General features: G+C 45.8%; 5 protein-coding genes and 1 long non-coding RNA gene across 7 annotated transcripts in view; 1 reads left to right on the top strand and 5 right to left on the bottom strand.

The window, feature by feature from the left end:
* LOC129380079 (uncharacterized) overlaps window positions 1-5,083 on the bottom strand; it is a 6,278-nt gene extending 1,195 nt beyond the window's left edge. The window contains exons 1-3 of the mRNA XM_050175595.3: window positions 4,724-5,083; window positions 2,311-2,695; window positions 274-520 (exon numbers count right to left, since the gene is read on the bottom strand). Coding sequence (XP_050031552.2) covers window positions 274-520; window positions 2,311-2,695; window positions 4,724-4,805 — 714 coding nt within the window. The 5' untranslated portion in view covers window positions 4,806-5,083. The remainder of the gene's footprint in view (window positions 1-273; window positions 521-2,310; window positions 2,696-4,723) is intronic.
* A 29,355-nt stretch (window positions 5,084-34,438) lies between these two features.
* On the bottom strand, window positions 34,439-44,442 carry LOC126527723 (leucine-rich repeat transmembrane protein FLRT3-like). Its single transcript, XM_050175596.3, has 5 exons — window positions 44,337-44,442; window positions 43,274-43,658; window positions 39,494-39,740; window positions 35,366-35,552; window positions 34,439-34,691 (listed from the first exon to the last, which is right to left on the bottom strand). Exons 1-5 carry the CDS (start codon window positions 44,338-44,340, stop codon window positions 34,516-34,518), a joined length of 999 nt encoding a protein of 332 aa, XP_050031553.2. The 5' UTR covers window positions 44,341-44,442; the 3' UTR covers window positions 34,439-34,515.
* A 19,144-nt stretch (window positions 44,443-63,586) lies between these two features.
* LOC126527722 (uncharacterized) lies at window positions 63,587-76,839 on the bottom strand. Its single transcript, XM_050175594.3, has 5 exons — window positions 76,705-76,839; window positions 70,586-70,973; window positions 68,161-68,407; window positions 64,886-65,078; window positions 63,587-63,840 (listed from the first exon to the last, which is right to left on the bottom strand). The coding sequence occupies exons 1-5, from the start codon at window positions 76,706-76,708 to the stop codon at window positions 63,680-63,682; spliced, it is 993 nt and encodes a 330-aa protein (XP_050031551.2). The 5' UTR covers window positions 76,709-76,839; the 3' UTR covers window positions 63,587-63,679.
* A 3,255-nt stretch (window positions 76,840-80,094) lies between these two features.
* On the bottom strand, window positions 80,095-95,640 carry LOC126527721 (uncharacterized). Its single transcript, XM_050175593.3, has 6 exons — window positions 95,457-95,640; window positions 91,914-92,059; window positions 85,158-85,235; window positions 83,665-83,703; window positions 82,900-82,950; window positions 80,095-80,394 (listed from the first exon to the last, which is right to left on the bottom strand). Exons 1-6 carry the CDS (start codon window positions 95,611-95,613, stop codon window positions 80,365-80,367), a joined length of 501 nt encoding a protein of 166 aa, XP_050031550.2. The 5' UTR covers window positions 95,614-95,640; the 3' UTR covers window positions 80,095-80,364.
* A 12,937-nt stretch (window positions 95,641-108,577) lies between these two features.
* LOC126527719 (uncharacterized) lies at window positions 108,578-143,173 on the bottom strand. 2 transcript variants are annotated; one of them, XM_072284555.1, is made up of 4 exons: window positions 141,190-143,164; window positions 137,998-138,270; window positions 113,623-113,977; window positions 108,578-109,362 (listed from the first exon to the last, which is right to left on the bottom strand). In XM_072284555.1, exons 1-4 carry the CDS (start codon window positions 142,752-142,754, stop codon window positions 109,060-109,062), a joined length of 2,496 nt encoding a protein of 831 aa, XP_072140656.1. In that variant the 5' UTR covers window positions 142,755-143,164; the 3' UTR covers window positions 108,578-109,059. The 2 variants fall into 2 exon arrangements, with proteins under 2 accessions (XP_072140656.1, XP_072140657.1); XM_072284556.1 differs by lacking the exons at window positions 108,578-109,362; window positions 113,623-113,977 and adding an exon at window positions 135,111-136,042 and having other exon boundaries at window positions 141,190-143,173.
* On the top strand, window positions 116,620-123,344 carry LOC129383897 (uncharacterized). Its single transcript, XR_011890131.1, has 3 exons — window positions 116,620-117,118; window positions 119,726-120,016; window positions 122,897-123,344. It is a non-coding gene; the product is annotated as an uncharacterized lncRNA (long non-coding RNA).
* Window positions 143,174-144,179: the final 1,006 nt, after the last annotated feature.

Genomic DNA, 144,179 nt, shown 5'->3' with positions numbered 1-144,179 from the left:
ATTCGCAACTACTCTTTAGTTTAAAAAAAACATAAAAGAAAGCACAGGTAATGTGCACACGCATCAGAGCACTGCCGTGCGACAATAAATTACCGTATTATCCAAAAGAAAACGAAGCAAAATATTCCTGTTCGAAAGCTAGCCTGGTATCTCTCTTGCTGGAATTCCAGCGAAGGGACATTATTTGGAAGGCCAGCAAAACAAGAGGATAGGATTGCCGAAAGGAGGCCATCTCTTGGTCTCATCCTACTGTCACTGCTGTAAGCTGCTTACCTTGAGCTCTGGATGCGCGCGCGGTATTGACAGCGAGTGCGGTCCCAGTGTCATGAGCCTCGTGCGGCTGAGAAGCAGATCCTTGAGACTGGACAGACCGAAGAACGCCCTCGCACCGATGTAAGTTATCGGGTTGCCCGTGAGCATGAGCTTCCGCAGGCTCCTGCTACGGAACGCGTTCGCCGGGATGCGGGATAGCTGATTTTCGCCCATGTTGAGAGCCTCCAGCAACGGGAAATGCTGCAGCCTGCAATTGTCGAGCGATCTTGTCAACCAAACGGCGCACACGTGGGAAAATTAGGCGACCGATCTGCACTATCGTTAAAGCTTGCTGTTCATCTGGTTTGCTGGCTTGATATTCGAGCTTAGTGTGCACTAGACACGTAAAAAGGCGGGTTAGAAGATTGTGTGATCGCTCCCTCTGAAGTAATGCTAGTCACGCACCCGCTGTGCTGGAAAGGTCACTCATTGAAACTCCTTGATAGGTTTCTTGGTTATTTTGACCTGTCCTAACGATGCGCGTTAGCGCCTGTCATAAATACTCGTTCCTTAGTGGCAGCTATGTTCTAATGGCGGTTTTGATTTCTTGATAAGTTCTTCGTTGGAATGCGAAGCTTACTTCTCGGATGATGATTGGCACTGATTATCAAACGCCGACAGGAACCGACGTTGACCAGACGGACAAGAAATGTTTATAGCTAAACGATTACACGTAAAATACATGGCAGGTAAAGAAAATGAAGAACAACCTGAACAATGGAGCAATCAGCATCTCCCCCAATCACCTCACCAGCTGCCTCAATGCTGATGGACCAGTAAATTTGATTGCAGCGCTGACACATTTTAGCGTACATTGTACGGAGCCTCAATTATCTGCCAGAAATCCTGGTTTCAGCCCCCACTGAGGTGCATGATATCGTCCGGATTATTATAGCGGAGACAGCTATTGGCCGGTCCAACCGATACAACTTCCAATGAGAGTCAAAAAGATTTGCTAGGTCACAACTACCAGGGATGGGCTACCTCTTATAGGTAAAGGCATTGGGGAAAAATATTTCTTTCTTTTACAGCCACGTTCATCTTTCATGTTTTCACGCAGTCAGTCACGGTTTCTGCGCGAAACGCTCGGCACGCACAACCTTTTCGAATGCCAGCTACGCCCCCAGCCGGCAATGAATTCGGGACACGGTGCCGCAAGACCGCCTACAGCTGTTCCACTGAAAGTTTGTCTGCGTGGACAAATTATGGCAGTTGGCGGAATAGGAACTCGGTCCATGCAAGACCGCGTTCCACTAACTCGTCATCCGCGTCCGTACCACGTCCCCACAGCGCACACTGAGACTCGTGCACTGGACACCACGCAAGCTTTCTGACCATTCGAAGACAAAAAGAAAACCCAAGCAGCAGCCCCCCGGGCGAGGAGGAGAATGGACCCAATTTCCCTGTACAAATAACACGGGAACAACTGGCGACGCTGTGAAAGTACTGATATGGAACAGGCACGCGGCCTCGCTGTGGTCTACAAATGTAATTTGTATTAGTACATTATATTTATGCCAGGTATGAGCTCAAGCTACGCAAACCTAATTTTCCAAGCAGGAGCTGCGTTTCTGTTCTCCACAAATACAGCTGCTTACTTCCGCAAGACGCATTAACGCGCAATCAGATATCCAATTTTATTACCTCGAATCATTTTAGAATGAACACACGAGAATCACAGGCTTGGATGGCTCACCGAAAACGGCATCCGTTCTAATTTGTGGAGTTGGTGCAATTCACATCATTACCATGCGTACTTTCATTGCACCGTTTCACAGTTACGTATTGTGAACGAAACGAACACCAAAACCAATATTTTGCTTCAACCTTTCCGTGTATTCGAACACCTGAACGATGGCAATTTATTCCACATTCGATCAAGTAGAAGATGAGACTAGTTTCAATCTCCAGCATCTATAATTGGCATAGAAGCTCCCGAAGGACACCGCTCTTGTTTAGTAGATATAATGGAGTAAACGAAAATTATCGTTTGCTTACTTTTCAAATTCGAATGTCCGCAAGGCATTCCCGTACACGCTTAGCACGCTTAGGAGCTGCTTAAAGTCCTCGAAAGCGTCCAAAGTGAAGGAGCTCAGGTTGGCGTTGAGCTCCAAGTGGACCTCGCCGAACTTGAACTTTCCAAGCACGTCGCTCGGGAAGGACGTGATGGGAGTCTTCTGAATCCACAGCTCGTTGTGTTCTCGGGTCGTCGCGTTACCGCACCCGAAGGCCCGTCTCAGCTGAGCCGTGCTGTTGGCGCGCATACAGTTGATCCCATAATGGTCACACGTGCATGGTTTCAGGCTGACCGCGTCCGGACAGTACGCTGCCGCTAGGCCTAACCACGCCAAGGCCAGGATAACCAGAGAAAGGCTGCACCGTCCTGCGAGCGACAAGGCCAGCAGCAAATTTCAAGCGAGCGTGCGTCGTTTACTGCTAATCGTTTCCTAGGAAGTGGCAGCAAAGAACGCACGTTCCCTATTTCTCACGTTGCTGCTAAGCCTTGCTCGCATTTCATGCCCAGCTTCTAGGCGCTACTCGGAAAAAAACCGCTTGAATACCTGTTTTGAGAATGACCGACAGTTAACAGTAGTCAGCCGCTGCAAGTGAGCAAGTTCCAGCATCGTAATTTTTCTGGAACTGCGCTGACTTGTTATTTTCAAGAAGTTGAGCTTCTTCGATTCGATGCAAGGATCACAAAGTTGTCAGAAACTTCTCAAATACGGGGGTCCCGTCTACTCTGTTTTGTACAGTGGGCGTACAATGCCTAATGTGTGATTTTCTGTAACGCGCCTTTCCCTGCTCATTTTTCCCTGCTCTTCTAGCGGATCCTTGTGGTGCCTTTCTCAGGAGACAACTGCTCGTGTGCTTTGTTTTTGCGTCTTGTTTGTACGATTTCCTGATAATTATTAGTACTATTAAGTACTTTTGTATAAGAGTAGCGTCAAAGCGCCGTAAGAAAGCCCCCACTCCCCCTCTTCTTAATTAAACTACGCATTACTTTAAAAAAAAACTGTAGGACTGTGGGAATGCGTACTCGGTTTCACGTTGATTATTTATTATGTAGAGCACTATCGTAGGCATCCCGTGCGGAATGGACAGACTCAAATTATCATTCCAATTTCGTTCTTACGTCTGGAATATGTCATGTCTTTCTTAGATAAATAAATAAGTAAGTAAGTAAATAAATGAATAACTCAATAAATACTGAGCCCTCGTACAGGTCGTAGATCATGCTTTTTCCTTTCTTCCTTCTTTTCGGCCTTGAGGAAGAGTACGCAAATAGCTTAAACATTCTCTAATCTTGCAATCACTATAGTTCTATAAAATCTGTGGTGTCGGGCTGCTAAGCACGAGGTCGCATAAATCCAGCAAAACCAGCACCTCATAAATGCAAATTGAAGCGGCCCAGGGCGTCAGAAGAAGTATGTGGACCGAAGTGAGCTCCTATGCAAACGCGACATCGCTGTAATGCCGCCATCATTATTTCGACGTTCTAATTTAATCGCCTTCATATCACTGTCATCATTACTCGTTCCGTCGTCTTGGCTCTGTCATTGTCACTTTGTTTTCAACCCGCCGTGGTTGCTCAGTGGCTCTGGTGTTGGGCTGCTGAGCACGAGTTAGCGGGATCTAATCCCGGCCACGGCGTCTGCGTTTCGATACGGGCGACATGTGAAAACACCCGGGTACTTAGATTTCGGTGCACGTTAAAGAACCCTAGGCGGTCCAAATTTCCGGAGTCCCCCACTATGGCGTGCCTCATAGTCAGATCGTGGTTTTGGCACGCAAAAACAACATAATTCTATGTTCCATAAAATAATTTCTAGAAGAATGTTTCATCATAAAAGAAGTGTATAGAAATACGATTGAGATATGTGTAAATGTGTAGCAGACAGCTGCGGTGATGCTGCAAAGCTGTGACTGGGATTGTGGGCACTGCTGTTCGATCAGGGGAACTTGCGTCTTAAAATTTAGAGCTCTTGAATTGCTAGCTAGGAGTTCCTAGCTAGGAGCTAGAGTTATGGCTAGCTAGGAGGGCCAAAACATTACAAACCTTTCCGATTTAAGCAAATCCTAATACGGTAAGAACGCCCAACCATGCTTCTAAAAACGAAACTGCCACCGATTTGACGAGGCAGCATACGTAGCTGTGTATGATAGACAGATAACTCAATATATCGCATATCAATCACCTCACCTTACCCATACGTCTCCCTTACCGCGAGCACAGTAATGAATTTCGTGAATGTCATCGTTTCTTGGAGACCGCATAATAGCTCTGTATTTTCACAATGAAACCGGCAAACACGAGTTGTAGCAGCCATTCTTGTACACGATAACGAATACCCCACAGCACGAGGTAAACAAACCGGCCTTAAAGCTGCGCGTTTGATGGTAAGCCACTTACCCATCTTCTGCGATGCTGTGATGCGTGCGATGTTGCCATGCATGCAAAGTCTTACGATTTTCTGCGGAAAACTAACCGCCATCGGTGGAGATATCAATTATAATGGAGACTGCTGATGAACGACACGTTCCGTCATTCAGCAATTATTATCAGTCTCGTCATAGGAAATAGCCCACAATTCTATACGTAATCACGGGATCGTGCATTTGCATGAGTGTTTGAGTTTTGCTATGCTTTTTGCATATGTATGTGCTTATCTCTATCCAAGTCCACATTTGGGAGAACGAGAACGATTCAAATGAAGGCGGCTTCATCAGGACGGGATATCGTACGTATAACCGAGAGCAATAAGTTTTCCATGTGAGATACGTTATCGCCTCGCATTGTTCGCGTTCACAGATTTTGCCCTACAAGGTGGCACGAGGAAGAATTCAGAATATTGTCTTTATCAGTTGCAAATCTTTGACGTAAGCGTATGTAAATGACTATGAAGAAGGATGGCGCGAGCTGGAAACAGACGCCGACTAAGTAGATTTTTTTTTTCTTAGCTGACGTTTCAGCTCCCACACGGGAGCGTTGTGTGAGGGCGAATGTGTGGAGCGGGCGAAGAAGGTTGTCACCCACAGCGATAGAACTTGGTTGAGCTGAAGCACGCACATCATCCTTCATACGGCATTGTTACTTCAACACAAGCAACTTCCAACCGAACGAAACGCATTCTTCCACTGACCCAGGGTACACACCTTACCAGCAGCGCTTGAATAATCACCACTTGTACAAAGAACGTAGACACGGACAGAACATCCCAATAAACAAGTGTTTATTTTTTCTTCTCGCCGTCTTTGTTTTCGAAGCGAAGCTGTCTTTGCAGCTTCCGCCCACTTCACGTGATCGGGCTGCTGTCTTGCACAATTCGGTTGGTACCGAATACAGGGCAAACCAGCACCGCATAAAGGCAAATTGAAGCGCCCCAGGGCACCAGAAGAAGTATGTGGATGGAAGAGAGTTCTTACACAAACACGACATCGCTGTAATGGAGCAATCATTATTTAGACGTCCTGATTTCATTGCCTTCATATCACTGCCATTATTACTCGTTCCGTCGTCTTGGCTCTGCCATCGTCAATGTGTTGTCATTTCGGGACCGTTACGCCACCGTCGACGTGACGTTAGTTCGTCACCAGAATTCCGCCGTCGTCATTTTTCGTTTATGATGTGGTAATCATGCCAACGTCCTAATCAATCAATCAACTTTATTCTGTAGTTATCATAGCGTCAGCGATATGCCGCCATCATTACAGGCTTTCGTACATGTCATCGTCATTTCGTCGTCGTCATTACGTGGTCCTCATATAGTCATCTGTATGCATTCGTGGTCTAACAATGGTCATAATTCCAGCATCGACATTTTGTTGTTGTTATGCATGCCGTCTTCATCATGCTGTTGTCTTCGTATCAGTGTTCCAGCTTCGTCATATCAGTGTCGTCAAGCCATCGCAATGTCCCGCCGTCCTCGTCACTACAACGTCGTTGCCGGATTTCCGCCATTCTGTCGTCATCATTCGATCTTCATTATTGCATCGTCATCATTGCGTCATTCTGATAGAGCCATCGTTCTCCCTTCATAGTTATCTCAGTGTCGTAATGCCGACAAGGCTATAGAGGTTTGAGCGTGCTGGTAATTCATCGCAAAAGAAGTACAGCGCAAAATACAGGGACAGAGATAGAAAGTACACCATGGTGGGGATTTCTAATGAATTTCATACCTTGTTTGACAACGACTTTCAACAGTTTACTGGCAGTCAACACAGTATGTGACAGTCTCTGCCCGCGTATATAGCGCTGTGCTTGTTTCACGTCGTCATGCCGTCGTCTTCTTTACATCATCATCATTACGTCCTCGTCATTCCTGTGTCGTCATCCTGTTGCCGTCATGATCTCACTCCTTTGACATGAAACATAGAATCCGTACGTGCGAGGGCTACAGGGTTAATTAGAGCGGCGCGTTTTCTGGTGAAAACTTGTCAAACATGGCAACGTGGCTCTATACTTGCACGCAACCGCTAAACAAGAATCGCAAACTATAATGAAAAACTTTGTCTAATCTGACTTTACTGCTCGTGGGGCCTAACAGATTTTTTTACTATAGGATACGGATACCGTAAACGATATCTTACTGCAACAGTGCCCAAGTATTGACATTCGTCGACCGATCGTTGTTGCAGTGTCCACGTCACTGTCGATGCCCTCGTCGTCGTTCTCCCGTTACAGCCATGAAGCTATCGTGGTCCTTCTATCATAATGAGTCATCGATGCTCATAGTGGTCATCTCGGTGTAGTTCTTATGCTGCCGTATTCGTGCCATCGCCGTGTTCACATCGCCGTTGCTGTCATTATCACCTTTCCTGGTCACCATCGCCATTGTTTGTTATCATCATCTTTGCCGTCGTTCCACTCACTAAAGGGAGCTTGGACAGGATTGCAGAAGTTTTCCGCAAATGTCGTGCTACCCAATTTGGTGGCGTAGTGCCTTTGGCGTTGCGGGGCTAAGCCTGGCAGATTGTTGTGTTCATATATAAGGTTGTGGCCAAGTACTGCACCAGGGTGGCCAATCCCGCTCTGGTGAGGGAGTGCGTTACCGGTTCTGGTCACCGCGATCAGGCCACACTCCAGGCCTGTTTATGCAATTTTATCAACACGCGGATTTTTTTTAATCCGGTGGAAAATTGCGCGGCACCGGGATTCGAACCACGGACCTCTTGCACGCGAGGCGGGTGTTCTACCTCTACGCCACCGCTGCACCTGGAGAAGTATGGGGGAGGCCTTTGCCCTGCAGTGGGCGTAACCAGGGTGATGATGATGATGGCTAAGCCTGATAGCGAGTGATCAAATCCCGGCCGCGGTAGGCGTATTTGGATACGGAGGGAAATGCAACAACCACCTGGTGTACTGTGAATTGGGTACACGTTAAGGAACCCGAGGTGGTCAAAATTAATCCCGTGTCCCCCACTACAGCGTACCTCCTATCACATCGCGATTTTCGCACCTTAAACCACAGAATTTAAGTAATGGTTGCGCCCGGGAGAGGGTTTGAGAAGCCTTTACATAATTTTCGCAGTGATTGAGTACTATCCCGGTGGTATCGCCGATGTCTGAGATTTTAAAAACGCATCAGCGCTTATCGAGATGCTCACCGCGAATTTCGCGAGATTGTTCGTAACACCTATGGCACTGCAAAAAAAAATGCGATTGTAGGCAATCACAGCGCAGATGAAGCTGCACATTCGGCTCATCAAAAATATAACCGGATTCCTATACCGCTCTCAAGAACAGATGCTGCGTGGGAACTTCAATCACTTACCCGCCACATCACCCTTCTACGATGGCACTCACCGGATTTCACCAACTCACGCTTGCACCCTCTCAGCCCTATCTTGAGAACTTTACCGTGTCGCATGAGGTATGGAGTTGAATTTAGCAATGCCTATTCATTCCTAACAGGGATGGCCAACAGCGTGGCGTGCAACTTGTGCGGGTGCGATGAGACTCTAGAGCACCTTCTGTGTAACTGCCCTTCCTTTGACACTCATTGACGTACTCTACAAGTTGAACTCAACCTGTTAGATAATAGAGCGCTCTCGGAATAAAAGGTGCTTGAACCATGGCCTATGAATTGTTGCAAGCTAAGTGCAACAAAAGTCTTTGTGCACTTCATGATGGATACTGGGTTGTAAGAAAACGTGTGACAGCAGAGATTACTCTGCGATTGATTACTCTATTGAATGAATACTCTGCGACTTTGTTATTTTTCTTTTCTCTCCTCAACTATTCTTCCCCTTTTCCCCTCCCCAAGTGTAGGGTTAACCTCCCTTGGTTAAGCTCCCTACCTTTTCGTCCTCGATTTTCTCTCTCTCCCTATCTCTATCTCAGTGCTACATCGTTATATTGAAGCCGCTCATTTTCACGCGGACTTATAATAACTGGCATCTGTGCTTTAGAGAATTAGGGGTCGACTACATGCATGTGTTGGTCAGTACTTAGTGTTTGATTACGAAAGACAGACATGCGCTCCCTAGCTCTGCATTGCGGGAAAAGAAGATGGACGCTAAATTAGGCGGTTTATTGGAGGCCCACTTAAGGGCTAGCTACATTTGCATGCATATGTTTTCGATTCTGAGTCGATGGAAAACTTTCAAGACTGGCATGAAGGGGAAGGCCAAAGACTCTGACGATCTCTAGCTGGTCAATAACAATACTCACGTGGTTCCATTAGCATAGCAGCATATCTCATTATTTTCTGCCGTCGCTTGCAGCCCAATTTAATATGTCAGCCATCAACGATGCTATGCGTCGTCAAGCGAGGTGTCACTGGAAGCCGCGAGTACTGAACAAAGTTCTCTGATCGTGCAATATCGTTCTGGCAAGTCCGCGTGACGTCTTTGTTTTCCAGAAAAACGGCATTATTGGTAACTTTAACGAAAGAGGACAAATTGCCTGATTGGTTAAATGGTCTTGCATATGAGCATCTTCAGTCCTGAAATATTCATAAGGATAGGAGTCGGGTTAGTACGTTAACAAATTAATTTTGTAAGCGCTTCATTGGTTGCTCTCTGAAAGCTTCCCCGACCACGGGGAAGCGGTTTCATAAATTACAGGAGGCAGCTAATCCACAACTTTCGTTTGCTTCTGCAGAGTATAGACAGTGCATATTATCCCCGTTCGACACTATAGGTGCAGGCTCTGTACATCGCAGATGGCTGCCCACGCTGAGTGACAACACGACCTGCAATGCTGCGTTTCTCTCGAGTAGATATCTTTAAAAAACTACTGCAAACTTTAGAACGTCCGTGTAAACATACTTGAATAAATTATCTGATTTTGAGATTCAAGTCACGTGTCTAGCAACATGAACTTGTAATATTTCGTTCTATGAGTGTAGCTATAACCAAAACGTACATAACCAAAACTACACTACTGTGACATTGGCATGAGGCCGCCACTAACGTGAAAGCCATCCCTAACAGTGACACCCCTACCTCAGGCACACTAAATCCTTTTTATAGCGAAGCTGCATATGGCTAGGCGATTCGTCCTTGGATCTGTCGCCTGTACGCCGAAAACTGCTCCAGCGCTAACACATGCGCATGCGCGAAAGAAAAAGAAAGAGGCGCGCGATTGGCTGTGCTGGTAGTGACGTCGTTGCTCTCCGTCGCTTCCGAACGCGTGCGCAGCAGTTTTTCTCCGGCTCCGAAATGGGCCGGCCATGGGTCATACGTTCTCTTGAGGAGCAGGCAGCTTTCGATCAGCAACGCTGCGAGTACAACCGGGAAAGAGCTCGTCTACGCGGTGCCGATGTTGCAGCCTCGGCACAAGAACAGGCAGCCGAGTGCAAGCCGCAACTGTGTAGCGAGGATCCGGCAGTGTACCAAGGTTTCGTTTAATGAACTGTCGGGATTAACCCAGTGATGAACATCGGGACCGCAAGATTCCGCTTTGCTGGTTAACCATCTCTACGGAGTGCTTGGCCGGTGATTTTCTTTCTTTATTCAGTTTTGGGCAGTGCATGTTGGTTTGCACAGAACATTCGTCGCCGACTTATATTTACCATGCACCACTGCAGTAAATTATTTTGCTATACTGTATCGTTTTTTTGTTTTCTTTATGTCCTAGAAATGCAGTTTACGCAAGCATTGAAGGCTTTGGTTGCGCTGATGTAGCAAGGCTCCTGCATAGTAGGAAAGGGAACGTGAGGAGTCCGCATAACGAGGCCTTCGTTGGACATTTGGGAGAAAATAGGAAGCTCACATAGGCTGTTTATATCTTTATTGATATACAATTTGCTGATATAGAACTGCTGTCATTGCTTATTTAAACTCGCCTGCAGAAGTATAACAACACTTATACGTGAAGAGTTAAGGGCTTGCGAAGGTATGTATGTATGTATGTATGTATGTATGTATGTATGTGTGTATGTATGTGTGTGTGTATGTGTGTGTGTGTGTGTGGGTGTGTGTGTTGTGTGTGTGTATGTATGTATGTATGTATGTATGTATGTATGTATGTATGTATGTATGTATGTTTAACCCATTAGGGACCGGTTTCTTTTCTTTCTTGATATCTTGAAATAAACTTAATATAATAACTTACCTTTATACTAATAATTCACATGCAAAAAGTTATTACTCTTGCCCAATTACTTTTTGAAATATAGCCCGTGACCATGTGGTCACACTGGACCCTTACGCTACAGCAAAATACGCCAAGTGAAAAACATTTGTTTCAAGCCATGCAACGTCACAAAAAACATACATAGCGAATATTCGAGCACTTATTTAGTGTGATATGGTTTAAATCATGGAATACACATGCCGACGTCATACTTTGTGCGTTTTGGGTGCACCGCGTTGTTGCAATTATCTCATGCACACCTCCACCTCTTGCCATTAGGTATTGGTGCAACAAAGTGGGCCACTTGGTCATACCCTGTACCAGTCAGGACATCACCAGTCTTTGGGATTCTGCGTTGACCAGGTCCTCTAGGCTTATTGTCCCATCGCATCAGGTAGCTTTGTGCAATTTGCCTGCGGAATTCCACCTGCGTGACGTTGAACCCTGTGCTACGAATTAGCGTCCAAGTGTTGCTGATAGATACATCACAAAGTCAAGTGAAAATCGGCCACCACCACTTTTTGCCACGAATTGCAAACCTGTAGGCGCCTACATTTGCATCCATCTGATCCATACCTCCCATAAATCTTGTACTGAGCAACAGTGTTTGGACGGCCCACCTTGATTCGCTTCTTCTGAACACGAGAGTACCTGTCTGCAGATGACATTGGCTGTACGCCGTGAATGGTTCTTACGATCGTTACTACAGAATTGTCCATCCAGCGGACAACAACTATACCATTGTCGCTCAGCACGGGCTCTTCGTGCCCGCGAGGTTGGCGCTTGACGAATTCTGGTCCAGCGATAGGGCATTCTTTGGGAACACGGCTCTGCTTCACTGTGCCCGTGCCTTCGTAGCCCTGTGCCTTGGGATGCCTGAGTAGCTGCATGCTTGTGAATAAATTATCAAAATAGAAAAAGAAAAGAAGGTCGTGCGTCTCTGCTGCGAGTTCATCCACCATTTGAAGAAGTGGCGCCGTCGCTGCTTTTCCGAAGTCCTTTTCCTATTTTTGAGAAGTTCCGGGATCCCCTGCTTGCCTTGATACACTTTGAAGTTTCCAAGGTATCCGTTCTTGGCATTTAGGCACCATAGTTTATGCCCGAAGTGGATAGGCATTCCGCGTATGAACTGTTTACAGCCATGACGACCATAATACTCAATCATACTTTCGTCATAGCTCAGGTGACGCACAGGTTGAAAGTGCTCCAGAAACCTTGTTTTCAATAGTGGCAATAATGGACGCAACTTTGCCAACTTGTCACTAAGTGTTAGGCTTGCATTTCGCTCAGTGCAGGAATCGCATTATCTGTACGAAGCGATTTCTTCGCATAGCATTCTAGGCCATCGTATTGCACATATCCGTGCCGCTGTCCCAATGGCACTTTTTATCTGGCAAGCGGTTATAGCCGGAAAAAACAAGTATTCAAAGAAAACTTACCTTAATTCTTTTTTGGTAAGCTCAAGATCAGGCATATTCAAAATAACGTTTCTTGTTTGCTCGATTAGCAGCTCCACGACGGCTTCGTCAAAAAAGAGTTCGAACAACTCAACAGGTGAAAAGTCCCCGTAAGCAGCAAAGTTTGGGTCGGGAAATATGCCAAGGCTTTTCTGGAGATTACCCTTCTTCCACTTAGAAGCAGTGGATAATTTCACAGGAAAGGCCGCATCAACTACAGCAGAAGAAACCTCTGATGTTCCGTCACTTTGCCCGCCGGGGTCGTTGTCGTCAGACTCGCATCCACCAATGCGGCGTCCGTCACAGAAAACAGTTTCAGCGCCGGCTCATAGCTGCCGCCCGCTTAGATTTTCAATGAGCCCGTCTGAGTCTTCATCGGCCGAGTGTTCATCCGAATAGGTGCTAGCCTCTGGCAGCTCCATATAAATCACTGACACGTCGTCATCTTCCTCTTCGAGTATCTTCGCTATTTCTTCCAACACCTACCTATACAGACAATAAAATAACAAATACCCGCTGCGGGAACGCGCCAGCAGCCGTGCAAGAGATAGGAATGCAGTTTAAAAAAATAAAAAGTTAGGTATACTAAAGGCCCAGCGTGACCATATGGCAACGCACAAGATAACGTACTCGTTCATGGATAAATCAAACATAATTCTTTCACAAATGCTCATCGAAGGTCACATATTCAAAGAGAAATATGAAGGTAACGATATCCGACTATTGCTTAAACAAGTAGTGAAAAAAAAACACTTAAAAAACCTAATGCCCTTCCACTCTAAAGAAGCATGACCAGCGAAGCTGTGTATGTGGGCGACTTAATGGCGAACTGCAGCTCCGCCTGGGTCGGCCCGGCATTGCACTATCTTCAGGATCGGCGCACGTATGAAGAGTACTTAACGCCTGCTTCACCTCCACCGCGGGTCGGCCCGGCATTGCACTATTTTCCATAGTCGGCCACGTATCTTGTGTCCGCCCGTATATCAGCCCGCCTCTTGTGTCTACACACGGGCTCGATCCAGGGGGATCTAGCCCTTAACAGCTTCGCTGTAGAAACGGACCGCACACCCAGGCACCTTAAGCTCAATAATTGGTATTTGAATACCTGCCTTCCTCCCAGCTACGACTTCCCCTGAGTAACAAATTTGAATCTCAAAGGCCATGCTTTTCCAAAGTGCATGCTGCTGAAGCGAATGCAGATCTTGGAGACTACAGCCACGTTGTTAACCGCAGTACGGCGCTGCCGCATTGTGGCGTTTATGCCCGGTAAAATTACTGGATGTTTTCCCTGCTATTCTCCCGTCTTTAGCAGGTTGAGCAGGTCGAGCAGATTGAGCTGGGCCACGTTGCTGGTCATGAGTGTTCGTTGCAACCAGGCGGTAATATAATTACATTTTGGAAGTGCCAGGCGAGAATGTGGTCCTTATCGTGTGCATTAACCATCACAACACCTCTGAACCCGTAAAACGCTATTAGTTCGCCGCATGTTTCCTGTGCTACGCCAGTGTCGAAAGTGTCGTACTACAGCGCCCATCCGAGCTGCATTCGTTCTCTCCTATTCGCACGGTCTCGTGAAAAGCCTGCTACTGTGGCTTCGAATCGCACTGTGTGAAAGAATTTGTCGAAAATTGTGCTTTCCGTGTGCTGGCGTTCATCGGCAATTCGATAGCGTTTGCGCGGGGTCGAGCATCGGGGCCGCGGTGCCTGCGAGATGAAGCGGCGTTTGCTGGCTAAGTCACATCTTGAGAGGTAAGCAAATCTGGAACTTTGTCGCGCTCTTGTAGCCTATGGTTTATGTACCGAGCTTTGTTGCAACGGGGAACGGAGCGCTTTCGGAGCGTACAGCTTTGACCACTCCGATTGGTAGCCCGAGCCTCAATAATTGCGCGCGCATGTTTATCTCTGTGCTTGGAGAACATCACGCGATAACCCAACTGAAGAGAGCAGCCACATTAGGGACGGTGGAATACAAGAACGCCCGTCACGAAAATTCTTCAGATTTTAAAAGATGTTCTCTTAAGCGGTCATTAAGGCATCGTCCTGTCGGGCCTATGCACTATCGTGAACAATATGAGCGGGAACACAGTAGCGCGTGTCAGATATTCTCGTACCCTGCAATGGGCAATGCGTGGTGGCCGCCGTTGGAAACAAAGTGGAAAGGAGAACGCTGTTCTAAAAACTGTTGGCACTTCCACCATGCGTCTGTTTATACAAATTGCGGAACTTCGCATCCCCAGCGCACATTGGTAAAGCTATTTGATGTTGCGGTTACTGATAACTTCGTGCACCGGAGCGTGGCCGATAGAAGCACTGTTTGAAAGTGTAAACTTTTGAGAGGTACTCCTCTGGTAAATCTGTCTGTCAGCCGGGAACACGTGACAGGATGCGCTTCATAAGGTATACATCAGGCCCTATGGGGTTATATCTGAAAAGGCCTTTCGGTAAACTCAGGAACGGGCGCCTAAGAGCTGCGTTTAAAAAAAAGAAGAAAGCATGAGTGTAAAAAAAAATTACGTGCTCTAAGTTACTGTGCACATAACCGTCCTATCGGCTATCGGCGGCCAGTGAAATGCCTTAAGCTGCGCCGTTTTCGAGAAACGCAGGCGCGGTGCGAGTGCCAACGGTTAGCAGAAGAGCGTCCCCCCTTTCCCCTCTATTTTGGACAGCGCCGTCCGCGTATCGCTCGAGCTCGGTTTCGTAGCTATTTGCCGCGCATTTGTGTGTTCTCGCTAATAGTGCTCACGTTAGTACTTCCTACCACTCGACAGCGGCCAACCGGACTTTTCAATGTGTCAATCGTATTTAAACAAAAAAAAGACCAGAAGCATTACTGGCATTACTTCACGGTTTTCTTTGGTTTATTTGCCCCGGCAGTTTCGGTTGGTGGACCCACCTTTTTCAAGGTTTACAGTAATTACTCTACACGCAGGTTTTTCATATATGTGCGTAAACAGAGAAAGAAAAACTAACTGAAAAAAAAAAAGAAAGCGTGAGAGAGAGTAGGGGCCTAAAGAGGTTACTCGTTGGCACCGCACAGTCGCGCCCCTCATCATTGGTAGTATTTAGGCCGTATATATATGTAATATTGACACGCATACTTTTTCTTATCTTTATCCGATGACCGCATTTGACCGGCTACCAAATGTTAAAGCCTATCGCTGAGCGCAAGATGCGTATTTCTTTATTGGAAGCTTCCCAAATGTTATTGATGGTGTGAATGAGCCTAGTATAAATAGCCGAAGCTTCGGATCCGCAAATTTCGACTGTCGCCGACAGCACTCGACGCTATCATTGGGCTTCGAGTGTCACTTGCTTTAGTGGCCATAAGTTCGCCAAATAAAAAGTTAGTTGCGTGATTCACAGTTGTGCTACCGTGTTGTCCACGGTCACTACAACGTGACAGTATATATATATATATATATATATATATATATATATATATATATATATATATATATAAAGATGGATGGGTGCGGTGCGATACGCAAGTGTAGAGAAGGAAACACGCAAAAGTCAGGTTTACTAAGGTTTTGGCTGGTGGGCCGCGTCCTTCGTGACAGTGAACATACGGTATATACGGTGACCCAGCTAACTTCAGCCAAGCTGTTCAAGGAAAACCAAAAGATTGAAAAAAGAAATGCTGCAAGCGACAAATATAAAACCTGCGACGTTTGGTATGCATATATATATATATATATATATATATATATATATATATATATATATATATATATATATATATATATATATATAGTTCAAAGAGTGGAAGCACGTAGGAGCAAGATAAGACTCTACTGACGTTTCGGCAGCGGGAGAACAAGCACAGCGCAGGGCAAATTGTTTCTTAACTGAACTAAAGAAATGGCCAGCACATGTATGTGAAAGTAGACGACGAGAACAACTTGGTATACAAACCTACGTCTTCAGATTACGTGTGCGATGCTCTTGCCTATTGAGTTACCGCGGCACCGTTTTCCCACCTCACTTTCGGGGGTATATTTGTTTGTCTACGTCAACTAACCCTGGGTCTGCTAAGCTACTAGCATCACCACTCGCTAACCTCGGTGGTGGATGTGGAGTATCCTTTCTGGCACAGGCGTCACGTCAGCTCTACGTGAACTTTTTGGGTGGAGGCAACGGGACAATAAACCCACACAAGCTTTGATGCCAACGTGTGGCCTGTGTGGGTGTTCATCGTGGACCAGTGCGCTTCTCGGGAGCCACGTGATGGGGGCCCTCCGGATCCGCAGTTCCTTCTGCTCTCCGGTGATCGCGTCGCTGCTCTTGAAGGCGCGTCAGTGTTAAGAGGAAGCTTTAGCTCGGGCCCAACTCCGACGCGGCCTATTCAAATACATGTAAAAACGCAAAAACGTTTTTCTGAGATAACGCCTGGACCGATCTTAATGAAATTTGTTGCATTTGAGAGAGAAAGTTGAATTCTAGTGACTGTTGGAAGCGGAATTTTGATTTAGGGCTTGAATTTTGTTAAAAAGATTTTCAAATATTTTCAAATATTCAGAAGTTCGAAAAGAATAGAAGCACGAAGTTTACAAACTAATAGCTCTGCATCAAAAACAGATATCGCGATTCTGTTAACGTCATCCATTAGACCATTCAAAGCGGACAAATTTGATATATCATTTTACATCTTACGTGAATTTGTTACGTTATTTACGAGGGTTTTGCAAAAGTTGTAATCACACATTGACGCATTTTTTGAGGTTCATGTGCAACAAATCAATTTTGTCCGCTTTAGATGTGCTATCAGATACAATTCACAGAATTGCTATATCATTTTTTCTTGCTGGGTTACGGAATTGTAAACTTGATAGTTTCGTTTTCTGAAAATTTGCGATTTTTGCCAATGTTTTATAAAAAAATGACAACCTAAATCAAAAATTCAAAACCGACAGTCACTAGATTTTAAGTGTTTCTTTTAAATGCGGCAAGCCCCGTCATATTTGGTGCCGTGGTTGCTGAGAAAAACGAATTCTCCTTTTACATGTATTTAGATAGGAGCACCCGAGCTAAAGCTTCCTCTTAAGCAGTGCTCCGTGCACGCATGCAGTTGATGCCTGAATTGTCAAACGGGCACTTCAGTAGGCTGACCACGTCCGCGAAGTCTGTTAGCGCGACGCCCAAGCACACCGTAGCCACATTGATGAGATAGACTGCAGCTGCCCTGCGAGCGACCTCACCAACCGAAAATTTCAGAAGGGTTGGAATCTGGGCCATTTGGTACATACTTGAAGGAAAAAAACCCAGTAAAAAAACACAACGGACAAGAGGAGAGGTTCACACCGCAACGACTGGGGTGTGATAGCCCTCATGTGAAATTTTCACACGAGGGCTATTTGCAACGAACCATTCCTGATGAGTTTTGCTGACAACGTACTTCTCGAATTTTGCCAATATTTTTTCTGCCATATTTCGGGGGACAGAGTTTACAAAAGCGCAACCAGTCTTAGTGTATCTTACCAGCTCACATTACCTCACTATTGGTCAGTTAAAATTTGCGAATGTAAGCATGTAGATTTAATAGTTAATTCAAAAGTTAGTCAGTAAATATTTTTGTGGGCCTCATGGGCGTTGCGATTTCTTGCGCAAGTATCGGCCTCATCTTCAGGTAAACCGCCTGTACATTTGCAATTGCGCCATATGTTCCACGCTATGTCGAAATAACATTCCCGTAAAAAAAAGAAACACAGTACGAGACCTTTAAGCAATGATACGGACAGCTCACTATAACGAAAAGCTATCTCCTCGAGTCCACGGCTTAGGATACAAGGCGATCGAATGCAGCAATAAATGTCACAATTTGTATCACGTTTCTGAAAACTGCACATACACCTGACGTCTTCGCAATGAACTTGGAGGACGCCGTCGTGTGTATTCGTTTTTTTTTTTTTACATTCGCCTGCGCAATAGCACAACGAACGTCACATAGCCTTAAAGCAGTGTGGTTCAGGGTAAGCCACCAATACATTGGTTGCTACATTGCGATGGGTGCCATGATCGCACGATACTCAATGGAAAACTAACTGCAAACTTCAGGGTGCCCGCTTTCGATGGAGGCAGCCGATGAACGACCCGTACGTCACCGATTGATTATCGTCAGCCTTCACGCAAGCAGTAAACCCGGATTCTCGACATGTTTGTGTTATTGCGAGTTTCGGTGTGTGTTCTTCTGTGTTTTAATGAATGAGGTTATGTTTGTTGTGTGTGAATCTGAAGGTGTGCATATATTGGGGAATATTTGGAAGTGGGAGAATTGATAAGGTTACGCTGTATACGGAAATAAGCCGAAAAGGGCATTTTAAGGGCTGCACCAGCCTTAAGACTACATGCCTGAAAATCGTGCTCCCTTACATTTTTGTAGAAGTGTTCAGCGCCCTCCATTTCCCTCCCTTCCAACATGGGGATGAAAGAAAGAGGAAGAGCTTCAATATTAGATCCTTTTTTAAGAGGAAGTTTAGAAGATGGAAGATTCCCTTTAGCGTAAACAGAGTTGTATTTTGTATTTAATGCGCCTTCTTTATTTTATTTTACACATCTATGTGAAGTACACGAGCACTGAGAGATATATTGTCCAAATGTACTTTATATTCTTTTTCTGCAAAATTGGACATTTCCAACGTGCAAGCGAAATTCTTCAAGGCGTTATAATCTCGTCGACCACAATGTCCTGTCGCGCTGCGAGAACGCCCGCGACACCTGACTTCAGAGGCGGGACCATGCAAAACTTCGACGGCTTCGGCAGCAGAATGTTCTCGCTTCTGTTCGTTTTCCCACAAACTAAAAGTTAAACTGAAGTCAAAGCCCGGAAAGCACCACTGTCGTCGGCATTGGTCACTGCACCCGTTTCGCTCTTCGTAGTTACGCGTGTGTGTAAATATGCGTGCTTGCGTGATAATTTTCGCAATCATGGGAGAGTGTTAAGTATACTGCGGAACCTTTATACCGCGCAAAAGAACTACCAGCTCCAGTGCGCAGCCAGGCGGTGATCGGCCACCGCGAAGCCATCGCCTTGTCGTTATCTGTGTACTACAATACGCGGGAACAACTGACAGCTGCAACGTTAGTCGACGAGATATGTGGTCGTCCCTCGAATTGTTCGTGATCACGCGCTGTGCGCCACGTGGGCGACATGGTTGCCACAAAGGATTGAAACAACGGCTCTTATCAGTGGCCAACATGTGAGGTGAGCTAGTAGTTGTGTCGCCGAGAGAGGACGTGGCCCACGGTGATCGCACGTGAGCTGAGCTAAAGAAAGGACAGTAGATCGTACGCTCCATTTGGAGCAGTTACATCTGCGCTCCAACTAAACGCATATGTTGTTCTTCCTGGCAAAGCCGTACAGGATGTGGAAGTAGACAAAACTTCTCTATTTTAAAGCCAAACTTTATTTACTGACTTCCCCGGGTTTGTAGTGGCTGCCTTATTGCTTGGTTGGTCGCTATCTCGGTGCACATATTTGCGGATATGCCGTTTGTCCCAGCTAACCTCAGTGAAGTTGTTCAAAAAGAAAACGAAAAAGTAAACGCGGTGGAAGATACATTTATAAGAACTACAGTGTTCGATGTTCGAGGGCAGGCGACTTAACAATCTTGGGCTTAAGAACGCGCTCTGCACCGTAGTTTTTTAAGTATTTAATTTTCTTGAACCGCTTCGCAAACGTTCGTTAATTGGGACATGCGTCCAGTAGAATATACTAAGGTTCTAAGCGCACCGAATGTAAGCACCAGCGAACGGGCTGATAAAATCTTTGCGTTCTGACTGAGCATGCGGATCTCGATTCTACGTAACAAAAAATACCTTCCAGCATGAAACCTGAACAAATAGTGCTGGTTCACGTCCGTCTCTAATGCACAGCGACATGTAAATGGAATGGTGAAAGATACCTAGAACGCATTCTTTGAATTACTTTAGTTTCTTTGGTCTAGCCATTTCATATATTTAGGGTACTTCGTTTCGGACGAAAGCCCGAAATTTCCCGATTTCTTGCACCGCGTGGAAACTTTATAAAGAATGGCTTAAACCGGAAAAGTTCGCCCTTTCGCATAGGATAATAATAAGCGTAGTTGTTCCTAAAGTAATGGACGCTGCCCAGGTTTTGGGAGCAATTCGTCATGAATAAATCATATTTGAACATCACTGTTACCTGAATCCAGTATTTGACTTTTCGCATAAGACATAAGCGAAAACGGGCGTATATAAAGATTTATTCATTTTTATTTATTTATTTATTTATTTATTTATTTATTTATTTATTTATTTATTTATACTGTTAGCCCAAAGGTGGAGAAATCATAACATAAGCTTCAAAGATCGCTACAAACACGAGCGCTACACAAATAAATCCAGAAAATACAACTGCTTAGGTGTGCCAATTTTAAACAAGAATATAAGCATTGCATTACAGGCACAGAACATTGCAAGCAAAAATTGTACCATACAAAATAATATTTTCAACATCACAAACCGAAACTTCAATATCTCGTAGGATCATTTCAATCGTGTCATGTTGCACATGCTACTTATCATTGCACAAAAAAAAAAAGCTAATAATGCGAGAGGATGGTACGTAGGAGAATAATAGGCCAGTAGAGATTTTTCAAACTGTTCTAGAGAATCAATTTCCGTTATGCTATGCGGTAGCGCATTCCAATCTTCAATCGTTTTAGGAAAGAGGGAGTACTTAAATGATTCAACCTTTGCTGTTACGGGCATATATTGGCCCTCGCGGCTAGACCTAACGGACCGTTTTATCCGCGACGTTCTCTTTTGTAAGTACCTTTGAGTGTCGAAATTGAAGTGGTTATGTTTCATTAAATAAATAAATTTTAGTCTAGCCACTTTTCGCCGCAATGAAAGCTCCTGCAAGTTTAGTTGAGTGAGCGTCTCAGTCACAGAATCCCTGTACCTATATTTTGACATAAGAAACCTTGCTGCGCGCCTCTGTATTTTTTAAATTTTATTTACTTCATTCTTCTTATACGGGTCCCATATTACGCTAGCATATTCTATCGCGGCACGTACCAATGCCACATATGCAGTTAGTTTAACATCTCGGAGAGCAAGTTTAAGCCTCCGTCTTAGTGACCGAAGTTTAACCTCTGCGGTATTACATAAATTAGTGATGTGTTTTTTTCCAAGATGGGGGGGGGGGGGGGGGTAGTCATCTGATATTGCAATGCCGAAATGCTTTTATGTTTTTTTTAAATAAAAGATATGAACAAAACAGTACAAAAATGGTACAAGCCTAAATCGTCGCTATCTACTGTGTGTGGTCTAACGGTTCGTGAACGTCCGTTCGCTACCCTCCACGACTGATGCTCGCCTTCCCGGCGCGCCGTCTGTCGCAGGCAGTTCAAAACATTGTCAACTCCAGTCCCGATATGACACGACCTCGGAGGCCGTGGATTCACGCTCGAGCGTCAGTTTCGTCGGACGCGTGCCGAAGCACGTTAGCTGCCACGAAACCGATCAAATATCACGCACCAACTTGCCCAGCAGCACTCCTCCCAACTAGTAGCATGGAGCAGCATGTTCTCCTAACTGCCTCAGCATGGAACCGGTTGCAAAGTATGGCCCGATGTGCCACGCTGTTCGCTGCGACATTTTATCGTCTGCTAGGACAAAATGTGCGCCATTTCAAGCAACAAAGAATATCTCTAGCCTCGAATGGTGCGAACTTTATCCAAGCGGAAAACTGATAACCACCGGAGAACCGTTGTTGCTTGCTGTTCCAGTTGGGAACGAGGCATGTGCATGCCATCGTCACGGAGCGCGGTGAAAGCAAAGAACAGCAACCAGGATAGCGAGGGGACGCCATGAGACGTTCATTTTCCTTACTCGGCCGAAGTCTGTGCGCACGCGCGAGTTCGAGCAGGTGCGACTGTCTCAAAGCCTGGAGACACGCAGAATTGGTGTTGGGAAGTCGTGTATGGGTTCGAAAGCGCTGCGGTCACGGACGCGGCAGGGAATAACTAGCGCCGTGGCATCGATGCACAACTACACGTGAGCAATTGAACGGGTGACCAAACGACGTTTTGCCATATGTTCTGCGGCGCGCTCGTTATCTCGCTTCTTTATTTTTATTGAAATGAAAATAAAAGAAAGAGACGTTGTCGCCTTATACTGGCGACGGCTACTTCTTTTATCATAGAGGAAACAATATAAAAGATATGTAGGAAAATGAAAAGAAACCACTTCATACGGTCAGAAATCCACAGCACAGTCCTATACGCCCATGAACATACCAGTATAGAAGTCAAATGCAAGTTGCATCACAATGAGCTCGTAAACAAAGTCACAAATGCACACAAACGGCCGTGATGTAGACTTCGATGAGCATATAAACTGATGAGGAATTAGTGTTAAAACGATTCACGCACAAAAGAAATGTGTAACACGTAATATACAAGCTCTAATAATTACAAATAATAGAAGAACGTTATAGTGACATCGTGTGATTATTCAGTGCAATACCTAGTATTTGTTAAGCATGCCTGTGTATTCATAAAAATGTTCAGGTGCGTTCAATGCTTTTCGCTGTGCTATTTTCGATGGCCATGGGCCCAGCAATTTTGCAAGTTAGAAAGGCCGGCGAGGATCAGTGGAGTGTAGCTCTTGTTCTAGCTGCCGTCTTTGCATTTCGTATATGGGGCATTCGAAGAGTATATGGCGAACATCCTCACGGTAGTGGCCACAGGAGCAAGCTGGTCAAGGATCCCGTTTCATTCGATGTAGGAAATGTTTGGTGTATGTTGTCCCAAGGCGCAGTCGATGAATTAGTGTCTTGGTGCTTTTAGAAAGTTGTGCGTCCAGCTGGTATTTGAGTTCAGGGTCTATTTCGTAAAGGATTGATTCCTTTGTGTTTTCATTAAACCATGTTGACATACACAAGTCTTTCTTTAATACTCTGAATATCCGTTTTGTGTTCATTGGTGATAAAGGAATAAGTTGAATTTCTCAATCTTTATGCGCCTATTTAGCCAATGAGTCCGCTAGTTCGTGCCTGCTATACCAGCATGGCCCGGGACCCACTGTAGTATCACTTCATGTTTCCTTTCATTAGCCTGAGTTAAACTGTTCAGTACTGTGTATGTTACTCGTGCGTGTGGTTCGCTGTCACCAATATTTTCAAGATATGCTAAAGCCGATAAGCAGTCCGTGCAAATTACCCACTTTGTTGGGGTCTCATGTCTTTTGATAAAATGAGTGGCTTGGAGAATTGCCACTAATTCCGCTATTGTTGGGGACGACGTGCGTCCTAGTTGACAAGCGTACTTTACCTCTAGGGCTGGCATAACATAAGCTGCAATCGCACTTTTTGATTACAGACCCGTCCGTGTAGACGTGAATAGTTTCCTGGTACTTGTAAAATAGGTGATGTAACGTTAATTCTTTTGCTGCTAATGTGGAAACGTCGTTTTATTTTTAAGCCCTTCGATTGACGTCTCTATTTTCGGCGCTTGAAGAAGCCATGGTGGGTAGCATAGGTCTGAGTGCCAAAAAAGTGATCGTGGGAGTCGTGATTTATGCTCTTGAAACAAGGCGTGTATCTGTGCACCCGGACGGTTCTCTATCAAGGAGAGGTGGGGGTGTGCAGAATGCTGAGTAGAAATTCTGAAGAGAGGTCGGCATGTCTGCACGCTGCAAATCACCGTGAAATGCGGTTGCCGCGCTTCTCCAATAGTGAGGTGACTGGACGTAGCTTGCGGGGCTCCTAGGCACACTTGTAAACTCCGAGCCTGAAATAGCTGTAACTGATGGAGGGACGTCGCAGATAATTTGTGCAATATAAGGGCGGAGTAAGCAATTCTCTGACGCACAAGTGCTGAGTGGACGTGAAGCAGGGATGCAGTTGTTCCACCCCACTTCGTACCTGCGATTCTGTGGAGAACATTTATAACAACTAATTTGGTCCTCCAGGCTGGTCAGATGATGAGTCCATCGAAGCTGGTGGTCTGAAATCCCGCCGAGAAAACGATGTTTCCGAACCAGCTCTATCTCATGACCATCTGTTGAAAGACCAAAATTTTGAACCTTTTTCCTTGTGAAAGGGAGAACCGCTGATTTGAGATATTTTCATGCCCCATTCTCTTAAATTATCCCCTATTGCGTTCAAAGCTTCCTGCAGCCGATGCTTGACAACTTCTAAGGACTTGTTCGATGTCCATATGCAAATGTCATCAGCATACATAGATATGTTCGTCTGCTGGAAGTACTGCTGGTAAACCTGCTATTGCTGCATTGAAGAGAAGTGGACTTAATACAATTATTTGCGGAACTCCTTTCTCTGTGGTGTATGCGTCTCTTTGGCCGTCATCCGTATTTATATATATCTTTCTGTCTTTGAAGAAGTTAGCGATCCATTTGAGAACTCGGCCATGCACTCCTAGAGTTGAGTGTCCAAGCAGAACGTGAAGGTGACTGACCGAGTCAAAGGCCTTCTTAATATCAATAAACACAGCAACAGCAATGTTCCCGCAACTAATCTCGCGGTCAATAAACGTTACCAAGTCAACGATGCAGTCCATTGTACGTCTGCGCTTTATGAAGCCAGCCATTTGACCTGGCAGACAACTGCTGGATTTAGCCATCATAGCAGTCTAATATCGGTCATCTTTTCCATCACCTTTGAAACACAGCTCGTTAAACTAACAGGACGGAAGGAGTCAAGAGACAGTGGCGTTTTGCCAGGTTTTAGCAATGGGACTACGTTAGCGATCCTCCAACTCATAGGAACATGTGCTTCCTCGTACATATTGTTCAAAACATGTAGGAGAGTGGATGTGCCTGTTGAGGTAATGTTTTTCAAGGTACAATAAAAGATGTTGTCAGGACCAATCGCTGTTCTTTGGCGTGTCTTCGAGAGAGCGTGCTGCAGTTCTTTCAGAGAGAAGAGAATATCCAACTTGGTATGAGGTAAATTGGAAACATCTTCAATTTGTTGTTGCACCCAAAAGATAGATTGATCTTGAATTGATACAGGAGTTCCAAAATTTACTATGTTGCGCAGAACGTATTCGCAATTTCGCGTTCAGATACGCCAAAAGCTGTAGCAAGACTTTTAAGGGACTACATTGTGATACCGGATAGCCAAGGGCGTTTATTGATCCCTAAATTTAGTTGACTAATCCCCAAAAAATTTTCGGCAAGGGAATGGAGGGGGTAAGTGACGTACAGAACTCACGCCACCGTTGCTGTCCCAGTTTTTGCATGTCCCGGTTAGATATTCCGTGTGCAGCTTGACTTTCTTGATAATCTTCAAGCCATCCGGAACGAAGAAACCGACTCTCTGCTCAGCGTCTAACGGCTGGGAGTCGTTCATAGTCTGCGTCGACACTGTTTTGTGCCTCCGGAACAGTTGTGTATCGCGTAGCCCTGGAGTAATTACTTAGTACCGATGACATGAACGTGTCCAGGTCATTTACTTCGTTCAGTGCCTCAGAATTATATTCTCAAAATATTTACCAATTAGTAAGCTTAGTTACTCTGGGAGATCTTGCCGGATGCATAAGGGGATGCGCTATGAGAATTGGGTAGTGGGGACTGCCCCGTGTCTCATAAACACTTCGTAGACGTGGACTACCGGTTGCACTCCCGCACAACGGCGGCCCGACACTACATTTGTGCCATCTACCGCACGGTGTTCGAAACCAGTTTCTTCCTCGCAATATGCGTTGCGCTAAATTACCGCTCGCCCGCGCTGGCGCGGGTCTGATGAGTCCTCTCCTTATCCTGCTCCGTCGTGTTGTCCTTCTTTTCGTGCTCGTCTATTGGGGACTGTTAACACGCTCCCATAGATGTTCCTGTGAGTGTGATTTCGCTTGTTTATGTAGAATGTTCGTGACAAAGGGGGAGTCGGTTGCTTGTGTTAGTGGTTCGCAAATGTTACGGCGTAAATCCAGAACTTTCGGCGGCTAAAAAATATCCCCGATTTATCCCAGGCTTTGAGGCCGACAAGAAAAAAAATCCCCAATTCTTCAGCGCTCCTACTCTTTAAAAAAGCACGAGATTTTTAATCCCTAACTTCAGAACCTAACGAAAATCAGAACGAGGGACCCTAAGCATGTACCAGGGGGAGTGTACTCTTTCTTGGCCCACCTTCAGTTATCGGCATGTCCCACTTCATTTCTACATAAAACCTTCAGATGTATTGTTGGTTCGCAGATGTCTCGACCAGTCTGCTGATAGGGTGGCAAAATTACGTTTGACTAATTATTTTATTGACACGATCGTCTTTCATTTAGCCATTCTATATAACACCACTCTGGGTGTGCCCATTCTCGGTCAATTGTCAAGAATGGCTATTTCGCACGCTGACGTAAGGCGTACAGGACCTCTAATTGCTTGATATGAGTCGTACATTTCTGTTCGTACACTGGTCGTCAGCATTTTTCCCTCAATAACCACATGCATCGCTTTCGTCCTTGCGACACCACTGCGTATTTGTTTCACCCTGTGCATCCCGCGTGGTTTGAACTTTCTACTTCTACAGAGTCTGTGAGCGACGAATTGCATAAATAAAAAAAATGCATGGCAATAAAGCCGTGACATTCATGTTGGGTAAACACTCCATGATATTGCACGTTGCCTATCCGTGAAAGTAAGCAAAATTGCACGCATCGTCGTTAGTTGTAAGGCATTTAAATAACCACCTAAATAAACCTTCGCTTCACATAGATTCGATCATAGGCGTTGATCCTGCATTTTTTTCATTCCTTTTACTGCAACAGAAGTTAAAACTTGATACAGAATTTGCCCCGTTCTTCTTGCTCATTTCGTTTCAGCATGTGTTGTTGTGACGTGACCCATACATCGTTTATCTCTTCAGAACGCGGATATCGTATACAACATATTACTAGGACAGCACTGAAGTCGCCACGCCAAATTTTCATCTTGTCATTGTCGCCGTTGCCATGTCCCTGTCCTCGCGTCTGTCGGCATGCGGTCGTCGTAGTCATGATGTCATGGTTTTCATTGCCATGCCGTCATATCCAATTTAGGCACCCAATTATTCTGTCTACTAAAAGGGTAGCTTGAGCACATTTGTTGTACCTCCAGAATAACTATAACCTTAAGCTGCAGACCAAGGAATCTTCAAGTTTTCAATGCTCTTTCTCATGTTTACAAAATGTGGACACCATGCGAGAGAGCTCTTTATAGGAACGTCATACATGAGAATGACAATTATTTATTTTCTGGCATACTTGGAAAGCATCTATACTGACATTTTCTGACAATATATTTATGTTGTAAAATAGGAGAATAAGGAAACAAGAGAACGCGCTACGTCACGACAAAGCTGACACTGCGAAGGCAAACATCCAGCCGTCTGTATTCCTTGCAGCACAGATGTAATCGGAAGGACTTCATGATGTTTTGTGACAAATTTTAAGTTAAACAATTTTAATCACTGATTTTTTTTATTTTAAGGCACTACCTCCGCGCACACGAGTGTGTACACAGCACCTGGAAGAGATAATCATTATGCCATCATAGATCCCGTGCCATCGTCACCATGCCGTCAAGGTTATGCCGTCGTTGTCAATGTCTTCGTCATAATTAGTCGTCGTCGTGTCCGTCTTTCTGTGTCGTCGTCGTTGTGATCTTCTTTTCGTACGCTAGGGGGAGATCGCACCGGAGTGCGGGAGCACGAGTGCAGAAACGGTGCAGTTGCTCATGCTGGCAGGTGTTCAGCTCTTAAGAGCTTATTTAGATACCTACCACGCGTTAACTTGTAGGCGTGTGCACCTATTGTGCAGCACTTAAGGTGCAACAACTTCGGCAATGCACCTTTGGAATGAAACCTTTGAATACCGTGCCGGCCTATAAGAGCAGGTCTACGTGTATTGGGTACCTCAGAGATGACTGTATACCAATGATGTACCGTGTAGCTAATCAAATCTAAATCATTATCGATTCTAAAGGTCCACACTGAAATTCTAAGGAGAGAGAGAGAGCAAAGAAGTAACCTCTCCTCTAATGTAAGTTGTGACATGGAAAGTGACATGCAACATCGACGAGATTTCCTACTTTCAGAGTGCTTGCGTTATCATATACTCTGCACTTTCACCACTTGCCACTGTGACCCAGTTCACTACATGAATAAGCAAGCAGACAGGCTCTGAACTTGTTCCTAGAGACACTACGAACGTATGGGACCTCATTCGTCTTCGCTCGTATATTCTCTGTGGACACGGAAATTCCCACATTTTCTTGTGTCCTGATAAAATCAGCAACATTTTTTTGCCACCTTCTGTTATCCACTTCTCCACGGTCCGCAGTTTGTGACGTGTTGGCGACCAAACCACATCCTCTGTTCTAAGCGGTCGCCCGACTTTCGTCCAATACTTCTTCAGGAAATGTATCGGCCTACCTTCGAGTAAATATATTCAGATATCGTGGTATGATTCATTGTTTAATTGCGCAGGACCGACATGCACTCACTGGCAATTTGAAGATAAAGATTGCACGCTAGAATTTATTTTGCAAAAGCGTTTGAATGCTTTCTTCATGAGCTGTTAATCTTACTGTTTTCTCTTTGTAACCATATATTGGAAAGCTAGTAAAAACTCAGTATATTGGGAAGCAGCCACCACATGTCTACTGCCGTTGAGGAACAGCAGGTGGCCAAAATTCATCCGCTGTATCCCACTACGACGTGCCTCATAATCATATCGTGGTTCTTGTCACGTAAAAATTCCAGGATCTAATTTTCTTTCCTCAACTTCAAGGTTGAATGAGGCAATTATTATCGTAAGTTTGACCGTGTTCTTGAAGAATGCTCGGATACCTCTTGTTTTCTCATTGAATTGGAGAATACCGTTTGCATTAGAAATTATTAAGAGCATAAACAAATGCGCTAAATCATGGGGTAAGCCACTAGGCCATAAACCGGCGTGTTTAAGGGTAAGTCACGCATCCATTGAACATGCCATGGGGATTCGTGCAGCACTCGGAGGAACCTCATTAAACAGAGTAACTGTTGCCCGCGGTGAGATCACTTTAAATGGAAACTGACGATGGATGGTGCGCTACGTCAATGATTGATTAACGTCTGCCTTTAATTAGGCGATAGCCCCGGTTTCTCAACTGCTGGTGTGATTGTCCATTTCCGCGTGTGTTCGTGTGCGCATTTAATTGTTGGTATGTTCGTTCTTTGCGTGTTGTGAGTGTGCGCATATATCTCTCTTTATCCATATTTGGGAGGGAACGAACTAGTCACGTTAGGGCGGCGTTCATGTGCGTGTTGGGGAGTATAAACGACAGACAGAAACGCTGCCCGGTGAGATATGCCTCGCTTTGTTCGTGGTCTCGGACTTTGTGTCGCAACGCGAAAGTGCACGTCACTAAAAGGACTGTTCTTAGCAGCTACAAACATGTCAGGTGAGCAAGCAAGTACGACGACTAAGTAGGATATCGCCCACAGTGACCGCACGCAAGCTTTCATCGATTGTGTTGACAGCTAGCTGTTCAAGCAGCACCCGCTCAAGCAAAATGCACTGTCCTTGCAAGCAAAGACAGGATGTGCGAATATGAGAAAATTACGTGTCCTTTTTTTTCCTTTACTGCAACGGCAGTTAGAAGCTCGACATTCGGCTATCTAGGTACACCTGTGAGCAAAAGTATACGGACCAGGGATCACGCGATAAAACTTAATTTCGCCTCTGTCTGCGAAGGAAACTTTAAATTGACTGCAGTCTAAACTTGGCATTACGAATTGTCTAGTGCACTTGTCAGTTTCCGTTTATGCGTGTTAATTACAATGAAATTCTGTTTTATCGGCGACCCTGTGGTCCGGATAGTTTTGCTCAAGGGCGTACGTCCGTGCGTTCCGTTCCATTGCGACATACGTTTTCAAAGCGTGGTCCATGCATCAATTTTTGCTGGACAATACCGATACCGTGTGCAGTATTACTTCGACAACACTCAAGTTGTCACGCCTTCATGCCACTGTCGCCACCATCGTCTGCATGCTGTCGTTGTAGTCATCAGGTTATCATGCTTGTCCGTTGTCGTCGTTTCGACATCACGGACATGATTCCGTTACGGGTTTCATGTCATCATAGCGTTCATGCTATCATCGCCATGCCATCGCCATCTTCCTGTGGTCCCTCTTGTTGTCGCCATCTTAGATCATTGTTGTTCGTTTGCTGAAGGCCATTCGTCGATAGAAGGTGATTGCAGATGAAGCACGGATCACAAGTATATATGAAGATGACACGCTCGATCGCTACTCTTAGAAGTGAACATTTATTAGAATCGCTAGCTTACATATAACTACCAACGTACGCGCAGGTGCAGTGCTACATAAATGCCTGTTCTACATAAAAACAAACTGTAAACAATATCCTAACAAGCGAACAAACACTGACAACACGGACAACATAGGGGAAATAACTTGTGCCTAGTAAATGAAATAAAGAAATTATAAATTAATAGAAATGAAAGCGGATGAAAAAAAACTCGCCGCTGGTGAGGACCGAAGTGCGAAGGTTGTGGGTTCGGTCCTCACATGCGGCAAGTAGTTTTTTCATCCACTTTCATTTCCATTAATTTATCGTTTCTTTATTTCATTTATTAGGCACAAGTAATTTCCCCTGTGTTGTCCTTGGTGTGAGTGTTTGTTGGCTTCTTATAATACGACTAATAAAAAAATCGGGCCCCTCGGTTAATCCTCTTTCTTCTCGTTTAAACAGTAAACAATGTCATTCATGGTCGAGGTCCGAAATTGTATCCAGGTTTCAGTGTATAGAAAGCTGAATCATACAGATGCCCAGTGATCTGCAGCTAAATATGCCTTTGCCATTTCCTTTGTCGGAGCGTCATTGTTTGTAAACAACAGCGCGTGTTTATTGAAAAGTGGCTTCCAACAATGAGCTAATATCCTGCGTACGCTGTAGACACAAATTTCCCCCTATTTGAGTCGCTTTGCTAAAGATTAAAATTAGCGCGAGCGACCTTTGCACGAAGGTGTATATCCTCAGTTGGCGGTACACATGCTGGGACTCGTATAAGAGTAGCCGGGAAAATGCTTTCGCGTGCTGAAAATTGACGAGAAACAAAACACATGTGCTTCAATTGTCATTAATTTGATTGTTAGGTGCCACCTTCTAGCTCTCCAGGACAAGAAAACTAACACACATTAGTCACATGAGATGTCATGTGCAGACGCTGGGCATACGGCTACATGTCATACGTCTACCCATTAGAGGACGTTTACATTTTATGTCGACAGGACAATTTTATAGAATAAGAGAGTCCACGCTTACGGAATTTGTGCATAGCAGGAGCAATGAATTTATATTGCTTTAGGTTCATAATCATGAATTCAGGAACGCAAACTCGCAATATTTGGTTCGGCGAGCGCGGTCGTCCACAGTACATAACAAAATATGCCTATATAACATTGGCACGAGGCTGGCACTGACGTCAGAGACGTGCAATGACGTCAGAAACGTGCAGTGACGTGGAATAACCACCCCTACGCCCGTGACACTCATTTGCAGCGAAGCACGCATAGACAAGTCCAATTTATTTTCCCTTGATTTAGCTTTCGCCTCTGAATTTGGCTTTACACTGATTATTTGTAGCCCCCTGATATATACTATGCACTGCTACGGCAATTTTTTGCGCTATAATTCGCCTTTCTTTTTTCTCATTATTCATCTCGCAGAAATAAAATCGTTACTTTCACTGCAAGCTTTGGTCGCACTGATGTTCAGAAGTCCTGCCAACGTTGGCAAGAGCAAGAAAACCATGGATTAGAAGCCCTGCTGGAGCAATCTAAGGGGGAAAATAGAAACGAAAACATGTGGTTTCAGTACTTGCAGATTAAGACATTTTGAAGCTGTAAGGTGTCTCGTTTAGAGAAGCAAACAAACAGTGCATAGGGATGAATCATGCAGACGCAGCTACATGTGCACCCAGAAGAACAGCGCGTGAGTTCCCTGCAGCAGCAGAACATTTCTGCTTACGGATAGAGAACAGTCTTCGCTTAGAAACTGATCTTACAAGGCTGGGTAAGGGTTTGTTTCCAAGAATTGCTAAGCTGTGTATCACGCTTGACGCGTCGAAGACGCGTCCACAGGCCCCAGTTCCAAGCGTGCAAGTTCACGTAGTGGATCGATACCTGAATAAATGAGTCCATGCAGCCTATATATATGCACGTCCCATAGACTTATTGTAGGCAATACCACTTGCTCGACAACTTCTTATTTTCGCCAGCGAAAACCTGTATATCTTACTCAGACAAAAAGCGTTAACAAGAAAATGTCAATGGAAATTACCTTGAGGGCAATTTTCCTTGTCGGTATTTGTACAAGGGATGCAAAATTATTTCCACGGGCGTTTAAAAATCGGCAACGAGATGATGAAGTTTTATGGATTTGGTGCCACATGTGTCTGACTATATGTAAGCGCCTGTTTGGACACCTTCCAGTGTGTTTGGTGAGTTTTTATGTAAAATCTTTTGTTATACATATTACATCTGAATAATGAAACCGTTCAATATCAAGGTGCAGCCGTGCAACTATTTAACTGGGGCTCCTGGTAGTCGCTTATTTTTTTCTCGAAGCACCTTACACCAACGTATTAGCTGCTGAACATTCAACAGAGGTCTGTTGAATTTATATTTTTCATTTACGTTCATTTCAATTTTATTCATTTGGATCCGCGTTAAAAACTTTCGAAAACTTCTTAATTCCTCTTCGAGTTATTCAACGACCGCAAGCTTCTTGCGTACGCCCGTGTGCTATCGCAATCAAAGTGTAAACCACGCGAAATCCCACATTCGGCACATCAGCTGCGTCAGCTAACTTCCTGCCGATGCACTACACCACATGCACGGCTTTCACTTCTTCACAACCACATATCTCCATTGAATGGCTGAGCTTCTACTAGAGAACGGAATAACGGCTCTATTCTGCAGGACATGCGCGTGAATCTACATCGCCGGAGCTGGAAAATGGCGAGGTTGAAGGCCTAATCGCAGTTCACACCAGGTTAACCGGTGTTTCCCCGATATTCCTTCGCGTTTCCCTCTGGCGGGAAGTATTTTCACGCTTTCGGTCATGTGGCCCATCCCGGTGTCGCCGGCGCAAAGCTGCTCAATTTGTGACGCTTTGTTCAGCCGCGCATAAACGCCGACATACGCGACTAGGTTCCCTTCCTGCGAATCTATCAGCGTGGGCTATAAGGTCCTGCCATACCTATAGACCGCATTGCCCAAACGTTTCTGCAACCCAGTGGCCCGCTCACAGTGGCCCGTCTAGACATGCTAGGACCTCTTCCCCGGTGCGAAAGCTTCCGCTGTATTTGCTTCAGTCCGTCGTCCAGTTTACCACGTGGCCAGAAGCCCCGCTTCTGTCTGACATCGCGGTGCTGTTGCCGCGGTGTTTGTCATAACTTAGGTTCGACGTTTCGTTCGTCCGTCAATGACCCTTAGCCTACCGCTGACGGCAAGTGGAATCGGCTCTGTTCACCGAGTTTGTTGACTTCCGCGAGACAATTCGTTACCTCACACCCCACCCCGTACCATCCCCAGCCCAGGAGACACTCGGAACTCTTCCACAGGAACCTAAACTCCGGGTGTAGCTATCGCGAACGGCCCTCCGTTGTAGTGGGTGGAGCGCATTATGCGCTAACTCTCCTTGGGACTAGGCTGCGCATGGAAAATCCCATTTTGATTGCTCCAACGAATAGATGCGCTGCCGCGTCATCCTGCACTTTCACGGCGACAAAAGTTGTCAGCTGCCGGTCTTGACTGCATAAATAACCAGCAGAACATCTTCCGCAAGCTAGCGCCGCGTCCCAAACCTCGCGGTCCTTAATAACCAACTTTTTTTTTTCTCACGGAATCGGTAAGCCCGGGCCGCCGATAATGTGCCTTGCCTGCCTGAATCCGTGTCTTTCGACTCTTCGGTGTCTCCGTAATCGCGAGGCCCAGAGAGCACCTGTTTGAGACGTCTCAAAAGTACTGGTCCTAATTCATTGTGCATTGTTCATATGTTGGAGATCAAGCTCGGACTCTTCTTTGATGGACCGGAGGTGTTCAGAATAGAAAGAGCACAGAACGGTTGTGTATGATCATGATAGATCATGGTGGAAATGTTTAATTTACTTTTGAGGGTGCGTGTGGTTGGGTGAAATAAGTTAGCCGATGTTCGCGAAATTCCACAAAGGCCGGCAGGAGATTCTCTGAGCGCTAATGCTGGACAGGCCAGAACCGTCAGGACACCGGAACTTGTGTAGAATGGCCTGCATCGGCCTGTTGAACCTGTACTGCGTCAGCCATTCGTAGGAGCATCCACGGCAGGTGAAGGGATTTCCTGGGATAGTAACAAAAGAAGTGGAAGAGCAGGGGTTAGTGTGATAAGCAGGGGAGAACGTTATTGACGTATTCGAAAAGTCGTTTTAGAGTGTTCAACAGATACTGTAACGGCTTGTTTGTCGAAAAAAGCTGACTCACAAGAAATTATCTTTCTCCGAACCTATTCATTTCTGAACCATAGTACTCCAGGGCTGATCCCGCCAATATCTGGAATGCGGAGATCTACTGAGCCAGTGAGAAGGAATAAAACTATGGGAACTAAATAAAATAATTAAAAGTGTGGACTCTGCACACTTAAAAAAAAACAATGCAGAATGAAAGACGAAGCAGCACGAGAAATAAATCAAGCTTTTCTACTCTGGAAATTTCTCACTTTTCTGTGGGTTCTGTCTTATTTACTATGGATAAGCAACATGCCCATTCGTATAATGTTATGTTTCTAGGGTTGCATTTGAATTGTTCAAGTAATTTGTGAATTGCCGGTGGCAATCTTCTGTCGTGCTCGAGGATCTGACTCGACGTTTAGCAAACTGCTTGAGATCAACAGAATCGGTGGGACGCATTCTTGGATATAGGAGCTAGAAGACGAGAATTCAGTGGGCTTTGAGTCAAGCAATATTGAAAGCTCCCAAATGATGAGAACCGAATTTGTCGGGTATGTTAAAGAGTCACCTTCGAGGCCGAGTAGTGGCATGACATTGAATTGCCCGGCGTTGTTGTACATGCGTATGACGAGATCTTCGAAGACACTCTGTTCCAGCGTAGTGAGGTTGTTGTGGGACAGGTTCAGCACCAAGGGCGCCGAAAAATGAAATGCGGTAGGGTGAATGGTCCTGATCTGACCCCGGTTGAGTTGAATCTGCGAAAACGATGGCACAAGAATAAATAGACAATTAAGCGATACCGTAAATCAGTTTTGACAAATTATTCTCACAATACACATGTGGCCATTTCATCTGGAAAACTGATTGACTACTCGTAAAAGAAATGATGGTCAAAGATCGCTGTCTTGAATTTCGCGCTCAATTAGTGGCGTCTGCGAAGTGTCAACTATGTCACGGATTTCCAGCTGTTCAGCACATATACAGTCGAACCTCTATATAATGAACCTCGATTTAACTAAATTCGTGATGTAAGGAACTATTTCAATTTCCTGATCTTAGTTGCCTTGAAAAACCGTGTATTTATTTTTCGCGGTTTAACGAAGTAACTTCGTTACATAGTTTCAATTTAATGAAGTTTTTGTCCGTCTTAGTAAAGTACTTGGAGCCTGTATTGCTAGTAAATCTAGCGAAAAGCAGTGTCACCCGAGGCAAAAGACATGTCAAGTGCCCTTCTGCCTGAAACGTTCGAGCGGAAAAACCGCTGTCAAAGCACGCGCGCTGGGAGGCTGAGGATTTGTTTATAAATGCTTACTAAGAAGACATTACCCACCCGGAATGCTCTGAGAATTTGTGAAGTTGTTTTTAATAATGAATCTTTAAAACCTCGAATTAACGATATTCGCAATTTAACGAAGTTTTCCAGTGGAACTACAACATCGTTATATCGCGATTCAACCGTACGTTCTAAAAAGAGTTGCGCCCTTTGGGGGTGTATATTCGCCACACAACACAATAATTGTCATCTGTCTTGCCCGAATTTCCTTTCTTTAACGCTGCGAGCCCGGTACTTCCAAGTCACGAACGGCATGCGCGTTATCAGCATGACAGAGAATTCTCGACAGGACAGTAACGAGCGCAGCTTTTTCAAGAAAGGAAACGCAAGCAAGACAGGTGTCAACTATTGTTGAGTGGCAAATATGCACCCCGAAGGGTGCAACTGTTTTTAGAGTGTATACCATTTGAATTCAGAACTGCTCAAAAGGTGCTTTTCTGAGTCTTTGAACATAACACTACCTTAAAGGGAAATACTAATACAACCCCGAGCACACGGTGTGAAGTCTCTTAAGTTTGCTTTTCAGTGAGTGGTGTAGTGTTGCATGCATTGCTCTTAAACTTCATAGATAATTTCATGCAGTACATATTTTCATTGTTTACGGAGTGAGCTTGGCGGAGGGATTGCTTTTTACCTCTGCTTATAAAGTCACCTTGATTGGACTTTGTAAGTCTATACCTGCTTATACTGCGGTTAACTCGGAGGCATGTTTATCGCCCCATTCTGGAAGGAGAGGCACTAGAGGAAGAATTGCCGGCAAGCCTCGTCTGAATAATCCCGTAGCTGCCTCCATCCTGCTTCTCTTCCTCAGACGGTGTGAAAATATACGGCGTCATAGGAACGTACGGCAGGCGTTTCAAAAGGACATCTTCGCCATTCTTCCGCTTTTTCATAAATTGAAACTATAGCGAACGCTCTCGTCAGTTTTCTTCTTACTGGCCCTCATCCTTTATTATTCGCTTGGGTTGCCACGCGGCATAATGTCGGTATTAAGCTAAGTACAAGCATGCAGGATCGCTTCATGGAAATTCTGTAATAGTGACTTAGACGTCTTGTCCATAATCCATCGCTCATAGCCTTCGGCTTGATCACTGTCCAATTTCACGCCTTTAAGTACTCTTTCACAATTTAATTTTGTCCCACCGCATGTCCAAAGTAGATGGCGCGAATCAGATGCAGGAGCGGAGCACTTCGGACTCTGGACAATGTCTTCGTGCGGTTCACCCACCAACAAATGCTTCACCATTTCGCTCATATCAGTGTGCTATGTGGGTCTCTTAGTTCTCCTCTTTCGTGGTCGTTAGGAAGGGGTAATACGTCTTAATACGGTCTGCTTACTCGCCCGACTCTCTGCGTTGTCCCTGTATTTGTGTGTTGGTTTCGGGCCTGCAACCTCGCCGATTAATTAACTCAGAGGACGTCGAGACACCGCGCAAACAAATGCGCACATTCGATGATGGAATTTCCTAGCAGTATCATGAATACTGTGGCCACTGCAAGCACATTCTTCACCCCAATAACGAACGTTTCTTCTTCATTATTTATGTTGGTAACGCTTCGAGGCCAGATAGCTGACCAAGTTAAAGAATAGATGTCGGGGGTGGGGGTGGGGGGGGGGAGGTATACAGTGAAATGCTATGGCTCCTAATATTGTCGATGAAAATATCATTCGCAAACAACTGTAATAGCTCACTGTAGATATTATATTATCTTAATGAAGCTGGGACCTGCAATGTAGATGAAATACTTTGAAAAAGTCCTATTTTGCGTATTACGTTGGCATGTGTTTGAGGACAGAATCATAGAAGTGGGTAGGGCTTCAGGCTGTGAGGACAGTGTGCCGTTCTGACATTGTGACTGGGAGGTACTTCCGCTTTCAAGGCCTCACTACGCCATGCAATAATTCAAAGGCTTTATTTACTCAATGGTTTGACAACTACTCTGATACAACTGGGGCAGTCCCAGTCCCAAATGACCCAGTCGTTATCTACAGGCGGGAAGCCTTTAGATAACAACTGGGTCATGCCGGTTGCTCCATTATTGTTCAGTGTCTTCATTTGCATACTCGCGATCATCCCAACTTCAGCAACGCCACGTAATTGCTAACAGGCACCGTCCAATATTTTATGGCCTTGAAACAGTTTTTGATAAAACAGGCTTAATAATGAACGCTGTTAAGAAAAACGTTTTAGTTATGAGGTTCACATTCCTTTCTGCAATTTTTCAAGAAGAAGCGTGAATTTTATTGAGTCCACAATATTTTATCGCAAGTACTTGTTTCGATAGTGCGTGTCGGCACTCGCTACAAAGAGACCTGCTGCAAGGCGGTTCTTTCAGTAGAGGCTGCATCGTCCGGGCACTACTCCACATCCGTATTTATCTGTGTGTAAATCCTGTAACTGCGAGATTGCTTCATATCACCATATTGGGACATCAGTAGATATCAACATGTACCGAAACGATGAGTGCAGGGGGAAAAAAGAAAGAATGCTGCATTTTAGCAGATTGACCAGCCCCGCCACGCTCTGCTTACAAAGGCAGCAACTGAAACAACGTGACGCAGAACTAGTCCACGCGATGGTCTGATTTAGCTGTATAATTAACAAAATTTTCACGTTCCAACGTGCAAAAAAAAACATTCATGATATCATATTTACAATAGCATTTTTTTCAATAACATGCGGAAATTTTTGTCTGTTTCTTTAAACTCACTCAATGAGCTCCTGAGGCAATACTGTAATAGTAGGGGCCCATAATTAGTACGCGGCCGGGGAATACACCCCTAGTCGGTTTGTCTTCTTAGGCGTGTGGTGGAATTATGAGATAAATTTGCTAGAGCGCGAATGTGGCTGCCGCTATGAATTCGTTCCGACCTAGACGCTATCACGAGGTGACATTTGTACAGGGTTGTAACTTTTAGAACGTTACATCTGGAAAACAATGCGGGCGTGTGCACGTTCTACGGCAGACCTGCAGTGCACCGCAAGGCATTTTTTTTTTCAGTATGATTAAGTTGTGCAACGATTTCTTGGTACAAGTAGCCCAGACAAGACGGCAGTAACGCAGACGAGCAGTGGAGAGAGTATTGTATAACGCAAGCTTTTGCGGCAACTGGTAGTATGAGCTGACATTTTTCGCAAGGATACCAATGGTTTTGCAAAGATTATTTTTTATGCTGTCTGTGCGCTATTCTCGGGACATAAACTCGTGTAACACACCACCCAGTGTCTACGCAGACGACGGCACTTCTATTTTTACAACATTTAAACTGGAGAAGGAGTTGCAGAAAGGAATTAGCGTGCACGCGCGTCTGTTCTTTTTTTCTTTTTTCATTTGAACCACCACAGCTGCTGGTTTGCTTACCCTAAGCTCCGGATGTCCCCGCTGTATTGAGAGCGAGTGTGGTCCAAGCGTGACAAGTCTGGTGCCGCTTAGGTCGAGCACCTTGAGTCTCCTGAGGGAGGAGAACGCCCCGCGACCGATGGAGGTAATTGGGTTGTCCATTATGCCGAGCTTCTCCAGAAGTTGATTGTGGAACGCGTGCGCCGGAATGCGGGACAGCTGGTTTCCGCCGATGTTGAGAGCCACCAGGAATGGGAAACGTTGTAGCCTGCATATGTTGGCAATATTGCTTATATATATATAATGAACGGAAGCAGAGTGCGAGAGGTGAGAGAGGTAGAGAAGGAAGAAGCGAAAACACCCTTAGAAGGATGGCTTGTCCCATTCCCTCGTTCATTACAATGGCACAGCCGATGAAGCTCGATACTTCTGGCGTCCCCGTCTCTAAACGAGCTCCTTGCAGGGATGATGTCCTCCTGGATCTCGTTGTCGTGACCGTGGTGGAGGTCATCTTGCCTGGTGCTGTTTTAAAGCAGTCGTCTACCACTCATCCCGCCATTACCGGTGTAGAAGCGGCCTAGCGGTGACCCCTGCCCCAGGCCAGGTCGTCTGACCGGGGCCGGGCAGGGGGCCAGACGATAAATTGTGCCAATTCTTTTTAAAAAAAAAACGAGATTAACTTTTTAAAGCATTCCAGAAGTTGGCAATGAAGCGTATCAGTGTGATGCGAAATAGGCCATACCTTTGCTTGGACCGTCACACTGCGAGAATGATGCCTCAAATGATTTAAAGCGCTATTTCTTCCAACTTCCTCACAACTTTGACGAAACTTTTTGGTTTTTCTTGTTCCCTACCTAATTTTCTCATTCAATATGCGCACCTGCAAACCTCTATGCGCGAAGTTCGAAGCACCCTCGTAGTATCAGGTTTTGTTTTGTTTTTTTCATGAAAAAAAGAATGCTCGAGTCCATGCTTCCCAGGTTGAGGTAACCATTTTTCAGCGAAATCTGAGGTGGTCTAAAACACGCCGACAACATTTAGATGGAATAAACCACAAAACGGGTGTGCGTGCGTGCGCGCGTGCGTGCGCGCGTGTGTGTGCGTGTGTGTGTTTGTGTGTGTTTGTTTGTGCGTGTGCGTGTGTGTTTGTGTGTGCGTGTGTGTGTGTTTGTGTGTGTGTCTGTGTGCATGTGTGCGTGGGTGTGTGTATGTGTGTGTGTTTGTGTGTATGCGTGTTTGTGTGTGCGTGAGTTCGTGTGCGTGCGTGTGTGCCTGTGTGTGCATGCTTGCGTGTTTGTGCATGCGTGCGTGCATGCGTGCGTGCGTGCGTGTGGGCGTGCGTGCGTGTTTGTGTGGGTGTGCGTGCGCCCGCGCATATATATATAGTTTCATAAGGCTGCGCCCACTTACGACAAAAGGTTATTTACTTGCTAACAGGCCGGCCATAGACTGCCCTGGTCATGTTTGTTTTTGCAGTTAAAAAGAGAGAGAGAGTAAACTTTAATGAACACCAGCAGTTCTGTCGGCTGGGCCTAGGCCTCCCACGATGGGACGTCGAGGTCTTGCCTCTTCGCCGCTTCGTAGGCCTGCTTGGTCGCCCAGAGTTGGTCGTCGAGATGGGAGCTGCGCAGGGCGGCGTGCCATCTCGACGAGAGGGTCACGGGATTAAGCTCTTGGTATTGATCTTTGCACTCCATACAGTTAAAAAGCAAACAAAAATTATTTGGCAAGAGTGCTCCTTTTGTCTGAACTACTACTGCTACAGGTAACACACACACACGTATATATATATATATATATATATATATATATATATATATATACGTGTGTGTGTGAGATATTTCTGGGAAGAATATAAGCAATTTTCAAAGGTCGCTTGTCGCAGGTAGCATGCACACATTTACAGGTAGTCTTATTTGGTGATTACGCGGATATTTCTCGTCCTAGAAATAGAAATGCGAAATCTACTAATCAAAAACAACTCACTAATTGTGTAAAGGGAGGCTTATGCATTTCGTGGGCAACTTCTGAGATACATATCTGGAAACTGTTATCACCCGTGAAATTAGTTGTCAATGAATACGCCGTTCGTGCTAACCGGCTTAACTTCGATGTTTGGTATATGTGCCATAGAGTAATTAATTAAATATTTATTTATGCAATACCCACAGCACCTTTAATGGCATTACAGGGGGGGGGGGGGGGGATACCGAACACCAAATGCATTCGTGCAATACGACTTAGAATTGAACAATACAGTACGAATGGTAAGCATAATGGTTGGAGAATTAGACACACTACTCGCATGCAAAAAAGAAAGAAACATAAGTAAAGTCGCATCAATCCAACAACGCATCAAATGCATCATTCGATATTACATCAACCACTGACGATGGTAGTCTATTCGACTCCCGTATTGTTCTAGGGGAAAAAGGACATCCTGAATAGTTCTGTGTGGCAAAACATTTCTCGTCGTTTACGGGCGTGGTCACCTCGAGCTGATGCATAATAACGTTCAAGTAAGTACTGTTGCCTGTCAATACCAATTGTTGTGTGAAAGATACTATGAAAGAGTTCTAAACGAAGTTCTTTCCTGCGATTTTCTAGACATTCCCGTTGTAAGTTCTCCTTTGCTTGTGTAGCGCTAAAGGTAACACTATAATTTGCAGTAACAGATCTAGCAGCTAAATTTTGTACTCTTTCAAGGCGTTCTTTGTTATCAAGCGGTGATTTGGGCTTGTTGGCAAGACATCGTGAGGCTTACAGCGCGTGAAAAAGACAAGGACGGACCTTGTCTTTTTCACGCGCTATAAGCCTCACTTTGTCATCAACCATCGGTGGGTCCCATACCTCGCATGCACATTCTAGCACAGACCTGACGAACGTTTTCAACAGTATCTCTTTAGTAGCCACACTAAAATTTTTAGCGTTGGGCCTTAGAAACCCTAATGACTTGCCTTCACTCGCTATTACATGATCAACGTGACGATGCCATTTTAAAACAGTGGCAGACTAAACTCCTATGTATCTATATACAGACACCCGTGACGATGCAATGTTATCTATGATATACTGAAACAAACATGGAGTCTTTTTCTTGCTAAATGACGGGAAAACTGTCTTAGCTGGATTGAAAGTCATGTTCCAAATGCAAAACCACATCAATGCGGCTGAGATCACACTGTAAAATGCGGCAATCGTCTTCAGAACTAATAGGCTTGCACAAAACGCAATCATCAGCGTACAATCTCAAATTTGGCAGGACACCTTCACTAATATCAATGAACGAGCTATTTAGCGATTTGTTATTAATCAGTAGAATATGCACTTATATGTCTCGTGCAAGCAATGTATGCCTGTTTGAGAAACCCAGCTCAAGGATAACAAACCTGCCGCGGGTAACCTTTAAAAATTGGGTAAAGTCATCGCAGAAGCATGCGGTACGTACAGGCGCGTATAAAACGTGGAAGTAACAACTGCTCCTGCGTCAGTGAATGCTAATCAGAAAATTACATTCCACGTTTTCTCCCCCGAAAAAAGAAAAGAAGATCCTTACGACGCTATCACAAAGCACTATCAAGGAGTTGTCAGCATTTGTTTCATGAATGTTGTCCATCTAGTTGTGTTTTCTCATAAATCAGTTCGTAGTCAGCGCTTATTTTGCTCAGTATTTTCTTGCGTCCCGCTTTAAATTTCTGCACAATTATTTTTCCATTACAAATTCTAGACAGGAGCTTGGAACAAAGCGTTTTCTTTTGAAATTACGATAATTATCGAAAAGATAATGCCTCTCATGCTTACTTTGCAAATTCGAACGTCCGCAGGGCGTTCCCGTACACGCTTAGAACGCTTAGGAGCTGCTTGAAGTTCTCCAAAGCGTCCAACGTGAAGGAGCTGAGGTTGGCGTTGCGCTCCAAGTGGACCTCGTAGAACTTGAAATTTCCAAGCACGTCGCTCGGGAAGGACGTGATGGGAGTCTTCTGAATCCACAGCTCGTTGTGTTCTCGGGTCGTCGCGTTACCGCTCCTGAAGGCCCGTCTCAGCTGAGCCGTGCTGTTGGCGCGCATGCAGTTGATCCCGGAATGGTCGCACGTGCATGGCCTCAGGCTGGCCGTGTCAGGACAGTACGCTGCCGCTAGGCCTAACCACGCCAAGGCCAGAATCACCAAACAAGGAGTCCACCGGCCTAAGAGTGACATGAGCCAAAAAAAAAAAAAGTTTCGAAGGTGCGTTATTTGGTGCTAATCTTTCCTGGTTAAGTTAGCAATGAACAGGAAACATTTTTGAGCTTAGCCAGTGAGTTTGTATAGCTGATTTCGGGGGTGGGTATATCGAAGGCACCGCGAGGCTTAGGACCACCTGATAAGGGGACGCGTGTTCGCTGTTGCTAAACTCAAGTTTTGAAATATAACTGTATACGTTCCGTGATTAATTTAAAAAAAAGGTAATAAGTGAATCTTGCCGTTAGCCTCCTCAGCGTTGCAAATTGTTGTGCAAGTAGCGTCTGTCCTCTTCAGGTATAATACACCTGGACATTTCAAGTGGCGCTAAATGCTCGACGTTAGTCATAAAGAATTCGTTCGAAAACACCCGACGTGATACCAGTAAGCGTCGATAAAGAAAACTCAGTATACCAGGAAACCTATCACCGCACCTCAACTACTCGACCTGGCATCCAAGGTGAATGGAGCATTACGTATCTCCTATCTTATTCTTGATGAAGTGCCAAGTGCGCCACGTTTTCATGACGAATTTGGGGGCAAACGTGAGTAGTAACATTTTCTTGGGACGATAACGGATACGTCGTAGAACGAGGTAAGCCACTAAGCCCGTAAGGCTGCCTGTTTGCGGGTTAACCACTCACCCATTGCGTGTGATGTAGCAGGGTGTGCAACGCTGGGACGATCCTCGGTGGAAAACTAAGCGTGCGTGGCAGGGACATCGCTTTAAATGGAGACGGCCGATGAACGAGCTGATAGATTATCGCCAGCCTTTACGTAAGAGCTAGCGACGCATTTTCAGCGCGTTCTTACGATTGTGTGTTTCCGTGTGCCTTGATGTGCGTGTGTTTGTGTGTTTAAGCATTGGTATGTTTGTTGTGTGTGTGTGTGTGTCTATGTATGTGCACATTTGGGAGGGAGAGAACTGGTGAGGTTAGGGCGCGTTCGCGAGTGAGAATAGCCCACAGCCGCGGCGTTACCCGGCGAGATATGGTATCACCGCGCATTGTTCGTGTGTCACGGGCATTGCGCCACAAGGCGACACCTTTGCCATGGAGAATTGAAACAACGGCTGTTATCAGTTACGAACCTGTGAGGTGTACGAGCAGAAATGACGGCGAAGGAAGGTGTCACCTACAGCCATCTCTAGTGGACTTAGCTAATGCGAGGACGCTTAGACCGCGCGTATCATTGGGTGTTGCTACAGCTACGCAACCAACCCACCGCTTACATTTTATACGTTTTGATACATTTTACTCTGACAGTAAGCAAATCGTAACGCCTGATTGTCTTCTTGTCGGTGTCATCGCCTTTGTCGTTATTTGTTAGTCGTAGTCGAGACGTTTTCATGGCATCGTCATTCCCATGCCGTCAACGTTGTCTTATCGTCGTGATCGTCATAAATTTCTATTGTCTTCATGGCTTTGTCGCCATACTATCGTCATTATCGTGTTGCCTTTTCATCGTCATCATCATGATTTAACGTCGTGATACCCTTTCTTCTGTGTCTTCATCGCTGTTGTAGAATTGTCTTCGTTCCACGCACTTATGGGGTTTTCCAGTAGGATCCAAGCAGTTTTAGAAGGTAGTGGTCTGGAGGGGGACGACCGCTGAGCTATAGTCGCAGTATATGAATGCGGAGAAGGTGGAGTGGCTGACACATGCGAATTTCAAGAGCTAAACGCTTAGTTGGGTGCACTCGCGAGTTTAATGGATTATTACGTGCTTATAGTGAAACAACTTCGGTGTGGCATCTTATAGGGGCCATCACACAAATGTCCGACAGTTCTGAGCTTTTTTGGCGATAGCAATTGTGTGGACACTCCAGGCGCATTTACGCCATCGCCATAGGCTTCGCCGCGAGGTTCCGTATAAAGTCCTATAGTCGCAGATTCATTTCTCAATAGAGTTTCTTTTTTTTTTTTTTTCGTTCGAGGAGTTGGAAAAGTACCATTTGAAACTGCCGCCACAGATTCTCGCCTTTCAGCGATGATTTACGCGCCAACGGAGGAGAGGTAAGGCGATTGAGTCCATAGTGTGCGCCGATGCCGTGGAACGTGAGGAGGCGATCTCGCTCGGAAATCGGCGTCTCGAGGGAAACGATTTTCGACTGTCAGCCTGGAGTTCCATGGCCATGTTCTACTGCAGGAACGCTGCACCACGGCCACCTTGTTCCTCGATACGCATGCCTTCCTCGCCGTCTGCCAAGATGGTTTCTGCTTGCCGGCATGCTTAAAGCTTTTCCTCCCCCTTTTCCTTCGGCACGTCATTTGCTCATCTTTCTCTTCTCCAGTGCGGGCACTTTCCTTCTTGCTGTCGGTCTTGTTCTTCTGTCTTCTTTCTTCAAGCAACATTTGTCACTTCTACCAGTCGCATTACGTACGCCGCATCCTACTTTACATTCGTCAGAACAGACACAAATAAATTCAACGTTATGATACAACGTGCGTACAAGCGTGCACTACACTCCGTCTACCTCTACCAAAAGCTTGAACCAACTGCGTATGTACAACACCGAAGAAGAAATCATTGAATCGCAGCTAACCAGCCAACGGTTGTGGCTCCCGCTCTCAACGCCGGACGATGAGTCCTTAGCTTTCTCGGTTACCCGCTGCAACCTATTTGGCGGCCATATACAATGTAGCACTGTGAGAAGCTTTGCCGTCAGTGTCGACTCGTGGAGCCTGCTTATTCTGTTCCGGCCAGGGCTCATGAGATCCTGAAGACTCCACTCAGGCGCAGTGCTTCTTCGTGTACATGTGACATACACGCAATAAATTTATCTCTCCTGTCTGGTCGTTTTGTGGCATGGTATTTGCATTCGTTCCACTGCAAGATCTATTAGGACAAATGGCATTATCAAGATCATCATTTTTGATGTGTTACTATATGGTCCAGACAATTGCAGAGATATTGCTTTTTATATCTCCGCCGTCGTATGTCTACGCACAATGTAAGACCAGAAATACAGGAAGTCTGTGTACAATCTATAAAATTCAAAGACAAAGTGTTGAGCATTGGATGAAAATTTCAAAATCAATTGTTCTGCGAGTGACTGTCCTTGTCTGAAGAACGCCTATTGTTGTCCAGGTATGCGACTTCGCAGGACATTGCCAACGCAGTTTGGGTTCAGCCGTTGCAATACGGCGTGTGTCACATGCGTTTGGGAAAAAGTGCCACTATACATTCAGAGCAGCCGCACATTTCCGCGACTAATCCAGCCTTGGTATTTACCATGCAACTGGGCAAAGAATTCCCATTTTATGCCAACGCTGATTTTTTATAAGCGTTGTAGCAACTGCCTGTACCTAAAACCGAACACAGCGTCAGTTTCATGAGAGTAAGTCTAGATAGCCTGCGTACATGTACTGAATCTGTATGTTTATCTCAATTTCCCTATCTTATCATTTCTTTTTCTCTGTTTGTATCCCTCGCGCCACTCCATCATGTGACGCTCTCTTGCAAAATCAGTTTCGCTTACAATACTACACGCATGCGCTCAAGTGCCATGCGAGGACGAGCACCATGTTTTTCATCACCGTTATCGTCATTGCTTTTCATCGGCACGCGCAGATAAAAAATTACGATGGCGCGAACTTCACCGACACCATAACGGGCATGGACTTCCACTGCCAGTGCCAGCACAGCTTCGATTTCGCTGCAGATATGTCAGGTCAGGAAGAATATCGCGCGCATGAAAAAGTTGCGCCATCGTGTTGAGTGTATCCACTGGAAATGTTTGGTTTGTCGATGATCATTCGCAACGGTAAAGCTCAGAAGCTGGAACGCTGTGCAATGCAGTGAGTTGAGACAATTGAATTAAATTCTGGGGGCTTTTTTTCGTGCCAAACCACGATTTGATTATGAGTCACGCCGAAGCCGGGGGACTCCGGATTGATTTTGACCAAGCCGCCAATGCACGGCCGTTTTCGGATTTCGCCGCACTCCAACCTCGTCGCCACGCTATATCTGAAGATAGCATAAAAGAAAGTGGGGACAAACCCGCTCCTACTTGAAGCAATGACGGGCATGAAAGCCAATCAAAAATACAAGAAAATGGGCATAAAGCATCGAAATGCAGCCGCCACGGCCGGGATTAGATGCCGCGACCTCGCGCTTAGCATCGTAGCACCATAGCTGCTAAGCCACCGCGACGGGCTAGTTGAGACAAGGGCATCTATTTAAAGTACGCCGCGCGTTAGGCAAACGTCGCTGAGAACGCCCACCTACTCTTCTCGCCGCATTTCACAAAACGCAGGTCGAAAATGACGTTACACGTTCCAGTCCAGAACCACTGCGTGTCTGTTTACTTATCTTCGTACGACTCGTGTTTGCCGAGCACTCACCTGACAGGATGTACCGTCGGGGGAGCTATCGAACCCAAACGGAAAACCCCACGCTTGTACTCTCGCGGGATGCGTGCGTCCTCCAGTACTCCAAATGCCAGGCTAAACTCTAGCACTTCATTAACTGTTCTGAAACGTATAAAGTCAGGACTTTTCGGGGAAGCTCTACTTCAGTGCAGTGTCTCCTGTCTAAGTACACACGGAAAAATATATTGTTTTTCTCGCCAGCTGCTGCACCGAATTCAGTGACGTCGACGGCATTCGGAAGAAACATTTAAAATTTATGAAATGTTTAGAAAGTAGGTTTTATGAATTTGGTGACTTCTCTTTGAAGACGTGTTGGAAATGGACAACCTGGAAAAAAAATCTGCAGTTACATTTTTACGAATCATGGTTTACGGTGCAATTTTAGACAGGAGATAGCATGATACGCGAAACAAATGCCGATCTAACTATACGGCGTTTGTCCTGCTTATCTCGCTGTGTCCCGTCTAAAATTGTGCCGTAAACCATGATTCATAATACTCATAACCAATCAGCCCAACTTAGTTTGATCACACCCATCTTGCACATGTTGCAATTTATGTGAAGCGAAGACTTAGGAAAGAGGTCATTTATATGCTATAAAAGTAACGATGAGGCGTAAAATTGAGATTAATTTCATCTTGCATAGCGTGTAGTAACTGGAAGCATTGTTTATCTTTGTGCACCACAAATATGATATTTTAATGTTTATCCACTACATCGCTGGCAAGTTATATAGGCGAAATATTTCGGGTAATCAACACATCCGTTGCATGTCATACGCTGTTCCACTTAGAAAGCTTGGTGTTTGGAGATGAATATAGGCAGATATTATATGACCGCGCTTTTTGTTGTGATTAGTTGCCTCATCAGACAGACCAGAGGTACGCTCACTGACATTTTTTTTTGGCGAAAATTCAATGACATATGCACAGCCTATGCGGCAAGAAACAATATGAAAGCACGCAAAATCCGGAGGCAGAGGTAAACACAGCTTTGATTTTAATAGCTTAACGGTCACAGGAAGGCGCGCTGCTTGATAATAGGCTGGTATCACCGCCCGGATTGACATCTATCAAAACATTTGCGAAAGAGCTCGGCTTTCTTCGTTCTTGAGCCACTCGACGTGTTACGCATATCTGCGAAATTGACCTCGTGTGTCGTATTCACTCGAAGATAATTTTGAGCTTACGGAGCATGTGACCATCTGCCATTGAGCACGCTATCACCGAACCAATGCTATTGCTGGCGACGTAGCCGCCAGTACGCAATACTATTGTTTTTGCGGTGTCGGCCATTGCACACTGCAGACATGGTGGCCACGGAAATTCCCAGTGATTCTGATAACTTTGTTTGTGCAGAAGCATCTTGATGTCTCTTATTTTTTTCTTCCTTGAAGATCGGTGGAAAAGGTACTGGCAATAGCCCGAGCATTGGTACTTTGAGTTTCAAAGCGAGGTGGAAAAGGTTATTTGCAAACTATTTCTGCATTTCCTTTTCTTTCACTTTCTTTTCGTCGAATACGGAAAGTGAAACCAAGACATTTAAATGCCACTGAAATCGTGCATTCTGCGATGACAACTCTAGCTACTGCGTCATATGATTTGCGTCATCTGTGTTGGATGAGCAATCGAGGACGTTGAAAAAAGATCCAACATTCGTATATGCTTCTTCGGTCAAAATGTGCGAATTTTGGGCCCATATTCCCAGCTCCTGCTAATTTCTTTTTGTGTAAATTGACGTAGGTGCGGCCATCACTTTTGAGTTGAAGACACATCGTAGCATGCCCGGATCTTGGATTCATATCTGCGAGTCCACGCATCGAATCAAGGTTTTACATATGCGAGGCGTTCATTGACCTTCTGTAGTATCCCTCGTCATTTATTTATCGATCTATTATTTCTTGATATCTCATGTTCTTCTCATCTGTGTTTTCATACAAGGAAACGATTTATCGCCAATGGGTCGTGTTTTTATTTGCTTTTTTTTTGCCCTGAGAGGAGGTCCTGCCTACGTTTCTTCAACCATGGGCCTTCTAATGTATATGTCAAGTTTCTAATATTTCCTGCAATCATCTGAAATAAAGTGAGATCTAGAATTATCAGACACCACAAAATACTTATAACAGCTTTTTAAGTCTATTTTTACCCCAACCTGGTCTCTGAGGATTGTGGAAAAGTAGTTAAGTAGTTGCTTATTCACACTGCACAGATCATTATCATCATCATCAGCAGCAGCAGCCTGTTTTATGTCCACTGCAGGATGAAGGCCTGTCCCTGCGATCTCCAATTACCTCTGTCCGGCGCCAACTGATTCCAACTAGCGCCCGCGAATTTCCAATTTCATCGCTCCGCCTAGTCTTCTCTCATCCTCGATTGCGTTTCCCTTCTCTTGGTACCCATTCCATAAACCTAATGGTCCAGCGGTTATCTAACCTGCGCATTACATGACCTGCCCAGCTCCATTTGTTTCTCTCGATGTCAATTAGAATATTGTCTATACCCGTTCGCTCTCTGATCAAAGCCGCTCTTTTTCTGTCTCTTAACGTTATGCCTAGCAATATTTGTTTCATCACTCTTTGTGCTGTCCTTAACTTGTTCTGAAGCTTCTTTGTCAGTCTCCAAGTCTCTGCCCCATATGTCAGCACTGGTAAAATGCACTGATTGTACACCTTCCCTTTCAATGATAATAGCAAGCTTCTACTCAGGAGCTGGTAATGACTGCCGTATGCGATCCAACCCATTTTTATTCTTCTGTGAATTTCCTTCTCATGATCAGGGTTCCCTGTGAATAATTGAATTAGGTAGACGTACAACTTCACAGACTCTAGAGGCCGACTGGCGATCCTGAACTCATGTTCCTTAGTCCGGCTGTATATCATTATCCTTCTCTTGTGCATATTAATCTTCAATCCCACTCCTACACTCTCTCTGTTAAGGCCCTCAATAATTGGTCGTAACTCGTTTGTATTGTTGCGTTGTACTCGTATGCATTGTGCATGCAAGTATCATGACTTCATAATATATGGCTAGAGAATCCATTTGCGCAGTTGGTTCTCATAAAAGAGTACTTTGTTATCGTAAACTTAGATACACCTTTAGCATAAGTAGCATTTTGTGGCCTTCACTTTCCATCCTTGATCTCCGCGTCATTTAGTTCCATTTGAAACGTATACCACGTTAATTTCTCACCGTAGATGGCTACGATGCCGCCATTCGTCTCACACAAAGTATGAATTTTTTCGAAAACCAGTGGCAACAAGGTTATATGCAGACTTCCTATGCTACGTTGCCTGCGACTAGATATTTTGTTACACTGCATTATTGGGGCTCATCGTTCCTGGCTAAATTTTGATAAAAATGAAAACTGTTGTCCCCGGGGGTGGACACAAGGCCTGAAATTATTAGAATAACTGATTTCCGTCACATCCGAGTGCGAACAGAAGCAACGCCACTTGAGCATTGACCGACAGTGCTCCTACTTATTTTTTTATATTACTGCGACAGCGGTTAAGGAAGCTTAAACCGGCTTTGCTGTGTATGTCCTCATTTCCCGTTACGCTATTGCTGTGTCGTGACGTGGTCAGGCCACCTCCGCATTCTCCGTTTCGCCCTCACCTAATATGCAGTGTCCAAATCTGCACCCTAGTGGTAAATGTGAGAGGAATCCGCTAGCATCGCTTCGCGCATCTTTGAGGTCCCGATTTAAACGGAATTGCTTACGCCCCCAACCCACACGTATATGTGTATATATATACGTAAATATATTTATATGCGCTGGAAGCAGTTGTTATGCTGGAAACATGTCATAAACACCAGGTTTTCATAAACGCCACCTAATGACAAAGAAAAATAAAACTCCGCCCAACATCCCCAGATGTTTAATAACACCCACATAACCAGTGTGTATGTGTACTCTCGTGATGTTGGATGAAGAAGGTCAGTCTGGACAGAGTCATATAGGGCCTCGAACGTATTTGAGGTATATGAGGTTATCTTGTTACCGCTGTTATTTTTTGCACATGAGCAAGGTGCCCACAAGTCGTCCAGTAAAGGATTTTCTGCTTGGTGTTCGTTTACAATATTTTTTTGTTATGATGAAGGAGTGGAGGAGTCAATTTTCAGAACCGTACTCATGGAAGCGTGTATGTATATACACATATCTTGCTTCCACAACCACAAAGATTCCAGGCAAATATCTCTTATTGATCTTCAACCGACGCAAGAAATGCCACTGGACCTTTCTCAGAAAACAAACAAGAAAATTTGTATATTTGATGTCATTAAATTCTCGAGGTGAATGATACGTAATACCGCAATTCCCTTGTCATGTGTCATACTACCTAGTAGTTTCACATTTTCTTATCACTAACATTCGTGTGGCTCTCAGTTCAATGACTTTTCTGTGCAGTGGCCTTACATGCGCCTTTTATCAGCGCATTGTCTTTAGCGGCCGGTAACAGAATGACATCAGTTATCTTGCACAAGATTGCGCACAATGACTCGAGCGCTTCAGCCATGGTTCTTGCAGGCTACGGCTTGCTATACTGTCTATCGCTGTGCGACACACATCCACATAGCTTAATCAGCAATACTGGGACGATTACTCATAAGCTGCTGCTCTTTCCATCTGAAAGAACAAGCATAAACGGGCTAAGAACGAATGCAATGACGTTCTCAGATTGTTAGGGCACCCACTAAATTGCGCAACATACACTTGTGAAATATTTAATAAAGCCTTCTGTGCAACCTACGCTCTATTCTTCGACGGTGGAGTTGGCAGCTCCCGAAAGAAGTTGAAGTGAATAAAGCTGAGGCGCCACGGGCCTTGCACACTATTTGGTTTTTGAAGAGGTTGGAAAGTTTCCTCCTGGATGCTTGGTGACCCTCTTTGCCAGGTTGATGTGCGGAAACCTCCAGCGCTTCCAGCCAGAGAGGTTGAAGAGTGCCTAAGGGATGGTGACGCGCGTGGAAGGAAGATTAACTTGGGTTTATTTTACGAATTTCTGGGCATTACACCAAGAAGGAAAAAAATGACACATAAATATGAATGCTTTCAAGGGAGCATGAAAACGAGCGCTGCTCTCAGAAAAGGTCTCGGAATTCTGTTGCCCATTCGGAATTCTTGCACAAACACGCGCTGCTGCTTTTAACCACTTTTCCGCCACCAGAGGGAAAGGGGTTTATCTTCTAGCGGTTCCTGTCAATTTCGGATCGTGCCCTTCCTCTGCACGTGCCGTCAGTCGCCCTGTCCCGCTGACGACCAGTTTTCCGCGTGGTTCTAGGTCATTCGCCTCTCACAGAGATGATTAACCATCTCCGCAATGGCGTCATTTAGGTCGCTGTGAACGCAGCGGAATCAGGTTCTCTCGCGGCCAACCTTTTAGCGACTCTTTGAAAGGGAACGCACACTTACGTGGATGCAAACAGGATGAGCACCCCCCCCCTCCCCCATCCACACGCACACACAATTCCCATGCACACGTTCCTCGAAGATCTGTCGCGAGCAGAGCGACGTCGTCGCGTCGGCAATCCCAGCTATCTGGCACAAAAAAACCTCTGGCATGGGCTTGCGACGGCAATGGGTTTCTTGCGCGAAGCATAGGCAGCAAGCGAAGAAATGATGTATATATATATATATATATATATATATATATATATATATATATATATATATATATTCCTTACGAGCTCTTAGACATGTTGAGCTAAGCGCTTGCTGCCTATGCTGCTGTCAGCAATATAAATATATATATTGTTATTTCAAGGGTTGGTTACCTTAAGAGAATGTTTTAGCTCGTAACCAAGACCGATTTCGCTATTCAAACGGATGTCGAAAATAAAACTGTTTTTATCAGACAACAAGCTCAAGCTATTTGAGTGAAATCTTTTGGGCTTAAAGTCGTTAATTATATCATCCTTGGAAATTAGTTTTGATTTAAGACCTCCATTTAGAATTAAATTTGCTGAAAATTACTAATCCCTTTTTCTATTTTTGATGAACGAAATGTACAAATCCATGATTGTGCACCGGAAATGATATATAGCGGTTCTGTAAGCTGCATTAGTTAGACATTTGTGTTATAATAATCTACAGCTTACGTGAGCTTGCTACAATATTTGCAATGTTTTAGCAAAAATCTTGCCGTCAAATTAGAGGCACATTTCCGAGAGTAGTACAACATCAATTTTCTTCGCCTTAGGTGTATGATTAGTGGAATTGCAGATAATTGTGTTATCGTTTTGTATTGCTGATGTATAGAACAGAGGTAGCTCCTGGAGCTTTGAACATTTTACAAAGGTCAAGAGTTCCTTTTAAAAAAATTGAAAAACTGATGACGTACCTAAAGATTCACTGTCTGTAGGTAATTCTAGATTTCTCTTTTAACTGCAACAAATGTCTACAAGATCAGTGCGGTCATTGCCCAGAAAAACTATTTATACGTTCTCGTGTATTTAGACACAAGCACCCAAGTGAAAGCATCCTCTTTAGGTATACTAGTAAAAAGTGCTTACATAAATGGGTGAAACCCGGGTTCATGCAAGTACTCTGTTGGTTTGCGATGAATGTTTGCTCAAGCTCACGTGCATAAGTCAGATTTCCGGTCAATGTGGAGGACGGACGCTTTGAGCAGGAGCTTGCAGATTTTTTGTGTTTCGGCAGGTGGGGATTGGCGTCTAGTATCAGGCTTATGGAGTTAGGGCAGCTTCTACCAACGCAATTAAAGGCTTTGTGTATGTTAAAGCGTTGAGTGCGAGCGGGAGATATACCAACAACCATCTGTATTTTTTTTGTGCCTTTAGAATGACGCGTAAATAATTTAAAACTGCAGTGTATAACTGTGAATTCCGTTTTATTCTAGCAGATGTAACGCCACTTAGCAATGGAATGAATCGCTATGCATGCACATCCGCTGGTTTTTTGGTGCCTCCTTGTTTCGCATTTCCTATCAACACACCCTGCTTTTTAACCTAAGCAACATCATTCACGTAAAAGTGCAAGTCAGATATCTTGTCATGATGCATCCCCGTAGACTGTCACATGTCAATAAACATGGGCATAACCTGTCAATGGATAAGTGCAGCAGCATCGACTGTAATCCATTTGAGGAATACAATTCGAAAACAGAAGGGATGTCATTCGTACCACCTCACAGCTACAAGCACTCACGAAGCATTATTCTTTCGAATGTCATTGACCCGATTTTCTCATTCTCTGTTTCGCAAAGCCACCAACCCGTTCGTTAGCCTGCACTTCAAAGGTGACCTGATTTGGGCTCACTGCGAGTAGCAGCTGATTAAAACAGAATGAACGCCGTCATGTTATTCGGATCACTGTAAAACAAAAACAATAAAAGGAGGCACTGTATTTCAAGGGGTCAATAGCATCGCGGTCAGAGCTTGCGTGCCACTAGTACGCGGTCGTTGCTGTCATTGCAGTCAAGGACCGACAGAGCTTTTTTGATGCATTCCAAGCTGTGTGTTGCTAGATGCGGATAAACGGCTTTGTTTTGTCGTCATGCGAGCTCCTAAAGTAGACCATTATATTGCTATCAGCGATGCCAACTCAGCGATAAACAGCGTGTCCTATTGAGCTGCGCACGATAAACAACTCCTCAGCCGAGTTAAGGCGATTGTGTCGAAATGCCTCGCTCTTGAAGTTTAAGCTAGGTAGTTGAACGCTGACACACAAGTAAACTAAACAAAAGAAGACTACGTCTATTGCCTGCGCTGTGTCCCACGCATCTGCACAAAGTGCTATGCGCATACGCATGTAACACCGTGTGCTGTGTCCCATGCGACACTACTGTCGTATCCATGAACCACTGAACGTCCACCACAACATAGAAATCGCAAAGACGAGCAACACGAAATATACACATACCCCAAAAGAATTACGCGGAAATACGCATGCAGACATTTTCACGCACCTAATTTGGTCTAGTAAAGCTGGCCCAGCCCCAGCTAGCTGTTGATGCGGAGAGTCACGTTTTGAAAGCTAAATGAGGCAGGCATGGCGGCACGGATATACACGCTGGCGTTTTATATTCGATTCTGGTACGCAGGATCCCCGATATTGACTAAGCCAGAAGAGGAACTTAGAGAAACGGATTTGGGCAGTGTACATATTGTCTCAACTAATTCTTAGTGCTGCAAGTGATACTCTGCTGTGCGGTGACAGTATGCGGCGAGAGTGGTCGACTGTGATTGTATGTCTATGCTCCTCTCTTTCTTTATCTCTACTTTGTTATCAGCTTAACTCGCCCTCCTCCCCTCTCTCCCCAGCGTAGGGTAGCAAACCGGATCTTCTCCTCTGGTTGACCTCCCTGTCTTTCCGCTTCCCCCCTCTCTCTATCTCTCTTTCTCTCTCTCTCTCTCTCTCTCTCTCTCTCTCGAGAACCTTCATGCAATTGCAATCTCGTCCGCAAGTCGGGGACTATCAACGCAACTCCACATTGAGCAACGAAGTCGAACTCAAGAAGGACAGGCAAATTTTTCAACGAGAGCGAAAGAGTGCTTCACGTCCGCGCAGTCTCTATTACAGCGAAATTTGCGTTCTGCAACTTTCACATTGCGCTTGCAAACGTCTTCCGAGCTCTGAATTCGCGCTTAATTATTAGGTTTCTCGAGCGCCTAAGCGCGTGCTTCGTTCAGATGGGACAGTTTGTGAGGGCTTGTTCTTGTTCCCTAGTGAAATGGCCCAACCCACTCTGGGTGATCGGCCATGAATCGCTATCGGAGCTACCTACCCAGGCAAACCTTTTTATGTGCCCCTAATATCGTCAAAGAAAACCACCGCCGGCATGCCTGTTCAAACGCACCACACAAGCCCGATGGCTGTGGTGTTACAGGTCAGTTAGAAGTCACTGGTTCAGTCACAACCTCGGCGGCTGCATTGATCTATGGGGACGGAATGCAGAAACGCTCGTTTACCGTTCATTGGGCGCACGTTAGGTACCTCCAGGTGATGAAAAGTTAATCGGGACTCCCACGCTACGGCGGTCCTCATAATTAGATCGTGGTCTTCGCACGTAAAACTCCAGAACTTATTTAAATCAAACTTTTCAGACCTATCAAACCTCGCGGAATCGCAACCAAATTTCCACGGAAGCTGTTAATGCGATTAGGACCGAGCTGTTAGTGTGAGGAGCAAGCTACAAAGATGGTTATTGGATAGATGCGTAAACGTTTGTGAGTAAGCGCATTTGTTCTTGTCCCTTGCTGAAATTTCTGAATATTTTCTATTTTTTTGCTATTACAAGTACTTTGCTGGTTAGCCAACATGAATTCCGTCTACTTGTCCCACGAAGAAGTAGTATTACGTATACTCTTATAGGCTTGTGCAGATAATCCACGTAGGAAAACGAGGTTGCCGCAGCTAATGCACAAATTTCATTCAACAGTAAATCTCAAAATATGTGAAACTGTATTCCATATTATGGATTGATTTTTTTGTACTTCAAATACACAGAAAATTGTATTCCAATGACAGGGTACTCTGAGCTTTCACTGCTACATTCCTGTTTTTCTCCTCTTTTCCATTTATTTTCTTCCACTCCTAAATTTATCAGCTACGTTTCACGAAACAGAATTTTTAAATTGCCAGCCAGCCCGATGCCTTATTTCCTGTCGTTTCGTCCTGCTTTTAGCGCTGTTTACTTCCATTTCGTTCAATGTAACCTACGAACTAGCTCATGAACTCGCATTACTGCAGTAATCGTTTGCCACTGATCACCCTGCATACTTACACGTGGTTTCAGGTAGATGTGCATCAAATACTGTTCTGAATAAATGTTACAGGTACGTGGAACACTAATTCGAATAAAATTGCTCATTTCAGTGCAGCACAATTTCGCATAAAATTTATTCGTTTACTTAAAAAAATAGAAACCTATTTAATATATGAAACTCTCTGCCATATATTCTGTTTTGTTATGTGACATGGCCTTCCATTTAGGTGAGTGGTACGTGTGTCGTCCGTTTATACGTTTTTCATTTGAAAGCATTAAACGGCCCATTGAGCGAGAAAAAAATAGAGCAAGAAATTTCACATTTCAGTGTAACAGTTTCGCATATTTATTTATCCGTTTACTTAAAAATAAGAATATATCTAATATATGGAACTATGTTCCATATATTTTGTGTTCTTATGTGGCATGGCATTCCATTTGGGAAAGTGGTACGTGCGTCGTCCAGTTATACGTTACTTTTTGATTTGAAAGCATCAAATGGCCCATTGAGCCAGAAAGCCGGCTTCTGTAGGCTAGCAGCGACACGGTACCTAAATTTTCGTTGGCTGCGATGGCAGATCACGAGCACGCGTCGGGGAGAGCAGAGCGGGCGAAAGGGAACACCTATGATACGATAGCGCGACAGGTGTTGCCTGAGGGGAGAGGGTATCGCCGCAGCGCCACGTCACCCTCGCTCTCACAAGCCGGCGCGCGGTACGTATCTCTCTCTCACCCCACTGGGCTCAGCTGCTGCGCGCGCCTGCCGGCCTTGTTGACCGCTGCTGCTGCTTCCTCGGTCTCTCGGCGCGCAGGACGTCGGTGGCATGTGGTGTTGGTATCGCAGGCTGCTGCTACTCGCTATCCTGGACAGCAGGTACCACTGTGGTACGTTATTCACAGCGCAATACTCGAAGGGTGACTCAGCGATGTTCAATTGGACATCAAAGCTTTCACATCCACAACTCATGAGATGTGCTTAGGTGTCGTCGGATATTTCTTTAAATGTCAATGTAATCGCTGCGGCTCGCGTTCATTTCAGAATGTACACTGCTATTCGCGTCGCGCACGCAATATTAATGGAGAAAATTGTTTTGCTGTAGAATCAGCGACAACATTTCAGAAAATTCCAATACAAGAAGGAGTGTCTTGCATCGAGCGATGTCCTTGCAATAGTTATCATCCGGCGAAGTAACTGTCACCAGAGAAAGCGAAACAATGCACGCGTCTCAGTATATTCAATGGTATCTGCAGCCTAGGTTGAACGCAACTAATAGTGTCAGCCCGTCGGACCTGATAATACAGTTTACCACTAAAATCACTAGTGGGAACTCTGGCGCTGCAATCGTTCGGCTACCACGGAAGCGATTATTAGTGAGAGTCTTTGTGGGGTCTTCTTGCTCGTGACTTCAGACGTTCGTGTGCTTGTGTCTCCAAGAGTGACGTAACAAGAGTCCAACCAAGCATCTCCAAAGATTGGTGACGCCTGTGTCGGTCAGCCGTCTATTTCTTGCCGGAAAATAATTACTCGTGCACGTGTAGCACATCTCGTGGCGTTGACTCAAATGTAATGCCAACTAATGTATGTTCGCCTAGTTTAAAAAAATCAGTTCTGTTGTCTTAGCCACCAAATACATGTTGTCATTATAAAGCACACTGTATTAAGGGACTCCGAACTACTTTTAACCACCTGGTGTTGCTTTACGTGTACCTAAATACCTAGGAACGTTTCTGAATTTCGCCCCTATCTAATGCGGTCGCTGTGGCCAAGATCGGAACCATGATCCTCGAGCTTCGGAGCGTGCCGTCATATCCACTGGGCTATCGCAGCGTATGCGTAATTTAGATAATTCTGTGTTGCGTTGTTTGCTTAACTACCGGTCGGCCCTTCTAAGAATTTTTTAAAATAATATCTTCCTTTCTCTAAGAAGAGAGTTTGCTCTCTGCTCCGGTCTCAGGAAGCATGTGTCATGGCGGGAGATCGGAAGATGCGTGAAAATGTGGGCACGCGTATCCTGACGCAAGGATCGAGCTGTACGTTGCTTTCGTTGCCCGGCTGGCGACGGCGCCGCCATAGATGCAAGCGACGTGTGGTTGGCCTTATGCAGCCTACAGGCAAGCTAGCAGGGAGGCTTCTTAGTCAGCTTGACTGCAAAGCGAGAACGACGCCATCGGAGTGGACGCACCGTGAAGCATGGCCTCCGGTATTGAGGTAGCGCACTCCGCCCGATCTCGGAGGCCATGCTTCAAGCTGAGGGTTTCCTTCGAGAACTACTAGAGCAATACGGTTTTCGAAAGCAGGTGTCAACCGAACTGGCTCTATTGTCGCAAAAAGAGTACATACTTAATGGATTTGAAGAAAGGAAGTTAACCCTTGGCATATTTGTAGATTTTTCGAAGGCGTTCGAAAGGATTAATCATACCACTTTATTATGCAAATTAGCACATTATGGGTTTCGTGGAATACCTTTAGAATTACTAAAATCATATCTCGAACAAAGAAAACAGTGCATCGCTATTTCAGGCGAATATTCATCTTTGCTTCCTGTGAAGGCTGGGGTTCCGCAGGGCAGTATACTGGGACCGATCTTATTCAATCTTTATGTTAATAATTTAATAAGCATTAGTGATCAAGCATATTTTGTTATCTATGCAGATGATACCAGCATTTTCTTTCAGTCCAAGGATATTAAGGAACTCGGAAGCTTAGAAAATACTACCCTTGATAGATTGTTTCTATGGAGCACAGTAAGTTCCTTAAAAATAAACGCAGCGAAAACCAAATGTATTTTATTTGCGCCGGTGCAAAAGCAAATAAATCGTTGCTTGGATATCTATTTAGTCAATTCTAAAATCGAGTTTGCGAAACAGGTTAAAACACTAGGAGTCGTTTTTAACGAAAATTTAACTTGGGACGCTCATGTTGACCTTGTAGCTAAAAAGTTGGCGAGGGCATGTGGAATGATTTGCAGATTGCGACAGGTGATTCCACCGAAACTCAAGCTTCTTCTATATAATGCCTTATTCCTCCCGCATATAAACTACTGTAACCTTGTTTGGGGGACAACATCTCGAACAAACATTCACAAATTACTTGTAATACAGAAAAAAGTTATTCGCCATATCGCAAATGCCCCATACGATTCCCATACGCGGGATTTGTTTCAGTCACTTAATGTCCTTTCTGTCAGGCATGCATACATATTTAACCTGCTCTTAAAATACAAGAGCAGCTTAAAACGCACAAATGAGCATTTTCTTCGAATGAGCTGCCTCAAAAAATCTTTGCAGCTGCCGTACAGCGTAAGGCAAAGAGAAATATGGGATTTGCCATTTTCCCGAACCAATAATGGTTTTAACAGGTTACAATATCGTGTACCATTCCTGCTAAATAGCCTTGAAAAGAGGCATATAGACCCGAGGACCATCACTAGAAAACAATGGAAAGAATTTTTAATGGCAAACGACGGTCTTCAACTTTAAAAAAGAAAAGAAAAAGAAAGGGGAAAAGGCGAGGGGAAAAAATGTAATGTAAACGTTTTCTATTATATTGCAGGTCCCTTGTTTTCGTATTACCTTTGTATGATTCTTTTATTGTCTGTACGACCTGAGTGAAAATGGTCTAAATTGGACCAGAAATGCGTTTTTTTTTTCCTTCGTTTTCCTGTATATGTTTTCAGACATGTTGGCCTGTACGTGGGATGCTATTGTACGCGAATACATTTGTCTTGCTTTTTTCGGTGAGATGCAACACATATATGTAAACAATATGTATTTACAATGAGTGTAAAACCTTAGCGCTGCCAGTCAAACAGGAGCAAGGGCCTCGTCAAGCTGCTTGTAGCAGATTTTTTGCTCTTGTCCCAGCATTCTTTTTTTTTCATACGCGAAAGAATGCTGAATAAAGATTTTTTTGAATGATTAATTCGCAGCGCTATTATACCTACGGGCATAGAGTTTCCTACAAAAATTACTAGAGGGAACTCTGGCGCTGCAGTCGTTGTCCTACCATGGGAATGATGGGAAGTACGTGGATTTGTCTGATCTTCGTGTTTGTGGATTCAGACGTTCTTATGGCTTTGCATATTACGCTATATAAATCTTATTGTCGTATATTTCAGCGCAATCTATATTCTTCGAAGTGCAGAAGACGCCGGGAACGCGTACAGTTACTATTAATTGCAACGATTGAGTTTGTCTATGTGCCCAAATCGAAACAAGCCAAGCGTCTCAAGGCACTGGCATGCCCGCTATAAATTCATAAGTGCGTTTCATTCGCTTGTCGATACATGCATCCGTGGCTTAATGGTTTCGATATCAGGCTTCGGTACTAGAGTCCTTGAGTTCGAATCCTGCCTTCGGGCAATTTTAATGATGTTTATTTAATTATTTATTACGCAATACACTGTTGAAAAAGACGAGTTTACAAATTCACAAAGCCGTTTGAAGCCAAAAGGACGAAGTTTAGGCAAATCCATGTACTTCCCATAATTCCCATGCTGGGACAACCGCTCCCATTGTAGCTCACGTTTACACTAGCGCCAGAGTTCCCTCTAGTAATTTTGTAGGAAACTCTATGCCTACGGGAACTGCAGGTACAACGATTCAGCCATTTTGGAAATGTGGGGCAGTGAATGAATTTCCCTAAGCTTCCCATCATTTATGTCAACATAGGGCTTTAGCGTGTCCAGCTCACCGGTAAAGGCAAGGGCGTTTGCGTATTACTGGGTTACCGGACGCTGGTAGCGGCACCTTGTGACGCTTCAGCTAACCACAATGCCTTAAAGACGCGGTTCTCGTGTTCTATAAGTGTAATTGTTAAAAAAAAATTCACCGACGATTACGATACTACCTAATCCGAAATTTGAGCGCAGCTCTATACGTGTTGTCATTTCGCGATTTCGCGATACATTGGGTGGTGCGCACAACCTGTCTCGTGCGGCACGTTGCAAATGCATCAAAGTGCGGCGCGACTGCCTCGCTAAATCAGGAGATCGCGAGAGCCAGCGTGTGGGTGACGCGTGGGCGCGATTCACAGCAGCCACCGCCGACAGATTTCTCAGACGACGCGTGCTAGACACGCATCGTCGCGTATAGTCATTGTCGCCGCACTACGCTTTCCTTCTCACGCTTTTGCCATACCCTCCTCCCCGCTTTGCTCCTCGAGTCTTTCATTACACACTACGCCCCGCGTTCACGTTCACCTTTCGCTGTGCTCGTTCGCTCAGCTACGCCGAGGTACGATGCTCACACTCGCCACAGGAAAAGACGCCCAAGAGCTGCGCTCTAAATCTCCCTTATAAAAAGGCAAGGCATTCACAATTACTCCGTGGCTGAAAATTTACGCTAGTTAACGAAGTAGAACACGCTTGGTTACTGCAATATTAGCTCTGTGTTTCTCTTGCTAAGCTCCGTGCCATTAGGAAGCGCCACCAATCCGGCCGCTCACATTTATGCTTCGGCTAACGCGGTAATCCGCTTGCGCAAACCAGATTGCCGGGCACGCTAAAACTCTATTGCCAGGTGGCGGCAGTCGTATATCGATGGGGGCGAAACATAAGAACGCCGGTGTACTTTGATTTAGGTTTACATATAAGAGCCCGAAGCGGTCAGACTTATTCCGGACTCGGCATCTACTTCCGTGCCTCATAATCACACCGTGGTTAATGCGTGCAAAACACGAGTTAACAAAATAATGATCGAAAAATGTTGCTTTGGATCTCCATTATTTTTTTTCTTCTTGCGCTCTGAGCATCAGTGTGTCTTGATGCTCAAAAAAGAGGCTCCAACACCAAACTTGAAACAAAATTGGACTTTCTTTGTCAACATTTATTCGTCACTTTCGCTATGCCCTTCGCCCTGGCTTCTTTCCATGGGTACGTCGGTGTGTTCACGGTGTATCCCGAGGACAGCCGATGAGAGAGTTGGTCACGTTCCATACGGCCACTCTACCAGGGCATCTGAAGTCGATGAGCATGAGCATCATGTCAGGCCGGCCTTGCAGTGTCGTGAGCCAGGAGAAACCGCAGCCGTGACAGGTGAATCGGTTGCCTGTGTTGTAAGAAGAAAAAAAAAAATGCCAGTTTAGCCAGCAGGGCGAAGCATTGATAGCGATTGCAAGGCTCAGCTTTGTGCTCGGATTTCTCGGGCGTTATTCAAACTAGACGCGGGTCCGACTAATGCGGATGCGATATACGTGTGTGCGCCAAAATTTCTGGCACCCTCTACCCTGCCGTGAACATCGCAGAGGCACCACTACGCTGCCTGTAAAAATTCACGCCAGTAAAATAACGTCACTTTCTGGCTTGAGCTTTGATATTCTTTTGTGCCTTTAATATTTAATAGTTTGAGAAGACCTGAGGTAAAAGGCATGCCCTGTTTGTGTTATGTTTCATGACAGTTGCTTCTGGGCTGCCATTTTGAAAACTCTGAGCAAAATTTGAGTCAAGAATGTAAGATGGGGTATCACTAACTTTAGTCATAGAATAGTGCAGAAACATAACCCCCAATTACAGCATGGCAAATAGCATGGCATGGAATATAGCATAGCTATACCTAAATGTATGCAGAGCCTGCATACATTCTTGGGCCTATCTTATCTTTCTTTGACATTGAAATTTAAAATATTTAGTCACATATAAAGGTGGCATCTACTCTCTTCAAAACAACAGTAAAAATAAGGCGAAACATATCTTTAAGAATAAATATAGCAGGTTCATAAAACCTAGAAAAGAATTAGAAGAGTGAATAAATGCAGTGAACATATAGTCCTAGATACATTGTAAAACACACAGGCAAAAGGCGAGGATATTCGCTGTTACACCGCTAAGTTCCACCGTTATCCTTCGAGTTTCCGCCCACTAACTTAGTAGGAAGGCAGGCAATAGGGAACGCCCTAAATGCTTGCTTGTAGAATAGGCTCAGAAGAATCATCACCGTGCAACATGTCTTAATCTCAGTCAAAGTGTCAGGGAGAAGTCGCTTTTCACGAAACAGATGAGAAAGGCTGAGACTAACATTTATGTGATTACTGAATTTTCCGCGGAATTCGTAAGTGATAACGAAAGTCAAACAAACAACCACTGCACGGCCTCACCTGCGGTGATGATCCTGGCCTTGCCTAACTGTTGATTACGCTCCGCATTCAAAGTCATTGCTTCCATCAGAGGCTGGAAAACGGGGCGGCTGAAATCTCGCAGTTTGTTCAGCGTGAGACGCAATGTAAGAGGCGCCACTCTATAGAAGGCCTTCTCCTCGATGCTCTCAAGTTGACCAGCGTTCAGCAAAATCTGCGTGGGATCACAAAGCCCGAGTAAAATGGTGGCTCTCGTAGATCCCCCCCATCCTGTCCAGCATGGTCTCGCTCTGCGAAGTTTTACCACCACCAGAGTATTCGTACATACAACTCTACACTACGTTTCATACGTAACAGGCAATGCTACCTAGGCCAGAGAGACTCCTATCAGTGCTTGCCTTCACGGGCAAAGAAAAATGAAGTTTCACTCGAAAACAAAGCGTTGAAAGTGAAAGCAGCACCCATTGTTTACCGATGCGTTTGGGTTTGAGCCAGACAGGCAGCCGCTGCGCAGTATAGAAACGGCACCCTGGCCGATACCAGGGGGGCCATTCTGTAAAAGTCCACCTAGTGGACTGTCCATTTCGGCCGCTCCTTATTGTGTGCAGTTGTACGAGCGAGGAGGAGACTACTGGGTAAATAAATAACGCAGTGAGTTGAGGGGAAACCAAGCAATAGGCGCCGAGGAATTCTTCATAAACATTGAAGGACCACGGGAGAAATTCACGCACCACGACATGCGTGCGAATACTTGAGCTGTTGCGTAAGTTCACAAAATAGTTCGCTGTGTAGCAGCCGGCACGGAACACGTACTCGACAGCTGTCAGCCCCACCATTTCTCTTACTGAACTACGCGTGAACCGGCCGCAGACGACGCCGAAACCAAAACATGAAACAGAGAGTTTAGCGCTGGGATGACGTAGAACGTAGGAACGGGATGACGTAGGCGGAATGTAGAATACTGCCACCATGGAGGAAGCAAAAATATGAGAGGGAGCATTACGGCACGCGGCCAGCCTTGGCAAGCGAACGATCCGTGAAGCCACAGTGGAAGCTCACCACGTGACCTGTTACGTCGAGATCACGGAGCAAGAATCGATATTGGCTAAGACGCTTGATTCCCACTGGATATGCCAGTAGATTTTATTCGGTAATGGCGCTCTTTGGCCACACCTGGCCCTTGCGCCAATAAACATCATATATTCATTCATTTTATTCGGTGCACGCTCGTTCAGCTGCCCTCCCTGCAGAGCTGGATCACAAAAACCGACCGCGCACTTTGACCTGACGATCACGTGTTGGGCCGACAGATTTGGCTTCATTCGCGTTGCGGTATGCTCCCTCCTCTTTTTCCTTCCTCCATGGCTGCCACGTTCCACTACAAAAACTGCTTGATGTAAGCGCGAGGGTGTGTTTACTTGGTGTCGTTGTGGCTTTACAGCGAGGCTGAAAGCACGTCGCTGTCGTGTCTGGGAGACGCGTTTGGTAAACAAGCAAAATCAACGTAGTTAAGCCGGGTGTGCGTAGAATGTGAGCAGAGCGGAGCGTAAGCAACTCTCTTCTAAAACTGACATTTATGTGCACTTCACCGCGTCGTTCTTGCAGCCCTAAATGCATTGCGCGTTCCTCGAAGCGAGCTTACTCTCTACGCGCGAGCCGTGCATCCACCGTCCATACAAGGGCATAACGACGGCAAGGGCGGCCCACGAGTAGACCTATAATTGCTGCAACAATAAAATAGTGTGTCACACACGGAAGAAAGGTATATGTATCTGTTACGGGATTCCATGTAAAAGTTAGTGTCACGTGTAGTTTCATGCCGCAAAGAACGGCGCAATTCTTTCAGGGATGTCCGGCACATGTGAACCTATTTTACTACAGCGCCAGCTGTGACAAGATTCTGCGACCAGCGGCCGCTGCGCAAAACTTGCTCTCGCTAGAGAAACATGGCACGTCACATAGTGAAAGAACAAAGTGCCATAATACCTGAGTTGACGCAAGCTTGCGCCCAGGAGTTGCAATATGTCAAGACGTTATCCCGTAGAAAGAGGCCCAGACCAAATGCAACTGCTGTGGAAAACACGCAAAGTGCGATTTATGTAACACGACTCCTTGCGTGCTTTTCACAATGTTACCTGGAAATTGTGAAATGCAGCGTCTGAGGGAGGGAGGAAAAGAGATAAGAAGGCAGGGAGGTTAACCAGAATCATGTCCGGTTGGCTACCCTACACCGGGGGAAAGGGAAAGGGGGAAAACAAAGATAACAGGGAGAGAGAGGAAGGAAGGAAAGAAGCGTCTGAAGTACCCGGGCTATTGCTGGCGTGCGCCTATGCGACATGGCGGATGAGTCAGCTTGGAAATAATGAACAGTGTGATGCGTCCATTATTTCATTCGTTATCAGGCCAATCGGTGAATATCAGCATCAAGTAAGAATGCGCAAATCAGTGCGGACAGAGACAGAGTGCCTGCGTCTTCATCGGTTCTGCGCCTCATTCTTTCTTCTTGCGCGGCACAGTTCTACTGGAAAAATGATGAGCGGTTCATGGATTTGCGTAAACTTAGTCCTCCTACCTGCAAGCGGCTTTGCTCAAGCTAACTTTCCTAGTAATGCTTTGATAAGCCGAAAAATCCGCCCATTGAAATTTATTCCCAGCCCATTTCTTGTATATTCAGAATCATGGCATCGTACAGCTGCACAAAAGATTAGGAATTTCGAATTTATGACTTAGTGTTCACCTGTTTATATGTTGTGCATTCCACGCGTAAGCCCTGAACGAGATATGAGAACGTCAAAAATTTCACGTCTATGATTCTTGGAAAGTATCTCTTCACAAATATGAAAAATGTACCGAATCATGTTTTTCGTTGTTTTGGCGCGATAGATTTGCTAGACTTCGGTGTGTAGGATTTGCTTCTTCTGGCAGCCTCATAAAAACACCCGAGGCTATAACCAAATCATGATGCCATGTCGCTTGAAATTTGGTTTCAAACATAGCAAATTTCGTAAATGATATAATCCTGCATTCACTTTCGGTCCCACGAAAAGCTTCAATCAATGCTTATCTATAATGTGTTACAGCCTCGTTTTAGCTATTAAAAAAAGTGAGCTTTACACAAGGTGAAGCTATAGCTCGATGTTAGCACCGGTTCCCGCACCCAGCTTCATGGGAATACAGGCAAATGCTGAACACAGCAAACGTTTGCTAATGGCGGTGCCAAAATGGCTTTTATTTCAGTCGTTTCTACGATCAAGACACCTCCAGACGCGTCCTGTTCAGCCTGTTCATGTGCTTACCTGCAGGTTCGGATGATGCCTGGGGATAGCGAACGAGTAAGCGGCCAACCTCTTCACGCGAATGGATCGCAGCTGCAGATTCTTCAACTTGGGCAGGTTTCTGAAGGCGAACGCTCCGATGCTGGTGATGGGATTCTCGTTCATTACCAGCGTCTCCAGTGAAGGATTTTTGAACGCGAATGCGGGCACATTTCCCAGGTTGTTATTGGCCAGGTTCAACACGCGCAGTTTCTCGAAATTGGCAATCCTGCGTCGTTAGGATGAAACGTATATTTCAGCGTGACTGAAAGATGAACGTGCTGGTAAGGTTTGACGCTGACGGGAAAAAAAACAGCGCGAAAAACCCGGGGACGCTGAAAGAAAAGGTAGGAAACACATGCGCTGCATTCGCAACAAAGTGTCAATTCCAGAAACAACTGACATATGACATGTGCCCAGGGCCTCCTCTGTGCTTCCCACGCAATTTGTGGCAATGAACAACCCTTTAACTGGCAGCTCAACAATATTGTTGACCTCACCAAAATATCTGCAGACACTATACAAAACCAAATATTATTCGGTGCCGTTCAATTTACCTTAACTTACGTACCTGTTCAACAATGGTAGTCACAAAAATATCGAGCGTGAGCAGCAGCAGATGTTCTAGGTGTCTTAGGGGACGTGGAGGTCATGTTTTTGCTAATGAGAATATTTTCCCTTTATTTAAGAAAGTTATTATTTTTTTCTCCATTGAGGTTCATCTCAAGAACACACATTTACATTGCCAAAGCAAGTACCAAACACAACTTTTGGACCATACATTTGCCTCTGACCAGCTGGTCAACAATCTATTCGACCTGCTGTATCTTACCTAGTTTGCAGAGAAACGCTTTCATATTTCATTTGGTATGTATGAACAACATTCACAAGAAATCAAGCAATAAAAACACGTCATGTGAGGATGTCTTTCTTATCTTGCCAGTTAAAGGATTAAAACTGCAAGTTTCACGTAGCTGGGCAGAACCAAGGTAATGTTTTTGTCATACAGCTTGCAGCTAGTCATGCTATTTTTGTATCTTGACTGATTGCCTAATTAGTTATTACTATTTAATCAACTTCTGGACTATTATATTTAGAGGAAGAGTGTTAGCGACAAAATTGTGGACCATCTTGGAAATTTCCCAATCCAACTTTCTCTTGCTCAACAGGTCTGCTCGGGTTCGCGAATTAACGGCTTTCCCATGAGTGTTATAAATTATGCATACGTGATTGACGGTGCAGGTGATAATTCACTCCAGCCCCGCGTTGAAAGCACCTTTCAATTATATCTGTCTTTTAAACGAAGTTATTTTCTTAATAGTACTCGGGGGGAAAAAACGAGAATGTCACACTGCGTTTAAGAGGTGTCCTTGGGTCACTTGTGAAACCTTCCTTTTGTAAACAGCATCACTGTCAAGGGCATCCTTTTCGACCTTGGTGTAGCTTCAGCACGCTTATGAGAATGTTCTTGTATCTGCCGGAGCTAGAATTACTATATATTCTGTGGTTATTGTGTAACCTATGTGGAGTACATATACCAGCTCTGCGACCTGGCCGAATCCGAGAAAACACGAGGTCGTACCACGTTTTAGGGTGCGTCTGCAGAGCGTCAGTACACCACGCTTGCGATAAGAGTAGCACGTTAGGTTAGTGCTTACCAACGTAGCACAGTGGTTAGCCTGTCTGGTTCCGTGTTTTTTTTTTTAACTTCTGGATGTGCATTACTTCAACCTCAATGACGGCAGTGGAAAAAATTTTCTCTTCGTTATCATCTCCACTACATCAGCTCTACCTGATTGGAATGCCAGCAGCGTGCGTTGCTAATAACCGTTTACATATCGGGTTCGTATGAGGTGACAACGATCGCATTTCATCTGTCGCACCACGTGCTGTTGTCCATTATTTCTAGCAGCCTCCCAACGACGACGTGATAGCCACATGCGCTGAGAAAACAGATAGTAACACTTTGGGAACTATTGAAGTTGTTCGGTGCGTATTGGGTGTTCAGGGCAGCGTGTCACCTGCTATAATAATGTTTGGCGCTTACTGTGCGCGTGCATCGCAAATAAGGTGTGTTGGCTAATACAGACGTCTGCCACATGACCTTGCGCTTACGCATAGGGAATGACTTCCTGACAAGCTTTCTTGATACGTACCGTATTCAAGAATACCACGCTACCCCAAAATAATCGCGTTTGTCGTTCAGGAGAAACTATACATATAACGTCACGAACGACATGCACTGAACTCATCCAAGACAAGTGCAATGGTATGATGCCGAAGACCAGTGATATATTAAGGTGAGAGAGGACGGAAGGACAGCTTTGGTGCAGCCACGTGCATTAAAACGTATTCCCTGTGAAAAACATATTTGCGATCGAGGCGAAAGATGAGCTGTCACACTGACCCTTTGTAATCGATGCTAGTCAGCTGGTTCCCATATAGGCTCAACTCCGACAGAAGCTTGGCCGACTTTGCCAGCGCCGACAGCTCGAAGGAGGTCAGGTTGCAGATTTCGACGAACACTTTACCGAAGACGTACTCCCCGAACGTTCCGTTGTCGATCTTGACGACGGGCGCTTTCTGCAGCCACAAAGTTTTGTGCATAGTCTTCTCCTTACCGCTGAACGCCTTCGCGAGTTCTGCGGCACTCCTGGCCTTCATGCAGTTTATCCCGGTGAAGTCGCAGCCGCACGGACTTAGGGACTCGGGCGCAGGGCACGGGTTCAATTGGGCAGCAGCCAATGCCGCGACGCAAAAGAGCAGAACGCACTTGTATGAAGCACGAGACGAACCTGCAACGAAAAGGAACAGAGCGACACTTTACCAAGGCTTCAATTTAGTGCAGTCGATTAGTTTATTTGCTTATTTTTCTTTTTGCAAGAAGCGTAGGGCTTCAAAAGAAGGTCCGGTTTAGTTTTAACATTACAAGCCCTGTATGGTTCTGAAACACGCATCGCAAATCAATGTTGTGCCAGATTTTTGGACTATATGGAGGCAAACGGGGAAAAATGACATTCAGCGCATGCTCATATAACCGTTGAGAAGAGTACAAACCCCAAAGAAAAAAGAAAATTGGTTATAAAGAAGATGACGACTTGATTTGATCAGAAGTGGGCGAAGAAGAGCAGCGTCAGCATGGAGTTATAGCGACAAGCAGTATTATATTTCACCCAGCGACAGCTATTTGCGTCGGCAACATTTATACTATAGCTACCACTCCTCTGTGCGATGGTAGCTTGATGATTAAGGTGAGGGTTAGTTAAAAGGGAGTCCTAAAGAATTAGGTAAAAATTAGTAGGATTACATCCTATTAAAATTGCAACAGGCCGTTCACATAACCCAGATGCTTCATATCTATGCGTGCTCTCATTTATGAAAACTCGCCTGTTCATAATGCGAGCGCGAAGCAATTGACCACCTTTTTTTTTGTACATTCCGCGTGTGACGTAACAATCCACAACGCAATCGGGCGTACATCGTCTTATATGTACGGGCCACCCGGCTACACTGAGCCGCTGACCTGACGCGTGAAATTTTCACGCACTTCAATGTGGTCGACGCGGCTTACCGGAAGTTGCCGATTGCGACCGCGCATCATGAAGGCATGCCCGACACTTACCGGGACGAGATCTTGATGTGCAACTGGTTTGTGCGTGTTGTTAGAGGGAGAGTAAAACGAAGCAGTGAATCATTTGGAAGTAACAAGGCAATGATTGAATACTTTATTTGCGATGCTTCATTGCTGGTAGGCAAGTTTGGCACCAGAAGTTTCAACTTCTTGCGATTTTCAGTTTTGAAAAAGAAAAATTGGGAACAAGCGAGGCTCACTTTTTGCCACGTTTGGAATATGTTGTAGTTCAATATAAGCAATTTAGTTTTAGCAATACTCCAGGACAATTTTCTGTGACAATTAAGGGATAAGCTACGGGCGCGTGGCTGCTGCACATTTGCTACGGCGCCAAGTAGTCCGCCAGCATCTGACAGGGCTTTTGGTTCCTCGGTACAGAAGATGAGTCGGTGCAGTTTCACGTGCGACGGTTTCGCGTTTTCGCAGACGCGGAAGGGAAAAGCCGCAAAATAGGTAAACTTTTACATACAGTGGTGCGTTTTATCTTACTTTACTGTTGCTAATAAGATGTTTTGTGTTTTCTCTTCCACAGCTTAAACTAACGCGGATAAAAACATGGAACTCGTTTCAGAAGCGCTCTCACTAGTGCGCGCTTTGCCTCCGTAGCTTTCCCTTCATTGCCACAGAAAGTTGTCCGCGAGTGTAGGCCCGTGCAGGTGCAGTAAACATTTGTCACATCACGGCTAATTGGATAATGCGGGATCATCAAGGCGCGCTTGTGATTCGTATTTCTTTTCGCGTGGTTTCTTGCTTATTACGCCTCACCTTATGATAAAAAGTGCTTCTTTGGTTATCTCGTAGGGCAAATTGTTATCTTCACTCAACATTTTCCTCCTTACTGTCCCTCTAGGAAGTAAAATTGTAAAAAAGAAAGAACGCGTTTCTATTTTTTTGTCTTCTACCGCATTATTTTCCGGTTTTAGTTTTGAACAGGCCACCGACACGACGCTGACGCCAGCTATGGGCCGAGTCATCGCTGTATACAGTGTCACTGATAGATACACCAACGGCCCGTACTACGTCGACAACTGCGCCATCCCTACCCACAAGTAGTTGTAGTAGCCGTCAATGCAACTGAGCAGGCTTTATAATCAATTTATACGGACCCGCCGTGGTTACTCAGTGGCTATGGTGTTGGGCTGCTGAGCACGAGGTCACGGGATCGAATCCCGGCCGCGGCGGCCGCATTTCGATGGGGGCGAAATGCGAAAACACCCGCGTTCTTAGATTTAGGTGCACGTTAAAGAACCCCAGGTGGTCAAAATTCCCGGAGTCCTCCGCTACGGCGTGCCTCATAATCAGAAAGTGGTTTTGGCACGTAAAACCCCATAATTTAAGTTATACGGAAAAATAAAATACGATCATCATCTGAGCGTCTCCAATTGTCCTCAAACAGGTGTGGTCTGATGTGGGTCTGTAAGCTCGCCCCAAAGGAGAGCCGTGTCTCAATGCCAGCACTTGTATCTACCTTACTTGTGCTTCAATAGATCTCAACAAGCTTTTCAAGTTCAAACGTACGATCTCCTATATTCGTCGGGCGCATACGCCCGCATTTTTTTGCCGGTGTAGCACTGCGTGAAGGTTAGGCCGACTGAGACCACATTCCTTGCGTCGTGCAGCTGTCACCTCCATATATGCATTTTAAGCAATACAAGAACTAATGACACCTATTCACTTTACCAGTAGTCAGGACTATCTGGAACATAATTGCGCAGTTTGCACAAAGGGCGATAGCAAGGTATAGATAGCGTTATCCTGCACAGGCCTCCTACGACGGTGTTCTAACAATATGCAGGGGCGGCACGTTGGCCCAACGCAGCACGCAACACAACTTCGGCTTCGCAACGAAATGAGCACCCTGACGTCTCACAACACTGGCATAGCGGTACTGTACCTGGCTCCCGCAGGTACACTGACATAGCGAGGGGCGCCGCCTGCGGCGTTGTAGGCGTCACACCTTATTGGTGCACGAAATCAGACTGAAGGGAAAAAAAATAACCGCCCGCGTTTCTAACTTGAGCTGTGCGGTCTGTTCAGATCGGACCACCACGTGCACACAGGTGTAAAGCAGGAGCACACGTGTTTTTGCGCACGACGTTCATGCCAGCTGCGGAAGGTGGAACGCTGCCCTGGCTTCGCTGCAGAGCCGACTGAGCAGAAGGCGATGGCGCGTCTGCTTGGCTTCGTCATTTCTGCATCGCCACGGATCCATCATAGCACTCCCGCGGAGAAACACCCTCCCCCCCCCCCCCCCCCCCCCCCCCCTGGGGCGTCAGTAAACAGTAAAATTGTAACGTAAGGCGTAACGTCGCTAGAAAAAAATATGAGCCATTCCGTTCTGTGAAGGTGGTTGACAACCGAAGGTGTTTAGCACACGACACGAAGGTGAGACATAATTTTGAACAAAGTTATGAACTCATTTATTGTCTTGATCGGTGGTCATCGTGTCGAAAGGTATGCCCACTCATTTATTGTCTTGACCGGTGATCATTATTTCAATCTCAACCGCAATCACATTCTTTGATAATGTCAAATCGATGAACGTACGCCGCTGCGTGGTCAGTTGGGCCGGATAGGTGTGGCATCGCAAGCGTTATGTATGCAATACGGAACGCGTAAACCGCTCCCTTTTTGTTACCGACCCATCCACATTGAAATCACCGACGACAACAGGGGTAGTGTCATATCAGCTAATTCACGCAAAGTGAGTAGCCACGAACCTTACGGGACTATGAGTCATTGCATTTTTTGCTTGCTTACGGGGGTATGAGCCATTGCTCACGGGGGTATGAGCCATTGATGATGACAGTTTTCGACATGTTGTTCTGTATGTTGTATAGGTGATTAGAAAGAATTTAAGCCCTATTCGCTTCACTTTTCTGAGTGCTTGTAGCTTCTGCCCTATGGGGCTATGAACTATTGCAGTTTTTTCTTGCTTATGGAGGTATGCGCCATTGATGATTATAGTTTTTTGTTCACGGACGACAAAAGTGCACAGAACCTTGGCCATATACAGCTTCGCTGCGAAACAATGGTGGGCGGATCCCAGAGGGAGTGCAGGGCAGAGCAATGGCTCATACCCCCTTGAGGCTGAGGCTACAAGCAGTGACTCATCAATGACTCATGCACCCATCAGCAAGCAATAAGGCAGAAGCTACAAGCACTCAGCAAAATGAAGCGAACAGTGCATACATTCCTTAGAATAATCCATACAACATACGAAACAGCATTCGTTTCAATGAAGAACAAGCTGAAAACAAGCATCCGAACCACAAAATGATCATAAGACACTCCTTATAACAATCCGAAGAATGTAGCGCTCCGCATACGCTTCCCGGTAAAAATTACTGTAGCGCAAGCTGCCACGGCTACAGAACCTTATGATATGGGTAAGTGACGTCACTAGCTTTTCTTGTACGATTTAACCAGCGTAGCAACTGGTTTCAATGTCCTTGCAGCACCGCTATGGGCAATGATGTGCTGTCAACATTATCATTACTGCCATTACTGTAAAATAGTATTACTGCCATTACTCTAAAGCCATAGGGCGTTGCATACCCCCATCAGCAGTTGAAGGGGTGGTTTACAACAGCTTCCTTGGACATCTACTTTCGCAGAGTCGGGATGGCGAGTTAATTTTTTATACCTCGAAAAGTATTTTGTGCTGTAGCTAGCCCTAGGAAATGGTCTAGACAATGCCAGCTATACATAGCTACATATAAGAGGTTGCTCCACCGTCTTTCATGCTTCAATGCAATCACTTTGAAACAGCTTCAGACTTCTGATTCCTGAACCATCAAGCGCATGTACACCGCTCTCACATTGAAGTTTGTGAAGTAAAACTTGTTACATTATCAAGGACCAATGGGTCAGAAATTGCTATACAGTTGTCAAGAACACATGTATTTAGTGACATTAAAAAGAACTACTGTAAGAAACACTACGTGAATTGTTACAGCACATTCAAAAAGTCAAGGTTCGGCTACTTTAGTGGTGAATATAGTGCATATCAAAGCTCAGATCGTACCAATCATAGCATAAGAAAACAGATAGGACTGTGACAACACCACTGAGATGGTTTTGTATTACCAATTCAAAAAGTTTGCTTCTTTGTCTTAAATGAAAGGCTGGCGCTCCGCCAGCTTTTCCTTTATTTCTCGAACTTACTTAAAATGAATCGCCGATGACACTTAGCGCTATCCTTTTCTGGTGCACTTACTGAACAGGTGAAACTTACCTGCATGGTAAATCAGAATACCCAAATGGCTAATTAAGAAGATTCGCTCATTATGATTCTGATTATTCACTTTACGGCACGTGTTTCAAGTGTGAAATTGAAATCGAGCAGTATTGAAATATGTAACAGGGTTCGTACCACAAGCATCACTTTGAAGATGTGCCGCTTGAATGTGCGCGACGAAATACCTTGGTGTTTTGTCTACCAGTACAAAAATCGTGCATCAAGCAGTTCGCGATTACTGAAACTGTACCCCTAATGAATGATATAGCTGATATTTGGAACGGCTACTTCGAATCTGGCAGTAGCTTTAGGTTTTTTGCTGAGCGGACATGAATTCACTTACGCGTCTTCAGAGGCATGTTCCCTAAGTTCAATTAAAATCTTCACTGTTGAATCTTTTTGAGCAGTTAAGCGGACATGGCATTTCTTTTCTCAAGTAGCGCACACGTCTTTGGATAAACCACCTAAACCGGCCATTAGCTTCATGCAGTAACTTTAAAACCTTGTACAAATTAGAAGCAAAACACACGAAATTAGTATTTTCCTGCGCAAAAAGACAAGACATTACTCATTCTTCTCATTTGAAACTGAGTCAATCGGCGAAAGCAAGCCTACTGTCGGTTCTACGTTTCAAATTGCGTGCGAAGTTTCTCACCCATGGCTTTTCCACTAGCCTGATGTTACTGGCAGCGGATGGCCTCGGACTTGATAGATGCCTTCAGCTTCAAACGGAATTCTTTGCTGCAGTGACACGCAGACTGCTATTGCCACCCACAGATTGCTTAACGGCCATGTATCCATCGTTCCCTATTGGCTTATCTGCATGCAATGGGCACACCTATCATTACGCTGGCCCATTGACGAACGCTCCGCAACTATAAGACCTTATCAGAAGCATTGTTGTTTTTTCTTTACATTGTCCACCGTAATCAGATAATAAGTGCAAGGTTGTGACCATAGTGAGACTAATCTATATGCTGTTCATTAGTCTCTTGTTATCAGCTCCATTCTGAATGGGCTGATTCGGCGGAGATAACACCTTCCATCTTCTTTGTTTCTTTCTTGTTTAACCCCCAACGCAATTCGGTCACCGTTGCTTGCCTTGAGATCCTTTTTTATAACAATGCGTGTACTGATGCCCTCATTAAAAAGTGGATGACAAGACCAAAGTTCATACTTCCGTCGAATAACTGCCAAATAGTGGAAGCTGACGATCCATTTTGTATCCCAGCTGCCACGAACGAACCTCTATTGAAAGACGGACGATGCTACGCGAGGTAGTCCAAATTCAAATTTCTCGGAGCCCAGTTGAGGCACCGCCAGTAATTTCTAGTCTCGGACATCCACATCGTTAACTAGAAATGATTAGCTAACATTGTATGTCTCCTAATAGTCAAAATGTCAATTAGGGGATCATAGATAATCATATGTCAAAATGAGGTGTTTTCAGCAAGGTACGTACCACGTCCTCATTTTTCCCAGCCAATGCAGAGGGACCACGAAGTATAAATATGCTATGTGTCTAAGCGTCCTCGTTCAAGGTACAGCAGCACCATTAATTTTGATGGGAAAGCAAGCTGTTCATCTGCTTCTGGGCCCAGGGGCGTGAACAGCAGAACATTTGTCTTTTCACATGTCACCAATTTCTCCCGGCGGTGTTTGAGCACCAAGATGGAGAGAGCTCGCGGCCCTGACCGTGACACTGAGATGAACTGCTTGCTTCGCAACTGAGATTCTTTTGTGGTTTTGCTAGCCCTTACACGGGAGTGGACAATCGGATTCTGTTTTTCATATTTCGCTTTCTTTCTTCGCTTGAAAAATAAACATACGGCCTTTACCTCCTTTCAAGCATCTATATATTACGTGTCTGACGATCCTCTCAGCTCTTAAATAGTGATGATCCTCTCAGAATTAAAAAGTTCAACAATTCATTTTAATGAACTAATACCCGGGTGTCAGCGCTTAGAAGAATACTGGTCGTTCAGCAAACAAACGCGAAAACATGTATTTGGTCATATTGTCGTATAATGATCCCTGTGTTTTAAAATATTGGTGTAGGGAAGCTGAGACAACCTGTATAAATATGACAGCCTGTACACTCGTTAGCAACACAGGAACCAAACTCAGCAGAACCAAACTCAGCCGATATGGGCAACATTACATATGTTAGCTCTGTGCTACACACACACCAAATCTATAAACTTTTCTTGCTTCTTCAAAATTTGCAATTGGGCTTCTCGTCCATCTGCATTGACGACAGCCTTTTGAGCAACAAGGGTAAACAGATTACCTATTTTTGGAATTTGCCACATTTACCAAAGCCGTATGACGGTCTAAATCTCATTTCGCCGCTTCGCTTCTCCATTCATCGGCAATGGTTAGCCGCGGTAATGCATAAATTATAGTGGTTTTGATTGCACCCCGTAAGTAGCCCCTCTAGGCTCGCTTCAGAAAATGACTTCTTTGAGAGACCACAAAACCAGAAGCGCACAAAAACTTCGCAGTTCTACCGGAAAGGCGAAGCACCGATTGCGATAGCCCAATAGTAGGTAGCAGTATGAAGTAAGGATAGTAGTTTTCTCGGACGTATAAACTTGTAAACATTCGCCTACTAGCTAAATTAACAATGATAGAATATCAAGCGTGACTCAACGAGGACGCAGAAAGAAACGTACATACGGAGACAGCGCTGTATTTGTCTGTGTGCTTCTTTCTACGTCCTTGTTCAATCGCGCTAAGACATTCTATCATGGACTCAAACCAACTGGCCCGTCATCGTGTGTTAACTAAATTAAGCAGCACGTTGTCACGCGCGCACAGGTAAACATGAACGCACATCGCTCGATGACAGCGGAAAGTGTTTGTTAAAGCGCTGGAGCTAGGAATCACGGTAGCAGCCGCGAGCCAATTGACCTACTTGCATCTGTAGCTTGAACGCGTACGAAATGTCGAAAGCACAACACATACGAAGCTACCGGCACTACGCGCAATCTGCAAACATCGCAGATCTCTTTGAAGATGAGGCCCGCGCCGGCGCGCACTCTAGCCACGTCGGAGACCACTTTCAAGACACACGAGCGCCGGCAACGCGTCCCTACGGCGTCCGCCAAAGGCGTCTACTGCGGCGTCCGCGTTGCAGCAGTCGAGTTAGTCGGACGGCTCCCAAGCGGCCCGGTGATGATTCCACGGCAAGCAGGTTCGGAGAAGCGCCCCAAGAATGTGGATCCCCCCGATACCAAACGCCAGAAGAAGGATGAGCGAATGCGCGTGCAGCGGGCTAACATAACTAACATAAAAAAAGACATGGCATGGTCAGTCGAATGGGCACAGGCTTCCGCGGAACACACTTTGTAATTTACAAAGTATCCTTACTTTTATTTGGCTCTTTCCGCGGCGCCTCGCGATGTAATACGCAGCAGACACGACCGTTAGCGCGCATTGCATGCGCTGCGCTTGTCAGCTCAAAATGGCCACACCTGGTGAGGACTGTAAAGTTAAGAGAACTGTAAAGTTAATTTCGCTCTTTTCAGTGCACATTGTCTGAGGACTGGTCATCCAGAATTTAAAGTGCGCGCAACACTGGTTGATTTTAGTCGCGGCCTTCATTCATCAGAAAAAGTATGCAAAAACTTCATCGGAAGTTCAATATGCAGGCTTTAAAACTTCGGTATAGCAAAGTGCACCCATGGACTCAAGGTTGTATAAACAGGGATAAACTGTCTCAGACAGGGTGGCTGGTGTTCCGATAAATGGGCCTATATTTGTCAAAGGCGACCTTGTCATCCTTGGCGTGCTAGATCCAGGTGGTTAGTGGGATGCCTTTGACAAAGATAGGCCCGTCTATTCCGACGTTGGCCAGTCTGTCTGGGGCATTTTACGCATGCTTATGTTGCTTTAATGTCACAGAGTATTTCCATGTGTGGCCCCCATTTTTGTTATAGGCAAGCAATTTGTGGCATCGCATTCGCATTGAATTGTTAACCGCATAAACTTGTATTTACCCGGTGTGTTTTCGTTATCTCAGGGAGGGAAACAAGTGCCTGCGAAAGTAGCGAAACATTTGTTTATTGAAGCACTTAAAAACACCAGAAAAAAAAATGACGCGAATGGTGCCGTGTCAAAGTGCCCTTCCCATTATACCGTTGCCTTGGTATTTAAACGAGTTTTTTTCTGTGCTTTATTCTCTTTTTTTTTCTTTTTTTTGTGAACTTCTTCAGTCGGCCTCTCTATCCTGCTTACAGAGCTCTCTTTGTCGACTGATTGCTGGTGAATGGTGCAGCTTGAATGCACCACAGCCCGTCACGTTTGAAGCAGCTCACGTCAGGAAGCGTGCTTTCAGGCACTCCTGAAATGTTAAAAATAATGTTGCGCAAAGGCCTCACGGTAGAAGCAATAAATGCGCTGCTTTGGGGGCCAGTTCTGCAGAGGTATTAATTATATATATTCTTGGCAGAGCGTCTCGGGCCACCATTACTCCTACGGGAGTGCCACAAAATGAAGAATGCCATGCTGTAGAACGTCATTGATTGAGCAAATTAGTTTATTCAAGCATGTCGCGATGCTTCGATGTTGCATCAGCCAGTATCGGTTTTACCCTGTTTTCTTCAAAGCCGTATACATTGTTTTTGAGTCGATACAATCGGCATATATCTGACAAGGCCATGAAAGTTAACTGCTTTTGGCTTAGCCTGAAATGCAACAATTCGGCTAAATGAAATTGACTACTCGAAACGTTCTGTAGATCTCACGACAAGGACACCAAAACGGGATACACACAAAACTAAATTTCGCTCTATCGATAAACCTAATATTCCCGATAGCAACAGTTTGGTTTTCCAAGTGAAGATTTGCATACGCTTTTTCTCAAATTGTGTTGCACCAGGAGACAATAAAGGTGCGTAATATTGCATTCCCTTACAAGTTACTACCTATAGTGAAGGAACTCTTATAAGAAATGTCACACTTTCAGCGCTGCAGTAATTAGGAAAAGAAGAGGGATGACCCTTGGACGCAGATTTTACGACCCTTCATCCCTAGTACACTCTTGAAAGAAAACTACTTTGAGCTTGTGTTTCTCAAGGCCAGTTAATTCCAACAGAGTCTTTTGCACCGTGGTTAAAGTCTTCTATGTGTTCACAGTTCATTTCGAAATCAAATTCTCAATAAACCCATTAATTTACTTGCTGCAATACATATACTACTTTGACATTGTTGTTTGGCCACACTTGCCCCTTGCGCCAAGAAACACTACATATCATCATCACTTTGGCATTGTGATGTGTTTTCGCACGTCCTCAGCTCCACAAGACCACCTATTCTTTTATAAACTTTGGTCTCATGTAAGTGTAATACGTTTAAAACGGTAACACTGGTACAATCTAACCTTTCCTCTCTATGTGACGCTAGTTTATTTCTATGTGACGCTAGTTTCTCTCCTGAAGCATATTATTAACAGGATATTTTCAATGATATAGGGGTGATGCCCCCCTATGCCAGCAGTGTATCTAAATCCATGAATAAAAAGAACAACTCGTGTCTCAAATACGACAACAAAAGCGCCACACTGTCGCAAATCGACAAGCCAATACTTTGAATAGCTTCTTGCTTCGTCCAGCAACTTTGAATTCACACTACTGGCGCAACGGTTACATCCACCAATGATCAACCCCAGTATGTCCATTCCATGATGAAAAACAAATGCCACATGACATCTTAGTTTTGTGCCTTACTGCATGAAGTAGGGACAGAGCAACTCACCAGAATTTAACAATTTTTATTTGTACTCTCGGGGTTTGTTATATCACTTTGATTACCAATGAAACTCTGCTACATTGTAGCTTCTACGGGTTGATTCATGAGCGCACTTACAAAATGCCTTTACAAATTACTTTCAGTTCTTCGCAACGCTCCTAAGTTTGCAAAAACAACGGTGCCTCTTCGTGAGTATACTTGGCGTCTCACGACGGCCTACTGATCCGTGAACTCAATTTCCCCTACATATAGATACGCTTGAATGTGTGGGTCTTTTTTTTTTTTGCTTAAGTTCTTAAGCAGCATACCTTCACAAATTTGTGCATCTTCTATTTTTAGAAATTGAAATGGAATTGATTATCACATAGAAAGGTGCGTCAAAAACCAGCCAGTAGCATTTCAGTTCGATCAGCGCACAACTCTCAATGACAAGCCAGTGAGCCAAGTGGACGGACTCGCATTCCCGCAGAAGGGTGTTTCGCGACAACGCCATCGGTCGCCATCAATACGGATAGCGGTTAGAGTTCCCCATATGACTCTAAAATGCAAGTGATGCGCGGTCTCCCATTACAGCATTGTGATGTTTTATGCGAGCCATCAAAAGGTGCTCAGACGGGTCTTACCTTTGCTACACATTCCTGCTTTTTGTTTTCTGAAGTAATTCATCTGTTTCTTATTTTTTTTGGAATAGCACGCTTCCTCCTCCTCCTCCTTTTTTTTTCTCCTTATTGTGTCAATGCTTTAGTTTTCTTTTTTTTTTACGGGCATTGCAATGTACATGCACCAAATCACACGGCTGGCATGAGTTCGCAAATTTTAATTACTCTAATAGCGCGCATTACTGTATGTTTTTAGAAAATATCAGAACACGAGGCGATTAGTAGACATAACACAAACGTTGGCATGTGCTGATGGTATGTTCTCTCTAGAAAAATGAAAACACGAGGCGCGCGTACTAGACAGAACATCAATTTTCCCAGCTGCTGGCTAGAATTACTAATGCCATTGAAATAATAATATAGAAAGACACCATACATAGCGTGAGAATAAATAACACGATCGAAAATGTACATCAACAATATAGCGTAGTGATACGTACAATGGCGTCGGCGACTTTCCTTACTTGATCCATCGGTAATCCTGTTTCTTTCTGTTTAAAAACACACATATTGTGATACTCATTATTTGAGCGATAATATAAATCGATATAATATACATACGCTACTTCCCGTCTGCATAGGTACACAAGTTTAGCAGATTGCAGCTCAAGCGATGGCTGTAATACACCATTTGTGGCGTCGTACCATGGGCACTGCGATCTTCTAACACGTGACTGCGACGACATTGAGCGCGTTGGTACTCCCCGTCCTTATACCATGCCGTTTATTTCACAATCATAAAAACTGTATAAAGATTGATATTTGTGCTCCTTGGCAGCATCTCATTCCACCTTTCCACATAGTTTGCTCGGTATATAATTTCCGATCATCATTTCGAATTATCCATGCTATTTTTGGTCAATCGGCTGTAGCGCGTACGAGCCATATTTTTGCTGGTAACAACAATAAGCTGTCTAAAACTGCAAGAATGAAGCCAGATTATGATGCTAGGACCAAGCCATGATCATATGTACAAAAACATCTTGCGGTGCCTCATTGACCGTATTTGAGCGAGTCAAAGCGACTGGTAGGGCCAATATGCCATGAGCCTTTTGCAGGTTTTCAGAACTCATTTTGCACAGTGAAGTTACAATATCCCTCTTTTTTTCGATATCTGAGGCGGTTGAGCTTTATCACTGAAGCCACATCAGTATGCGGTTCAATTCAACACCGCGGACGCAGCAACGTTAGATCTAAAATCTTACCTGGAAATGGATTATTTTCCTGACGAAGCAATTCGCTGCCTGTTAAAGAAAGCAATCAATATGGTTAGAACAGGTTTTACAAAAATGGAAGGAATCACACACATGCACGCTAATAATTCTCTAAACTTACTCGTTATAGAAAGGGAAGAACCGAGTAATGGAGTGTACTTGAGAATATCAGAAGCAGCGTTGTCCGTATGACACATTGCAAATAGTTACGCAGAAAGACAAAACAGTGAGGGGGACAATATGCATATGGTAGCCACAATGTCGGGAAGATCAGCACGGAGACAAGTGAAAGGCCGTTTCGCGTATGCAAAACGCAAGAATGCTAGAGACTCGGACCTTTTTTATGCTAAATACGCCAAGAATTTGTGCAAATAAGCAGACGGACGGAAGGAGGGTAAAGCACATTCTCCGTTTACATCCACAGTAGGCTACTGTCCGAATATGTCAGTATATTACTTATGGATTTCTCGAGGGCCATCGGGAATGATACTAGGATGAACCACCGCTGTGGGTCAATGGCTATGGAGTTGCGCTGCTGTTGCTCAGGGTCGCGGGTTCGACCTCGTCCTCAGCGACCGCATTCCCACGGGGGCTCAATGCAAAAATGCTCGTGTACCTTATATTAGGATTACGGTGCAGCAATTAAGTATTTTCCCCCAAAGCGAGCTCTTTCTTTAAATCTAGAGACAGCCCGTTACCTCGTTTCTTTTTTATCTGTAGATACAGCTAATTCGCCAGCCTTTCCCATCTCATGTATTTCTCTCTCGGTGTAAGCAGACTCTTATTCTTCGAAATCATCCAGCGTAATGTCTTTTTATTTACAGCGTACTTTTGTTCTTGATGTCACCTTATGTGGGCCGAAAGAACTCAAGTGAAATAGTCAAGTGCTTATAGCCTAGTGCTTAGCTACCAATCTGTCCACGAGAGCATCTCATGTTGTGTTACCACCGGCGTGTCGTCAGACGCTGATCAACGCAGCATGACGAAGGAAGGCAATTAAATGGCTTAGAATTATGATCCTGGTTACTCCGGTTCCTTCAGGGACCGCTAGGTCTTGAAATCTCGCGCGTAAAAAACATTTGTTCTCTAGGCTGTCAAGCAACGTGCTTCCCTCCACGCCGAACTGCGCGAACAACCATATGAAGTGTCCCACATCACCGATTTCAACAAATAAGGCAGGAATCGGACAAACGAATCGCTCAGTCTTTAATATCTGCGCCTGGGCATGGCTGTGAATGTTATGCTATAAAGTCAAACCCAGATATACCGAATCCGAAGCGTATCACAAAAAATTCCGATATAAAGAATTTCGAAAATAAGAAAAAAATTATACAGAAATTTTTAAGGGGATCTTACAGTTGTCCCGTATGCACAATAATTCGTTATATGTGGGTTCGATATATGTGGGTTCGACTTATTAAGGGACTGCACAAATCGCTATAGTTTCGGAATTTGTTCAACGCAGCACACATTTTAGCCGTTACCTTGTGTCGCTGTTTTCTGTTCCTTGCAGAGAATACCAGGTCAACGCAGTCGAGTGCTCTGGGAACCCCAGCAATGAACTGCGACAGAAAGACCCAATGTAAAGAAGGTAGCAATGCAAAAAAAATATTCATCAATGTTAGCGCGCAAGAAGAAAGCTATGGATTTCATTTTATGCACACTCGAGTTGTTGCTGGCAACCACTCAATATAGAGCTATGTCGAACACTTTGTTCAATGATCTAAGGAAACAAGTACCCCCGCGAGCATAGCTTCCTCCAGGCATGTCATATTTTTCAAAGACTGGACACTGCGACGAATAAAGCCTTCAATGGGGAGAGCTTGAAGCGAATGCCGGAACATGTGCAAGGTACACGTCGTACGTACAATTTTACAGTCATGTGTGTGCTTGGAGGTGGTGGCTCCTAAAACTGATTGCCGGAAGAAAGTTCCATAACCTAATCAAATATCTTTCCGATAGCCTTTGTAGAAAGTCCTAATCTAGCGCACTGAGGATTCACCCGTCGAAAGAGAAGTTGCGCAAGAGCAGCACCAGGCTTCTAGTCGGCGAGAAAAGCCACACTTGTTTTATTTTATGTTAGTTACTATTTCACTCGCTGCCAAGTTATGCCATGAGTTTTTTTTTTCCTTTCTTGTCGAAAGAATAAATGGTTGTTGTTTACGAAACATAGCACAAGTTTGCCCTTTCATACGCCGTGCATAAATTGGCGGACATAGCCGAAAGGCTCGGCCTTCCGGCTCCAACGTGGGCGCGGCCTGCTTTGTGAAGGCCCACAATCTGCCGGACTTCAATGAAGTTTACCATACCATACCATACTCGAACAACAAATCGCGCAATGGAACTGTGGGTGTAATCAAGCATCACTAATTAATTTTAAATTTGAAAGCTTAAACGAACGTGTTACAGCTGCGTCAATAAAAATGGTCAGTGCACATGATGTGCTGGCTACTGAGAAAAAAATCTTGAGGCATACACAAGTTTCGAAGCACTTCTCCGCAAAATCTGCATATGCATTGTCGTTCCACTTAAGTATGTATTGCAGTGCGGAAATGAAGCATTCTGGTGCGATATTCAGTAGAATGATGAATGCGAGTTTGCAGTACGTTTCATCATCATCATCATCATCATCATTTTTATTTTCACAACTGAATACAAGGTGAAAAACGGAGAGCCGGAAGAAAATTTGGAGGACGCTTAAGCTTCGCCGTCAAGAGTGGAACGCGATAGCGTTATCGCACCCCGTTCGCACCGCCTACTCAAACGCGCTACGCCAGCCAAACGTCTCGTTCGGCACAGATAGCCGGGCCCCGACGCGCCATGAAGGCGGACGCGATCATGGGGCGAGTGGCGCGCCACGTGTCGGGGCAGCGCCGTACATTGCCAGGAGGGGGTCTTCTGTGTTTGCCGCAAGATGGCTCTGCGTGTGCGCAGAAGAAATGTAGCGGGAACGTACTTCGCTACTCGTGAAACTACGACTTCTGTAAGTTACGTGGTCACAATTACCGATATATACCGCAGTATAACTTTATACGGCAAGTTTCTAAGGCAACACTGCTTTCACTAGAGGTGATTTTGTCCCGTTTTGAAGCAGCGAACTCGTGGCTGAGTAGTAGCGTCTCCGTTTCACACTCCAGAGACTCTGGTTCGATTCCCACCAGCCCATCTTGCAAGGTGTTTTTTATTTATGAAGTGCCTTCTGGTATTTATCGCTCAAGGCCAACGCCGACACCGACGCCGACGACACCCGCTTTTCTGCGACACGAGCTCCTTAACGCTGTCGCGTTAAAAGCCGACATTTCTTCGGCTTGACAAAGCTCCGGTCTCCCAGACAGGCACGGTAGCGGCTTGTGTGCAATACAATCACGCATAAATTGTGGATGTAACAGCGTTTTAAATACAAATATATGCAGATACTTTCATGTTATGGAAACTAGTTATAATACAGTTGTGTAATATAACTCGCAGTATACAATTACACTCTGTTATCTTCCATATTATTTAACACAGACTCAATCTCACGTATCACAAGAATGCAAAAGCAATATACATACATACGTAGAAATATAATATGTACGAGGACGAGGACGAATTTTTCTTCAACTATGAGGCTTTTCTTTCGAGGAACCCGTATGGGTTTCCTTTGTAGCAATTGCTACGAACGAGTGGATGTTTGATTTTCCCTTTGTTCATTACTTCTCTCCACCTTGCGGGTTTCCGCAGAACTACTACGTCAAACTCTTGCCTTTGCTTCGTGTTGTTGACAAATCCGACTTCGCCCTGCCATCTGCTAGCCGCCTAGTTAGCTCAGATGGTAGAGCGGCTGCCCCGGAAAGGCGGTGGTCCCGGGTTCGAGTCCCGGACCAGGACGAATTTTTCAACTATGAGGCTTTTCTTTCGAGGAACCCATATGGGTTTCCTTTGTAGCAATTGGTACGAACGGGTGGATGTTTGATTTTCCCTTTATTCATACGTACATACATACATCCATACACACACACACACATATATATATATATATATTGTCACGTGGTAGTGACGGCGAAGAAAGAAGCAGTACGGTGGAATACAAAACTAGCCTTTTATTGGGCGAACCTGTGCCCACAAAACAGGCGACACTTATAGCACAACGAAAGCGGCAAACACAGTCGGCGATCGTCGAAAATCTGATTAGCGGGTCAAGCGCGTCGGCTTTTATAGATCAGTCGTCGAATGTTCCAGATTAACTGATGGGACCCGCGTGTCTTCCACAAAGTTCTACACCATTCGTGTCACGCGATGAAATCTGATAACACAAGGTTCGGCGACAACAGACACGCGGATAGAAGCGTCGATAACTTTCCAGAAACGTCGGATACATGCAGGCGCGTCCCTCGCTGTGCGATTACAGTTGTTAAGCGGCGAAACGTGGCCGCCCGATAAATATAAGTACACGTGTCAATACCCCCCTCTTAAAAAGCATCGTCCCGATGCTACAAATATAAGAGAGCGACACACAAAAGGACACTTATTAAACATAAGTAACAAAACAACGAAAAGAAATCAAGTCAGTTACGCGAAGTCCCAAAGTTCGTCAACGCTGGTGGTACGGCTTGAGTCGCACAACGTGGACAACTTCAGGTCGTGAGCGACGCCGCTGTGACAGCGAAATGCCGTCTGGCACGACCTCATAGTCCAGTATGCCAATACGTCGGATGATCTTGTACGGTCCGAAATAGCGACGCAAGAGCTTCTCGCTCAGTCCTCGTCGGCGTATAGGGGTCCAAACCCAAACACGGTCACCGGGCTGGTACTCGATAAAGCGTCGTCGTAGGTTGTAGCGTCGGCTGTCGGTCCTCTGCTGGCTCTTGATCCGGAGGCGGGCGAGCTGTCGGGCTTCTTCGGCGCGCTGGAGATAGCTAGCGACGTCAACATTCTCTTCGTCAATGACGTGGGGCAGCATGGCGTCGAGCGTGGTCGTCGGGTTCCTGCCGTAAACCAGCTTAAACGGCGTGATCTGTGTTGTTTCTTGCACCGCCGTGTTGTAAGCGAAGGTTACATACGGCAGGACCGCGTCCCACGTCTTGTGCCCACGTCTTGTGCCCTTGTTGATGTGCTTGAACTCCTTGCTGAAGTTTGTCAGCAACACTTTCGTGTTTCCTCCGTGCAGTCGAGCGATTCCTCTTGCGACGCAAATTTCACGGTCGAGCAGTAGACGTTGGTCGCCTTCGATGACGCCTTCTACGTCAGCGGGTGTTTCGGTGCCGACCAAAATAACAATGCTGGAGCGAGGCGGGATGCTCACTTGATCTTCAAGCACACTCAAGGCGTGGTGACTACGAGGGCTCTCCGGCGGTATTGCATGATCTTCCGACAGCGTTATTGACTTCGACTTCAGGTCGATGACTGCGCCGTGTTGGTTGAGGAAGTCCATGCCGAGAATGACGTCTCGTGAACACTGTTGGAGGATAACGAAGGTGACAGGGTAAGTCCGGTCGTGAATGGTAATTCTTGCCGTGCACATTCCTGTCGGCGTAATCAGGTGTCCTCCAGCGGTCCGAATTTGAGGGCCTTCCCATGCAGTCTTAACCTTCTTCAACTGGACGGCGATGTGTCCACTCATTACGGAGTAATCGGCCCCTGTGTCGACTAAGGCAGTGACTGCGTGGCCGTCGAGAAGCACGTCGAGGTCGGTGGTTCTTTGTCTGGCGTTGCAGTTGGGTCTTGGCGTCGGATCACGGCTGCGTCGTGTTGATCTGAAGCTGGAACGTCGCGTCTTCAAGTCGTCTTTCCTCGGTGTACTCTTGGCTTCCCGACTTCTTCGGGACGGCGGCGTGTCGTCATGAAGTCGTCGAGATGGTTTCTTCGTCGTTTTCGTCGGCGGCGGAGGATCTTCGTCAGTTCGACGAACAGCAACCGCACCTCCATCGGTTGCTGCTTTTAGTTTTCCGGATATGGGCTGACGGACCGGCCCCGGGCTGGGCCAGTGTATGGTCGGCGCTGCGGCGACAGGTAGCGGCCTGGTGACGGCGAACGGGAAGCTCGTCGAGGGCTCCACTGAGTGGCGGCGAGGTAGTCGGCGATATCGCGAGGTCGTTCGCCAATCTGTGGCCGCGGCGCGTTAACGGCGAAACCTCGCAGTCCCATCTCCCGGTATGGGCATCGGCGGTAGATGTGCCCCGCTTCTCCGCAGTGGTAGCAGAGCGGGCGGTGGTCAGGAGCGCGCCAAATGTCCGTCTTCCTCGCGTAGGTCCGCTGGGCGACGGGTGGTCGTGCTGGCGCTGGCGGCGGCGGACGACGGAACTGCGGCGTGACAGGGCCCTGGCGCGGTCGCGGAGGGGGACCTTGACGGCGTGCGACGGCGGCGTAGGTCATCGCTTGCGGCTCAGGCTGGGGCGATACAGGGGCTACTCCAAGTTGTTGTTGGAGCTCTTCACGCACGGCGTCGGCAATCGAAGCCACTTGAGGCTGTGATGGTGGGAACAGCTTTTGTAGCTCCTCCCGCACGACCGCTCGGATAGCCTCGCGCAGGTCGTCGGTGGCCAGTGATTGGACTCCGGCGTAGTTCGTCGAGTTTGTGCGGCGGTCGAATTGCCGGTTTCGGATCTCGAGTGTCTTCTCGATGCTGGTGGCCTCGCGAAGAAACTCGTCCACGGTCTTCGGTGGGCTTCGTACCATTCCGGCAAAAAGTTCCTCCTTCACACCACGCATGAGTAGGCGTACTTTCTTTTCCTCGGCCATATCCGGGTCGGCGTGGCGGAACAGACGGCTCATTTCTTCCGTAAAGATGGCAACGTTCTCATTCGGTAGCTGCACTCGGGCGTCCAGCATAGCTTCGGCCCTTTCCTTGCGCACAACACTTGTAAAGGTGCGCAGGAAGCCGCTACGGAACAGGTCCCACGTTGTCAAGGTCGACTCCCTGTTCTCAAACCAAGTTCTGGCGGCGTCTTCTAAGGCGAAGTAGACATGCCGCAGCTTGTCGTCGGAGTCCCAGTTGTTGAATGTCGCGATCCGTTCGTAGGTTTCCAGCCATGATTCCGGGTCTTCGAATGTTGAACCGCGGAACGTTGGAGGCTCCCTGGGCTGCTGCAGCACGATGGGGGACGCTGGGGCTGCCATTGGGGTTTCCGTGGCCACAATCTTCTTGGTCTTCTCAGGTAGAAGTCCGTGCTCCGGGGGCAGCTGTTGAATACGGCGGCTTGCTCGATGTTCCGGGACGGCGCTGGTGTTGTCTTTGCGGTCCGGGCTTGTATTACGGCTTGTCGGGGGCGTCCGGTACATGGACGTAAAGCACCTCCACCAGATGTCACGTGGTAGTGACGGCGAAGAAAGAAGCAGTACGGTGGAATACAAAACTAGCCTTTTATTGGGCGAACCTGTGCCCACAAAACAGGCGACACTTATAGCACAACGAAAGCGGCAAACACAGTCGGCGATCGTCGAAAATCTGATTAGCGGGTCAAGCGCGTCGGCTTTTATAGATCAGTCGTCGAATGTTCCAGATTAACTGATGGGACCCGCGTGTCTTCCACAAAGTTCTACACCATTCGTGTCACGCGATGAAATCTGATAACACAAGGTTCGGCGACAACAGACACGCGGATAGAAGCGTCGATAACTTTCCAGAAACGTCGGATACATGCAGGCGCGTCCCTCGCTGTGCGATTACAGTTGTTAAGCGGCGAAACGTGGCCGCACGATAAATATAAGTAGCTGTACGTGTCAATATATATATGTATACGTACACGTACACACATGACAGCGTTAGTCATTTCTATACAGCAAACTTTTCCTAACAGCGTTATGAAAAGCGTCTTTCGTAGGCAAGGATAGCAAGAAGTTAACGCTGTTACGAAAAGTTTGCTGTATAGAATTTACTTACGCTGTCATGTCCTACCCAGTTTTGATTTCCCTGTGATAGTGAATAAAAAAAAAAAGTGGCCCAGCATTTTCACCGCGCAGATGCATCATTAACGCACCCCTTTTCTGTGAGCATCTTAGGTCTCAAAAAGGAGCAAACTCAATATGTCGAACTGCGAGTTTCTTTTCAACAAACGCCACTGAGAATTATTCTTAAATATCTTACGAAACAATATTGATGTTTGGTTTGTGACTGCGAACCGAATAAACCTACTTTCGACCTAATCCGTTTTCTTTCCACCAACTCTCGCTGCACCGAGACAGAATGCCCTGCCTTGAGCTTCTATATTTTTTCTTTAACACTTCTATTCTAGAACGATGAAACCGACTACGGAGCTTGCCTGGCGGATGAAGTGCAGCTGTAGGCCTTCAGCTTTCCTCACGCAGGTTGTGGCCGTCTCCAAGTGTTCGTGGAGATTCTCCCGCATATCGGGTTCTGGCACCAGCAGATCCGCAAGTGTGCGGATTACGCTCATGATGTTTCTCACTGCAGAAGATTTTTGTACAATATATTCAATTTCACATAGCACAGCTGCTTCAAAAACCAAAACGAAAAATTCACCGTCCATGACAAAACTCCCTAATAAATTTGAGCGCAGCTCTATACGTGTTTTGATGATGATGATGATGATGATTTGAGTTTATTGGCGCAAGGGCCAGAAGTGGCCAAAGAGCGCAAAGACTGCGGTAATAGACTGCCATTGCTAAATGAGTAATGACTATCGAGACGTGGATGAAACATGCCTGTATAGAGGCCTAAATATATTCGTTAGAAAGTGCGCAAATGTATTCGTAATAAAACTATACAATGATACATGTCAAATACTATAGCAAAACGATGTAAAACAAGGAGATGGTGTACTAAAGTATGTCGCTACAAGTAGCACTACTGCCCCACCAATGCCCTTAAGCACAAGGGCCTTGGTGCCGCGTGGCTTGCAGAAAGTACTACAATATTCGCGTCGCGCATACAATCAGCTTACAAAGCAATCACAAACCATGACGATCGGAACAAGCGTGAACGACAACAAACGAAGCAAGCCAAACAAGCTCGAGCGAGAGCTGACGCGAGCAGACGACAGTACGAAACGAGCGGTCCGGCTGAGACCACATACGAGTACGCATCGAGAGGTCAGGCGCGACCGCATGACAACAGTTTCCCGCACGAAGGTCACTGAAGAGGCCGCTCTCATTGGTCTTCGCCGTTCGCGGCTTGCATCTTTCATCTCCCACTCCGCGTTCGCCCTTTCATCTTTGGCTGTCCTCGTTCGCTTGGCTACGTCGCCGACACCAACATTCGCCGCAGGAACGGGCGCCTGAGAGCTGTGCTCTAAAGGCATCTGTTAACGTAAGGTCAATGCGAATTGTCGCATACATTGTTAGGTTTTCAATAAAGTACAGCTAACAAGGATAAGGATAGGTAAATGTCATAACTATGCAGGAAAGCTAGCTGAGAAGTGGAAGATCTACTTCGCCACAATACTGCAACAAACGGTAAGAGCTTGTACAGTGGACGGTTTTTTATAACAAGCACGACAAATTATACGTGAAAACACGAAACATGAAATATTGCATAGTTAATTCCAATATGGGGGCGCAACAAATGGTCACTGCGACAACCATCGCAAGTTGGTAGTGAAGTTACGGCCTCTTTTCGTGTTTTATTGTGTTCGTCTTATGGCACCAGTTAAAAGGATAGGTACCTATGTATACTACGTAATTGTAGTAACAAATTTGTTGCACCTCCTAGGAGCTCTAAGGCCATGATTATTTTTTTCGCCGCATATGTGTAATGTACTGCATTTGATAGTGCCATAGTTTACATTTAGGTTTCCAGAATAGCATTTATTTAGTACCATCAATGCCCCTAATCGGAGGTCCCAACAATAACGCCTTATAATTATTTTCACAAGAAACAACAAGCTGTGCAGTCGAACCGGCAGTTCTGTCTGCTAGCTGAGGACCCGCATCGACTGTGGACCTCTCGCTTTACGCTAAATGCTTACCTGAAGTTTACTGAAACAAAGTGCTGAATGAATATACACGTACACGTATTTCTGCATGCATAATTTTTTTGTCAGGATTGCAGGCAAAGGTTCCGTGATTTTCTTCACAAATCGAATGAAAGGCAATGCAAGAAGGCTTTGTAAAGTGCACACACAATGGGCAAAATATATAGAGCTTTAACATGATTACTTCTTCAGCGCTTTATGAAAATTGTATCTCAGCAGAAATCTGTACTCAGTCGGTAAGTTGAAATGTTTGCCTAAGGAAATAGTTTGGTAGAAATGAAACTATTCGATACTGATTCTCGGGCTGCAGAAGTGATAACCACGCATAATTGTAGCGGAGCGAGCGTGTAACAATATATCGAGTAACTTAAGATCATTTCGAGTAATTGAGAGGGTTTAAAGGTCTGGTTGAAGTCGTTCTAGACACTGCTTAGCGGTAATGTGAGCTTGTTAACTACGTTTATCAGTATTTCTTTTGTTCTTGTTGTTTGTCTTCGAATTCTTTAAGGTATTGTGCATAGAATAAAATGTTAATAAATTTCGTTTTGATATTCTCCTGGCCTGGACCACCTACTTCGAAAACGTCCCGCAATTTTCGGTCGTAGAAGTTTCCTCGCTGCCTTGACGTCAATACGCTCGCACCCATTTGCACGCTACGCCTTGACTAGATTTAAAAGCAGCTTACAGAATCCATAGAATAAGTGTCAGCATTACGGCTATTCTCAGTGACGTCTGTGATGAATGCGAAGGATGACCGGCATTGGTGTACATGGATAAAGACGGAATCGCAAGCGTTCCCAGTCACATAAGTTAAACGCCCCCTACATGAGATGCGACCGTTTTCGTGACTACTGTTTCGGAAGTCACTTTCACCGCTCGAAAGTCTAGCAAATAAAACATAGTATCCTCAGGTTGCGTTCGCGCACGGCAAATCTAAAGGCCGCATTGTGTTGTGGCTTAATTGTAACGAATGATTGTCTCCGAGCTCTGATTAGTCAGGCCATCTGGTTACATCACCTACTGCTTATACAAGGCTCCTGAAGAGGTGTTTGCCTTCTGTGAACCAAGCCTAGGTTACTCTACAAATGTAGCAAAGCTCATGACGAAGGCGCAATTCGAACTCCAATTAGCAGCCTATTAAGAGGTCGTACGGGCACAGTTACACAGCACCTGTAAATTTGAGAAAGACCACACTATTTCTAATGCAAAACGTGGCATGTGTATTGTACCTAACATAGATACATTAGCTTCATTTACATGAACTTCAGGCGAGCGGGTACAGTCATTAGTTCATCTCGAATCGACCTCTTTCACATGCACCTTGCTACAGAGTTTGGGCAAGTCAACGCACTCATTTCGGGGTGATTGGTAGAACTCGCGTTGACGCACGCTCGACCCGACTGGTTACCATTCGGCCTCACGTAGACCTAGGTAGCGTCGAACAGTGGAAATGCGCTTCTTTGAAACAGGTTCAGCAAGGAAACATAAGTATCCAGCCTTTGGTAAATACTCACTATGATTACCTGTGCAAGAAGTTGTATACAGCATTGTCATAGGCTCCACGTTCACTCTACCTTCAAGAGAGATTACCTGTGAACTTTTCTGACAGATAGTATACAACGTGGTAGGCTCTAAGTTTCAATGTAACATTACTAACCAGGCGCTGTAGATCGCAGCTTAAATGTTTAGTAAGCGTACGCGCATCCAATATTTGACAAATGTATACCTACACTAGGCGTCATATTAACCACTTTTCTATTTCGTATGAAGTAAAAGACATTTAAGACAACAGCCGTTCTGCTTGAGTAACCGAATGGCGGCCTAGGAAAGGACGTCACAATGTCTGCGGAAATATCAAGTGAGATCGCTCACCTACGTCAGGAGCTCTTTTTCTCCCTCTGCCCATGTCATCATTTTCATCGTACTGTGCATAGGATGCAGCGAACAGCGCGCTACAGCTCAGAGCCAAGACAAACGTGAACTTCATTCCTTTACTACCTGAGCTGCATCGAGCACCCCCCATTCCCATGCGCTGCAAACCAACAACCCTGGCTACAACCGCCGTCTATGCTTAAATACCTTCGTACGCATATAAAACCAGACAGGAAGAGAATACGGGAGTGACGGCACCAATGTTCTTGCGTTTCTTTTGAAAAGTAGCAGAACAGCGCCTTTTCGTCGCTAGGGCTAGGAAACCCCTCGACGTCTTTATTTTCGTCGTTCGAAACGGGTACGCTGCACCGCCTGTATAATGGTGCCCTTTGTGGAGAATTCTATGGCCGCATTTCCCTCGCTCCAATCGCGAACATACTGCGATCGAGAAAGAAATGTTTCATCGCTGTGGTCTTTTTCGTCTTTGTACGCCTTTCGCTTCGCAAAAGTTACTTTTCAAGCAAGCGTACCCACACATACAACGCCTACTTTCCTTTTCGTCTCGTAGAAAAAAAAAAATAAAAGTCACGTACGCCCGCCACACAGGATTGTTTTAGCAGTCTCTGCAAATACAGTGCAATGTCTAATGAGAAGAGGGCGTAAGTTGTCCTGTTTATTTTGATCTATTCGTGGTCCACAGGTTTACCAGTAGTTCTATCGCAAAGGGATTGTAGACTTCACTGGGAAAAATGTTTAGTTCTTTCATTGCAGCACACAATACAGATTTCCGGCTGAATCATCCAGATACCTTCATTGGCAGTGCCTAAGTAAATGTTTGCGAGCATAGCCGTCCCATGTCTCGGTCCCCGGTTATGTTGTTGAAAATAATGCACAAAATATTCGCTAGATTATTTTTTTTAGGGGGGGGGGGGCAGTTCTTTTCTCTTTTTTTTTATGGTTCGATGCTAGAGTGGAGTAGCCTGGGTTATAATGTACCATCGTCAACAGCGACAAAGTCTCGACGCTCAGGAGTGGTCGCACGAGGTGGGAAAATTTACACGTCACGAACATTTACTCGCTGACGTCTGCATGTCAAACTCATTGGCATGAATGAGTGAGCATAAATAACCGGCGCAGGAATGCACATTCTCTTTGGGTTGCGCAGGGTTGTATTGGCCGGCGTTTTTGTTGCTCTTATTGCTCTTTTCGAGACACTCGGTTCCAAACCCAATTTTCGTAGGTCTGTGTCTTACTTTCTGTAATTAACCACTTCAGAACAGGACGTATAAATATTAAAAAGTGCTTATTCTCTATCTAAATCTGTAAACTAAATTTAGAATAGGTGTAATGAACAAAAACAAGCAAATATTTGCAGAAACCTTTTCGGCGCTAAGACGGAAACACCAAGCAGAAAACTGGCCGTTTGCTTCACTCCAAGCCTCCTATGTCTTCGTTTATAAATTGTAGACAGCTCTTGTCATATATCAATTATACGCGTGCATTTCATTTTATTTGCATCACGTGCGTGACACAACTGAAGCCGGAGATTCCGCATCATCCCGCCTCCCATCACCGTGCCTTCGTTTGTTTGTTTGTTGTTTGTTTGTTTATTTGTTTGTTTGCCTCCATGAGTGGGTCAAACCCATTATGAGGCAATGACCAAGAATCGTGCGTGTTACGAAAATAGTTAGTTGAGCCAAAAAAGAAGCACTGTGGGAAAGTTTTGCTTGCGCAAAAAGAATGAAGTAAGATACAAATTTGGGAAATTAGCAAGGAATGTGTCCTCATTGAATTATCAAAAGCCAGTGCGTCACGCGCCAATCTTCTTCCTCATGAGGTGCCCTTGTTCTAAACATGCAAATAACGTTTACCGCCTGTCATGCAGTGTTGGCCGAAAACAGTTAGCCAGAAACTTTGTGCTCAAGACCAAAATTAACCAACAAAAAATTCTGGTATGTTTCCTCTATGCAATACTCGTCAAATACGGGATTGAAATGTGCCCGAAAAGCGTTCGGATTTTTTTTTCTCACGCATCTGTCTTTTGAAAATTTTGTCAACCGAACGAAAGCGACACACTTAAAATATGCGAGCAGACTTCGCGAATACAAGAATAGATGAAAGGCTCGTCTTGTTATGCTTGTGCAGCCCCTCAGAAAGTGTTTCGCACGTGACTCAACGTCCCCTTTCGTCTGCCAACCAAAACGTAGCTTTCATATATATGCATTCGTAACGAGGGCATTCAACGTAGCCAAGTGCGAAAGAGCTTGACTAAGAGAATGGCGCGAATGTAGAAACTCGCGAAAAAGAGAAAGGAAGGCACCCCGAAACGACGTAAATGTATATGACAGGAGGTACCGGCCGTAGCGTAGAACACTAGTGTCAGTTATATCGGGTGGCCAAGAACACTGTTGCACGTGAAGTATCCACTTGAGGTTGAAGGACTACCTCGTTGATAAATGATCAAGGAGACGAGGTTGGAGTCGCTGTGTCTTAAAACGGTGCATATCCTGATAACGGTGAATAACGGTGAATAACGGTGATAACGGTGAATCCTGATGCATATGCCAAGTTGGTACGTGCAATGTACTTTTTTTAGTTAAACTCTTATTGGAGAAATAATAAGACTCCTACTGAACCACTGGGTCATTCTTATTTCTGCGTTTTTTTTTTTTTTTTTGCAATAGAAGAAGGCATCCGTCTGAACAGAACAACGTCACTTCAATGTCGCTATTGCAAAGTTGCAAGGTGCTTTTGCATGTTCCCTTGAATACGAGAGCTTTTGCTTTTCTTTGTCTGATCTCGTTCAAACTTGCAAAATTCACCTAGGTTTCATAGTTATACTAATCACGTGCTAATTATTCATGGTATCATTCCATGGCTGCTTTGTAGAAGAAAGCTATCCATCATATCAATCAAGCAATCAATCAATCAATACTTACTTTCTGCATGGACACTAGACGCACAAGCTTTCCACGCTGACAGCACCGCCAAAGCCCATAGCCTAGGGAGCGGAGGAATCATATCGTGGTGTAAGTAGCGTTAGGCGTTCACAGTCCTCTTAACCAGCTTTGATATCGAGTCAAGCGTTTCTAAACAGCATTTTAAACACACATACACACACACACGCACACACAAACACACGCGCACACGCACACACACACAAAATTTGTGCGCGGTACATGCGTGCGAAAGCTGCATGCAAGTCATGAAACCGGCGCATGTTTGCTGCTCTACAGAATGGCGTCGCAGATCTGTCCTAGCCCAAGCAGTTGGCGTCAACAGCTCTTGTAGGGAAGCTAAAATACCTGGAATGCCATCTGGCCAGTGTCCGGTGCATATATGCGCACAATGGGAAGCAAAAAATCGGTAAAATGGGAAGAACTCTGCCCTATCGCAGCTTCAACAGGCTCCCGCCATCATATCGTGCACGTAATGTTGTATTAGGTAAGAAAAAAATTGAGCTACTATCACGCATCCGAGGTCAGCTCAATTGTGTCTAGTATAGATGACAGTTTTTTTTAATTCCTTCCATGGAAATGTGTCAAACTTGAGAAAGCCAGCAGAAATCTTGCGCTATATTTTTTACTGTGTACATTGATGTAATGTTTGTATGTTTTAACTCGATGTGTACGAGAAGGCTGTTTTGAGGTCGTAACCGCAACACTCAATGTTGCGGCAATTCAGGCGGTATTATTGACACATATATGTAGTGTTGTGCAAGCACTTTCGATAGCTGGTCTCTAAAGGTGTTTTGATATATAATATGAATATTTCCGTAGGAGGCTGGCACCATGTCAAGCCGCGCATTGCTTTTATCCGCGACATCTTCTTAGACTTCTTCCGAGAACAAAATAAAAAAAAGCACTACCTCAGTCGCAATATGTTACTCGGAATTACTGCGCAACGCTCCGCAAGCAGGCAAACCTCAAAAGCCACGCAACTCGGGCGCCGGAAGATCACCTAGCGCGACGCTCTTTTGTTATCAGAGCGAATGATGGGGTTGTTGACTGAGTGGCACGAAATGCATCACGACATTCTTCGGGGGTAAGCAATATTGACATAGCCTGGAAGCAGTGGAACAGGCTGTGGTGTCGCTTGTCCGTCTTCTGTTGCAGCTGCCAATGCAGCGAGAATACGGTTCGATCAGATGCCTTAAAAACAGCGTTGGTTGATACACCTTCAATTCTTTTTTCAACACAATGGGAGCCCATCAAAGCATATGTCGGTGTGGGTTCGTGAACCGTTCCTTTGAAGCGCTGAAGCCGAAATTTTCCATAATTATTAACAATGCTCAGATTTTATTTTCAGAACTGAGTAGATTGGATGCGGTTTCCAAAGGAATCAACAGTTTCCGAGCACACAATATTGTTTGGGAGAATAAGCCCAGTGAGAGGTGGCCAACGCACCAGCTGAGTAATTGTGAGTGTTAAAATGGCTCTAGGGTTGAGAAAATTGCTTTGCTATGGTACAATCTTGTTAAACGCTTAAAATGATCGTGCAGACAATGAGCTATCAATGCAGATAACTGAGCATAGCGTACATCAAAGCAGGGACAACAGTTAGGAAACTTGTGCGAGCTTGTGGACGAATGGGACTCAACACAAGCACTGCTTGTATTGTCGTCTTTTTTTTTCACACTCGTCTAGTCAGCGCTCCTGCTACTCAAATAGGGACAACAGTTTAATTAGGTCCCAGATATGATTGGGCTAATGCTCAACCTGGAGTCCAAAGGGAGCGTGTTAGATCATATTCGAGCACACATTGATCACAACTCAAGAAGATCATAAAAAGCGGTGATGACAACCGAAAAGACAGGCTGAAGTGTGTACGGAACCGAATCACAACGCTATCTATTCAACACAAGATGTGGTACTGTGGCGCCCTCAATCCAAAGAGGAGGCTATAGTCTTCAGTGATGCCAATGTCCACGTGCGCACAGCTGCCTAAATAATGCGAGCATGAAGACTCTGGGCTTGTCCCGTGTCATTCATTCCACCAATGGAAATAAACATGAGGCAGGTTTCAAGCACGCAACACGCAAGATCGTGTGGGTATGCCATTGCAGGGTCCGGGGAATCCAATGAAAGTCGAGCGGTTTGTACCGAAATTCCGAGAGCAGGCAACCATTGTGCTGTTTCTTTTAAGCCTGAATCGTGATTCACGAGCGACCGCGCCTTCACGCGCCCTGTTCTTTCTTCAAAACAAGAAGGAGCCCTCCTCCATCATTTCTTCCCCCACATGCGTCGCACGCATAGCGGGGGTGGCAGGGTGCGACCCGCCTATTTCGTTACTCCGCAGCTGCGGCTAGTCGGCATTCCGAGAAGGAAATGAGAGGCTCGCAATAAAGCTTCCGTTTTGTTTTTTTTTTTCTTTTTGAGTTTCTACAATAACTAATTGAACCCGAAGCGCCGCCCTACGCGTGCTTGGGAAACTCGAATGCGTGACATCCACGTGAAAATGAAAGGCAACACACGCCTGCGAATTGGCTTTCCGTACGTATACTCGTATGGCATTACTCCCGTCAATTCGTATCTAATGAGGCTTGCAGAAAAAAAGTGACAGTGAGTGAAAAACCGCCAGCGATGTTCACTGTAAAAGTCCGCGGCTTCGATTTCTGTTCTGACGCAAAATTTAGGCTTTGTACGGTATGACAAGACTTAATTTGAAACGTATTTATAGGTACTTGTGTTAACGGCGAGGTTCCCAGATTAAAGCAATGACAGACACGGCACTAAAATAAACATACTTTATTACGTGTCGTGCGAGGTAGCTGCGCCAGAAGCAACACTGCACAAGATACAGACAGCTATAGCCGGGCAAGAAAAACTAGCGCATGTAAATGGAGGATTGAAGGCAGTTTTTGAATGCTGCTATACTTTGTACGTATTTGTACTATATTTGTACAGGGATGCAATGCATCTGAAACGCAACTTAAATAGAGTTAGCAAAACACATGTCTTTGATACAAGTAGCTATTTAGCCGCATGTTCATTTTTGATAAAAATGAGTTTAAACCTTTGGATATTTATGCATAATAAGACCAAGGCCAACGCATGCCAAAGCTACGACAAGCAAGGTGGAGGTGAAGTGGTTTTATAGGAAATTGAGAATAAATATTGCCGTTCAGACTGGTGAGAGATGTTTTCTCAAATGAGATAAGTGTAACAAGGTCATGCATAATATCGGAAAAAGAATCGGGCTAAACGACTGTATAATATAAAAGCTATGAGTCTTTACACAGGTCACCGTTTACTGAATCGAAGGCAATAAATGGTAATGAAGTGTTCGCAATCTAAATGTAAACGCGTTTTCGTATAATTGCAGAGAAAGTGAAAGGACAGCGAAGGCAAAAACAGTGGTAAAAATAGTTTGAGGCGCAAGGTGCCTAACTCCTGCAATGCAGACCGTTTTGTTTCTTCTGCAACTGTCATCACGCACGCACAGTACATTAAGCGAATCACGCAGTGTATAACCAGGTTAAGGATTGGTCTGACTGATCACAGTACTACCGAACATGTCGCTAATCAGTTTACAAAACTCGCGCGCACGCATCCAATGTCCCCAGGGTTGTTAATTTATGTGCGGTTTTTCTATGGGCTTTTCTGACGCCAGTCCTCTCTACATGTATTCTGTGTGGACAGTGTAATATTGCAGTGCCCCTGTCCCCTTTGGTATTGCCTTTAGGGTGCAATATAAAACGAATAATAATAATATGTGCCTGAAAAAGCCAGAACAGTTGGTCCCAGTTTTCAACTTAGCTCCAGTGAGATCAGTGGCGTGTTCGATTGCGTATCTAAGAAAAACTTTTTTGTGGTTCAAATTTCTGTTAAAACTTGACATCGACTACCAATTTGGGAACAAGTGTCGATGCAGAAGGCGAGTCATTCAGAGGAGATTGAAAGGTATGAGCTATGACTAATTGACTACAGTGTACAGAATTATCTACCTGATATTATTCATGAAGAATTTAATTCTTTCGAGCAGTAAGTAAAGGTGCAAAAGCTATGTAAATGAAATGGTGACTGGACGTTTCTTTTGTGTAGTATATATGCAGCAACCTGTCAGAGCTCGAGGCGTTAACGCTACTACATTATTTTTTTTCTTCTTCATAGTGTCTCGTTTCCCTCAAAGAACTGAATGTGAAAACTGAAGGATGCTTGAAAGCTGCTTCATTCACTGTGACTAGTTCCCTGAAGCGAGTGGTTAACGAATGCGACAGGTGGCTTGGCACGGGAACACCTGAAATGGACAATTTAGAAGCCATTATTCTCATAGGAAAAAAAGCTTTTGTGTTCTTTCAGACTTGACGACGCTGAGTCAACGAGACAACCGTGGAATGCGTGAAACCTACTTTCATACTCTTGTGAGTCCGTAGACAGCACCTATATTCGCCTTTCTTTAGTCTATTAAACGTTGAGAGAGGGAGAGAGAGAGAGAGAAAGAGGTATTGATTTCATCCGTCAAGCATTGTTCTTCCGATGTCATCGAGTTTTGTCGTACTCCTAAAGCCTTGTTTAACATAGTTTATAGCGTTTGCAATATTCTAGAACGCTATTATTTTTTTATTCAAAGTTTGAAAGTTTATACAGTGTTAGTCTCATTTGTGCAGTTACAAGGTAAGCACTTTTGGGGTCGAACAGATTTTCATGGGGTCTATATACGAGTTATCGTTATTAAACACACATATTTATGACTGCTGTTAGTTCTACAGTGGAATTGCACAATACAAGATCAGCTATAGTAATCAAAAGAAAGTACAGTAGCAAATATAGTAGTAGTAGTAACAGTAGCAAAGATTTCATGCACGTAAATATTTCTACCATTTTTTTTGCATCATCAACAAAAAGTAAATTTGTAAACGGCTTTGAATTCTAGTGGGATGTCCATATGTTCCGTATGGTGACAACTGTCACTATGTTGAACTATCGCTCAGTGCTGCAAAAGAAGAAAAAAAACCTAATGCCTTTACAGCAGCACTCACAGGTTCCGTCGGGCTGAGGTGATCCCTTGATCGTTTACATTCTTGCGAACTGTATTTAGTAAATAAGAAGAGGAGCACCACCAGCAACAATATCGCCAATGCCACGTTGAAGACGCTGACGCCAAATTCGGGAGACAGCGCGCTGCCCGAAGCCGATTCCTCGTAGTGGGTCCAGCCATACCAATAGCCTACAAACCAAGCCTAGGCTATCGCTCTACTATCCATCCTTCAATTAACCTCTTTATGTTGTATTGAGGTTGTACTAAGTGTTTGCATTTTTAACTGCTGGAACAATGACGTTCGTGTGTGCGCGTATGATGCTGTTTTAATGTGTGCCTTTCTGTAAATAAATTTGCTCTATCTCTCTTTCCCTCTCTTGTAGAGGGCACATGGATCACGCGGGTGAACACGTGACGCCTTTTCTGGATAGCTTTACTTTTCGTACTTTAAATTTATTATTTTTTCTTTTACACTGTGTATGCATGTACGTGTTTGTGGCATACGCATGCGTGTTATATGGCGAAATGAATGGAACCTTAATTTTGCAACTGTGTCTTGCGATAACCACCGCCAGTCTCGCCTGCCTTCCCGTTTTTATGCAGTTGTTAAAGAGCAAGAATATACCAAGGTTTTGCCAGCATTGCTCTCACTGGCTCAAGAACACCGCCAGAGAAGATTGTTGTTTAGAAATGGTTTGAGGTAGTGTAGCTTCCTAGTAAAATATAAGAAATGTGACTCCACATGCAGAAAGAAAAGATTACTGTGGGTGAAAAAAAAATGATACCAAACTCTGCTATACCATTTAAACGAAGGGCGGTACCTATACCTGACACTGTCATTTGTCGCCTTCATCCGATTTTCAATGTTGGTGGCTAAAATAATTGACCGCAGTATCGCTTAACCATAAAAAAAAACATTCTTTAATGCTTCAGTGCTAAATGTAACATTTACGGAAAGACCTCAACTAATTCAGAGCGCAGTTTGCTTTGTTTTGGTAAAGCAGGAAATTAGTATGCAACGAGGCTTTAGCGTCGGTCCCGACTTACTGATAGTGCTGCCATCTGTTCATAAGCCTTAGAAACAGTATGTGCTGCTCGCCCTCCGATATCTCTGGCTGGGTCACTATGAAGAGCAGCGATGACGGGAATCTCGGAGCCTATGTTGAGTTGAGGGCCGAGATACGGAAACAACCTTTTTGTTTGTATTGGTAGCACCCGCAACATGCCATGTGTTGCGCTCTTGCACCTCTGCCCGTGCTTTTGCTAAGGGGGATCGAACTCCTTTAGAAAAGCAAGAGTGGTCCGAACTTGTATGCTGAGACAAATAACAAATATTTTTGTGCCCATAAATGGCCATGATAAATTAGCCGTAGCTCGATAAAGCATTTTGCCAGTGGTTTAGACATACTAGATTTTCTTTTAACCCGTCAGCAAATTCGCTTTTTGAACATTCGACAAATCCGACAATGCGGCAGACCTTCACTTACAGCAGTTCTAACCCCATACATTTAAAGCGGCGACGAGAACTCAATGTCACCTGTTGAGTGGACGTTCAGCAAATTATTTAAAACCTCCGGTCTCGCCGCATCTGAGCTACCATTTTCAGTGTACTGGTGGTGATCTTGAAAAGGATAGCAAGAAGCATACAGGAACTCTCGAAGTGAAAACTTGGAAGAAACAAGCAGACGTTGCTAATGTTGGAGATTAGGGGAGTTTGTACGGTATACTTGCTAGTGGAACGCAAATTGAATCACGCTACACAAAACAAGGGTAACACTCACACATACAACACATATCTCAGGTAGATTGTGATGACCCGCTTGAAGTATGCCTGGCCAAATCCCGAACGTTATGGCTTGCAAGTTTGAAAAAGGACACCAGAAGCACTGACATGCGCACTACGGTGCCTATGACTGCGAACGTCCGAAATATAGACGTTCATCAATGTGTTCCCGAAGAGCCCTCCTAGACGAACAAAATCTGTTGAAATAATCAAATTGTTAGTTTTGACGTCCCGAAACTGCATAGTGAGTCGTGAGGGACTAGTGGACAGTTAGATTGATTTGGACCGCCGAGTGTTCTTTAAAGTGCACTCGCATCACGGTACGCTGGTGTTTTCGTATATATCGTATACTGGCATGCGGCCTTCGCCAATCGTACCGATGACCTCGCGCGCAGCAGACCGACGCCACAACCATTGAACCAACGCGGATGGGTTCTGATCAATCAACATGAATGTTCACAGGCAGTGAAAACACTCGAGTGTATATAGCATTCGCCGTTTTAACGCGACAGCGTTAAGGAGCTCGTGTCGCAGAAAAGCCGGTGTCGTCGGCGTCGGCGCCGTTGGCCGTGAGCGAAAAAGCCCGGAAGGAAATTCATAAATAAAAACAAGTTGCAAGATGGGCTGGGTGGGAATCGAACCAGGGTCTCCGGAGTGTGAGACGGAGACGCTACCACTCACCCATGAGTTGTATGGTTCAAAGCGCAACAAAAGCGCCTCTTCTTGAATGCAGTGTTGCCTAGAAACGTGCCGTGGAAAGTTATACTGCGGTGTATATCCGTAATTATGAGCTGTAAATTACAGAAGTCGCGGTTAAACGAGTAGCGAAGTACGTTTCTGCTACACTTCTTCTGCGCTTGGTGCACACGCAGAGCCATCTTGCGGCAAACACAGAAGACCCCCTCCTCGCGATGTACGACATTGCCCCGACAGGTGGCGCGCCACTCGCCCGCTTCACCCCTTCGTCTCGCTTTAGCGCATTGGGGCCGTGCGGGGACCGGCGCGAGGATGCCCCAATACCCTTGCGTTTAATAATGGGCGGTGCGAACGGGGTGCGATAACGCTATCACGTTCCACTCTTGAAGGTGAAGCTCAGGCATCCTCCCAATTTTTTTGTTTCCTTATTAACTGAACATCGACCGCGCTACTAGTAAGTACCCGAAACATCGTCAATTCGGAAGCTTAACTTCGCGCATCCTTTATGACATTTACGCGGTTGCCCTCAACTGCCGCTATTTTGGTGTAAGCCTACTACGTATGTGCCATCTCGATCACCAGCCGGTCTCATTCATTCCCGCGCTGTAAGCATGACGGGAGCCCTACCATATATATCCGCTTCGGAATTTTCCCGTTCTCGTTGCGTTCTCTTTGCGACGTCCTGGAAACCACCAAATATAGGGCCTTCGTCTTCGATGGCAATGAGTCAAACGCCGAAATGTTTTCCCAAGTACACAGATGGCTGGAAAATGACTGTAGCTTGAAAGCTACATTCATTCTATTTCTTTTTTTTTTGTTCGCACAGCATATCGCTTCCTTGTTTCATCAGCATGCATTTCGCTGGGGGCGTACGAAAATCATCCTAAAGTATGAGGTGTTTTGGGACTATAGTTCAGACTAGGGCATAATGATCGAGTTTTTGGTTTTTCAGTAATCTACGTCCAAATCTCAGTGGACGAACGTTTCTTTTATTTCTTTCATTGTTTTTGTTTTATACTAAACAGGATGCAAGCGATACACAAATTTGTGTTCACCAGAATAACGTCATCAAGTTAGCTGCCACAGTGGGTGCCGAGGCTAAATGAACAACGCTTCTTATATATCCGCAGGTCACCAGTTGCAATATGTACGAAGCTACAAGCGCCTGCAGGTGTTCCTCAATATTACAGAGCGAAATTTGAGAAAATTCGCGAGCTTTGACATGGAGAAACAACGTTCCGTTTGCCAGAAGTAAGCGGTTCGTCCGTTTACTACCTATATTGGATTCCTTCTGCATGTACTGCACGACACTTAGAATGCCAGATAAGGCCTGGCTGCAGAAAGTTATTTTTGTTTACTCCTAGGATTCGCCCCCTAGCTGCTCTGCCCCTGCACTCAACACACACAAACACGGTTGTGTCCTGAGCACATTGAATGGAATGGAAAACTTTAATGAGGTCCCTCAAAACGTGCACTATCCCGTAGCCCATCGCTCCCACGTCGGAACGGAAAGGCCTAGCCTCTTCGCCACGTCGCAGGCCCTTTGGACTACCCATAGTTGTGCTTCAAAACCGGGACTGCGTAGGGCAGGCTCACATTGAATTCTTGGGTGTTACGTGCCAAACTCTCGATTTGATTGAGGCATGCCATAGCGGGCTATTCCGGATTATTTTCACCACCAGGGCATCTTTAACGTGCCACCAGTACCTGGGACACGAGTACTTTCGTATTTCGCCCCCATGGAAATGCAGCCACCGCGACTGGGATTCGGTCCCGCGACCTCGTGCATAGCAGCGCGAGCACCACTGCCGCTAAACCACCACTGCGGCTGTGGCTCCCATCAGCGAGGTTGATCGACGAAACAGAAGGATATGGAAACTGCAAATACAACAAGACAGAACAAAAAAAAATTTAAGGAAAACGTTAGGTGTGACAAATGGCAACAGGATCTGAGTGGTCATATTACACAAAAAGAAAAAGAAAGTGCACGCAGCCTTCGATAAAGATTATGATGCTCCGCATGTATGGCGCAATCGTCATAAATGGCTGCTGTCATCAATCTTCTCGTCTTCATTAAGCCGTCTACCGATGTCGTTGGAGAGCATATCATATTGTGGGAAATCACATCATGGGAGAGCATATCAAACAAAGATGTGCTCTCCCAGCTTTTGGTTTAGGTTGCAGCGATTCTCAAGCAAATGGCCAGAGACAATTCGGCCCACAGGGAGGCAGCCGAAGAAGTCCGGCGTCGGCGTCGACGTCGGCACCAGCGTCCGTCTTCAAAGAAGGCGCTTGCACGAAGTGATAGTAGCCACTCCACTGCGGCATCACTTAGTCGCGCCGCGAAAGGGCCCACCACTTCCATGTTTGGGGGTGTTTAGGTTGTTTAGGCTGGGCTCTCTTAAGGTTTGATTGTTAGGTTTGCTGTAAGGCAGGGTACGAAAGACGAGGACAAAATGAAGAAATTGCGTACGTATGCCGCCGTTTCTCGGTTTAAATCCATCTCTACATTGTTTTAAAATCACGCGTAGGCCCAACTGAGAGTTAAATTGAAAAGTTGAAAACAGCATGCCGACGGCTACACCACTGCATTGGCAAAAAAAAAAAGTTCAAAGTGTCCTGTGTTCATTCTAACATTTATCACTTGCGCAATTGCCATAGCAAAAGTATGAGAATTTTTATTTTCACTTTATCAATTCGCGCACTTGAGTCGACGTTACAGAGGCAGCGCAAAGATTGCAAAATAGTAAAAAAAAAACATGGATACAAAGCAACACAAAATTTTATCAGCAGTGGTCGAACGTGGACGTTGCTGAAGTAGAGAAGTCCGTCTAGATCACTGTTCATTGCTCGAAGCCTCCATCTTCCTGTGATGCTGTGTTGAATGGCCAACGAATATGCAGAAAAAGGCAATCTAAGGTGTATTGTTGTGTGGAACAGTCTTAGGCACTGCATCATTGTACCAAATATCACGGCCGCTCACGGCGCTTGTAAACGTCATGCGACATCGAAAAAAACAAAACTCGAGAAAATGTTGACGCGTCATCACGATCGTATCACATAAAGGGGAAAGAACAAAGGTCGTTCTCTCAAGAATTCTCATATCGTTTCGGTCGAGACCGTAGGCTCTCAATTTTGTTCCGGCTAATCAGTGTCGAGTACCTCAAGCTCCATCAGAAACGCCTTGACATCTTCTAGACTAAAGCCTTCGTCGCGAGAGTTGAATTCACCGTCCTGTTCTGAAGACTCCTGGGTTTCGGTCGATGACTCGCTGTCTCCCCCACCACAACCGGCCCTATAGTGTGCCGGCAGATCGGCGTGTAGAACGTTCTGTCTGCAACGCGGGCAGGATACGGCATGAAAGGCGCACTCCTCTTCGCAGTGTGCGAGAATGTCTTGCAGAGTACCCACGTACTCACAGCCGTGCTCCTGGTTCCAGCAGTACGCCTAGAATTAAGAATAAAGAAAAGAGAACGAGTAGCTGTCAACACATTGCCGTATCTTCAGAACCGACATGTGTTTAAACTAGGTGTGGCCTGTTACCAGGATGCAGCTTTGTTAGAAACGCATAGAAAGACGTGAACTTTTTTACACACACTCAAAATTTTATAACAGAATTTTCGCACGCGCCAACGACAGGTGATGCTTCAGTTGTGCCAGGTGCTACAAAACTACAGCACCAACCATATATGAGAAAAAAAATTATTATCCTGCCTCTAAAATTGCCCATTAAGAAGAAAACGTATTGTCCCTCAAAACAAGTTCGTTCTGACTTATGAATTAAATTTTTGTTGTTGTTTGTAAGAAGTGCATCCTCCTCCCGTGTATATTTTTTCAAAGAATACGTTTTTTAAAATTTTTCTGTGACTTTTCGATCATGCGGCAGTTACAATAACGAAAGCAGCACAGTGCAAGCAAAACGCTTTCGAGCTGACTATCTGATTGATTAATGAGGTTTCGTATGCTGTGGTTAGATTAAAATGAACATGCTGTAAATTACTGGGAGTCGAAGTGCCAGCAGAACAAAATTATAGTACTCGGACATCACCGAGATGCTGTCGCATCGAGCAGTGAGCAACCCAGCGGCAATGTACTTACTGCCAGTTCACTCACTGTAAGAAGACCCGCAAATATGTACATTATCGAAATTATGCAGCATATAGTGGGAAAAAATTGAAAGTGGCTTAGCTCGGCTATGCCAGGATATACGTAGCGAAAGCTAAGGCATAGCAAGGGTAGCCTTGGTTAATCTTGATTGCAAGTCCAAATTAGTGTGGTTGTCGAGCTATGTTGCGGCGTTTAGCCAGTCATTCGGCGCGCTGTTCGTCTGCTTCCTGGGCGGTTCGTTGCCGCTTCATCTCGTTCCGATGTCGCTTCCAGGCCTCCTCCTGCCTGTCAGAATTGTCGCCGTCCATACTGCCGCCTGAACTGTAGATGCGGCGCACGCGCGCTCTCCTTTTCAATCCCCCGACATGTTATCAGGCATGCGACGCACCTGGCGAAGCGAGCGGAGGCGAACGCAACGACGAGGAACGCGGTGGGACAAGGAACGCGGTGTGAGGTCATGTGCCTCCTCGAAGTACGGCCATGGCGAAATCGCAAGTTCGCGGCCATTAAAGCTTTCGCTTTAGAAGCAATTGTATCCATAATACATTGTATACACATCGCGGAAATTCCATTTAACCTGGACATGGGTGCATAAATTTGCTGTCCAGGAAGAAGTTCAATAAAGTAGGGCAGCTTTTGCTCTAACGGTCGATGCACACAAGTCTGGCTTGACGTTTTTGTTTTGCTTCCTGGGTCGCTCTTGTTCGAATTGCAGTGGCAAGTCAGGGGCATATTCCGCAAATATATAATTCATCTCATTCGTGAAACAATGCAAGGAAGAATTCTTTCAATTATTATGCATTTCTGCACTTCTTCCAACGTAGTACTTGGCGATCGTCGGCGGAAATGTTCAGACGATTCTCCAGCTCGTGTAGGATACGCAAAATCTTTGACAGAGCATGCTTTTAGACTTCGTGAGGTAGTATTGCATCGGTGTGTGCAATTCATGACCATCAGGAGACGAGGGCTGTTCTGTCTTATGTTCAAGTGGAGCCGTCCCGTGCCGAATATCCAAAACAGTCACGCAAACCGCACACATCTCAAATAATGACTACGAAGAGCGATGAAATATCGCAAGTTAAATGTGGTAACTAATCTACTTGCTACGTCAGATGTGCTCGAATCGCAATTACAATTAACAGTTCGGTACTGAGGAGCTTTTACTATCCTTCAACTGCATGGATTATTTCACAATACTAAATTGTGTAATTGACAAAAAGGACATCGTTCTTTTTTAAAGAACACTTATTAAAGCGTTTCATGGCTCTGCGAAAACGTCCAACGATTCTTACCATTTATTCTTAAACCGAGCGGACACACAAAGAGATACCTTATCTGCGATTGTAGACGCACACGACAAGGCGGCATTTTTAAAAAAAAGCAGCGAGTACTACAGTACGCTGAAGGACCACGAAACGACTAATGCTGCTATTATGACCCATTATCTTTGCCGTTGCCTTAAACAAAGTGCAGCCAGCTTCGACCGACGCAAGAAAAGACACTGAAGCCCATGAAATATGGCGCGGCAGCGAGTATGCCAGCAATGTCCGTGTGCGAGAGGGTGGCAGCCGCTGCAATCTCTAGACACTAAATTCGTACCAGAACATGAACTCCAAGATCCACCAACACTCCGGTACTAGCGTAACCATGCCCGTTACACAGTGCTTTACGAAAATACGAAGGCTAGACGGTGATCTGGAGGTGACAACCATTGAGACAAGCATAAAATCATGCTGCATTTCGTACGTTCTTGTGCGGCTGTCATGGCCTTATGAAGACGCATTTGAGTATGAGATTCAGCTCTACAATGCCCTTGTTGGTGACGCTCGTTTCGAGGAGTGAGAGGGTGACCTATTGTTCTATGATTAACTTCCAAGGTACAAATAATATACTACAGGTTGGAGCATGCTTATCCGTAAATAAGCATTGTTTTGTTTGTGTAACATTCAAGATGGGCAAACTATTTTGATATATTCAGTGACTCACACCTTTCCCCTGCATTACCAGAGAACCGTGGAATGGTATGAATACTGATCCATTGTATGTAATAGATATGAGGCAATATATTAGTCTCGTGACGTGAATGTAACATTCCAACGATGCTATAAGCCAAATAGGTCTAAAGAAACTGATTTATTGCCCACATCTCTGCGAAACACCAAAGCTAATGCGTTAGGTTTCCCGTTAGTCATTTGTCTAAAACACATTTTCCGATCATCCCGCGACTGCTGCTTCACTATAAAGCACAGCTCCTAGCGCCCAATCTGGCCACAAGTACTGTGGTGTACAAGTGATTGGGATGAATGGTGACACCTGTTGTGAGACGAGGTGCGACGTGCGAGGAAACAATGCCACGTTCAGGAAAAGGAACAGCTGCACCACAGTGCTGTATGCCTTCAACCCTTTTACTGACAAAGTGCGAGAGACTTGGTCTAGAATTTGTTTATTGCTTTATTTCTTCTTCGTAATGCACAAATACGTACCAAATGAAATATGATAATGTTTCTTCAAAAACTAAGCGAGATACAGTAGGTGAGAGAAGTTGTTGAGCTGCCGGTTAAGGTAAATGTAAGGCCCACAACTGTTGTTTGGTACTTGCTTTGACAAGGTTAATGTGTTTTCTGAGACTGACTTCTTCGAATATCAAAAATAGTAGCTTGTTTAAACAGACGAAACAATTTTTGCAGTGACGAGAATATGACCACGACTTGCGCTCAGGAGAGAACGACTGAGCCTGCGTATTTGGTCACCAATTTCGAGTCAGCAACAACAACAACAACAACAAAATTGCTGCTGCTGCTGCGCGTGATCTACATTTTTTTGACATCTACTTTTGAGCCGGTAGACATATAAAAGTAAATTTAAAGGCAAAACCAAATATTTCAATTCATCTAACTTTTGCAGATATTTATCTTGGGCCAGCAGTATCGTTGAGCTGCCAGATAGTGGATCAATAGGCTTTTCGATTATGCGTTCCCTTAACCAACATCTATGACCAACTCGCCAAAGCATACACTTTAGTTGGGAGAGAGAGAGAGACATACATCGTTTAATTGGTGCTGGAGGTTTATACCTGGCTGTGTGGTTAGTATGCTGCTGCGGATTAGAGTTGTCATGTATGAAATGATGCACTGACATGCACTACACGCACAGAGCATGCTCAAGTAATGAGCACAAGCGTACACAGTCAAGCATCTAAAGTGCCAGGCTCAGGTTAGCGTCTCAGAGAAAAACCAACAGCGACTTTCGTGTGCGCAGACCGTTAGCAGCGCTGCTCAAGCTCCAAGAACACGCTCAAATTCCAAGGAGCAGTCACGTAAACTTAGAGCACTTTCGCGAACTGTTCTTGTGGTTGCAAAGCGCGTGTTAAGACGCGCCAAACATTGCGCAAGTCATCGCACACATTACACACACTATGCAGTGGTGATCGCATCCATTGCAGACTGTGTGAAACGTACACTGCATAGGCGACGTTTAGACAAATACGGTTTCGACATATATACGGTCATGCCTTGAAAGGCCAGTCGGCAGCTGAGAATACCATTTGGGGGCACTGTTTAAAAAAAGAAATATTTAAAAACAGGTTTACGTCATACTCACTTTGAGGCTGTTCGCCTTCGTCACGGACAACTTAATCCGGGCGCACTCGCTCACTTGGAACGGTTCCTGATCCAACGGACACACGCCACTGTCCCCACCGTCTTCCTCAACGCTGCCCTTGTGGCACGACTGGCACAGCACGTGTGAACAGGGCAGCAACACCGTCCCCTTCGGTATCACCTTGCACAGACCGCAGGTGTGGTAGTACGGCACGTCGTCGACGAATCGCGTCGGTCGCCAGTTGACGCCGCACGCGTGGTGACGAACTCTGTGCAAAGGAGGGTCCCTGTCAGCATCGGCCATGTTGTTGTTGCTGCGGTGTCTATGCTGATCCGACCGCAGGAGAAGGGGGCGCCTGCAACGTGTCAGAGAGGAACAACCGCACCTACTTTCGTTTTGAGTTTAACTCATTGTTTTTGCACACGCCCGCTCGTTTCACTACTCTTTCACTCGCTAGAACCTGCATTGCGTGTGCCTGAATGCATTGCACAGCCCTCGGCGAAGGTACCGCTACATCCGATAACGTGGAGGCGAACGGTGATAAGATAGCGCACGGAGCCGGATGAAAATGCCGACCGACTCTCTTCGGCGGATAAGTGCAGCTAGGAGACGAGAACTCGAGCGTGTTTATGTTTCGAGTCTTTTAGGGGTTTGTTTTTTCGTCTGGCCACGTTTCCCTTTCCGCTGCAACGGGCCACGCGAGTTAAAAATAAACGCTTCGACGGGGGCGGGCCGGAGCAGCCAACGCACCCGTCGAAGTGTCGGGGAAAGCGGCGGCGGAAAGTACAGGCTCGCCGCATTTACATGCACGTATGTAGCTGTGAGTCAGAACGAGGTTGCGCCACCAGTACCCAAACATGCGTGTTTACAGCCAAGCCACAGAAACTTTCAAAATTGAGTAAAAAAGAAAGAAGAGAGAGAGAAAGAGAGAGAGAGATTGTGACATACGGCGGCCTTGTTTCACCATCCTTCCCGTACGTACACACTTGTAAACTTTTTTTTTATTAATACCGCGCCAGCGTTATCCGCTTGTCGCGTCAGCAGTCTTGCAGCGTCGAAGGGTACTCCCAAATGAACGTCACAGCAGGTGCCCTTGAGCTACATCGAAATCGCCTTGCGAACCCTCGCATATATACTGTCACCGATCCAGCCGCCTATCGCCTCTATAAACACCGTTTAAGTTTCGTGCAGTCGACAATAGCGCGATATTGGGGTAACATTGCGGCAGTTTCCATAAGCAAGCTGCTCTTTATCGTAGAATATAATGTGGAATAGCAGAACAGCAGGTGGAATTGACGGGACGCTAAAGAGAAAAATAAACAAGCTTAGCTGCATTAATATTACTATCAAAACCTTAACCGTCATTTATAGCGTGACAGGAGGCATGGTAAACCATAAAAGGCGCAAAAACCGAAAGACGGGTGGCGGAGTCGCCTACACGTTCGCGAACCAGATCGCCGCGACGCCACAGGTTTTAACGGCGCCTGCTCGGGCCTAGTTAATACCTTGCCCGTATAGTTGCGTACAATGTACTCGAGGGAACTATGGCGCTGCAATTGTTGAGCCACCATGGGAATGATGAAAAAAGCACATGGATTTGTCGGATCTTCGCGCTTGTGGATTCAGACGTTCTTCTGGCTCTGTTTATTACGCTTTATAAGTCTTAGTTGTACTAAACTTCAAAGCAGTCTGCACTCTCGGAAGTGCACCAGACGCCGCGAACATGCACGATCGCTACTAATTGCAACGATTGAGCTTGTCGAGCTGGCCAAGTTGAAACGCGCAAAGCGCCTCAAGGCAGTGGCTAGCCCGCGATAAATTCACAAGGGAGTTTCATATCGCTTGTCGATGCATGCATCCGTGGCGTACTGGTTTCAATGTGGGGCTTCTGTGCCAGAGGTCCTGTGTTCCAATTTTGACGTAGGTTAAAACACGTTGGCCGGCTAGTTGGTTGCGCTGTGTCTGTGTGTCTGTTTCTTTCTTCGTCCTCGTCCAGTCGCGCTTATACACTCTACCATTGACGTAGGACAATTTTAATAACATCAACTTAATTAGTTATTACGCTGTACATTGTTGAAAATGACGCGTTTACAAAGTCGCGAAGCCGTTTGAAGCCGGAAGGACGAAGTTCAGGCAAATCCATGTGCTTCCCGTAATTCCCATGCTGGCTTGAAGCACTCCCACTGCAGCTCCCGCAGGTACTAGCGCCAGAGTAATTTAGTAATTATTGTAATTATTGTAATTATTGTATCCGTAAACCCTATGATCTTATGTATAAATATTGGCTACATCGTATTTTAAAGAAGTCAAATTTGATTTAGTGAGTTTCAAGAAATTTTACCGAGCCAGAAAGGCCAAACATACGATAAGATAGCTTGAAATTCTTGAAGCGCGCTAGCTGGCGCACAGGGGCTGGGGCTCCTGGCCCGAAGTAGAAAAAGAAAAACTGAACTTTTACGTTCATTTTGTATGGTAATAATCAACCTCTCACCGTAAAAAAAATGAACGAAACATGTAGGCTTAGAGTAGACCTGGTCAATCTAACCTGATGTGTTGTTTCTATTTAGTGTCAATCTAAGCGGAAGCTTTAGCTCTCGCCCCACTCTGATGCCACTTGTCCCATCATGCGTAAAACGCGGAAAGGCTTTGATGCGATAACGCCAGAACTGATTTAACTTAGACCTTTTGCACTTGAGAGGGAAAGTTATGTGCTAGTGACTGCTGGAAGCGTAATTTTGGGTCAGTTGAAGAAAGCTTTTACATTATCTTTTTTTTTTATATAAATTGGCCACTTTAAAAAAATGGCAGCACGGAGTTTGCAAATCCGTAACTCTGCCACAAAAACAGGTAGGACACTTATGTAGGCTTTGTCCGTTTGAACACCGAAAGAGGGCAAATTTAGTATATAAATTCACAGCTTGCGTGAAATTATTGCAAAGTGCACAAGGTTTTTGCAAGAGTCCCTACTCGCAATCAGTGGTATATTTGAAGGCCATTTATAACACAGCAATCTTTTTTTGTTCTAGATCTACTGTCAGATACAATTTAGAGACATGTGATATCGTTTTTAATTTCACAGATGGTGAGTTGTAAAATTTAGTTTCGTTTTCTGAAATACTGTAGAATGTAACAATATTTATAAAAGCATTACTGGCTTCAATCGAAATTCTGTTTCCTGCATTCAGCAGATTTTAACCTCTTTTTTTAGATACAAGCTTCATCAAAATCGGTGCAGTGGTTGCGGACAAAAGCGATTTTCCCGTTCCTATTTATTTAGATAGGAGCCCCCATGCTAACGCTTCCTCTTAAGCACCACCCTCCCTGAATTTTTTTTTTTTTGTTCAGGCTTCATCTTGTACTGCCTTGCCCAACATTGATACGAAGCAGCTGCCACAGTGTGGGCCGCGCTGATGAGGAAGACCCGATGACGAGAGGAAGTTCCCGATTGCTATAGGGTCGCCAGCTTGACAACCGTTGGTCTACTTGCAAATATATTGTAAGTAGCTTTGTGCATAAGCCACACGTAAGATTACTGGTGGAGGTGGACGTTCCGCGTGCGCGCCATGGAGCTTCCCAGCGATCGCACCTCTGACACTGAAAGTTCGGCTCCTGCTCACGACACTTCATCTACACAAGTCTCTACGCCTGAAGCCGCCACGACCTAGGTCGCTACCCCCCCCCCCCCCCCCCCCCCCCCCCTCGTGATCCTCGCGTTTTCCCTTGAGTCGGCAGTCCTGATGTTGACGACTGGCTCCACTTGTACGAACGTTAGAGGTGGGATCCGACTATTATGCTCGAAAACGTTATTTTCTACCTCAACGGCACTCCACGGGCATGGTTCCAGACTCACGAACAGGAGATCACAAAGTGGGATCTTTTCAAAGAAAAGCTCCACGACCTTTTTGGCAATCCCTCTGGTTGCTAACTCAATGCAAAGAAGGCCCTTGCCACATGCCTACAGACATCGGCCGAATCCTACGTGTCGTACATTCTCGACGTATTGGTCCTTCGTAGCAAGGCCGACCCGAACATGTCGGAGGAAGGTGAGGTTAGTCACGTCCTCAAGGGCATTTCTGACGACGCCTTCAATCCATCGGTGCTTAACAACACCACCAGAATCAATACGCTCCTCAAAGAATGCCGCCCTCTCGAGCATGCTAAAAGCCACCGAGTATCCCAATACACCACGTGCCTTACCGACACAGCTGCTACGTTATCTTGTGACAACCTCTTCCACCAGCCCTCACCACGTGACAACTGTAGTCGCATCATTCGTCGTGAGGTCGAAACAGCACAACCAGCGGCCGCTTCCTTGCTGCCATTTGATCCTTCCCCGGCAATGATCTCCTTGATACAGGCCGTCGTCCGCCAAAAATTGTCAAATTTCGGCCTGAAATCCGTTAGCCCCGTGCGCTATGAACCTCTATATCCGCCCATTTTCCCATCTCGCTCCTTTTACTACTATTATGGACAACAACAACCCGTCCGAATGGCGCACCATTGACGACAAGCCGACATGCTTTAACTGCCGATGCATCGGGCATATCGCTCGCCGCTGCCGCAGCCGCTAGACTTCTTGGACACGCTATTCTTTTGCGGACCACTCTCGTACCCCCTAGCTCGCCCTTTTCAATCGCTCCCTCTTTGATCAACCTAGCACCTGACCCTGCGGCACCTCTGACAAGACCCCGCTACGCCCGCTCACCTTCTCCCTCCCGCCGTCAATCGCGTTCGCCTCCGTCACGCCGCGCTCCTATTCCGACCTGCAAACTAGAGAGAGCAGTTTCTGGTGGTGGAGCTGCATTGACGACATTGGCACAAAATCCTCGTTGGACCATACCTATGAACCAGAATCATTTGGACCTTCTTGTTGACAATGTGCGGACGAAATCCCCGACAAAATCCCGAAAATATCGTGCTACATGCTTATGTAAGAGCCTTCACATGATATGACGTTCTGCCTAAGATATCCACCACTAACTATCGTTCTACGCACTTCTGGTGAATAGTCGATGAAGTGCCTGACATAGTTCAGGTTGCCTTACTGCCAACTGCTGAGGTGAAATTACTCCATAGTAAAGTTACGCAGCAGCGCGCACTGAAGATTGTTTACGAATTGTTATTTGCAAATTTTGTTATTGTTGCCCAGCACCATACGAATACAAAAGGGCGCAGGACTAAAGGTGCTCCTGGCACCTGGATGATCTCTTGACCCCTGTACAAGATGTGTTCTCCGCCGCTGCAGCGTCCAAATGCGTGTAGAGCGCAGAGATCACACAATAGGTTTGTCTAACCTAGTGCTGTAATTAAACTACACAGCAATAAGAGAAATAAAGTTTCAACAGCAAATAATACCTTGGCAAGAATATAACACGTTACATAATGATAAGTAAAACGCCACAAAATATATTTATAATTGGTTTAAACAAAGATATGCTTGTTTGTATGACATTTTGAACGTCATCAGGTTGACTTCGTCAGTCACTCGCGCGCGTTCTCATATCTGGCTCTCTGTTTTGCACTTTATACTGCACTAAGATGTACAATATCCGGGTCGCAAGCTTCTCTGGCATATGCAACACCGCATTTTATGACCGTCCATCTCCCTCTAACCGGGACTGATTGCAAATGAAATATCATGATCTCGACACAATAAGTATACATCAGTTAAGACACCTCACGTCGCCACGTGCTGACCGCTTTACCTACTTCTTTGTCTTCTTTTCGGAGAGAGTTGTGGCACGTGGCCAAGGTAACAGTGTGACCAAGCGTTATTATTATTATTTGCTGTAAATGCAAAAAAGAAAGAAATGACAGAAATTTTATGCTTCTTCGAATCTATTCTTGATTCATACCGAAATGAACCTATAACAAAACACCTTTTGTCTTCTTCTTCTGCGTCCACGCACGCACGTACAAAATTATTTTCCAATGCAGTCCTGTAAATGTCATCCTGAATATTGTTACACATATATTACGAAAAAAAAACACGCAGCAACACAAACGTACATTTTCGTAAAGACGAAAGCGTACTCGTATTCGGTCGATTCCCCGCAGTAGATATAAGAAGAAAAAAACGAAACGAAACGTTCGTACGTTTCAGGAAAGAGGACGACAAAGAAGTGCAATCGGCACGTTCTCTTCATCGAATTCGCTCTCGAAACCAGAGATCAGCCGCGCAGAAATTTCGAGCCACGGAGAGAACAACGGCGAGATTGGTCAGCGGGTGGGCGGATTTCTACAGCATGCCACCCAGCGACATTCGCTCCATTATTGAACCCCGGGAAAGCCACCGGACCAGCAGCCTGTCCAGTCTCGTCCGAGCGCGCAGCTCCCATCGCTGTGGAGCCACGGACTTCAGCAGGGTCAGCAGGGTCGGCAGGGTCAATTTCAGGTAAGTTGCGATGTAACTGCTTCAATCGCGTTGTGCTATGGCATGTTTTCTACACGTACAATGTTTAGCGATTGAAACGCAATACGTGAGGATCCCCGCTGCCGGTACTCTATACGTCCAGCCTGAGCACTGTGGACAGCGAGCATACGGGCGGTGAAACCAACATCGCGATACACAATGAGAGCTCGAGAGCCTTTGTGAGGCATTGTGATGGCATTTGGTCCCACAGTGAGCATCCAGGGATCATCGGAAACGCGAAAAAACGGGGGCAGCCACGCACTCAAAGCGCCTCGTTTCAGTCACTGAGCGCTGCACCACCTTCCCGTGCCCGTTACTTCGTCGACATTACACATTATGATACACGGGATCAATTGGGAAGCTTCTTGACTGATCAGAAAAATTTACCATCGAGCAGTACGAAAAGCAACATTTTCGAAATTGCTTTCGAAATTTCCGGCAAAACAATCGTGCTCCTTACAAAAAATAAATGCTCAGTGAGACGAAACGTCCCATCAGAAAACTATTTCTTGCGTACGAGCACTTAACATTAGAAGCCACACGTCGCGAGTAATTGTGAGACTAAATTCAATTCCCATGTTCCCTCCCATATCGCGACCGTGTTTATTTCTTTAACACAACTAAGGCGAAACCAGCGAAATAGACGCAGACACAAGATACGAGGAGTACGGAAAACAAATGGTGGGGAACTTCGTCGTAGTCTCTTTTAAGAACCCAGTGGCGCCAGTGCAGCTTTAGAAAGTCCCGTGTAGAGCGAATTATTGCAACAAAAGGGTAAGCGTTCACTGAGTTGTTGCACAATGAAGTAACGCAAAAACCAGCCACACCAGCAATCGCCCTGCGTACTATTTTGATCTTGTGCATGCGTATTGTTTGCTAATTGTCGCCCTAGCTGCAGCAGCGCGCGTACCACTTACACTGTTTCATGCAAAGAGCTTTAGAGAAGCTTGAAAAGTAGTTCTGAATTGCGCAGTACGGGATGGAGGTACATATGCACCATTACGAAGGCGGAGGACCACGACAGGGACGTCCGATGTGTTTTTCGATGGGAAGGTTCTAGAAGAGATTGTGGCTCTCAGAAATAGGAAAGGCGAGAGAATGGTAACTTGCCCAGCATCCAGGTGTATGGCTGACTGTTTGAAATGTCAGCCACCCTGTAGCTTTGGCCATCATGTTTAAGCACCCGTCCGCTACCTTTCAATCATGCTAAATTCAATATTGATTTTTTTTCGATGACTCACTGATTTGATTGATTGACAACGATGAATGACAAAAGGTCTCAAAGCAGTCCGGGGGCTATGAAATACACATTGTGGGGGATCTTCATTCTTTTTGTCTACACGCAGTTCTCTAACCTGCAGGCAGTGGGCGACACACCAGTGCATTCGAATACCTTAAAATTTATTCAGAGGTGACGATAACTAACACTACGCTCAAGTAGTGTATATTATGCCCTCATTCGGTAGTGTGCAGAGCAACGAGGCGTTTACGACCACCTCGGCTTATTTCTGTATTTGTTATTTCCACAGCTAAACCTTTGGATTGCTGAACTGTCATTAAAATAGACGGGTAGAAAAGCGAAAAGGAAGGGATGTCACGTTCACTGAGATATTTACGCTTGCTGATCTCGGGCAAGGTATAAGAGTATCCACATCTGCTGAGGAACACTCCCTGGCACAGTCTAAAGCGGTCGCAACCCACCGTTGCGTAATAATCTCAGAGTAGTCTTGTGCGTACAAGGGTGTAATTTGGCCATTGTCATATAGGATATATTCCTTGAAGGGCGATGAGCCATTTAGGCGACTTGGGCTAGCACGCAGATAATCTTGTTGACAATTGCAGCAAGGACAGGCGTAGAGGTGGTACTCTATGGGTTCGCTTTACTAAACAGTATGCTCTAAAAAAATTTGTTTGCGTCAACCTTCGAGAGTTTCAGGCCGTCACAATGGACTAATTCTAGTCTGCTTGCGTCCTATCAGAGCAACAGAAATGATTTCATTGCAGTAGCGAAAACTTTCCAAAAACCTGGATAACTGCAGGACAAGCAGTAGGCACAACAAACAGCAGTACCAAGCGTCCCCATAGTTCTAGCAATTTGCCTGCCCTACAGCAGTTTAGTGTCGGCTACAAGAGAGAGAGAGAGAGAGAGAGAGAGAGTGAAGGGTGATTATAGAAGCAAAAGTTTTTTTTTTTTACCGGCTGTCATTGATTGCATGTTACGTGTAACGATACTGACATCTAGTGCATGCTGTGTAAGCTGGTTCAGTTCGAGTACTCTAAGGCAGGAATTTCACCTATACATTTAAACTTGAAAACCGTGCGGACCTTACAGGTGCAAATACGGCATTACCAATGGCAGTCATGGCATACTCGCGCAACCAAGCAGAATCGCAACCAAAAATAGTAGGGAGCTGTTACGCGAGCATTTTAGGTAAGAATTCAGTGAGGAACTGGGAATTTACGTACACTCAGGAAGTTAGAAATTTAGGTATCACTTCGTATTTGAAATACTGGTTATTTGTTTACGAACATTTCGTCTAGATGCTACTTAATTAATGTAGCTGCCATTTATTCAGCTACATACGTTGTCTCCACTCGGGCGTCAGTATTCGCGCCAGTCGTTCCCTGGTGTCTAGTAGTCTACGAGTCTGAATTACGATTGCGTTTTCCCACGCTCCTTCAAGACGTTAGAATAGCCTCGCTCTAGTAAGTGGTGTTATCATTTCCTCCGGCATGCTCGAATAATATGTCCAGCACTTTTCTTCAGCCACGGATCACAGTTGAAGACTTGCGCAGCTCACATGTACAAGTAAGCAGAAAATGTTCAGCGTAATTGTAAACCGCTCAAACATTGCTTTGCAGGCGTTCAAGAACAAAGGCCCTCCAACTCGTCATGCGGTTCACGTTCGCGCGTACTGTGCACCTGGGCAACTATTCCACGAACGCCGCCATGGACACCGCACACGTTACCATAGGGGGACACACGTGGCAGAACACGACAGCAGTCAGCGTGACTGTCCGCAACGAAGGCTGTCGTGGAACTACATTCCCCAAGGTCTCTGTCCACCGAGAAGGGGGCATCGCAGAAGAGTCGAGCCCCACCGGAATGAACGTTCGCCCGGACGGTTCAAGTGGACTATTCAGGCACGGGCTCCGATCGGCACCGGAATTTTCGTAGATTTGGTTACTTTTTTTTTGTTTAAAACATATTCGCTTGTAGTTTTATGAACTGATTCACAGACCTGTTTCTGTCGCAGGTCTTGAATCAGTTTCTGTCGTAGGTCTTGCAATAAATATTAGATTTGTCGAATCTCTGACTCTTACTACATTTCGCGAAAATATTGGTCATGTGGCTTTTAAATATCTACGAGACGCGCGCAAGAGTTAGTGCTTACAGCTTTGCCAACAGTTTTGTAGCAGCTGCAAAGACAGTTTAAAAACTTCAGAGCTGACTTTCTCCGACTGGACCCGGTGGAATTTGCACCGGCATTGCCACAACTTCATGTGCTCAGTAACGCGCAGAGCAATTTCTCTGCAAGCGCATCCTTTACATCTTTGGAGACCCTTCACAAATACACCTCGCGAAGTATACACAGAGGTGTCCTGCATTTAATATCGTTCTCGTTTCACACCTCCCCGCGCTCTCACTCCCAGAGCCAGAGGAGGACGTCACCTGGCGTGAAGACTTTCTCTCTACCGTAACAAAGATGCCACCAGCCATGAAGCACATTCAATCCCAGCCTCAGAGGCAGAATTCCGTAAGGAACGTATTAATAAGGAGCTGTTCACTAGCAGAATTAGTACAACGCACATATTTGACCAGAAGAGAGAACGAGCGTTTCAGTTGGTCGAGCTTCACTCGCCTAAACTCGTCTCCTAAAACACTGATCAAAGTCAGTTCCTCAGCACTCGGACCTACCGTTCCTCACAACCCGTGTGTTACTGTGGTGCGCTAAACCCATCAATTGAGCATTCTCTTTAGTGCCCCGCATCGAGAAACTAGTGCATCCTATGCGAACGCTTTGTGGCGCTTCCCCGAAGGTGGCGCCTGGTGATGCTTACGTGCGTTTCTGTGCTCGGGGACAATGTTTCCCAGAGAGGTGGAGCCAAAGCCACGCGGGTGGAGCGTGTGCACATGTACGACACCCCAATATTGTGTGGCTTGTCAACCAGAGCTTCGTTCGCGCGCACAAATATTTACTTTGTTGCATCTTCACACTCACGCAGTCATCCATGCATCCGCTTCATGTCCTCATTTCGGCAAGCTGCTTGAAAGCGATCGTTCTTTTCTATTTTATTTTCTCGTGTTATTTAAGTGGTAAATATACAAGCACTATATTCCGTTTCAAACATCACGTGCAACGGTGGGGAAGTTCGGTGACGAAAATGTATCACTCCGCGCGTTTCATCTGTGCTGCGCTGGGCGCCAACGGCGTTTGCTCGCACGAGCGTGTTGCCGCGGCGGGCTACCAATAAAAAAAATCCAACAAAGAGACGCAACGAAAAACGGATTGAAAACAACGCGTTAAATAGGCGTACACCACAGTTTGTTTCTGAAGAATAATTTTGTTTTCATCCGAGAATAAGCCTGTACAAAGAACAGTTTCGCACAATTGCGATCCAGAATATCGAACTATTTCTAAGTGCGAATGCACCCATTGCAAGATGTCTCTCTAGCCTCCACAGCGTTGCACCTGATGTCTGAAACAGAGTGTAGAGGGACACGGACGCGCCGTCGGCATCATCGCCGCTGTCGCGCAGTAACGGCGTCGACGAGCATGGAGCTTCACGCATGGAGGTTCAGAAAGTTGCTCTTCCCGGCCCGCTACCACCTCCCAGCACTGGCAAGCCTGCTTGAATATGTGTACTCAAACGGTCTCCTAGATCGCCAATAGACTTCGGCCTCGCACGGCCTCTGCCTCGAGTGCCGGCCATCGCCTCTGGATGGTGCTGACGTCTGCTGCCTGAAACCTACTCTCCCTTTCCCCCTCTATCCTCTCATCTTTCATTCCCCGCCCCCATCCCCATTACGCTGCGCCGTGCTCCCATATGGGCTGCAAAATTGAGCGTATTTTCCCTCTCCCAAATCACGAAGAAGAAGAAGAAGTTCAGAAAGTCTCGGGACCCTCGCAGTGTGCGTTTGGCAGCGAAAACGACAAAGACAAGTGAATACAAGGCGACGGCCAATCTAGACGGCTTTGCCGAAGCTAGGCACGGGTTCCGGCGTCCTTTAGCAGCAAGAACCTTGTTTGCACAAACATTGCTGCTGAGGAGCCGTGTATTTATGGTAGCATAGTACGTACATACACTGCACTGAGCCGAACCTAAAGTTAAAGTCGAACTCAACATCCCTTATCCTTTGCGCTGAAATACTGCGAAGTATTACCGCCTGCCTTGTCTCCTGCACCGTGGAGGTGCGACGCAGCCAACGCTGCTACCATGCGTTCCTCATCGAACCAGCGTTGTGACAAGACTGGTACCTATTTGCCAATACGCTGTTCCTGCTGCGTGACACAGCTGTTGTTTTCCGTGTTGTGTTACATCACGCTGTGTTCGCGTATTTATAGAAACACCACGCGAGAGGCTCGAACGCCCCGGTATATCTTGCTGTAATTCTGAATACCTAAGATTCGGCCGTAACTGCCAACGATTTTATCAGTTTTGATCAGTGGGTCACCGATTTCCGCTTGGCGAGCGAATCCAGGCCGATACAGCTTGTCGAAACGCAATTTTTCCGTTGCTCCACTGTATGTAGTTTCCACACACATTTCGTTCTTCGAATGGCTAGCGCGCGCCCGGCTCATCCCGATAACAATTCGGGAAGAACCGCCGAGAGGACGCGACTGCCCAAGTGATGAAATGTCTTCCTAGTGCAAACTAGTCTCTCGTCGTGTATGATGCGACCGCGTGCGTAACAACAACACGACGGTAACGGTGTGGTAATGAAAGTTTCACAACGACGGTGTGATGACGAGCGCATTAAAGCAACCGATTTACGACAGCATGGAGACGACGGCGGTGCGTCGACAATGGGACGACACCGTTCGATTCATAAAGGCGATGTGACGACGCCAGGATGACGACGACGGAATGACGATGCCGTGACAACCATGGCTCTACGACGACGGCATGACGAGGATGGCGTTACGGCAACGGATTTACGATAGCGCCACGACAACGGTGCTTCGACAGCAGTGCGAAGTCGAGGTGATGACGAAGACGGTGTGAGGACGCCGCACGATGACGCCAGCATGACGACGACGGAATGACGATGGCGCGACAACCATGGCTCGACGACGACGGCATTACGGCAACGGATTTACGAGAGCGTCAGGACAACGGCGCCTCGACAGCAGTGCGAAGTCGAGGGGATGACGAAGACGGTGTGACGACGCCGCACGGTGACGCCAGCGCGATGACGCCAGCATGACGACGACGGAATGACGGTGGCGTGACAACCATGGTTCGAAGACAGCGGTATGAGGATGGCACCCTGCCAAAGCAGCATGGCGGCAGCCGAAAGCCTGTGTGCGAGCTGCAGCGAAGAAATTTCGCTCTTGGCGATCCAAACCCACTGCTCCTTAGCGTAGTGTTGTGGCGTAGCGGAGCGGCGTAACGCCTCTCCAAATCCGCGTTCTCTAGACATTGGCTCTAAACGACCCTTTTTCGCTTGCACCAAGGAGCTTTAAAGGAATACAGACTGTTTGATTTATGCTGTAGAATTTGTGCATCCGTAAGCCTCGAAAAATTCCGTTCGTGTACTTTTTACACCCAATTGAATCCAAGAAAACGAAAGTGCTTTGTTAAATAGTTGTTTGATTGTACGCCTATTTTTATAGTTTGGTTAATTGTAAGCAAGTGGCCTTGCATGTAAAGATCTCCTATAAAGGGCATCGCAGGTAACTTGCGCAAGGTATTTAAGAAACACGCGCAACCGCTGCGATAATACAACCATGTCTTGTACGCTGCTCTCTTGAGGAATCGTAAGCATATCTACTACGAACTTAAGTCGTTGGTTAAAAAAATAATTACCCGCTTCATATATTAGTCAACGCACTAAACTTTCAATGAAGAAATTGTAGAGATTACACTTCCTTACAGTTACAGTCCATATCATTTCTTTCTATGAAGGTAGGTGTCATCTTTTAGTAACGTCTGCTGCCGGGCTAGTTCATACATGCTTTTAGAAATGGTTTTAATAGCCGCAGTGTTCACCTTGTGGACAGTGCGCCTGTCCGTGTCTTTTATTCTGTTGTCCGTGCCTTATCTTTCGCGCCTAAACCCATTCCTAAAAGTAGCTGTAATCATTTTTTTAACCGTCATGGCAAGTTTGCAGGAGTAAACAAGCCTCCATCAAAGCCCAAATCCAGTGAACCTTTCCAAGTCCAGTGAAGAAACATCGCGACTATGATCGGTGTTATTTTGTCATATTTCCTGTATGTACATAAGCGCGTTGCGCTGTCACTTAGAGAAGAGGGTTCGAAAATTGCAGAAAGGGTGAAGGGCCACCGTAGTGCGTTCTTGTTTTTGCGTTTCTCAAAGGTTCGTTTCATAATGGTTTTTTTTTTTATAATATCCAGGCCAACATAGTTCTGTTCCGCCTGGCCAGTATAGCTCAAGCATATTGTCACAAGCTGTCATGAACCACGCCTGCCGCGGAGACAACGAGAAGAAAGAAGAGAACGACGTTGGCCAAGCTGCCGCGAGACCGCTCTTCAACAACCGCGCCTATCAACCAGATTCATCTGGTTCTGCGTTAAACACCTCGTGTGTAACATTTGGTGGAGCTGTGCGGGGTACCTCCCACGACTTACAACGGAACCACCAGCGCTAGAGCTACGCCGAAGCCGTCGCCTCGCCGGACTTTCGCCGTCGCGCTCAATCATGGCTACAGAGCAAAATACCCTCACCAGCAGTGCCTCGGCAAGCCCAGTCCCTATCCAGCACTACCGAGAGCCACGCACGTTCTCGGCGAAGGCAGAGGAAGATGTGGATGAGTGGCTAACCCATTACGAAAGGGTAAGCCAATACAATAACTGGAATGCTGCCAGTCAGCTTAGGAACGTTGTTTTCTTCTTGGCCGGCACGGCGCTGGTATGGTATGACAACCACGCGGACATGCTAACTACATGGACACGCTTCGTTGAGGAGATCAAAAAGTGTTTCGGTGACTCGGACGCAAAGAGGAAACGTGCGGAACTCACATTAGCCCAGAGAGCTCAGGTACCCGGCGAGACTTGCACTACCTATATCGAAGAAATTTTGAAGCTGTGCCGAACCGTGAACCCTCACATGACAGAGGAAGATAAAGTGGGACACGTGGTAAAAGGAATAGCGGAAGACGTGTACAACTTCCTCATTGGTAAAGAGAACTTGCACACTGTATCAGAACTGATACGGCACTGCCGTACGTTCGAGGCGCTGAAGACTCGCCGAATTACACCAAAGTTTGGACGGCTGGCCAATGTAACAACTGTAGCAAGTGTTGACACGAGTCCTCCGCTCCCAGACCTATCGTCCGCCATCCGCCAGATAGTCCGCGAGGAGCTACAGCGACATGACGAACAGGCACGTTATGCGGCGCCACGTTACAGCTCCTCCGTTTTCCGAGACACTCTTTGGGAACCCCCTTCGGCTACTTGGAACCACTCGGTGAACGTCGCGGATCTTAACGGCTCCAGAGACGAACCGCATTACATTACGACCGAACCACCACGCAATGATTCGCCCCCTCAACGTTTTGATCCACGCCCACGCAACTTTCGTCCACGAAGACTCGCCGCTACCTACGACTTTCAAGGGGAAGAGCCTCGTTACCCTCAACCGATGTCTTCGGCAGAATACTTCAACCCGCATTCTGAACTTCGCCCTTCGCCAGTGTGTTACTGCTGCGGCATGCCTGGCCATATAGCTAGGTACTGTAGCCGACGCCGAGCATCGAACTACGGATCGTCAGCGCCCACTATGCGGTCTAGCGGTCGTACACTGCGCACTCAGTGGCCAGGAGACTCCACTTCAGGAAGCCACTTTCGAGAGGACCGATGCAGCGCCCAGGAGACCTACCTTGGAGAAGAAAGAACCCGGAACCGCTACCGCTCCCCTGCCTCCGACCGTACTCTGACGCCACCACCAGCCTTCCGAGCCTCCCGATCACCATCCCCTCGGCCGCGATTCACATCACCATCGCCTCGGCGCCGTTTCGTGTCGCCCCCGCCGGGAAACTAGCCAGCGCGGTCGATGGAGGTGAGGTCGCTGGAAAATGTGTGCTGCCGACTCAACTGCCTCCAACTATTTTCATGCTAAAGAATAAGGTTCATGTACTGGTTGATGGGGTCTCAACAATGGCTTTAGTCGACACGGGAGCAACTGTCTCGGTCATGAGTGTGGGGTTTAAAGGCCTTCTGGGACGCAAGGTTATGTTTCGTTGGGACCAGTGCACAAGTTTCCGTGGAGTCAGTGGTGAATCATTATACCCGGTTGGTGTGTGTAACGTGGATGTGTCATTGGGTGGGAAAGTTTTTAATGCAGAGTTTACTGTTCTTCCTCGCTCCTCGCATGACGTGATTCTGGGGATTGACTTTTTGCAATTGTGTGGTGCGAATGTTGACTGCCGGACGGGAGAACTCAGTGTCTACACCAGTGTTTCACCTGTGCTCTTTGAAGGTGAAGCTTGCCCGGAGAGTGTGCTGAGCGTGTCTGAGGTTACAGTTGTGCCCGCCTTATCCGCGATGCGTGTTGCCGTCGCCTGTTCATCTCCGGCTCCTATCTCGTTCGACGCTGCAGTGGAACCTGTACATCGGAACTGCCTCAAGAAAAACGTGTTAGTTCCGCACTGCGTAGTCTCAGTGACCAATGGATGCGCGGGGCTGTGGGCGCTAAACTGTTCCACTGAAGCGGCAGTGCTACCTCAAGGCCTAAAGATTGCCACGTTTCAGGAAGACTCGCCCGTATCGGTGGCAGTACTTACAGAGCTCCCCGATGGAGGAGCAACCAGTGTCTCGAGCCCCGGGAGCTCGAAGATACTTTCCATGATTGACAAGTCACTCAGCGATCACGAGCGTCGAGTTTTGATGGCCCTGCTTACGAAACATACCTCGGTATTCGACTTTGCGCAGCACGAGGGCCCGCCATCAATTCCTGCGTCCAGAACTCGTCACCGCATCAACACAGGAGCCGCCCAGCCAATCCGACAAAAACCCTATCGTGTATCTCCGTCAGAACGCAAGATAATCAGTGATCAGGTCCAAGAAATGCTATGCAAAGGCGTCATTCGAGAATCATCTAGTCCTTGGGCAGCACCCGTGATATTGGTGAAGAAGAAAGACGGTACGTGGCGGTTCTGTGTTGATTACCGTCGCCTAAACGCCGTCACTAAGAAAGATGTATATCCGCTCCCACGAATTGACGACGCCATCGACTGTCTCTTTGCGGCATCTTACTTTTCCTCAATCGATTTACGGTCAGGTTACTGGCAAATTCCTATACACAAGGACGACAGAGAAAAGACAGCATTTGTAACACCCGACGGACTATTCGAGTTTAACGTGATGCCTTTCGGGTTGTGTAACGCACCTGCAACGTTCGAAAGGTTCATGGACACGATATTACGCGGCTTAAAATGGGAAGTTTGCATGTGCTACTTAGACGACGTTGTGATCTTCGGGCGAACGTTTAGTGAGCACAACAAACGTTTGGATTTGGTCTTGAACTGCTTGGAGAAAGCGGGCCTCGTGCTCAATTCAAAAAAATGCCGTTTTGGGGAACGACAAACTCTTGTGCTAGGCCATCTCGTCGCTAAAGAAGGCATCCGACCAGATCCACAAAAGACTGCGGCCGTAGAAGCATTTAGAGTACCCAACTCTGTCAAGCAGTTAAGAAGTTTCTTGGGCTTGTGCTCCTATTTTCGCCGATTCATTCCCCGGTTTGCTGACATGGCTCATCCCCTTACACGCCTTCTCCAAAAAGGCGTTCCCTTTGAGTGGACTGCAGATTGCGACTCATCGTTTCGCCAGCTCAAGTTCCTGTTGACATCCCAACCAATTCTTCGGCACTTTGATCCTTCATCACCAACTGAAATTCACACCGATGCCAGTGGCGTAGGCATCGGTGCTGTGCTAGTTCAGCGTGTTGACGACAGTGAGCACGTGATCTCTTACGCTAGCCGGTCCTTGAGCCGCTCCGAGCGCAACTACACAGTCACCGAACAAGAGTGTCTGGCGCTCATCTTCGCCGTGCAACGGTTTCGTTCGTATCTCTACGGGCACCCCTTCACTGTGATAACAGATCATCATTCGCTATGCTGGCTTGTGAATCTGCGGGATCCCTCAGGACGACTAGCGCGCTGGGCCCTCCGTCTACAGGAATACGATTTCGTTATTTGCTACAAAAGTGGCCGGCGACATGCTGACGCTGATTGTCTCTCTCGGATGCCACTTCAAACAACTGAATGTGATGCGGACAATTTTGATGAATACATCGCTTTTGTGTCCCCGGAATTTCCGGATATGCGTACCGTCATATCCGAGCAGCACAAGGACGAGAGCTTACAACCGCTCTTCGCGGCAGCACAGGAGTCACCTGCAGGCAGTCGCTTTCGCCTACGTGATGGTGGCGCGCTGTATAAGAAGAGCTACTCGACCACCGGTGCACGCTACCTTTTAGTTGTCCCCAAGAACCTTCGCCACCAAGTATTACACGCCATGCACGATGACCCAACTTCCGGTCATCTTGGTTCCACACGTACACTCTACCGGGCTCAAGAACGTTTTTACTGGCCTAAGATGCGGAAAGATATCGAACGGTACGTCGCCAGCTGCTCTCAATGCCAGCGCTACAAGCGTCCGCCACAAGCGCCACATGGCCTGCTTCAACCAGTTCCCCCTTCTAGCGTCCCCTTTGAGCAAGTTGGTATAGATCTTCTGGGCCCTTTCCCGCGATCCTCCAAGGGTAATCGTTGGGTTATCGTTTGCGTAGATCACCTGACCCGCTATTGTGAGACCGCCGCATTGCCATCGGCCACAGCTACAGAAGTTTCTATCTTCTTGCTGGCTAACGTTATACTCCGACATGGACCTCCTCGCATAGTAATCAGCGATCGTGGGCGACAGTTTACCGCGGACGTGGTTGAAGAAACCCTTCGTCTGTGTTCATGTAGCTTCCGCCATTCTACGCCCTACCATCCACAAACTAATGGTCTGGTCGAGCGCACAAACAGAACGCTTGCCAACATGCTATCCATGTACGTCGATTCAGCACACAAGAATTGGGACAGTATCTTGCCTTTCATTACCTATGCCTTCAATACCGCGAGACACGAGACCACTGGTTACTCACCATTTTTCCTTCTGTATGCTCGTCCGCCGCGCTACACCCTCGACACCATATTTCCCTACTTCGCTCATGACAACGAATCAATTGATCAGATCCTATGTCGAGCAGAAGAAGCGCGACGCCTCGCTAGGCTACGCACCCTAGCATCGCAGGACCGGTCCAAGATCCGCTATGACGGGCGTCACCGCCACGTTTCCTTCGATCCTGGGGACCTTGTGTGGCTCTGGACGCCGTTGCGGAAGCGTGGCTTGTGCCAGAAGTTTCTCGCCCACTACGTCGGCCCTTACGTTATTCTGGAGCGCCTCAGCGAAGTAAACTACCGCATTGCGCGTGTCACGAGCAGTGGACGACGCTCGGCCAAGGCTGAAGTGACGCACGTCGCGCGTCTGAGGCGTTACAACCCACGAGATGACTGACTCGCCCGGCGGGCTTCGTCTGCCAGCGGGGAAATGTCACAAGCTGTCATGAACCACGCCTGCCGCGGAGACAACGAGAAGAAAGAAGAGAACGACGTTGGCCAAGCTGCCGCGAGACCGCTCTTCAACAACCGCGCCTATCAACCAGATTCATCTGGTTCTGCGTTAAACACCTCGTGTGTAACAATATGATTTCCTTTCTTGAGCGTGTTTATGGGCTCAGTGCTTCCTTTCATGTCAACAGGTGCTGCCTGGCAAGGCACCTAACGTATCCGAGATTTTTGTGACAAACTTTTGTCCAAGCTACCTTCCTTAAGTTTTATGCGATGATTAGAGACATCGTACTGACGTCGTTGACACACTGAGAATATTTAGAAACAGCTCTGAAAGGTGCTGGTTCAAGACCCACCAGCGTATATTCATCGGTTTTAGGACGGCTGCAAGCAGCCTTTTAGACAGACGTGGCCGGCTTTTCCAGGATTGCGTTCCTCAGGAGAGGCTCGCACAAACCACCATGCTGGCTTTGCAAAAGTTAAATCAGACAAAGCAATGCAAATGTTAAACATTTAAATATTTGCGAATTTTATATGTTTGTCCACTGCGCGGCTGTGTTAGTGGCACTCAACAGAAAATCACGTATGGTCACCTTGTCAAGATTTCGTTGCTCTTGCGGTCGCTCGTTTTTTTTTTTTTAATATGAAGTGTGTATCACACTTATATTACGGGCTCAGCCAACAATAAATGTTAGTTACATGCCATCGCTTTGTCTTCTGTCTTCTTGCGTTGTAGCGTTGTTGTTCTTTTTTCGCGCTGTTATGACTCAGGTTTGTGGACACGTTCAAGCTCACGTAAACACATACATGTCGGCGCAATGATGATACTCTGTGGCCATGTCCGCTCACGGCTCACTTTGAAGTGCTACACATATGCTACTCTGAAATGTGTTTTAATAGCGTGTTGACGTGTTTATCCTACGAGTATGCATCGTTTGTGTTGAGATACGCTGGGAGATATTGCAATGCTGGGTGCCTTGTTCAAAGAAAGAGTAGCCACCAGGGAAGACTGGACACGTAATAGTGGTTTAAAGGAATTGAATGTTAGGCTAGTTGGTATTTTGACATGAGAACTATCTTGAATTTCAGTGCAACGGGATGGAACAACAGAAGGGAAGATGAACACAGACACAAACAACTGATTTTATTGAAGCCACACCCATAAGTATATATATGCACGAGCTGCGCAGACGCACCATTACAAGAAAAAAACGGAATTCGCCGAACAGGAAGTGATTAAACCAAGCGCGTAAGGAATTTCATTTCTGCATTGTTGAGTGCAATCGATATTTCGCTTACACAATCGTGTCTGACTTTTCTGATAAAAAAATGCGTCTAGCGTTTCACGGTTCTTAGTTTTTAGTTTTAGTTTTAGTTTTTAGCCGTTTTCAGCTTGCTCTTGCCTAATATTTTCACGCTCCGGAAACGCCGTCTATAAGTGGGACATCTGCTGCAAGGGTCGGCAAGATGTGTATTCTTCTTCTTAGCCATTTGTGCCGCCCCGTTTCACTGTATTTCAACATGGTCCACATGACGTAATGACTGATCGTCAAAATGAGAAATTTCATTCTAAAGACATCATAATTGACGCCACTTCTGAGCATGCTTTTGGTTGGGGTCCGTATTCACCAGGGGTGTCTTTGGCGCTCTTCTTAATACTTGCGAGCGCTTTGTTCTACAGAAATCAGTCTATATTGCCTATCGCACGACGATATCAAGCAATTCAATCTATTCCACCATCAGAGCTCGCATAGGTATCACTAGAGAGAAGTCACGTGACACTATTTTGCCTCATCCTGTCTAAGGCGCCATTAGAGCCCAACTTTGATGTGTATAGCATGAATATGCGCCTACAGAACAATGAACTAAGTGCTGCTCCCGCTTAGAACGTGTTGCAATTGTTTTTGTTGTGGAATAACCCACGAATGAAGAAACGGTAGTACTAGCTCCTATATGGCGTATTGTCTCCGAATTCCATTCTGCGGAAGCCTGCAAAGTAAAAGAAGGTCCAGGAAAAAAAAATCCTCCATTTAACTGTACCAAATGGCTAAAAAAAGGATCCTCATTGATGTTTTCTGAGAAACCAAATGTTTGCTTTTTTTTTTTTCCTGAGCCTCTTGGTACTCTGGTTCGATCCCCATAGCAGGGGCAATTTTTCTTTAGCTGGAAAGTTTTATGCCAACGCCACCTTTTTTTTAGCTTCGTGCCACAGTCAACTGGAGGTCGATTTTCCATTTCATGCTATTCACGATCAATTCTATTCACTCGCACATTCGATTAAAAGGTACGTGTACTTTGCATATAGCAATGAGACAGTATATGCAAAGGTTTTATCGCTTTATTACGCAGAACAGAGGTGCACTAACTTATACCACTCTGTAGGTCAGTTATTATAGAACCATACCACTCTCATAGCCACACAAGAAAAGTGAACATCGTTCCCAATAATCACTCCCTATAAAAGGGAGCTTATCACGAATAAGAAGAAGCTAATTCCATGAATGTACATTTCTCTCCACATTAAGTCGGTTATATTCTATATACATAATATTGCCAGTGATCCTTTCTCTTCCCTCCGAAGCCCACTCCATCTTCGTAGCCCGCAAATCTCTTGGCTGGTTAGCTGATGTTAGGAATGTTACTTAGGAACACAACGCTCTGTAGAAAGATACTTTCGATTGTGTCACTGCTTCGTATTTAATTTTAGGATGATATGCGCACTGTGGCGCACAAAGGAAGTGCGTTAGCGTCTCAGCATGAGTAGGAGGTTTGCAGGTGACAGGTAAGTGCCACGTAGGAGTATGCCAATGTCCGAGAGGCCCGCTAATCTGACAGTCAGTTTGCTAAGGCACTCTATCCAGGCGTATGCGACTGCAATGCCCAGGAGAATGCCCACGATGGGGCCGAAGACGTAAGCGGCCGAAGCACTCGCAAGGTTCTGCACCGTAAGTTCGAGCAGCACGCCGCTCCAGAAGGGCACGTAGACTGGCACCGACGCCATGCGATAGACGCAGCCGGGATGCGTCACGTGGTGGATCACCTTCAGCGCCATGAGAGCGGCGACTAGTGCGCACGTGCACGAGCTCGAATGCGGCACGGGCGTCGGCAAGTTGGCTCCCAACGCCAGCAGATGGCACCAGAGGCTGCTGCACAGCCCGTCCAGTAGCACGTTCAGAGCATTCACCAACAGCACGGCCAGGAACAGAAAGCTGCGCCGACGACGATGCGATGTGTTCGTTTTATCAGCGGCCTGGCTGAACTAAGCACATCGCGCGAGTCATCCGCCGTCCGTGGTGAATTGATCAACGCGTTCACTTTTTCCAAATCAGCAAAGTGATAACCTGGCGTACGTTCTCTTGCACACTGTTTACTTTAAGGTGCCGTCAGTAACGCCCTCTTTACATTTGTTTCAGCTCTTGAGGTATTAAAGAATACCACCGAATTCGTCAAATCATTTTGCCATTCAATCTGCTACACAATGCCAAGTAACTAAGGTGCACAGCCAATGATTGATGAAATGCTGGCATTCTGACTCATTTGTTTATTTGTCATTGCATATTGTAGTAGCAAGTGACGAACTAGCAGCTTTTTTTTTTTAGCTTGAGAATTTAAGCTGAAAAAGCTCACCCAGCAGCGGACATCCCGCACGCGCTGTGGCTTCACTCTACTCAGTCACAACGCACTTGCGGCCCACTGTTTGGTGACGTAAGCAGAACGTCGCCTCGAGGGGCGCTGCTTTGCCTTCCTGCTAAAACCCCTTAAACCTCGCAAAGTAGCGACTATTACCTTCTCCGCCTTCACTCCTCCTCGTTTCTCCTCTCTTTCACGCTCCCTCGTCGACTGTGGCGCCGCCTACAATGCTCGAGCGTAGCAACGGCTTCAACATGCGCTCCTTGCCTCTCCGTAGAAGCTTCTCGAGCAAAAATGGCGCTGATGCACGGCGCAAGGGCCCACGTGATGATATGAGGTCAATAGCGACGCGGTGTCGGCTTCGGCCAGAGCGCGCGAGGAGGAGGCGGCATTCTTCAAAGCACGGCACTATTTTACGAAGTTTAACGGGCTTTATTCGCTTCAGCCTGCCAACGTCGGCTTTGTATGCTCTGATAGATGCAATTGCTCGCGCCACAGTTCTGCAGGTATTCGCGCTTTTTCCTATCCAAAAGTTGACATGGCTTCTACGAAGAACTAGCTTCAATTTCCCAGTTACGATGAGCCCACGGAAATGAAAAGCGTGAAAGATAATGGGTTTTCGTTAATTCGCGACTGATTACCGCGGTTTCATCCTTAACCCCATGGTCGCCGCCATTGACGGCATGCCTTTGAAAGAAGCGTCCTTTTTACTTCAGAAAAATATTACTTAAAGCTTCCGTAGAAGCACCCTGTATAATATTTTCGCTACTCTCTATTTCTTGTCCTGGCAGATAATGCGAATGCGTTCAACTAAGCCGTACAGAAAGCAGGGAAAACATAAGCACGGCACCACATCAGCTTCCAGACGTTGGCTGTGTTTCCAGAGCCACCTGGGTGCGAGGCACATAATGAACGCGTAACGCAACAAAACATTTATTTACTGGTTGTTATCGTTTCGTGACTTTTCCCGCATCCATTACTCTCGCATGTGACTTCTCCTTTATTTCTTAGTCGTAGCAATGACTGTCATGGTAGTCTCTTATTTGTCATTACCTGTCGTCCATTTAGCAAGATGCAAATGGGCTCCATTTTCATTTTTTGCCTTACTTTCTTTCAATACGAAGACATTTGAGAACATGCAATCTTGCGCGAAGGCCAGTTTTGCTCACAAGCTAGGACAAAATAACACAAGAGGGAAAATTTTCCACGTTTTACTCTCTCCTATTCTCTGCCGAAGCCTGCGTTCATAGAATACAGTTGCAAACTCGCCCTAACTAGTACCATACACAGTTATCCACTGGCATATTAATCTGTCTTCTGCTTTACCCTGCTCTGCTACAAGACCCCCATGTCACGAGCAGTAATACACGATGTCATTATTCAAAACACACATTTACCAGATCACGAATAAAGCCTGCAAAAGCACAACAATATGACCACCTATCAAACTGGTAAAGACGTTTTCTGAGTGTTAGTATAATACAACTTGACTTCCGCTCTGGCCTGTCATGAAAGTTACCAAAGCAGCACTAACCTGAGATGCCCAAGGTCTTTCTCAAGCTCCTCGCCGACGTCCCATATGGACAAAACGGCGTACGCCAACCAGTAAACATCGGGCTGGTACAGCGTCGGGAGCAGCATTGGACGCCATACCGGAACGCTAAACGACAGCCCAGTCTCAGCCAGGGCTACAGTGTCAGGAAACGGTCCTAACAAGAAGGCTACGATGATAGCAGCGACGAATAGGAACGTAACCGGTGCGTAGGGAAGAACGCATAGGTATATGCTACGTCGGGGTCGCCGTATCCTGCAACGACATAAGAAGCCAAGGCCCTGAGCTCGCAGCTGAGGACACTAGACTCGTAGTGGGTCAGATTATAGAATATTATGCTGTGTTGCTGAGCACGACATCGAGACGACTGCTTTTGCATGGACTTTCAACGCAGGAACACCAGAGTAATTAGAGTTATTTGCGTATTAAACTGCAGGTGCTGTAACCTTCTCTGGAAACCACACCACAGCGTCTATAATATGTACTGTATTGATTCTGGATGGCTAATACGGTAAAGTAATTAACAGTATGAACGTTTATAGCAGTTCTCCGGAAACAAAACTTTTATTCGCTTTCCATGTAAACTTCCGTAATCTCATCGTGTTACTTATCGTACGTTATCGTACGTTATGGTTATCGTTATCGTTATCGGAGTTACCGGAGGCTGGCAGATTATATATTCCTGAAACAGGCGCAGCGAAGCTGAAAACTTATTCTTTCTTGTACTGCTTTAAAGCTACCTCTGTCAAAACTGTTGGCAGGCTCTGAGCTAGCCGCCAAGTTATTACGAAAATGCATTCGAATATGAAGCAATCTCTGCTTTTGAGATCACAGACCGAAAGCTATTCAGGACAATCACATTTATCAAAAATTGTCAGTATCTACGCTGGAACAATAAACAATTGGCTTCGTTATACTTTGTTTCAATATGATGCTGTATTGGGCTAGAATATCTTATGCATACTTCTAGCCTCGGGGCATAGAAACAAGTGCTATGTCATAGCCTAAGAAAGCAAGCCATCCCCACGCATACCCACGTTAATTAGTCTAGCGACCACAAGCGTCTAAATAAAATGCATCACTCTTTTGATGGACGCCACTTCACTGACTACCTCACACCGGTGATTACACGTCGACGAGTCTAAAGCGGAAATTGCTCAAACAAAAACATTGATCTACATTCATAAAATCAAGGAACCTCAAAGATTTTGTTTCGTACGTGTGAATACAAAGTCTGGCCGTGCCGTTCACCTGGAGAAATGTTTAACAACTTTGCAGTCCTGAAGTAACGTAACACTGGACCATCAACCACGCCAATTCAAACCAGCCATTCCCCGTCAAAGCTCGAATGGTAAGATGATAGCTTAAATTGAGGCCGTGGCCCCGCAGATTGCGACGCTAATCTACGCCTTTTAAGAACTCGCCATATTGTACGACAGAATATGCACGGCAGAATTCGCAGCGTAAATCTGGGTTATCAGAAGTTGCTGGAAGTTTGAACGCAGTGGGGCTATGGAACTGACACTCAAAACTAAAAATATTTTACCGTGTGGTTAACATCTTGCAGATTTTGTAAGAGCGTTTATTATGAACTGCGATATATCACGTTTACAACTTCGCTAGATCTAGCGTCCACCTGTGTGGACATAGTAAGAAAAAAAATTTAGAGAACATATGGCGCAAGCGCCTTGAACGCGCACCCCTTGCTTCGCCATCACGAAGTATTAGTTTGGAGCGTGAACACGTTATGCGGTAGACGGGAATGTGAGTATTCGGAAGAGATTCTTTAGACGAGTCAATGCTCAACTAAACCATTGCAATCTGTTCTTGAAGAGAATGAGCGAAGCGTGAATATTTTCTTTGGAAGATAGCTCAACTGTGTGACTTACTACACAGGAAATATGTGTTTATGACTGTGAACACAGGGATTCAAGAGTACTGCCTATCACTTTGATTTTGGCGCCCATTTTAAACATTTTTATAGCTGATTTTGTCATAACTGTGCGGCCGCTCGTTTTGCCGCTCGACGGGCACACAAAGTGCGATGATTATGGCGTTGACGTTTCACACGTTCCCGTACGAAATAAACCGCTACCAGGTACAACAGCCTGAAGGTATTATATACACATTTGCTCACGAAAGCTAATGTTAATGAAGCTGCACAACGCCGTTACTCTGGCTGCTCTAAATACACTGCACAACATTACATTTCATTTCTAGATGTGCATCTATTTACTTAGATTTATTGCAGTTGTTTTAGAGTGCAGCTCTCAGGCGCCCGTTCCTGGGCGACGAGAGTTTGCGCGATGGCGGCCTAAGCGCGTCAACGGGCATAATGAAAGATGACAGAGCAAACGCAGAGCGGGATATGAAAGACGCGAGCCGCGGACGGCGGAGACCAATGAGAGCTTCCTCTTCAGTGATGTGCGCGCGGGAAAGTGGTGTCGTTATGACCGCAGGACCACTTGATACGTACTCGTATGTGGTCTCAGTCAGACTGCTCGTTTCGTACTATCGTCTGCTCGCGTTAGTTCTCACGTGCGCATGTGCGGTTAGCTAGGTTTGGCTTCGTTCGCGGCTGTTTTGATTGTCATGGTTTACGATTGTTTTGTAATCTGATTGCATGCGCGATGCGAACTATGTAGTACTTTTTGGTAGTCACGCCACACCAGGGATTACACTGGAATTTTTGACGAGTCGTGTATAAAAGCCGACGCGCTGGACCCGCAAATCACATTTTCGATCAAATTCATTGCCTCAATATATCGCAAAATAAAAACACGTATAAAACTGCACTCAAATTTCTGATTAAGGAGTATCGTAATCATTGCTGATATTTTTGCAATCTCACTTTAATCGATCACCATGAGGTTGATCATGACCACTACTATGATCATGGTAAAAAGTAAGTTCATCGTGTTTCAGTTTAAGGCTGTTTACCAGAAGAGAAAGCATTATACTAAATTGTGGAAGGGAACGCAATCTGTGTGCAATAATTTCTTACATTCTTTTTTAACTTCTACTTCTTTATACTTCGTGTGCACATGGGTTGGTAGTCATTGCTGTTTGAACCAAAAGCAAGCAAAAATATATTTGTTCATAAATGGTTTTCAGCCCCTGCAATGAATTGAAGAGCGTTAGGAGATTGTAGTTTCTGGACAAACAAAAACTCACCTCGTAATGAAATTTCCCAGCGACGTATGCGCGAGGAAGGCACCCACCAAGATGCCACTGACAATCGGGCAAACGTTACTCTCCGTGCAAGACAGTAGAAGAACCGTTTCAAGCACAGCGAATAGCTTCCTCCTGAACCGGAACCTCCGTTTGCCGTAGTGGATTCTCACCTTACCAAATTTCGTGCTTGCAAGCGCTTCAAGTGTCATAATGACCCCGACGAAGGTCTGCGAGCACACTGTTTGGAAAGAGGACAGCTTGGTGTACTCGTACAGGCAAAACAGGATGAAAGTGTTCACGAGTCCCACCAGAACGGCCGCAGTGAAGAATAGAGCGGCAAAGTGGGCCGTGCCTAGACCAGCTTCAAGAAGGACACCCTTGGCGAAAAGGGAAAGGGAGTTTAAGGCCAGGTTCTGGACGTCACCGTGATGGAAGGTGGCGAAGAGAACCCTCTCCCACCGGTTCTCGTGCAGGATCGTGCTGACGCTTGCGCACCGGTCAGGGTAGTCCTTGTGCAGGTACTTCCAGTGAGACTGCAATTGCAGCCAGATCACTGCGAGCGTTACCCAAGGGATGCGAGGGGTAGTGTCAGACGCGACCGACCGCAGCTTGGGTGAATGCAGTGCCGAGCCTATTAGAGGGCTGGAGAGTTCGCTGGCAGAGGCACTGCCGCTCGCTGAAGATGACGTGTCTCTGAAGACTTCTGGTGTTCCGCGCTTTCTGTCTAGGTTCTGGGGTGTCTCTCTCCAAGGCGCCAATAATAGGGGACTGCCCGGAGCCTCCAGTTCATGAGGTGCCTTATCATGTGCGTCTCTTTGTTGAGCACGAGACTGTGGCACAACAGACACGTTGAGACCCGCAGGCGGTGTGGACTCTATCTCAAGATCCTCTGTCGCTTGTTGTAGAACGGTTTTCCTTGACAGCGACTGTTTGCCGGGCTGACTCGCGCGGGTGAATGACTGCGTTGTCGAAGTCGAAGCAGTATCAACGTCCGGGGGTGTGACGCTGTTCCACTGCATGCTCAAGTTTTCTGGCCTCTGCGACCATATTCGCGGGGCCTTGAGGCTCAGGGGGCTATGCTGCCCGTCGGGCCAGTCATTCTCCGTCCAGACAGGAGAGAGAGTCAAGAACGGCTTGGAACTTCGGTGTTCTTGATGCCGTCTCACCGGTGAAAACTGGAGATTTAGGGATCTGTACTCCACGTTCGCTGTCTCCGGAGTTTGGCACGCCTCCGACTTGTGCTCCGAAAGCGGTGCGGATTGTTCCGCGGCCACAGCTGCCGCTTCCGATTGTATGGGGCTTGACGAAGACGGCCCGGATTTGCGTACGAGAGAGTCCGCAGACATGTCGGACGCTCCACTGCCCACGTGTTGCGAGCTACGCTGTTCGGGCTCCGCTGTGACACTTGAACTGAGCTCAGCGGTCGTGGCGGCAATTTCTCCGCCCGCCGGTAAGTGCCCTTCGCGGTCCGCGCCCGAAGCCGTCGAGTCGGAAGACGAAGACATTGCGTCTTGCTTGTCCCTTTGCTCACTATCAGCATGTTCGGCAGCCCTCTTCTCCGACATGTTTCCCTTGTGAGCTAACGCCGATGGTGGGAAAGAAGTTGAGGTGACCGAAGTAAGGCGTACCTTGTGGATTTAGACTCCGGTTTACGCTGCCTGGCGAACATTAATGGCCGTTTGTATCGCACGTAATTTGTCGAGGCGTTTGTCGCAAACCTTATTTGCCAATTATTAACGAGAAAGTAGGAGCGTTCGTGCGTTGCCTCATCCCGGGGTAGTATTCTTCTTCTTCGTCACCTTCTGGTGATGATGATAACGATGCTTAATTCACAATTGAACAAATGCGCTCTGGAATAGGCATTCTTCGTTCCTCCTGTCTTACCTTTGCCTTTCTCTCTTTCTCTCTTCTCTTGTAGCACTACACAAAATGTTGTTGCTGTTCTCCTGAATAATTCTGGTGCACACCCACAGTGTGGAACTGGCCCTGGGTCAGCTGGCTAACAGAAACGAACCAAAACAGAACTAAAAATGGAAATGATCAAATATTGATAAAAAGTGTAGCGTGCGGTAGGAGCTATCATGAAAAAATAACTCCAAAGGCAGAATTTAAGCTTGTGAACCAATTTAGCCTAGTAATCTATTGGATTCGGTAAGAAAAATTTTGAACTGCCAAGAAAACACTTCTGTCGCCAAAACCAAGAACAGAGGCTTTCAAAGACTCGAACACATCACCACCGCGTGATGTAGATGTTGCTGTGTTTTGCGACAGCTGATCTACAAGCTGGTATAGTGGCTATGCAGTGCTTTCACTACTCACCCACGCATAACCCTATCACATTTAAGACTCCATGTTCGCTTCCAAAAAAAACAAAAAAAAACTAAAATTGAAACTTCTCCATAACAACATACCTGCACACGCGGTTGAAGACAGTGTCACGCGAGGTAGATATGGTAAATAAAGATAAGCTCTAACAAGACAAATGAAGGTATGAACAGGATAGGAAGGCAACATTCATGCAGAAAATCACAGAATATCGTGGTGCTCTCACCCCGACACGACGTCTAAGCTATCGGCCGATGGTCGGCGTTCGGTGCCCTTCTCCTGAACAGCCAGTGACGCAATGAATGAACTTATTTTGAACCAAAAGAATTTTCTTTTCCGTGCGTGTTAAATGTAGTTAGGGTGACTATGTCAATCTGATTACTGAAGTTTTTATTGCTGTTTGGGACACCCCTTACCCTATGCAATAGATATATATCTGTTTTGCGCTTTCTGCTTCAGTAAGAGATCCAGTAATTGGAATGGAAGCCAATGTGCTGTATATAGGTTACTTAATTTTACTCCCCCACCCCCACGCTTGGCTTTCGATGTCCATGTAAACGAGATTGATTGAAAATGGAATATATAGATGAAGTTGATACAAGCAAAATATTAGACGACATTGTTGTTGTTGTTGCCTCACGCAGGCACATGCCGACATCTTTGCA

Source organism: Dermacentor andersoni, chromosome 9 (genome assembly GCF_023375885.2).
Source record: "Dermacentor andersoni chromosome 9, qqDerAnde1_hic_scaffold, whole genome shotgun sequence".
In the NCBI taxonomy this organism is placed as follows: domain Eukaryota; kingdom Metazoa; phylum Arthropoda; class Arachnida; order Ixodida; family Ixodidae; genus Dermacentor; species Dermacentor andersoni.
Note: the sequence above shows the minus strand (reverse complement) of the source record. Positions and strands in the feature narration are given on the sequence as shown.

Bases quoted from the DNA above. Each gene is read 5' to 3' on its own strand.
- LOC126527721 (XM_050175593.3), bottom strand. From the start codon at position 95,613: ATGGGAATGGGGGGTGCTCGATGCAGCTCAGGTAGTAAAGGAATGAAG. The intron at 92,060-95,456 runs GTGAGCGATCTC...AATCTTCTGCAG, and splicing joins AAAAAGAGCTCCTGACGTAG to TGAGAAACATCATGAGCGTA. The intron at 82,951-83,664 runs GTAAGATTTTAG...GTTTTTAAACAG, and splicing joins GGAAAATAATCCATTTCCAG to AAAGAAACAGGATTACCGAT.
- LOC126527723 (XM_050175596.3), bottom strand. The intron at 35,553-39,493 runs GTAAGCAAACCA...TCGTTTTCGCAG, and splicing joins GGGGACATCCGGAGCTTAGG to ATTCAACTCAACCGGGGTCA. The intron at 34,692-35,365 runs GTGACTCTTTAA...TTACTATCCCAG, and splicing joins GCCACTACTCGGCCTCGAAG to GAAATCCCTTCACCTGCCGT.
- LOC126527719 (XM_072284555.1), bottom strand. From the start codon at position 142,754: ATGTCGGAGAAGAGGGCTGCCGAACATGCTGATAGTGAGCAAAGGGAC. The intron at 113,978-137,997 runs GTTAGTGCTGCT...GACACGTTGCAG, and splicing joins AAAGACCTTGGGCATCTCAG to GCGCCCCCTTCTCCTGCGGT. The intron at 109,363-113,622 runs GTGAGTATGACG...TCTTAATTCTAG, and splicing joins CGAAGGCGAACAGCCTCAAA to GCGTACTGCTGGAACCAGGA.
- LOC126527722 (XM_050175594.3), bottom strand. The intron at 68,408-70,585 runs GTCAGTGTGACA...CTAACGACGCAG, and splicing joins ACTAGCATCGATTACAAAGG to GATTGCCAATTTCGAGAAAC. The intron at 65,079-68,160 runs GTAAGCACATGA...GATCCCACGCAG, and splicing joins GGCATCATCCGAACCTGCAG to ATTTTGCTGAACGCTGGTCA.